This window comes from Astatotilapia calliptera, chromosome 23 (genome assembly GCF_964374335.1).
Source record: "Astatotilapia calliptera chromosome 23, fAstCal68.1, whole genome shotgun sequence".
NCBI lineage: Eukaryota > Metazoa > Chordata > Actinopteri > Cichliformes > Cichlidae > Astatotilapia > Astatotilapia calliptera.
The window spans coordinates 49,273,436-49,417,614 of record NC_137443.1 but is presented as its reverse complement, the minus strand read 5'-3'; the positions used below and the strand labels follow the sequence as shown (position 1 = coordinate 49,417,614).

General features: G+C 42.7%; 4 protein-coding genes and 1 pseudogene across 10 annotated transcripts; 4 read left to right on the top strand and 1 right to left on the bottom strand.

Annotated features, from left to right (window-relative positions):
* The first annotated feature begins 62,812 nt into the window (after window positions 1-62,812).
* Window positions 62,813-68,860, top strand: LOC113015883 (G2/M phase-specific E3 ubiquitin-protein ligase-like; annotated as a pseudogene). The gene is made up of 7 exons (XR_013905520.1): window positions 62,813-64,623; window positions 65,096-65,634; window positions 66,172-66,488; window positions 66,609-66,790; window positions 67,848-68,020; window positions 68,303-68,515; window positions 68,649-68,860. The product of XR_013905520.1 is annotated as a G2/M phase-specific E3 ubiquitin-protein ligase-like (transcript).
* A 4,921-nt stretch (window positions 68,861-73,781) lies between these two features.
* Window positions 73,782-76,953, top strand: urp2 (urotensin II-related peptide). Its single transcript, XM_026158255.2, has 5 exons — window positions 73,782-74,316; window positions 74,605-74,928; window positions 75,457-75,491; window positions 76,100-76,256; window positions 76,549-76,953. The coding sequence occupies exons 1-5, from the start codon at window positions 74,220-74,222 to the stop codon at window positions 76,578-76,580; spliced, it is 645 nt and encodes a 214-aa protein (XP_026014040.2). The 5' UTR covers window positions 73,782-74,219; the 3' UTR covers window positions 76,581-76,953.
* A 3,509-nt stretch (window positions 76,954-80,462) lies between these two features.
* Window positions 80,463-91,364, bottom strand: LOC113015864 (uncharacterized). 2 transcript variants are annotated; one of them, XM_026158221.2, is made up of 6 exons: window positions 88,582-91,364; window positions 83,864-83,973; window positions 83,649-83,774; window positions 83,457-83,563; window positions 81,241-81,422; window positions 80,463-81,151 (listed from the first exon to the last, which is right to left on the bottom strand). In XM_026158221.2, exons 1-6 carry the CDS (start codon window positions 90,976-90,978, stop codon window positions 80,999-81,001), a joined length of 3,075 nt encoding a protein of 1,024 aa, XP_026014006.2. In that variant the 5' UTR covers window positions 90,979-91,364; the 3' UTR covers window positions 80,463-80,998. The 2 variants fall into 2 exon arrangements, with proteins under 2 accessions (XP_026014006.2, XP_080153334.1); XM_080297208.1 differs by lacking the exons at window positions 80,463-81,151; window positions 81,241-81,422 and adding an exon at window positions 81,639-82,244.
* Window positions 91,365-98,793: 7,429 nt separating this feature from the next.
* rcan1b (regulator of calcineurin 1b) lies at window positions 98,794-119,329 on the top strand. Of its 4 annotated transcripts, XR_013905251.1 has the most exons (6): window positions 98,794-98,996; window positions 99,159-99,295; window positions 111,924-112,097; window positions 113,341-113,500; window positions 114,065-114,224; window positions 116,307-119,329. XR_013905251.1 is itself a non-coding variant. In XM_026158242.2 (5 exons), the coding sequence occupies exons 2-5, from the start codon at window positions 99,170-99,172 to the stop codon at window positions 116,489-116,491; spliced, it is 645 nt and encodes a 214-aa protein (XP_026014027.1). In that variant the 5' UTR covers window positions 98,818-98,996; window positions 99,159-99,169; the 3' UTR covers window positions 116,492-119,329. The 4 variants fall into 4 exon arrangements, 2 of the variants coding, with proteins under 2 accessions (XP_026014027.1, XP_026014026.1); XM_026158242.2 differs by lacking the exon at window positions 114,065-114,224 and having other exon boundaries at window positions 98,818-98,996; XR_013905250.1 differs by lacking the exons at window positions 98,794-98,996; window positions 99,159-99,295 and adding an exon at window positions 108,415-111,270 and having other exon boundaries at window positions 116,307-116,444.
* Window positions 119,330-124,715: 5,386 nt separating this feature from the next.
* LOC113015871 (histone-arginine methyltransferase CARM1-like) lies at window positions 124,716-138,930 on the top strand. 2 transcript variants are annotated; one of them, XM_080297353.1, is made up of 14 exons: window positions 124,716-124,829; window positions 126,429-126,555; window positions 127,362-127,490; window positions 127,578-127,732; window positions 127,804-127,908; window positions 128,191-128,301; window positions 129,739-129,916; window positions 130,438-130,528; window positions 132,887-132,968; window positions 135,994-136,079; window positions 136,575-136,664; window positions 136,895-137,032; window positions 137,425-137,514; window positions 137,621-138,930. In XM_080297353.1, exons 1-14 carry the CDS (start codon window positions 124,767-124,769, stop codon window positions 137,658-137,660), a joined length of 1,485 nt encoding a protein of 494 aa, XP_080153479.1. In that variant the 5' UTR covers window positions 124,716-124,766; the 3' UTR covers window positions 137,661-138,930. The 2 variants fall into 2 exon arrangements, with proteins under 2 accessions (XP_080153479.1, XP_080153478.1); XM_080297352.1 differs by having other exon boundaries at window positions 137,618-138,930.
* The last annotated feature ends 5,249 nt before the right edge of the window (window positions 138,931-144,179 follow it).

The following is a 144,179-nucleotide window of genomic DNA, read 5'->3' as shown; positions in this document are numbered from 1 at the left end:
TAAATACACAGAGGGGCACACAGGGGGTAAGAGTCACGAAGGGAAAACACATAAGGAACAACGTAACAGATCAACCCAGGAAGCATGGCCTAAATAAAGAACAAAATACAAAAATACACGAAAACTAAGAATACTGGGCCCACATGGCCCAGGACCATGACAACCTTTTCTTCTGCTTTTTGCTAGATTGAAGTGCATTGTAAAAGATTTCAGAATGTTTGTACACAAAATACACAAATATACCAAATATATTTTACAGTATTTTTCTCACAAAAACAATGTACACAGTGTTCATCCCAACCAACACGAAGTTCGATATACCGTGGTCTACATATACAGACGACAGAAGAATTAGCTGAATACAGTTACAGCAAAAACAAAACAAAAAAACCTAAATAACAATTATGCTGCATCCTTTCTTCTGATGCTGTCTGGCCACAGCACCACATCACAAGCAATGTTTTCCCAGGCCGATCAGCAGGTCAAATATCGCTTAGCATTGTGAATCCAGCCATGAATAGCATCAACTGCTATATCTCGTCATGCATCTTCCATAGCTTGGAGGAGCTATGGAAGGATTTCGGACACTTTCCATCTCCAGGCAGAAAAAAGTCCCTCAATACAGTTTTTCTCAAATGTTAAAACACAAAAGCCAATCCTGTAACCCAAATGACCAGTAGTCTAAACACATTTACTAAATGTAGCCACCATATTCCAGTACCATAAACACATGTCACATGAAGACACAATTCACAAAACACAACCCTCTGTACTCATAAATCTAAACACATTTTTCCTTGCTAAAACACATGTTGCAAAACAACTCTGCTCATATTCTCAAATGAAAGCCCATGTGATGCAAAATGCTTGCCACAGTCACCAATCTTTGAACACAGGGAACACACCTGGCGTCAGTCATTACACACAACGACTCAAAATTGAAGACACCTGTTGCTAATGATGTGATCACAATGGATGAAGGCATTCGAGCGTGCGGAAGGAGAAGAGCTGCAGGCCAAAGAGGAAGAGGGGTTGAGATCAGAGGAGGAAGAGGTGAATGCCTAAGAAGAAGAGGAGTTCGGAGTAGAGGAGGAAGAGAAGGTCCAGGTGGGAGAAGAAGACAACCTCGCACCATCATAACAGATGATATGCGAGCAAGAGTAATTGATCATGTCATTGTCCATGGCATGACAATGGCTGAAGCGGGACGACGAGTACATCCAAACCTGAGTAGGTTCACCGTGGCCACCATTATCAAGGCATTTAGACAACACAACAGGTATAGTACGCTATTGCTTTCTTTGTCACACTACAGTTTTACAGGCCTGTGAAAGTGGTCTGTTACTTTACATGTAGTTTTACATATAAATCAGTCAATTGACAACACATGTTTCTTTCTTTAGAGCTGAAAGAATGCCACATAGAGGTGGGAGGGTTGCCATATTCACAGCGGCACAAGAAACCCTCATTGCAGATATGGTCCGTGAGAACAACTGCATTAGACTCCGAGAGATCAGAGACAAAGTCATTGCAGATAATGTAAACTTTGAGAACATTGATGCTGTCAGCGTGTCCACAATAGACCGAGTTCTCCGGCGCCAACAGATGAGGATGAAACAGGTCTACAGGGTTCCCTTTGAGCGCAACTCTGCGCGACACATAGAACAACGTTACGAGAATGTGCAAGTACGTATACATCAATGTCCACAGTACAGTTAGTGGACATACTGTGTTGCTTAGTGGCCTACATTACTTCTGGACAATACTGTGCTACCTGATTGACCGTTCTGAACACCTGTACGCTTTTCCATGTTCACAGAGGATAATGCAGTTGGACGCGATGGCCAGACCCCATGAGTACCTCTTCCTGGATGAGGCTGGCTTCAACCTCCAGAAACTAAGGCGAAGAGGCCGTAACATCATTGGCCAAAGAGCCATCACTGAGGTTCCTGGCCAACGGGGGGGTAATATTACTCTTTGTGCAGCTATGGGTACGGAGGGGCTTGTCCACCGGCATGCTGTCCTTGGGTCTTACAACACCCAACGTCTCCTCACCTTCCTAGAGGAGCTAAAAGACATCCTCCTGGACCGTCAACAACACCATCCTAGGCTAGCACATCACATGTATGTGATCATTTGGGACAACGTCCGCTTCCACAAAACACACCAAATCAGAGAGTGGTTAACCACCAACAGTGACCACTTTTTAAACGTCTGTCTGCCACCCTACTCCCCTTTCCTGAACCCTATAGAGGAGTTCTTCTCATCATGGAGATGGAAGGTGTATGACAGACAGCCATACACACGAGAGAATCTCGTACGGGCAATGGAGCTGGCCTGTGCTGACATCCCAGTGGAGGCCTTCCAGGGATGGATTCGCCATTCCAGGGCGTTTTTCCCGCGGTTCCTAGCAAGGGACAATATAGCCTGTGATGTGGATGAGGTGATGTGGCCCAATGCAGCTCGGCGACATGATGCCGCACAGTGACTGTGTGTAATACTGTAAAAAGACCGTGTAGACAATAAAAAAAAGACTTCACACCCTGATCATGTTTCCGAGAGTACTGTTGTGTGCGATAGATTCTGTTTTTGCATTGAGTTGTGTTACAGTAGTGTACGTACATGCAGGATGTTTTTATAGATTTATAGTCTTCATGTGAAACTCACAAATCTAAATGCCTAATCCTCTGCAGGGTTCTATGACGATCCGTTACTGTACAGTTTATAAAAATATGCATTGGCAGTTATGAACCAAAGAACCTTCTCACGAATTGAGCATTGTGTTTTCAATTGTTTTGCTGTAGTGTGTAATGCTGTGTATAGTGTTTACAGTTTTGACAGCTTCGAGCTGCTCTCTTGGTGTGGGAGTTTGAGTTTTGCAGTGGGAAGGTGTGGTTGTGTTTATGTAGCTTTAGAGAAGGGTGTTGTGTTTGGACATTGGGGGACATGGTGGTAACGTTTGTGACATGTGTTTTAGCATTTGAGAAAAACTGTAAGATTGAGGAATGGAGAATATGGAGGGATGTAAACAACTAAAAAGTGTGGGTGGGCAGTGAACTAGTCACGAACCAGAGCAGCCTGGTGGAAACTTACGTTGTCCCAAATGACAACATAGCTGAGCTGTTCTGGGTTATCTGTCTGATCTGGTGGAATGAGTGTGTTGTGTAGGATGTCCAGGAATGTGATCAGATGGGCAGTGTTGTAAGGGACAAGGGTAGCATGGTGATGAAATTCACCATGGTTGGAAAATGCTGCACACATGCTGCACACACTATGATGTTCCAACCACGCTTGCCAGGGACTTCAACAATGACACGCTGACCAATGGCATTCCTTCCCCGCCTTTGTCTTTTTGTGAGGTTGAAGCCAACATCATCAATGAAGATAAACTTGTGCTCAACTGCAGCCACCTCTAGCTTAAGGACTCTCTAAACACACATGATACGTAGAAGTGGTCCCTATTGTAAGGCATAATCAGAGTATGATTACTGTACAGTACAGTAATATGTATACTTTAATTTATACAGTTTTGACAGTATGCAACACTTGTGGGATTGTATGGGACTTATTTGCACAAAGTTGCGATTCTTTGACTCTTTCTGAGCAGTCTGGATGATGGATGCTATAGTGCACCTGCTCAAATTTGGCTGTACTCTTTGCTCAGCCTCCCTCATTGGTAGACCATGGTTGACCACATGGTCAGCCAAAGTGGCTTTGATCTCCTCAGAGATTACGTTCCTTCGCCTTCATCGTCCTCATCCTCACCATCCTCCTCTTACTCTCACTCCTCTCGCTCTGCCTCTGTTTCCAGTGTTGGCATCCATTGCTCCAAAACAGAAGAACTCTCCTGCTGCCCTTTTACAGTTTTTTCTGATTGCTTAAGCACATTTTTTGTAACTATTGGCTAATTTTGCAAAACTCTTCACACAAATAAGAAAACCTGTCACCCAATAATCAAAACATTGTAGTTCTCTTGCAAAAGCAAACACAGCTAGATTAACTCTTCACACCTTCGTAAAAATGGTGTTTCCGTATCAAACAGTACACACAAGCCATCATCTACTAAGCACACAATGCGCCAACTGCACACTGATGGTATGAATACAAAACACATCTGGCTTTTGCTTTCTCTGTGCACAAGGTAGGCCATGTCAGTTTGAGCTCATACTTCTGTCATAGATCCATAAGCATAGAGGGATCCAAACTTCAAGTACTGGTGTTCATTCAAACACATCAAAACAAACACAAGTGTTTATTTCCAAGTATAGGATTATTTGCAATCGCCATAATGACTATATGGGTTACTTGGTCTGCAGTGAACATGCTTCCTCTGCCCCCAGCATCTGGTCATCTAGCAATTCTGTAAAGTAACAATTTCAGTATTTTTACATCAATGGTATTGGTGTGTTTCTCATTGGCATATGGCCGTGCTACAAATCTTTGTGCGAAGTGACTGTACTAACCGATTCTCATTTCAAGATGTCCTTATGATGCTTGCTACAGTGTAGCGGCTCGAGTTAGGCTGGACCCGTTGGCCAGCTACCCTCAGGGTCATTCCACGGTTGATTACATGGTCCACTATTGTAGCTCTGATGTCATCAGCAATTCTATTTCTTACTCTTCCTACCCTTCCTCTCCCCCCTCCTCGTCTTCCTCTTGCTCCTCCTTGTCCTTGTCGTCCTCTTCATCCTACTTCTTCACCTCCACGTCCTCTTCCTCGGCCTCCTCTACTTCTCACTCTTTCTGCTCCCTCCATTGTACTCCGCACACACAGCTTACCTGTATTATAGTGCTTAGGCTGATTGCAAAGTGAACTAATTATCTAAGAAAGTTTTCACATGTGAAAGTGTGCCAGACAGTTGGCAAATTAGTGTTAATGATAGCCATACATGTGTATACTTTTGCTAGGAGTGTGTTGGAAATTTGGTAATTGAGTTAACAATTCTTCTGCTTATTTAAACTACAGCTACTTCTGTAGATTTACTGCAGAGTTTGTAAAACAAACAGCTGTGGATGGAGCCGCTCCAAAGTTTCCTTTTTTCACGTCAGAGTTTGTTGATCAGGTGGTTTGAGGAAGGAGTCCCTCAGAAAAGGTTTGAATGCTCATTACAGAAATAGCGCTGCTGTTTTGGATGCTAGAAACATGTTTTCTTCGTTTACAGTGGGGCAAAAAAGTATTTAGTCAGCCACCGATTGTGCAAGTTCCCCCACCTAAAATGATGACAGAGGTCAGTAATTTGCACCAGAGGTACACTTCAACTGTGAGAGACAGAATGTGAAAAAAAAATCCATGAATCCACATGGTAGGATTTGTAAAGAATTTATTCGTAAATTAGGGTGGAAAATAAGTATTTGGTCACCTCAAACATGGAAAATCTCTGGCTCTCACAGACCTGTAACGTCTTCTGTAAGAAGCTTTTCTGTCCCCCACTCGTTACCTGTATGAATGGCACCTGTTTGAACTCATCATCTGTATAAAAGACACCTGTCCACAGCCTCAAACAGTCAGACTCCAAACTCCGCCATGGCCAAGACCAAAGAGCTTTCGAAGGACACCAGGAAAAGTATTGTAGACCTGCACCAGACTGGGAAGAGTGAATCTACAATAGGCAAGCAGCTTGGTGTGAAAAAATCAACTGTGGGAGCAATCATCAGAAAATGGAAGACATACAAGACCACTGATAATCTCCCTCGATCTGGGGCTCCACGCAAGATCTCATCCCGTGGGGTCAAAATGATCATGAGAACGGTGAGCAAAGATCCCAGAACCACACGGGGGGACCTGGTGAATGACCTGCAGAGAGCTGGGACCAAAGTAACAAAGGTCACCATCAGTAACACACTACAACGGCAGGGAATCAAATCCCGCAGTGCCAGACGTGTTCCGCTGCTGAAGCCAGTGCATGTCCAGGCCCGTCTGAAGTTTGCCAGAGAGCACATGGATGATACAGCAGAGGATTGGGAGAATGTCATGTGGTCAGATGAAACCAAAGTAGAACTTTTTGGTATAAACTCAACTCGTCGTGTTTGGAGGAAGAAGAATACTGAGTTGCATCCCAAGAACACCATACCTACTGTGAAGCATGGGGGTGGAAACATCATGCTATGGGGCTGTTTTTCCCCAAGGGGACAGGACGACTGATCCGTGTTAAGGACAGAATGAATGGGGCCATGTATCGTGAGATTTTGAGCCAAAACCTCCTTCCATCAGTGAGAACTTTGAAGATGAAACGAGGCTGGGTCTTCCAACATGACAATGATCCAAAACACACCGCCCGGGCAACAAAGGAGTGGCTCCGCAAGAAGCATTTGAAAGTCCTGGAGTGGCCTAGCCAGTCTCCAGACCTCAACCCCATAGAAAATCTGTGGCGGGAGTTGAAAGTCCGTGTTGCTCTGCGACAGCCCCAAAACATCACTGCTCTCGAGAAGATCTGCATGGAGGAATGGGCCAAAATACCAGCTACTGTGTGTGCAAACCTGGTAAAGACCTATAGTAAACGTTTGACCTCTGTTATTGCCAACAAAGGTTATGTTACAAAGTATTGAGTTGTATTTTTGTTATTGACCAAATACTTATTTTCCACCCTGATTTACCAATAAATTCTTTACAAATCCTACCATGTGGATTCATGGATTTTTTTTTTTTTTTTTCACATTCTGTCTCTCACAGTTGAAGTGTACCTCTGGTGCAAATTACTGACCTCTGTCATCATTTTAGGTGGGGGAACTTGCACAATCGGTGGCTGACTAAATACTTTTTTGCCCCACTGTATATAAATAAAATTGAATTGAATTGAACTGCAAGGCTCTGGAGGATCCTACACCTTGATGTTCGCAGGGCTCCAGAGGCACCAGCAGCTTCAAATATCTGTTTGCTGCTTTGTAATGGCCTTTTAGCAGCTGGGCTCTTAATCTGATTTTGTCTGGCAGAAACCTTCATCAGTGTGCCTGTATCTGCACAAACCCATGTGTGCTCTGACTCAGCCACAAATCTCTTAAAATTATGGTGATCACGCTTAAATTTTTGTGAAATATCTGAGGTTTTCATTAGGTGTCCAAGGCATTCAACTTTTCAGCAGCAGAGATCATTTTTAATTCCTATGTTGCTTGAAAATGGTGGCCTGCTTAATAATGTGGAACATCCTTCTTTGGTAGTTTTTCCTTTAATTGAGCTCACCTGGCAAACTAATGATCACAGAGCCCTGAGACACAATCCCATCCATGGGTTTAATTGAAAAACAACTTGTTCAATCTTTATGACACTTAAACACAATTTTCATAATAATTAGGAACGCAGTGTAATGTTGAGCAGCTCCTGCTCCTACTGACTCAGTTTCTGGTGCCAGTCCTCCCGCTCCCTGTCCAGAGTCCTGTCCAACTCCTAGAGACTGACTTCCAGAGACATTTTTTCTTTCCGGAACTGCTGCAGCTACGAGCTGAGGGTCTCCACTCTGACCGTTGTGGTTTCCAGCTCTTCTTTGGTAGCCAAAGCCACTTGTTTTTTCTCCATTGCATCCTTCTCTGCACTGTGTAACTTTGAGCTGAAAACCCGGCCTTTGTACTGCTGAAGCTGCGACTCGCTGTCCTGCCGCAGCTGCTGCATCGCCTCAGCCAGTTTGCTTTCAAACATTCCCCTCCACCCTGAATCCACCTCCACCAGGCGTCTTTTGTCTGTTTTGGATCTTTAGGATATCCTGCTCACTGACATTCTTGTGGAGTTTGAGGTTCTCTTTCAGTGTTTGCACCTGGCTCTCCATTTCGACTCTCCTCAGTGTCTCAGAGCTCAGCTGGTTCTTGGTGTCTGCCAGTACACACATACTTGTTCGAGTTGGCTCTGCAGGTCGGTGAGGTCGCAGCTGAGTCTGTGGTTCTCAGCGTTCTTCAAGCATAGAGTCGCTTCAGCACTCCTGAACTGAGCCAACACAGCCATCATCTTTCTTTTGGTTCCTCGCCTGAAGCATCCTGTAGTCAAGGTTCAAGATTCTTTATTTGTCACACGCATACACTGTAAACCCCAACAGTCTGCCTGACTTATAAAATTTGTGGATATAACAATTGAAATTTCTCACAAAGTTGAAACAACCTAAAACTTTTCTGTTCTGTTAACGATTCAAACAGTTATAATTGTACATGGCTTAGAAGTTGAGAGTAAATACTGCTTCCTTATTATGATTTTTGAGTAAATGTTTTTTTTCTGAGCTCCGCATTTGTACATCAACTACATCATGATGTTTTCCCTCTAACCTGAACGACGTTGACAGAAAATTCTGTTCAATATGGCTGCCCTTCTCGAGCGACCGGAGAGCACATTTGGAGAAACTTGTAAGTAATGTTTATTTGTTTCGTAAAAAAGCAAGTATATTAATATGTTGCAGCCAAGAACTTCTTTTCGAATGTGCTGTTGTGTGATATAATTGCAATAATATAATTGCATTGTGATTGTAATATAATTGGTTGTAATATAATTGCATTGTGTTGCATCAAAATGGTAAACTACAAAAAACACAGGCCGGCCTCCGCACTGGTGTCGCTGGCCAGCGTGGAGGTGGCCTCGGGGGTGGATGAGGCCGTAATGGAGGCGTTCATCCTGACCTAGGTTCTCCGTCTCACCCTGCGAGTCACTGCTTTTGCTCTCCTGATCTTGGACTGGGATTTAGCCTTCTTCCCACCCACGGCATGCATGCGTCCATGTCATTCGTGTACAGAATGAACAGAAGGGTGAGAGGCGGCAATCCCGGGGAGATCCAGGAGAAGACGAGAGCACATCAGACAGTACACTGTTCACCTTCACTTATTGTGACGTATTAGTCAGAAAGTCTAGTAGCCCACTGATCACACTGGTTGCACGCTGGCAGTGTGTGTTGTGAGGCTGATATAAACCAAAGATTTTCACAAGTCACTGGTAGTGTGTGTGTGTGGGTGTGTGTGTGTGTGTGTGTGTGTGTGTGTCTGTGTGTGTGTGTGAGAGAGAGAAGAGGAAGAGAGACAGAGAGAGAGAGAAGAAAGAGTTTATGTTAAAAATGAAAACATATTTGACATCAGCCTCACTGGGATGCGGTGTTTACTTCTCTGCCTTACAGTTGCCTTTGACCACAACTCTGTGTATCCTGACAAACCAGAAGAGAGACAGAGACAGTGGACGAGCAGGCACAAACAGAGAAGTGAAGGAAGAGAGAGCAACCCACAGACCACAGAATGGTTGTGGCATCAGTTACAGTGCATCTGGAAAGTATTCACAGCACTTCACTTGCTCCACAGTTTGTCATGTTACAGCCTTAATCCAAAATTAATTTTTCACCTTAAAATTCTGCACACAGTACGCCATAATGAAGTGAAAAAAACTTTGCTTGAACTGCAATTTTTTCAAAATAAAAAACAAATTAGACATGTCAGTAAGTACTTACCGCTGTTGCTATGGCAATCAAAACTGAGCTCAGATCCTGTTTCCACTAATCATTAATCTGTAAAACTTCCTGCTGTGGAAACCTCAGGTGATTGGACATCATTTGGAAAGGCACACGTCTGTACAAGGTCTCATTGATGACACATGATGTCCAAGGAATTGTCTTTCTTGGTCTGTAGGCTATTCAACGGTGTGTTATATTAAATAGAAAAATGATAGTAATAAGAACTGTTCTCCCTTTAATATTTGAAATTATACATCCATAAATACAATCAAACTTTGCAAGGAACGGGCTCATCTGAGCCTGTAATAACTCAGAGAGGCGAGTTGTTTCCAAACATTGATTAAAAACAAGAACATGAAATTATTTCTTAAAAGGAGCTTTAGAAATATTAGTACAATACTTAAACAATACTGGAAAACACCATGGAAATCACAAGTTGTGTTTCTTTTTTCAGTTTGGCATTTGTGTTTTTTTTAATTTTGCAACATCGTCCCAGCTAATAGGATGGCACAGGTAATGTGCATCTGTACAGGCAATTGACAAGACATTTTTTTCTTTTAGCAATAAAATCAAAACTCTATACCGCTAACTCTACCCTCCTACAACCATGAATTAATTAAGCAGTTTCAAAAATTGATGTGAAATAAATCTTTCTCGTTATCGTTTGGACACTCAAAAGCATTAAGACTGTAAGATTGACAAGTTTGAAATCGTGCATTTTATTTTGGGCTTTTCCAAACGGGCCATTCGATCCTGGCAAAAGTCAGACCGTTTCTGGAGGGTGATGGACTCTGCCAGGCCTTCCCTTTGTCACTGATTCTGTTCATAATCTTTATAGACAGAATTTCTAGGCATAGCCAAGTGGCAGAAGGCTTTCACCTGGGTGGTCTCAGAATCTCACCTATGGTCACGAGCTGTGGGTAGTGACCGAAAGAATGAGACCACGGACACAAGTAGCAGAAATGAGCTTCCTCCAAAGGGGGGCTGGCCTCTCCCTTAGTGAGAAGTTCAGCCATTCGAGAGGGGCTCAGAGCCGCTGCTCCTCCACATCGAAAGGAGCCAGCTGAGGTGGTTTGGGTATCTGATAAGGATGCCTCCTGGGTGCATCCTGGCTGAGGTATTCTGGGCATGTCCCACTGGGAGGAGACAAGCTGGAGGAGGTGGCTGTGGAGAGGGAGGTCTGGGCTTCTCTGCTTAGGCTGCTGCCCCTCCGACCCTGCCCTGGATAAGCAGAAGAAGATGGATGGATGGTGTGAGTAAAAGAAAACATAATTAGAATATAAGGTGCTTAAATTTGCTTGAGGGGTCCAGTTGTAGATCAGAGGAATAGGAAAGGATTTGTCAATGTGTGTGTGTTTAAGTTTGGTTTAGCCGTAGGCCTGAGAGTGTGTGTTGTGTAGAGGGAGAGGAATTTATTGACACTGGGGTTCTGCCTGTCATACAAGGAGGCAGGAAGCTACAGTTGGTGGATGCTAGGACTGTATGGAACAGATAGGAAAGAGAGGAGAAGTCTGCTACCTTTGTCCCTGAATGTAATTAAAGCTCATAAGTAGAAGTAGGTTTGCCGGAGACCCTCCACAAGCTTAGTGGTAAAAATAAGACAACAAGAGGCCAATGGCCCAGTGGAAACTGCCAAATGGATGCAGAGGGGGGGTCTCAGTGCTTGTAATCTGTTAACTATGTTTTCTAGAGGAATTTGTTGAACCTTGGGTGAGGGGAGATGGACTTTTATGACTGGCAGGAAGTCACATACACAGAGACATACACATAGTGCTTTAACTGTTTCGACGCACACCCACCCACACACACACACTCACTCACGTGCTCGCGCATACATACACAAACACAGAGTTTGCAACAAACCATGGGGGTTTTACGATGGGGTCGCTCCTATAAAACTGGTGGAAACAAACAAAGAAGTGAAGATCTGCAGAGGGACACCAGCCCTGTACGTCTCTCCTTCTGGAAGGTACACGCGTAACTGAAGATGAACGAAGGTTTTGTGAAATGACTGCTGAGTCCGGTGTCGTCTCTGGAGGCACGAGGAATAAAAAGAACCGGGGTGAACCTGCTTTACATAACAACGGATGGATGGGTACAGAGCATTACTACTACACTCACTGGCCACTTCATTTGGTATACCTTGTAAGTAGTAGGCTGAACCCTTTTTTCCTGCAGAACTGTAGCACAGATTTAACAAAGTGCTGGAAACTCCTCAGAGATTTAGCATTATACAGTTGGTGCAATGTTTGGTCAGTGCCATTAGAGTGAACTCATTGTCATATTTAAAACCAGTCTGCAATGATTTGGCATCCGCTTCTCTTGCTGGAAACATCCAAACAAACAAGGTATTTTCATAGAGTGACTGCTGGTCACTGGATAGCCTCTCATTCTTTGGACCATTCTCTGTAAACTCTGGAGGTGGTTGTGTTGGGAAATCTGAACAATCATGCCACATTCAGAGTCATTTAAATGACCTTTCCTCCCCATTTTGATCCTGCTTTGACCTCGTCTCTGTGCCTAAACACAAAATAAACAAGTTATTGCCACATGATTGGCTGAATAGATTTAGTTTCAGCACTCACACCTAATGAATTTGCCAGTGTCGTTGTGTACAACTCTTCCAAGATTTTAATAATTCATGCAATAATATTTGATAGTTTTTAACCCACACGTGACATTGAAGTGAATCTCTATGTATGACTGTCACACAAAACCACAAATTTGACAACATTAATTTGATCAGTGTGTTTAACAATTTAAACAACTTGCAGACCATATCATATTCCCGATGTGATATCCATTTACTTATTTATTGATAAATCCATTCATCCTAAATTATTAATTGTGTTATGTCAAAAAGGTCAGTAGTGGCTCTCTTTCACTGACAAACTGCCCTCTTTATCTAAAAAGTGAAAGTGATATTTTCAGTTCAATTCAGCTTTGTTTATACAGCACCAAATCACAACAACAATTGCTTTAAGGCACTTTACATTGTAGGGTCGACCCTACAATAATACATTCAGAGAAAAACCCAACAATCATATGACCCCCTATGAGCAAGCTCTTTGATGACGGTGGGAAGGAAAAACTCCCTTTTAACAGGAAGAAACCTCCGGCACAATTCCTAGGCCGCATCCTTTGAGCGGCTGTGAAACAGCCTTCAGATTTGTGTCACCGCTGTTTCGGTGGAGTTTAATAAACTCAGCCATCTGCTCCTTGCTATCTAAAATATAACAGGACGCTGGAGTAAACTCTCGACTCTCACACTTCTGTTTAATCAGTTTTCTGTTTGACGTTTATTCAGCTGTGTGAAAACTATAAATTTAATCTCAGCCAAACCGATTTACTCAGGAACAAAGAAATCACTGAAAAAAGCCAAACAATAACATTTTTAAGTTGTCTGAGTGACTCATATATCATGTTCAACCTGAGCAGTGAAAGACCGCGGGGTTTGAAAACGATGTGCTGGGAGTTTGCCTTCGTATTTCTGGCAGGTTTTCATATTGTTACTATTACTAAATTTTTATACATTAGATTAAACTGTATCAACCTCATTATAATAAAAATAAGGTATTTTAAAAAAAAATTTGTCAACTTACTTACAGTTTATTTTGTTATTGTTATTATTAAATTACTAGCTGAGAAATGTTTGTTGCTAAGCGGTCTTTGGTTGGCATAGGCAATCCATCCACTACAACAAGAGAAGATTGCTATCTGTGCGGGACAAGGGCGCTGAGATTGATTAAATATATTACAGATCCAGTCTGTTTGCTACATTCGGGCGATCGTGGCTCAAAGAGTAGGGAGTTCATCTTGTAATCAGAAGGTTGCCAGTTCGAGCCCCGGCTCAGACAGTCTCGGTCGTTGTGTCCTTGGGCAAGACACTTCACCTACCAGAGGGGCCGATGGCGCGATATGGTAGCCTCGCCTCTGTCAGTGCGCCCCAGGGCAGCTGTGGCTACAACTGTAGCTGCCTCCACCAGTGTGTGAATGTGAGAGTGAATGAATAGTGGAACTGTAAAGCACTTTGAGGGCCCTGAAAAGCGCTATATAAATGCAATCCATTATTATTTGTAAATATTTTTGTAGTATGTTATTTTAAGCCTTTTGTTTAGAGAGCAAAGCAATGCTGAGCAACAACTGCTTCTGCTACTGAAAGGAAATGACATCACCCTACCTGTGCTTTGATTAACAAAATAAAAGAACAAAACTGACATACTGAGGAGAAAAAAGATTTGAGGTTTACTGAAACTGTAACTCAGACATCGTGTCAGTTAATGTTTTCATATACTACAGTCAAATGAATAAAATATTTGTGTGTTTGTCTTTTAATATGGTAACATCCAATCATCCATTAATGCTTTTGTGCTTGTGCAGTTCAGCATGAGAACACAACGCCTCAATAAATAACATTTTAGCTGTGAAACCGTGTGCCATCAAAAAACAAGGAAATTACTGCTACGCTATAGTTTATTTCTATGCACGTGATTTAAACACACATGAAAATGAACACAGCTTTTTGAATCAAAGTAGATATAGTCAGTAGAACATTTCTTTTTACTCATTAGCAGCATGCTTACAATACATTTTACAAACTGTTTTTGTGATAATAATTCTGCTTTATGGTGCATTATTCAAAGAGAAACAATATGAACGTACTGACAGAGGTGATGTTTTAACACAATGATCCTACAAATACAAAATCTGTTAAAACACGCAACTGTTGATTTTTGTATTATTTTTATGGAATACAGTTGACTACAAAAAGACTAATAAAACAACTTTTATTGATGAGCAAATGAGTGTTTTATGTTTATTTATTGTGAAAAACACATTCCCAAAAATGTCCCGAACTTCCTCTGTGGTCTTTCTCTTTTCCTCCTCCATAGAAGGTCCAGTTTCAGCGTACTTTACCCTTTATATTCACGACCCTTCTTATGCGTGTTTTCTGCTCTGTTGTTCAGACCATTTCAGCCTCGTCTCTCTAACTTTATCCTCCAAACTGCTCAACCTGTGCTGTTGGAGCTCAGTGTCTTTCTAGCCAGTTGTGTACATTGCATGTGGCTGATCTGTCCTTAGTGTCCATGCGTTAAAAGCCTTTTCCTTTGCTTTTGTCACCAGCAGGGTGACAAAAGCAAAGGAAGTTATGTTTCAGTTTGTTGTTGTTATGTAATTATGCTGGTTGTGCGCATGCGCCAACCAGCGTGCAGCCTGTTACAGTCGCTCCTGCTTTTCTCTTAGTTTAGCTCTTTTTTCTTACGTATTCTTTTTTTTTCTGACTTGTATTTTCCTCCGTTTTCTATCTCTTACTCAATCATGTGGATTGAGAGAGTTTTTGTTCTTCTGGTGGCCGTGGAACTGTTACTTTTATCATGGAACGGGACCGCGGCACATCTCCTACACGCACGGACTGTTTACTCCAGAGATCAGCTGATTGCCCTGATGCCGGCCGGCTCGCTGGCCAGGCCCGCAGAAGTACCAGCTGAAATTTGGAGGAAAACACATCGGGGATGCAGAGGTCAAGGACAGAAGAGAAGAAAAAAGGTGACGGTGAGACAGCGGAGGCTCGAAGCGAGGAGGAGGTTTAAACCGTGTCTGCCGTCTATCGTGATGGGAAATGTGCGATCGTTGGCAATTAAAATCGACGAGCTCTCAGCACTGGTACGGAGTCAGAGGGAATACCGAGAGTGTAGCCTGATGTGTTTCACCGAATCATGGCTGCACCAGGTCATTCCCGATGAGAATGCTTCCGTGGAAGGCTTCCACAGTGTTCGGGCGGACAGGGACAGCATCGCTAGCGGTAAGCGTAAAGGAGGTGGGCTTGCTGTTTTAGTTAACAACCGGTGGTGTAACCCTGCCAACATAACAATCAAAGAAAGGATTTGTTGCCCGGACACTGAACTGTGTGCTGTTGGACTCAGGCCGTATTATTTACCCAGGGAATTCTCTCACGTCATCTTGGTGGCTGTTTATGTTCCCCCCTCTGCTAACCCCACAGCTGCATGTGACACTATCCACTCTGCCATAGCTCGGCTACAGACTCAGCACCCGAGTGCCTTTATTGTGATCTCGGGTGACTTCAACCATGTATCACTGGACAATACACTACCAACATTCAAACAATATGTGGACTGTCCCACCAGGGGAGAGAAAACTTTAGACCTACTGTATGCTAACGTCAAGAATGCATACAGCTCCTCCTCCCTCCCCCCACTTGGTAGGTCAGATCATAACCTGATTCACCTCACCCCCCGCTATGTGCCAATTGTGAGGAGGGAACCTGTGACCACCAGGACTGTTAGGAGGTGGTCAGAGGAGGCAATAGCGGAACTACAGGGCTGTTTCGAGGTGACCGACTGGGAAACACTCTGTGAGCCTCACGCCGAGGACATCAATGAGCTTACTGAATGTATCACAGACTACATAACTTTCTGCACCGACTCCATTGTTCCAGCTCAGACTGTTCATTGTTACCCAAATAACAAGCCGTGGGTGACTAAGGACATCAAAGCCCTCCTCAACAACAAGAAGAGGGCTTTCAGAGGGGGCAACAAAGAGGAGGTGAGGAAGATCCAGGTGTTACTAAAGGACAAGATCAGAGAGGCTAAGGACAATTACAGGAGGAAGCTGGAGTGGAAACTCCAGCAGAACAGCATGAGAGAGGTGTGGAGGGGCATGAAGACCATCACTGGATTCAGGCCAACCAACAGCAGGGGAGCTGAGGGAGGTGAGAATAGAGCCGACGAGTTGAATCTGTTTTTCAATAGATTCGACACCACAGTGTCTGCTCCCACCCCCACAACCTCACCTGCAGTCAGCCTGGAATCCAGAGCCACACCACTGTGCCAGCCTCTCTCTTCACATGTTGCCTCCTGTGAGATTCCTGACACCCCTCCCCCACCCATCACCTTCACTCAATACCAGGTTGAGATGCAAATGAGGAGACTTCACTCAGGCAAGTCTGCTGGACCAGACGGAGTGAGTCCCCTTGTCCTCAAGACCTGTGCCCCCCAGCTGTGTGGAGTCTTTCATAAACTGTTTATGCTGAGTCTGAGTCTGCAGAGGGTCCCGGTGATGTGGAAGACATCATGCCTCGTCCCTGTACCAAAGACGCCACGTCCCAGTGGCCCCCAGGATTACAGGCCCGTGGCACTGACCTCCCACATCATGAAGACCCTGGAAAGGCTCATCCTGGACCAGCTGCGACCCATAGTAAGACCACATCTGGATCCCCTTCAGTTCGCTTATCAGCCTCGTCTCGGAACAGAGGACGCCATCATCTACCTGCTCAATCGTGTCTACACCCATCTGGACCAGCCGGCGAGCACTGTGAGGGTCATGTTTTTTGACTTTTCCAGTGCTTTCAACACCATCAGGCCGACCCTCCTGGGTGATAAGTTAGCAGCGATGCAGGTGGATGCTTCTCTGGTGTCCTGGATTGTTGATTACCTGACAGGAAGACCACAATATGTACGTCTCCCACAGTGTGTGTCTGACAAGGTGATTAGCAACACAGGGGCACCACAGGGGACTGTCCTCTCCCCCTTCCTCTTCACCCTCTACACCACAGACTTCAGCCACTGCACAGAGACCTGCCATCTTCAGAAGTTTTCTGATGACTCTGCGGTGGTTGGATGCATCAGCAGGGATGATGAGACAGAGTACCGGGCTGTGGTCGACTCCTTTGTCACGTGGTGTGAGCAGAATCATCTGCAGCTCAACGTGGCAAAGACCAAGGAACTGATCGTGGACTTCAGGAAGACCAGGAAACACTTGACCCCTGTTTCAATCCAGGGGGTCAGTGTTGACATTGTGGAGGACTATAAATACCTTGGAGTACACATTGACAATAAACTGGACTGGGCTAAAAACACCACAGCACTTTACAGGAAGGGCCAGAGTCGTCTCTATTTTTTGAGGCGACTGAGGTCCTTCAACATCTGCCAGAAAATGCTGAGGATTTTCTATGAGTCTGTTGTGGCCAGTGCGATCCTCTATGCTGTTGCATGCTGGGGGAGCAGGCTGAGGGTCGCAGATGCCAACAGACTTAATAAACTGATCCGTAAGGCCAGCAATGTTGTGGGGATGGAGCTGGACTCCCTCAAGGTGGTGTCGGAGAGGCGGATGCTGTCCAAGATAAAGACAATGTTGGATAACACCTCCCACCCACTCCATGACATGTTGGTCAGTCACAGGAGCTCGTTCAGTGAGAGACTGAGATTACCGAAAAGCACCACTGAACGACACAGGAAATCATTCCTGCCTGTGGCCATCTCCCTGTACAACGCATCCACTTAACACACTGTTTGCTGCTACAACTACACATGTTTCTTTTCCAAATATTTATTTATAAGTGACTTATGTATGTATGTATGTATATATATGTATATATTGTACTATTCTTAGTTAGCGTATTGTCTGTCTTGTCTTAATGTTGGTTTAAAATGGAGCACTGTAACAAAAAATAATTTCCCCCAGGGATCAATAAAGTATTCTGATTCTGATTCTGATTCTGATTATCTGTGGTCATGGGGAGCCCCTTTCATTATTTATTTACAAGATCAAACAGCTGAGCGAAACACAGTAACAAAGCAAAAGTTCTCATTTATGAAAACAAAACCTTCATTGGTGAAAACTTCCATCATTCACCAAAGTAAACATTAACAAATCAGTAAACTTGGATTACTGATTATATGGCTCCCAGTGTAATTTGCATGTTCTTTACTTAAAATTGCTTATGCAGTACTGAAGCACCCTGAAATGTGCAGCATACTTATGATGTCCTGTAACATGGGGATGTTTGTTTTAACAGAAATAACAATTAAATTAAATTTTGTAGTTAAAATTAATAATGTTGAAAATCATCTTTAGCTTTAACATGATCACAAAGTTGTGTACTCAAAACTTGTGCATGTGAGTGTAGACGTTTACTCGGTATCTCTCAGATTTTACGACACCTCGTCATATCTCTGTTAATGTCTCTGCTCAGTCCTCGCTCATAAAGATTAACATGCTTGTCTTCAGTTTCCACAGCTGTGTCTAAAGTGCATAGGTTACATCTGCCGACTTATCAAGGTCCGAAGAGATGCCCATACTCATTCTTCTCTGATAGCAACATGAAAAGCACCCAGCAGAGTCAAGGTGAGTAAGACAATAATCTCCTTTCTCATTATTAAGCTTGAATGATTTTTTGAGCACTGGCAATGACACATAATGAAACAACACCAAAATTGGGGGACGAGATGGATTAAATCCTGAGTTCCTCCTGACATACACGCACGGCTCAGGTCACAGATATGTTTTTCTCCTCTGAGAGGAGGGATTGGTGTGTGATTTTGAGCTGCTGGTGTTTGAACTTTAAAGTGTTTGTCACACACACACACACACATAATGTGAGAAGCTAAAAGGGTGGTGTGTTTTGCCGTGTGGAGATGTTTCTGTTAGGTGTTGATGTAGTTAACATGATCTTAATCCAATAACATGTAGATACTGCTAAAAGGCTTGCTGCTAGCTCTCACACACTGGTGCAGTTAACAGAGCCCTGTCTGAAACACTGGATACAGACGTACTGAGTGCTGAAGAGGAGGAAAAGCACACTGATACATTTCACTTTGTTTTCATTGATTCTTTTGGTGAAGACAATTCAGATATTTTTTAGTTCAAACATTTAAACAGACACCTTGATGTAAGCAATCCAACATGTGATTATCAGTCATTATTTCACGTTCGACACTATTTTAAGCAAAAAGGAATGATACCCAGGCGATGGTCAGCACACAAGATCACTTTTCACATCCATTTCTCTTCAGTCCAGCCGACTCTTTCTGTCCTTCCCTGCTGTTAGTTTTTGTCTCTCCATGTGTCTTGGTAAATGGTAAATGGCCTGTATTTGTACAGCGCTTTTACTAGTCCCCTAGGGACCCCAAAGCACTTCACACACCCAGTCATCCACCCATTCACACACTGGTGGAGGCTACAGTTGTAGCCGCAGCCACCCTGGGCCAGACTGACAGAAGCGAGGCTGCCGTATCGCGCCATCAGCCCTTCTGGCCAACACCAGTAGGCGGTAGGTGAAGTGTCTTGCCCAAGGACACAACGACCGAGATTGTCCGAGCCGGGGCTCGAACCGGCAACCTTCCGATCACAAGGCGAACCCTCTTTGAGCCATGATCGCCCCAAGATCGACTTTGTCTTGGGGCGGTCGTGGCTCAAGAGTTGGCAGTTCATCTTGTAAACAGAAGGTTGCCAGTTCGAGCCCCGGCTCGGACAGTCTCGGTCGTTGTGTCCTTGGGCAAGACACTTCACCCGTTGCCTACTGGTGGTGGTCAGAGGGCCCGGTGGCGCCAGTGTTCGGCAGCCTCACCTCTGTCAGTGCGCCCCAGGGTGGCTGTGGCTACAATGTAGCTGTGAATGGCGCTTTGGGGTCCTTAGGGACGAGTAAAGCGCTGTACAAATACAGGCCATTTACCATTCTTGTCTGTTTTCATCCTTCACATCTTCTACTTCTGCCTTATTTTCTGGTTTATTTCTTTTTTATTTATTCATCCTTTTACTGCCACTTATCATCACATCTCTGCTGCTCGTTTCTTCATCGGCTTGTCTTTACCTTTGCTCCCGTGCCTTCCATCTATCTATATCTGTCTTCAGGTGTTATCTGTCCATTTAAAGCAGGGGGCAATTAGGCCGTCTCATTAATAATACATAGTAAAGCTGGTTAATTATTTACTTTAATTGCTGATTTAAGTTTCCTTTTCTTGGCAGAATAGCACACACACACACACACACACACACACACACACACACACACACACACACACACACAGTGGTTACTGACTCTGAAAGGTGACAGAAGGATTGAGTTTCTCCAGCTCTCCTTCTCCCTTTTTTCATCCCTTTGCGTGAACATGCACAGACTGCGATTCTGCAGTGATAGATGTTGAAGCATGGTCCTCAGGTCAATACAGTCGGGTGTAAATGAAAGTAGCGCAGCAACTTGTAAAAACTGGTGCCTCTGTGTTTCTGTGATTGCAGCAGAATAAAGAGGTTACTAATGAGCTAACGTTTACTGGATTACTGATTCCTGCACTTTCATCATTCACACTGATTCACTCCTCCCTGCAAGATAAATGACAAGACTGATACAATGACACTGTTCTTAAGGAATATGAAGCTGCAGGTGGCAGATTTTAGCTAACCCTAGTACAATGACAGGGACGATGCCAGCATAGCTCTTCAAAGGCAGTGACGACTGCTGCTGATGAGTGATGTTTGTATGGATTAACCAAACCAGAGATCACTGAGAAAGATTCAGACCTAGGCAAGCTGAGCACACTTATGATTGGTCAGGAAAAAGGGAAATAGCTAAAAACTAAACTAAGATTTTACATTAAAGCCTGATTTATCTTTCTTCATCAGTACTTTGGTGTACCTTTGGTTTTAAATGTGCTATATAAATACAGTTGTATTGTATCAGTCATGTAATCTGTTCCTTTCCTTTGATGTGTGTATCAGTCTAATTGTGCTTATCTGAAAACCTTTGGACTTGAGATTGCCTTTCAAACAGGATGTGCAGGAGTGTTTGACCACATTTCCTCCTGTGTGTCATATTTGGTCTCTGAATTCTTTGTGTCTCTCTCTAAGTAAAAAACAAACCTTCCTCACCTCTCCATGTGTTTTTGTGCAGGCCAGTGTCCCCATGAAGAAGCTGCTTGGACTTCATTAGATTGTACTGTATGGTGACGTCCTGCTGTCAGTAACAAGGATTCATCCTGTTGTGCTGCAGACTCACAGGAAATCACTGTTACTGGAGGCATGCTTCACATCAGCTTTCACAAGCATCGCACAAGTTTATACTGAACCCATAAAAGAAAGAAAGAAGAAAGAAAGAAAGAAAATGCTGGATGTAGCTGGATGATAGAAATTAAACCTCATAGATGCAATGTGACATTCAATGTTTTTTCTTTTGATTTGTCAGGAACAGTGTTGGTCAAGTTACTTGAAAAAAGTAATTAGTAAGTAATTACTGATTACTTCTCCAAAAAAGTAGTTACTTTTAAAAAACATGATACACTTCCTGAATAGACCTTTCAGCCCAATTCTGTTCTTTTCTGCATAATGATCATATAAATGTAATCAAATGAAAAAAAATCTCTTTGTAAAACTTGTTTTATTCGTGCCACCATGCTGCCCAATATTTAAACCTATTGTCTGCATATTCTAGCAGATAAAATAAAATCATGTTTTGTGTTTACACTCTTTGAAATAAATGCAAGTAAAACACAGCAAAAAAGAAATAAAATCAAAGATTCAGCAGCTCTGAGTCCTGTCACTCTTAAACCTGCTGTCACCCAGCAACAAGAACGGTTTCTGGGGTCAGCTCAGGATCACAGTATACAGTATAAATAGTCTTTGACTGAGCTGGCAGACAAATACAAGCAGTGTCTGAAGGAGTTAGCTTAGAAATGTGAAAAACTACGTCTGCTGGCTCACAATCAAAAGTCCCAGACTTTACAACAAAACAATCATAGACTGGCTCGGAAACATCAGACAATATTTTATTACCGGCTGACTCACAAACACCAGTCAATGTTTGAGAAACACAAAACTTTTTATTACTGAAACAAAACACACAGTTTCCATATCGGCACTATGGAACTAGGAACAATAGTCTCTGTTTTCATTTTCTTAGGCTCAGCGTGAGCATGAAGGGAAAGTTGATTTCACTCACTGTTGAGGTGGGATCCACAGACACAGCATCAGTAGACGCAAGCGATAACACAGGCTGAAGCTGGGACTGGACAGGACACGCAGCGTCAAAGTGCCAGGACGGTACAGGGTACAGGTGGAAATCTAAACCACAAGGAAATGAAGAAAAACTGAAGCTATATAACACCAGCAGAAAGACCCAGGACAGTGTACTGAGTCTGTCTTTGTGCCACTGCTCTTTACTTTGCTTACTTTGTGGGAATATTTCAAATGAATGGCCAGAAGTTAAATATTATTAAATACATCAGAGCTTGAAGATCATTTTGATAGGTTCAATTATGAGCTTACCTGGTGATTTATTTGATTGTGAGTAATAACCAAGGCACACATCTCAGCTTTAACAAATCTGATAAAAGCTTTTTATTAAAGCGTATCCAGTGAACTGTGGTGACCTAAACCTCGTGTTACAGGCTCATTCAGGTCATTTGATTCTTTGTCTTGCAGTAAAGAATCTAAAAAACTAATTTTGGATGGTCACATTTATTTTTTGGCGGATGATAAATGAACCAGTACTTATACTGCATTTTCTCTAATATTCACTTGCCCCTCACACTCACACTGCAGTGCATCCAACAGATGCAGCCATGGATTCAGTACGGTGCCCAAGAACACTTTAACATGCAGCCTGGAGGAGGCAGCTTTTGGTAGATGGCCCACTGCAGCACTCTAACGACCCAGCAAGTTTGAAGCAAATCATGTAGCACAAAACGACACAGTCGTGGACGCTGATCGTGCCGTAGCGAGTCATTATTATTTTTCTTTAGTTGAACTGATGCGTTCTGTTTTTGTCAGGCAGTTAAATTTTTGTGTGTGCTGGCAAGTGATGTGAGAACTTTGTGTGTGTTTGGGAGAGGGGGGGTTAAAGTAATTACATTTCCATGAGCGTGTACAGTCTCCTCAGAGGCTCTGTGTGTTCTGCCACTGTGAGCTTACACACACCTCTTGATGCGCACACACCGTTAAGCTACTGTGGTCGTATTTCATCCTGTGAGTTTGTAAACAGGGCCTGGTGTGCATGTTTGTATGGGTGGCCATTTTTCTGCCCAACATGTTTTCCGTTTTAGGCTGTTCAGTGTAACCCAGGGGAACCTGTGACTAATCACACACAAACGCACACGTGCAGGCATGCATATATTTTTAAGCAAGGCAATATACTGACAAAAGTTATGCATAGATATACATAGTTTCAAGATATGTACACAAACAAAAGGACAACTCTCTCTCTCAAACACACACATGCACTCATTGGCCCCATGAGGCCTTCCGTTAGCTCTCACTTAGACATTTGGTCATGACACAATGGAGGAAAGGCGGCCCAGCGGAACCAACAATGGGCAAACACAAACAAATAACAGTAGTGAGATGCCAAAACAACAGCAGGAGAGCTGAGGAGGAGGAACTGAGCGCTCACATTGGTTTATCTGAACAACAAAAAGACTCAAGTGAGTCTGGACTTGACAACCTTAAAAAGCTTTTGCATGAATTGTAGTTTATGTAGAAAAAGAAATAGATGTACAGTAAGCCGAAGAGTAGGAGACAAATTTTGAATTCTACATCGACAAATCTCGTCTGACAGACAATTAAAGGGGGTAAAAAACGCACCACAAAAGCCGGATCCGTGGAACCATTTTTCAAATGGTGAGCTCTGGCTACAGTGGGGCAAAAAAGTATTTAGTCAGCCACCGATTGTGCAAGTTCCCCCACCTAAAATGATGACAGAGGTCAGTAATTTGCACCAGAGGTACACTTCAACTGTGAGAGCCAGAATGTGAAAAAAAAAAAATCCATGAATCCACATGGTAGGATTTGTAAAGAATTTATTGGTAAATCAGGGTGGAAAATAAGTATTTGGTCAATAACAAAAATACAACTCAATACTTTGTAACATAACCTTTGTTGGCAATAACAGAGGTCAAACGTTTACTATAGGTCTTTACCAGGTTTGCACACACAGTAGCTGGTATTTTGGCCCATTCCTCCATGCAGATCTTCTCGAGAGCAGTGATGTTTTGGGGCTGTCGCCGAGCAACACGGACTTTCAACTCCCGCCACAGATTTTCTATGGGGTTGAGGTCTGGAGACTGGCTAGGCCACTCCAGGACTTTCAAATGCTTCTTACGGAGCCACTCCTTTGTTGCCCGGGCGGTGTGTTTTGGATCATTGTCATGTTGGAAGACCCAGCCTCGTTTCATCTTCAAAGTTCTCACTGATGGAAGGAGGTTTTGGCTCAAAATCTCACGATACATGGCCCCATTCATTCTGTCCTTAACACGGATCAGTCGTCCTGTCCCCTTGGCAGAAAAACAGCCCCATAGCATGATGTTTCCACCCCCATGCTTCACAGTAGGTATGGTGTTCTTGGGATGCAACTCAGTATTCTTCTTCCTCCAAACACGACGAGTTGAGTTTATACCAAAAAGTTCTACTTTGGTTTCATCTGACCACATGACATTCTCCCAATCCTCTGCTGTATCATCCATGTGCTCTCTGGCAAACTTCAGACGGGCCTGGACATGCACTGGCTTCAGCAGCGGAACACGTCTGGCACTGCGGGATTTGATTCCCTGCCGTTGTAGTGTGTTACTGATGGTGACCTTTGTTACTTTGGTCCCAGCTCTCTGCAGGTCATTCACCAGGTCCCCCCGTGTGGTTCTGGGATCTTTGCTCACCGTTCTCATGATCATTTTGACCCCACGGGATGAGATCTTGCGTGGAGCCCCAGATCGAGGGAGATTATCAGTGGTCTTGTATGTCTTCCATTTTCTGATGATTGCTCCCACAGTTGATTTTTTCACACCAAGCTGCTTGCCTATTGTAGATTCACTCTTCCCAGTCTGGTGCAGGTCTACAATACTTTTCCTGGTGTCCTTCGAAAGCTCTTTGGTCTTGGCCATGGCGGAGTTTGGAGTCTGACTGTTTGAGGCTGTGGACAGGTGTCTTTTATACAGATGATGAGTTCAAACAGGTGCCATTCATACAGGTAACGAGTGGGGGACAGAAAAGCTTCTTACAGAAGACGTTACAGGTCTGTGAGAGCCAGAGATTTTCCTTGTTTGAGGTGACCAAATACTTATTTTCCACCCTGATTTACGAATAAATTCTTTACAAATCCTACCATGTGGATTCATGGATTTTTTTTTTTTCACATTCTGTCTCTCACAGTTGAAGTGTACCTCTGGTGCAAATTACTGACCTCTGTCATCATTTTAGGTGGGGGAACTTGCACAATCGGTGGCTGACTAAATACTTTTTTGCCCCACTGTAGCTCCAAATCACAACAAAAGTCGCCTCAAGGAGCTTCAGAGATACAGAGAAAAACCCAACAATCATATGAAGCACTTTGGCGACAGTGGGAAGGACAAACTCCCTTTTAACAGGAAGAAACCTCAGGCAGAACCAGGCTCAGTGAGGGGCGGGGCCATCTGCTGTGATTGGTTGGGGTGATGCAGTTGTGCATAAACCTTATGTTTGGCCACCCCTAACCAATGGTCACAAGCAGAAACGGCTGCAGTGGGCCCAGAACTACATGAAGACTAATTTTCAAACAGTGTTGTTCACTGATGAGTGCAGCGCAGCCCTGTATGGTTCAGATGGATGTAGAGGTGGATGGTTGGCTGCATCGTCAGCAAGGAGGTGGAGTCATGTTTTGAGCCAGAATCACGGGGAGAGAGCTGGTCGGCCCTTTTAGGGTCCCTGAAGGAGTGAAAATGACCTCTGCAAAGGATGTGGAGTTTCTGACTGACCACTTTCTTCCATAGTAGAAAGAGAAGAACTGTGCCTTCTGCAACACAACCATCTTCATGCAACACAATGCACCACCTCATGCTACAAGGAACACCTCTGGATCATTGGCTGCTGTCGGCATAAAGGGAGAGAAACTCATGGTGTGGTCCCCATTCCTCCCTGACTTCAAGTCTATTGAGAACCTTTGGAACATCCTCAAGCAAAGAAATATGAGGGTGGGAGGCCGTTCACATCCAAACAGCAGCTCCGGGAGGCTATTCTGACATCAAGACATTCAAGTAGAAACTTTCCAAAAACTCATAAGTTCCATGGATGCAAGAATTGTAAAACTGCTATCAAATAAGAGTTCCTGTGTTAATGTGTAACTTGACCTGTTAAGATGTTTCTGACTGAAATAGCTTCTGATTTCAGTGAAATTGATCCACTAATGCTGCAAATTCAACAAATAACCATTTTCAATTCTCTACAACCTATAAAATGTTTTGAAACTCTGTGTGCGTAATAATTTGGAACAAAGCATTTTAAGTTTTTTATTTTTGAAAAACATACTGTTTTCATTGGGATGTTTGTTCAGTAACATTTTGTCGATGACTCGAAATTATGCCAACTGTCATTTGAATCGACTATTTAGGAAAAACAGAGAAAAATATCATTTGCATAATAATTTGGAATGCAGTGTAGAGTGCAAATGACCAGTCAGCTGGCAGACTACGAGAAACTAATGGATGTGAATCAGTGCCTACAGGAAGATGCTGGAAGCGGGGGAGGAGAGATTCAAACTGTCGCTCAGCCCCTTGCACCCTGCATCCATTATCCGAAGACACGAACACAGCAGTCGATGGCCCAGAGGGGAAAATGGAAAAATGAAGAAGAGTCTGGAAGCTTGCTTGCCTACGCACCCGTTTGATAGAGCGCGGCACCATGAGCGTGGCAGAGACTCACAAGGATGGAAAACGTGTTTGACTGAAGAACAGGTCAGAGAAACATTACTCTGAGACCAGTTGTGGTGAGATGTGTCGGGGGGTCCTCTCATAAATGTCTCCTGAACAAATATAGGCGTAGTTAGGAAGGGTTCTGAGCATGTACTTTATTATACCGGCCTCCCAAGTGCACAAAGGACTATTTACAAAAAGAATAAACATGTAACTTTATTATTTTATTATTTTATTTACAAAGCTAAGTGGATAAACCAGCCTACATGTTACCCTCACCGAGTGCCAGATAGGCCACCAATACCTCCCTTTATAATCCATTGCCCCTCCCACTAGCCATAATATTTCTCCATCATGCCAATTTTCTTCACAAAACAATACTTTTCTCTGCTTATTTCCAGCCATATTTTCCATGATAATCATATATGTATTTATGAGTGTCATGGTCCTGGGTCGTGTGACCCAGTGTGTTATGCTTAACCTATTTTGATGTTTATTGTTTTCTTAGGTTCTTTAAGGTAGCCCAGTCCTTTTGTAATTATGTTACCCTTGCATTACGTCTCCCTTGCCCTTCGTGTGTTTATGTCTGTGTGTCTTGTACTGTCAAGTTCATGCTGTCAGTTATGTCACCTCCCCCTGTACTACGTCTCCCCGGTTCATGTCTCATGTTTCCTGTTTTACTTTGAAGGCCTGCATTCACTGTCTGTGTATTCAGTTTCACTCCTCCTGTCCTGTCGTTAAGTTCATGTGTGTCAGCTGCGTTCCCATGTGTGGCCACTTCCCCTGATCATCCCTCATGTGTATTTAGTCTCTGTGTTTCTTACAGTCTGTGTCGCGTCGTCTGTGTTCCCACCCTCCATGTTTCCATGCCCGGTCTGTTGTATTCATAGCCTTACCTTAGTTCATTCCCAGTTTAGGTTTCTGTTTAGTTATTGCTTTTGTGCTGCCCTTATTCTTGTTTGTTTCTCTTGCGTTACCAGCCACAATAAAAGGCTCGCTTTTGTTTAAAGTTTACTCCCGTGTCACTCGTGTCTGCACCTGAGTCCTCCACGCACTCTCCACACGGTCTGTCACAGCGGACCGTGACAATGAGTACTTTCAGGCAACTTACAGTGTCTCGCAATAAGGGAAAAACCCAAACAAAAAGTAATGCCGTTCACGTGGAACCCCCCTCCCAAAAACGTGCAAACCCACTATTCACTCACTGGGCCCACGTCTTCATTTTAGGTTTGACAGCGTTTTAGTAGGTAAAGGTGATGCTTTGACATGAATTGAGCTGCGGTTTGGGGAAGGCCTCAGAGGGGACTGATGATGGCTCCCGGCCTGGTAGATCCTCATGGATCTGTACCACATACAATTAGGATTTTGTTTCCATTACATGTAATTTAATACTTTAATTTATTCAAAATAATAATAATAAATAAATAATAACTCACGGAATTAATAGTTAAAAAGTAACAAACAATAATATAGTTATTATTAGTCCTGTTTATTATTGTTAGCATTCAGCTTAAAGGCATGTTTCTACAGTCTAAGACAGCCAGGCCTTCATCACGTGTTCATATTGATGGTCTGAGGCAATCCTAAATTAGTTTGTACAATATAATGTGATTCCAGTTAGCACTGATGAATGATGGTTTGTGAAACGTTCATATGCACACTCACGTTTGTGTGTATCCACTGTTTGGGATGGAGTTCCAGTGTTTGATTAAACCTTCATTTCGAGTAACCAGTGAGAACAGAGAGACGTGGCTCTCTTTGTCAGCTCGTTTTGCCTCAGCAGCCTTTGCCATGCAGCTCCAACAGCCTCCTCTCCATTCTCCTTGCCAGAGCCTCCTGTTCAGGCTCTTTTACAGCTCTGTGGCATTCTCAGCCTCCTGCACAGCCTTTCAGGGGGATCCCGTGACCAGGTAGATTTGAGCTAAGAGACAGTACGATTAAAAAAAAGAAGACTAGCTAGTTAACAAGGGACACCCTGTCCTCATTCATTTTGCTACATGACATGAACCCACGACACACTTTTGTCTTTTGATCAGTTTTTGTGCGCTCATGCAGGTTGGGTCAGCTTGGCTTCTGCTGTGGAAAAGGCAGACAGACGGACAAACTGGAAATGTTTATTCCCCTTCCCAGTGTGCGAGCACTTATGCATTTTCAAGTTACAGTCAAGTTATAATGAGGCAATTAAAACAGGACCTGGCACACACACACACACGCACGCACGCACGCACGCACGCACGCACACACGCACGCACACACGCGCACGCACGCACACACGCGCACGCATGCACACACGCACGCACGCACACACACAGGCACGCACGCACACACACACACACACAGCATGCAAGGTCATTCCTCTTTGTTTTTCTCTTTCTTGCACTTCCAATATTTCTTCAGTACATCTCTTCTTCTCCCATCTTTCTTTTCTGTCTCGTCTCTCCTTTCTCATCCCCACTTTGCTCTGCTGCCAGTGCATAATGGCACTGAGCAAGGCAGCCCGTGTCCCCCTCCCACCCACATCTCAGAGAGATTCAATTGGATTGGAAGCCAATCAATCACTATGAGTATTGAGCTGTTATTGGATTTGACCGTGGCTGACGGGGTGAGCTGGGTGGATGGAGGGGGGCTGGTTTGATTAAAGCTCTGCTCCAATGAAGGTAGATCTGATGGATTATTGCTATGGATGTACAGGACACGGAGACTGTGTGTGTAGGTGGAAGGGTGGATATCATGTGTGATTATGGTTGACATGTGTCATTGTTTGAGGTTTTGAAGCACGGCCAGCCCTGACTGATGTCTGCTGAAGTCCAGCACTAGCTATTTATCATATAGGGATGTACTCACTCTGTGTCTCACGTTTCATTTCACATTTCAATTACTAAACTAATGCGATCAGAACAGACTGTGACCATGGAGTAAGTATGGTTTTCCACATCGCAAGAGGACTCCTAAAAGGAAACGTGGCTTAATTACTACGATCACAATACGTTTGCTGGTATTTAAAGTGCACATGTCTCTGTGCATGTACAGCAATATACTGTAACCTAGGAAACACAATACGACAATATGTATTAAAGAAAAAGAGGCAACACGACAAACAATGACCACTGGAAACTTTTCACTCGCACACAAAAATGCACAGATACATAAATAAACAATCTTCTTGTGGTGTGTGTGTGTGTGTGTGTGCATGTGTGAGAGCGAGTGTCCGTGTCATCAAATATACTTGAAAAGGAGGGTGGGAAGCCGCAGTCACGCATCAGGAGCCAGCTGCAGACAGATGGATCCAGGATATCCGGGCCGTCCGCAGCCCACAAGAGTACCAAAGGCCAAACACCCCGGCAACGTCAGCAGGAGAACGGGGGAGGCCCCGGCAACGACCTGAACCACCAGTTCAGTCGACCCCACCAGGTGGGTCCCCAGGCGCCCAAGAACTTGGCTTGGTTGGAAGCATGCTAAGCTAAGTATTATATTTCAGAACAACAACGTAACATCAGCAGACTCGGGAAAGGACAATAAACCTCGTGAATTCCCATCAGTTACTTTTACAATAAAACCTACTGCAGGTGAGAGGGACTAGGGCTAAAGTGCAACTTTAAATGAAAAAATAGATTTTTAAAAATTTCAGTGGAGAAATATCTGAAGATTTCTGTCTTTTGTTTTTACTTTCTTTGAAAAATGAAAATAATCTCACATAATGTGGAGACATTTCTCACAGAGGTCCTGCTGTTTTCCTGACCTGGCTGATGATACATAGTCCCGGGATTTAGCATGAGCCTCACTCATTATTACCGCACTCTTTTGTATTCCTTCCTTTTTCTCTTTGTCACTGTGTGTCAATGCAAACTGCTATAAATCCTCCTCCCTTACTGAGAAATGACAGACCACCAACCCACCCCTGCAACCACACACACAAATAACCCTTGGCAGTGTGTATGAGTGATGGCTGCATTAGGTCTGTGGAGAATCTCCGTTATGACAGTGATGATGCTAAAGGATCTCTGACTCACACACACACACACACATGCGCAGGCACACACACCATGATCACAATGAGAGAGGAGAGAGATACAGATCAGATAAAAACTACACTTTAAACAAAGGTGGCATTTACGCTCAGATTATGAAATTTCTTCATAGAAATCCTGTTAATTTAGACACAAACACACACACACACACACAGTTCTGACAGTAGTGGCAAGCTGCAGCCACAGATAATGCTGTAAGGAGCCAGTCAATACTAATTCACTCACTCTAACCTGCTTAGCACTGACCAGTCATTCTGTGTGTATGTGTTTGGATGTGTGTAAGTGAGAGAGAGGAAAAAGTTTCCCTTTCACTGTAAGTGAATGTGTGTGTGTATGTGTGCGTCCACCAGTGTGTCAGTAACCCATTTAGTGCTCCCCATACATATTTCTTTGCTGTAACATGAAACGTAGCTGTAGACCAGATCAATAGAAATGTTTCTTTGTTAATGAAGAAGTGTCCAGTGTGTGCGTGTCTGAGCGTGTGCTGCACTTGACCACTGGTTTAAGTTAGCGGACAATTCATACAGCCCATAAACGGCATTTCTAACGCACACATGCGCGTCTTTGTCACCGTAGGTGAAGGGCATCTACCAGTTGTCCTCACGTTTAAGAGGAACACCAAATTTCATGGGATGTGCAAAGCTGGATGCTGCTGATACAGTAACTGGCCAGAATCACAGGTCAGGCAATAACAACAACAGTTCAGTGTGTTTATTCACAGTGAAAACCAAAGATCAGCACTAATGAAGGTCCCGGCCTCCCACATGTCAGGGTTATCCATTTTCAACACTGCATCCACTGGAATCTGCACACAGGGAAATGGTTGGTGAGCCATTATACACAGGCAAGTAGCACAGCCACACACACACACACACACACACACACACACACACACACACACACACACACACACACACACACACACACACACACATACAGAAAACAGCAGGTCAGCACAGCGGCCTGTAGGCCTCAGTAAAAAGTTCATAAGCTACAGTAGTTACTGTAACGCGTTACAGTAACTACGTTATTATTGTGGTAACGAGCACGGTAACTAGTTATTATGCCAAAATCAGGAACGCGTTACTCGTTACTGGGATTTAGATAGGCTCGTTACTCGTTACTTCGTGTGGTGGCTATCACGGAGCTTCCACAGATTCAGTAACATTAGCAAGTGGTGGAGGCCAGCAGGTGGATGAACGAAAAGGGACGCAGAAGGAAAAGAGACCCGAGGTGGCCGCCGGTCCGAGTGTGAACTGAACTTCAGGTAAGAAGTTATGACCTGCAGTCTCTCTGGGTCAGATATAAACCAAGTTTAGGTGGAGTTTATTTTCGTTATTCTGACTTTTTCCGTACTGCGTGCTAGCTAGCATGACGGAGTTTCTATACAGCTGGGTGGTGCTATGATGTTAGTGATGTTGAACTTTATTTTGTTCATAAGTTATTAGAGTTGCCAACCGTCCCGTCTGGTATTCAGAGAAAATATTACGCGTTTCTTATTGAGGTGAAAAGGAACAGTTTGTCCCGTAATTCAGCTACAATGGAAAAGACACAAAGCTGGAGTTATTCTGTCTTTATGCTGCAGCTGCCCCTTCTTCTCTCATTCTCTCCCCTCCCTCTCCTGTTTCTACTTCAATCATGAAAACTGATCAATGATCAGCTGATCGTCTCTCTTGTTTGTTTATCGCTCACTTTGCGCCGAAAGAGGAAACCAGCGGATGTCGCGCTAAACAACAGCAGCACGTTTAAGCTTGATCAGCTGTTGTTAGAATTTATTTAATATTAATTTCTAGTATCAGCTGATGTTTGCTGGAGCCACAGCTGTAAAGCTGCTGGTCATGATGTCGGTTTGGTTATCTGGTGAGAGGGAAACATGAAGATGAAACCAGGAGATGTCCTTACTGGATCATCAGAGCTGTGATGGAGAAACAGGTTTACCTTTTAGGTGACATGGATGAGCTGAAGTTATGAACTGTTTCTGAGAGACAAATAACACCAGGATCCTTTTCTAAGCAGCTGACAGCTGGTAACTGTGCAGGGGCGAGTCTAGCAAAGTGTTGCCAGGGGGCCAGGTAGGGCATTAACAGGGAGAGGGGGGCACAAAGAAATACTTTTCTTTCTTATTCTCATTTAAAATGTCTCGCTTTTAAAAAATAATTATCTGAATCTTACAACAAACGATTGATAGATTGATGCATATATACCATCAGAACAGCGTACATCACTGTCACAACAGTGTTTGTTTTCATTCAAAGACTTTATGATTTTTCCTATAATGGCGGCCGGTCTCTAGTCAAAATGCCCGGGACGATTTTCTGTCCCAGTCCAGCCCTGTATGCAGCTCATCTGCAGTCTGGTGTTGCCTACATCTTCCTATTCAGAAGGCAGAGTTTCTGAGTTCTGAGTACAATCAAAGCACCACGACTGCAGTTTTTGTGTTGGATGTAAAAGGCACACATGACGCTGTGACGTAGGCTAGAATCATGGCAGCAGTCAACAATGGTCCAGGCGTGGGATTTCTCTCGTGGAAATATGCACGTTATCTTTTCCTTTCTATTGGTAGGTGGCACAGTGCACTGTGGCAAGTAAGCAAGCTAGAAGACTGGCAAAGTTATGGAAGAAACACATTAACAAGAGAATTCTGAGTAAAACCAAAGTTACTTTCCCTAGTAACTAGTTACTTTGAAAGTAACGAGTAACTTGAAGTAACTGAGTTACTTTTGAGAGAAGTAACTAGTAATGTAACTAAGTTACTATTTTAAAGTAACTTACCCAACACTGTTCATAAGCCTGCTATAAAGTTTTCTGCAGTCTTCTATTCCAGACCTTCTTCATTTAGCAAGCTGATACAAACATCTTCATCTTTCCCTACAAGTTTGCATTGAAATGAAAGTGAGCAAAAGTCCTGGGAGTAACTTAGCATATGTTGTATTTAGTATTTAGTATTTATTTATTTATTGTCATTGTCAAGAACAATGAAATTGCGTTTGGGGCTTCCATACAACCCAAAAAAAAGAAGAAAATAATAAATACCCCTTAAAACCCAAGTGTACATATTTAACCCAGTGTGACTCCAATGCAATAAGACAATCCTTAGCAATAATGTTCGTAGAAATTCAGACAAAGACCTGAGAAACATGACAAAATACAACAATGCAACCCATTCAATATTATTGTACTGTGAGATATGATATCAGATATGATAGTTATCTATTTAAGAAAGAGGGGGGGGGGGGGGCAGGAGGGGGAAGAGAATAAAGATATGATGCACCAATGCAGACCAGTTCATTGCTATTAAGAAGTTGGATATGGTTATTGTCCGTGAGAGGGGGGCAGAGAGTTCAGGAGCCTCACAGCCTGTGGATACAGGCTGTTGGCCAGTCTGGATGTTCTGGCCTGTATAGACCTGTACCTTCTCCCTGAGGGCAGCAGGTGGAAAAGGTGGCGCGCAGGGTGATGTTGGTCCCGCAGGATACTGTGCACCCTCCTCAGACAGCGAGTGGGGAAGATATTACTGATCTCTGGCAGACTTGTTCCAATAATTCTGCCAGCTTCTTTCACCACCCGCTGGAGTGCTTGCTGATCGGCCTTGGTGCAGCTGGGGAACAGCACATAGCATTATCAGTTATTACATAAAACCCAGGAGAAAGGGGACCTCGGATCAGCTAAAACATGAGCAAAGCCAGACGGTAATTATTTCCTGTCACGGGGTGGCCTAAACAGCATCTTCAGCCAACTCACAAGCACCCACCTCCGATGGGTCAGCTGGAGGGTCTTACAGTGTCATATTCTTAGTGATGGCGATTAGCCTCAACAGAGCAAGTCTGCATTTTCGTTTGGCTTGTTTGATTGTAACTTTATATGGTTACAGAGAAAAACTAAATGAATGAAATGAAAAAGAAAAAACATCTGTAGATATGTAGGATTTTTTCAGTATACTCATATTTTTTTAACCTTATTGTTTTCTAACCAGTTTCACCATAACTGCTTAAACACCGTCTTTTTTTACATTGGCAGCAAAGTGAAAGGGCTGACGGGCCTTTCAAACATCTTGATTCCCTTTAGCTGGACTGCCATATCTCTTATTGATAACCTGTCCAGTTTCATTAGCATATCTAATTCATACATAACTCACATAAACTGATGAGTATGCATGAATCCCCAGGGTCAATATTTCATTTTTGCTCCATTTGCACAATCATTGAATTTCTCTGAGAATGGGAGATTGTGCAGGTGCAAATGTGTGTGTTATGTGTATTGCATGAAGGTGTGATAAGTAGACAGATAATAATTAGATTCTGATTAGATTTGGATCAAAGACATAGTCTATGTATTACTTGCAGGATTGGACTTCATAGCTTAACAGCCAAATATCTAAATGGTTTTAGCAGCATTAAATTATCTATTCCATAAAAAACAAAGTATTCACAATATTACTGAAGTAACCAATCATGTGCTATTTCAGATGGAAGTGTTGTTCTGAGTCAGGTTAAACATTGGTTATCTCTTTATCGAGGCACATTTTAGATGCTAAATGAACAGCTGGTTTTTAAAATGGAGGCAAAAGACATTTAGCCTACGTTCACTCTGCAGGTCTTAATGCTCAATTCAGATTGTTTTATCAAATACGATTTTTTTGTCTGCTTGTTCACACTACAAATAAAATGCGACAGCAAACGCGCTCTAGTGTGAACGCTCAAAGCGGCCGCATGCTCAAAAGAAGACGTCACACACAACGCGCTCTGTTTAGACCCAGAGCAACAGTATTGTTTGACTGATGGCCTTAATATAAAGACTTCGGACTTCACGTTTCCCAATTTTTGCTTTAAGTTATTTTGTTATTTACATAATAATGTAAATAACCTAATAATGATCCTTATTGCTGTTTTAGAGGAGCGCTGCTTCAAAGGATAGTTGCAGATTTCTGTCAGAATCTGCAGATTATACAGTACAAAGAAAATGTTCACGTTTCTCCAACGTTGTCTTCCCAAGAGTTTCACTGACATCTACGCTGGATGGCCAGGAAGCGTTCACGATGTCTTCTCCGGCGCTGATAATTGGCGTCAGTCTTGTGTCGGTGACGTAAAAGACGGATTTAATGCAACATGACCATCAAACAGCAGTCGCTTTCTAAAACATCGGATATGTATCGGATTCAGAACCACATACGAAAGTGTCCCAGATCGGATTTGAAAATATCGGATTTGTGCCGTTCACACTGTCACACCATGATCGGATAGATGGGTCGCATAGGGTCAAAGAAGTCGGATTTGATGCACTTTCGCCTGCAGTGTGAACGTAGCCTTAGAAAGGAGCCATTTTTGAGTGACTGGAAGTAAAGAGTTTTCAGAACAGTGAACAAAGGCGGGTGCAACAAAGCCATAGAAAGTCATGACACCAGCTGAAGTCTATCAGTAATTAGAAAGTAATCGTGCCACTTAATATCAAATTAATATCAGATGGTTCAGTTCAGTCTCATTACCAAGGTTTCACACAAGAAGAAGCTCACGATGGGTAAATCATTTCCCCTAGGGATCAATAAAGTATTCTGATTCTGATTAAAACCAATGAGCTCAAGACCTGCAAAACAACAAAAACATACTGATGGGATTGGTTACAGAGGAACTTCTAAACTACTGAAGGTTCCAGTGAGCAGTGAGTGTTGGGACCATAATCCAGAAGTGCAAAAATCACAATTTTACCATGAACTGACCTTGACAAGATGCCCCCACAAGATTTCAGACAGAGTGAAAAGAATGATCAGAAGAGGTCTCAAGAAAAACCTGGAATCAGCAGAAAAAGCATATTGAAGCGCATTTGCTGAGCAGCATGTAGACAAGCCTCTGAAATACTGGGAGGATATAGTTTGTTCAGATGAGACCAAAACTGAACTCTTTGGATGGCATAATACAACGAGTTCACTACTATGCCGTGTGTGCCTTTGGAGGTCAAAGGCACTGCATAAACACAATATCAGCAGTGAAGTTTGCAGGTTGGAACATCATGGTGTGGGGCTGGTTTTACCTTATAGCACTGGCATACTTGATATAACTAAGGAATGGAAGAATGCAAACAATATAGTCCACAGGGACACCTGACTAAGCTCATCTGTCAGTCTGTCTATCACATCACAAACAATAAGGGGCTCAGAACCATCTCTGATGTAATCCCACTCCCACCGTGAGCCAATTTGCGGTCGTCATGCTGTCGTTTTAGATCCACTGTGAACTTGAGCACTCTACAGACTGGTGAGATGGAAACTTTAAATAAAATGTTAGATTTAAAAACACCACAGGACTTCATTTCAAGTATAACTTGTTCTTTTCGTTTAACAACAGGACCCAGACTCCACGTTATTATCAGAAAGTTCCTCCCTGTCTTTCATCACAGCTGTCCTGTGCCAGATGTTCTGGGAGACATGCCATCATTTATTTTTTAACAGCACAATACCCCCAAACACACCTCCAGGCTGTGTGAGGGCTGTTTGACCAAGAAGGAGAATGGTGGAGTGCTGCACCAGATGGCCTGGCCTCCACAGTCACCTGACCTAAACCCAGTGGAGATGGTTTGGATGAGATGGAGGAACAACAAGTGCTCAGCATCTCTGGGAACTCCTTCAAGGCTGTTGGAAACCATTTCAGGTGACGACCTCGTGAAGCTCATGGAGAGAATGCCAAGAGTGCAACGTAGTAATCAAAGCAAAGGGTGGCCACACACACACACACACACACACACACACACACACACACACACACACACTTTCTTTTATAGTAGCAGATAGAGCGAAGTATGTCTGTACTGGTGGTAATGGCAGAGCTCTGGCACACCAGCCTGTGGAGGACACGTCTCCAGTACATCATCTGTCTGCAGCATCTGTATCTCACTTTAATGGTACTTATGATATTATTTATTGTCATTACCATCTGAGGCCACTCTAACCACTAGCATATACACAAGTGCATGCAAGTGCAGGTAGCAGCCACGGTAAGTGATATAGATTGCAGCACTCTTCAGTCCGTACAGAATGGAGGTCGTGACCTTGGACCAAATCATCAAAGAGCTGTAAATCTCTCAGTGTTTTGAGTAACATCCTCTTAAACTTGTCTTCTTTTGCACCAAAATACACTTAAATTAATGAAATTAAAACAACAATCCAAGGCACTGGAAAATTACCAAAAAGCTTATCCCTCATTTTAATCTGTTATCAAACCTTTATATGTAAGAACCCATGGCACACGATTTTACTTATTCAATGTGGAACTGACCATAAAATCACATGCAATTCAGATTAGATCTGTCAAGCTATGCTCTGCTGCCAGGTTTGTAATTTCTACATCAGATCATAAACTCTAAACATTTCTTTTGCCGTTTTTCCCCAATCCGGAGCCTGAGACAACATTTCACACTCAGTAGGATTAGGTTACTTGCAGATTCTGTCCATAGGTGTAAATCTAACTGTATGTCTTTGGACTGTGAGAAGAAGCCAGAATACCTGAACAGAAACCATGCAGACACAGGGAGAACATGCAAAGATGGTGGGCCAAAGGCAATACATATGACACATGGGATTACCAAACAGTGTCATATCAAAGTATAATTATTATTAGAGTCTGGAAAAACCTTGAGCCAGAGGGCTTGTCTCACTCGCCACCATGCTGAAAAAACATGAGCCAAGGATGGCAAAGCTAACATGTTATCAATCAACACACGTAACCTGAAGAAAGGTTTTTATCATATGTGACCATAACACCTTAATATGTTGCAGATGACTGACAACATATACCTGTAATAGTACAGCATTCCACATGTTGCATGCAACATTGGGGAAAGTTTTAGATGACAGGTGGCAGAGCAGGTCGGCTACTAATCAGAAGGTCGGTGGTTCGATCCCAGGCTGCCTCCTGGCTGCATGCTAGGGCAAGATACTAACCCCATGTTTGCCCACTGGTGGTGGTTGCTTACCCAGGGCAGCTGTGGTTACAACGTAGCTGCCATCACCAGTGTGTGAATGGCTGGATGTGTAAAGCGCTTTGGGGTCCTTAGGGACTAAGTAAAGCGCTATACAAATGCAGGCCATTTACCATTTGATAATCCCAAGATGTAGTTTGCAGGTGAATAAAGGTGACAACTTACAGTGTTTGGCAATATATGCTGTTGTAGTACTCAGCATTTTGCAGCATATGTGAAACTGCAATAATATCCTATTTTAAGTGTCATGATGATATTCTCTATTCTCTGACACATGGTATATTTGCATTTTGGACACTGTCTTCATCTTCCAGCAGCTTTTAAAGTGTAGTATGTATTTATACTTTAAAAAAATCCACCAAAGATAAAAAGTCATATCGAACTTTTCCTCCCAAAAGATAATTTACCTATCTCTGCCTTCCTCCTCTTCCTTATTTCTCCATCTGTCTCATCCTTGCAAGGCCATTACCCCATTAATCAAATACAGGCCACCTCACCACTATCTGTCTTCTGCCGAGGCTGGTCATGATGGGATGGGGAAGCAGGGAGGAGAATCAATGAGGCCCCTGCCTGTCAAGTCTGCTCAGTCATTTTCATATCCATCTACCCATTGCTGTGTCCTCCTCTTCTTCTTCAACGCTGCCATTTTTTTCATTGTTAATTTCCAAACCCAAAGGTGTGTTGACTAAGGCACCAAATGCTGCTACAGCCTCTCTGCATCCTCACATGTAGTAGCTTACAAGCATTTGATGAACTTTGAGTCTCATTAACGATGCATATTGTGTAAAAAATTAACATTTATTTGTATTCTAAGAAAATGTCTCCGTATTTCTAAGAAATGTGTTGAATTAATGAAAAGACGACTTGATGACTGCTAGAAAGGAGAACGTTAAACTGAGGGGCATGCTACTAATGAAGTTCAAAATGATGTGGGAGTTTTCATGAATGCAGCTCTGTGCTGAAGACGTTTCTCTGACTGAGTGCACCTAAATCTATACAGGCATAGATCATTCCATCAAGTAGGAATTACCTCTACACATTTTTAAGTTACACTCTGCTCTAAACTCAACATGATGTCACAAAGTTGGCAGATTTATTAATACCAGTTTGAGTAACATGTGGTGGTGCACATTTTCACAGTAATGTAAAAATGTAAAAATCTTTTGTAATAAATTTTATGAAAGGACAAAACGCATCACTGACTTTCACTAAGATAGTTTCCCAGACAGGGATAGCTCAGTAGGTAGAGTGGTGGCCCCATGATTGGAAGGTCGGGGGTTCGACTCCACTGAACAGCTACCCTGAGGTACCCCTGAGCAAGGTACCGTCTCTACACACTGCTCCCCGGGCGCTGCATTGGTGGCTGCCCACTGCTTCACTGGGTGAATGGGTTAAATGAAGAGGAGCTATTTCCCTATGGGGACTAACACATACACATTATAGAGATGGGGGTCTGCTCTGTAGAAGGCTCTTATTTCACATCATTAAGAGGTGAAGATATGCAGCTGAAGAACAAGCACTAAACTGAGAAAAGCAAAAATCCCTCATTTGAACTTTGTCATAAAGTTCTTGAAGATACAAAGAAAATGATATATTTTATAACAGTGTTCTGTAAATACCTTTTGTTAATGATTGCTGGATTACCATTCACATGTGTTAAAATCACAGCATAGAGAGGATATTTGTGCCGGGGTTTGGAAGTCGACGGCCTTCTGTGGGGGGGGGGGGGGGGCAGTTATTTGTCTGGGCTCTCTTACCTGTTTGTAAAATGACTGCAGTGATTTATCTGAGATGTGCAGAGCGTAGAAGGCGAGTTAAAATACATGTGGCTCACAGCGGCCAATTCACTGCAATAACATTAATAATGTAACATTAGTAACATAAATACTGTTATAATGTAGACGGCTCTTACTTACCTAACAGTAAAATTACTGTTAAGACATCTACTTAATACATGTAACAAATTGTGTTATTAAAGTGTTTATTCATTCATCGTATTTTAAATTTTACATGGTTTCTACATTCAGGTGGGGGCATATGATGATGATGAAGCTTTGATTGCACAATCCCAAGAAACAATGTGAAAAATGTATAAAACAGGTATCAGTTGTTTAGATTCTCCCGACTGCAGAGTTGAAACAAACTGTATCCTGTGGGGACAGCGAGCGCTGTTTGTATGGTCGCTCATTAGGACCAGGCTGAACACTAATAACTGTTCATTCTCTCCTACCTGTCAGCACATGGAGTTTTTCCACCTATAACTAAATAAATACTGCAGGTTGGACACTTATTTGCGGGACATGTACCAGTTGCTGGATTTGGGATCTCCCATTCCCAGAGCCAAATTTTTGAACCAGAGTATTAAAATAAATCACAAAGACGATAGACTAAGATTAGCAGCAGACCTTGAGTAAGCAGGCATGACTGTGATGGTCAAAGCTATCACTGTTAATTTATTTGGAAAACGTAAATGAGGGAATTTACAATGGTTTTAAGCACAGTGCCAGAGCTTTGTGGTTCTCTCCTACAGCAGCGTTTCACTGACCTTATTAATCATCAGAAATATTTAGAACAAAGGGCCACATGTTTCTGGCAGAAACACACACATGTATACATATTGTTGCACTTTTAAAATGTGATTTTTCATTTTATATAAGAACATTATCAGTGCAATGAAATAATCGTTTTATGCTTTCATGTTCACAAACACAAATCAGTAATAATCATAGAATATAACAATCCCTTTCTGCCTGGCTTGTTCGGACAACCTGCATTTTATTTGCTTCAAACGTGCATCTATGTCAGTATTTCATTAGAACGCTGATTCTGGCACAATTATAGAATCCCTCAACAAATTTAAAAGGTGTACATATATAGTGTAGCAAGTCTGTAAATGAATGCACCTCCACACTGCTCCCCCTGGTGGATACACAAGACATTAATACTGATTTTCCTAAATGGGGTATTATTAGTTATTATTAGGAGTATTGCTACTCATGGTCACATCACCCACACCGCAGGCAGGGGATATCATTACGACCACACATCATTCAGTCAGGACTCCACGAAGGATCAATCGTGGTCCTGTTTTTCCATGGCCTCTCCAAACTCCTCCCACACCCAGGTTTTTGCTTCAGCCACTATCCAAGCTGTTTTCTGCTTGGCTTCCAAAGTCCCACAGGCTAACCAAGCCCAATAGGACTCCTTCTTCAGCCTGGTGGCCCCCTTCACCTCTGGTGTCCACCATTTGGTTCGGGGGTTACCACCACGACAGGCACCAACCACCTTGTGGACGTAGGTCAGTGCAGCAGCTTCGGCAATGGAGGTACTGAACATGGTCCATTCAGACTCAGTGTTCCCAGTCTCCCTCAGAGTGCTGTTGAAGCTCTGCTGGACAAAACAGCAGAGTAACAAAACAGCACTTGGGTTCAGATCTGGGAGGCCTTTCCTCCCAATCACACCTCTCCAGGTCTCACCGTCATTGCCCACATTAGCATTGAAGTCTCCCAGTAGGACGACAGAGTCCCCAGGTCAAGCACCCTCCAGTACCCCACCCAGGGACTCTAAAAAGCCTGGGTTCTCTAAACTGTCGTTCAATGCATAGTCAGGACCCGCAGACACCATAGCCCCTGGGATCCCTGGGACACTCAAATCCCTCCACCACAATAAGGTAGCGATTCACAGAGGGGTGAATCATCTTCTTTTGCATGAATAAAGGAAGCATCTGCAGATGGTGTACCTGAGAGGAGCCATCCCTAACGAGTTCCCATAAAGTTGGAGGCATGAAACTGTCCAAAATGGAGCTAAATAAATAAAATAACATTGAATTGAATTAAACTGAGAGCGATCTATTCCTTCACAAATGTTTGTAGAAGCAGTCTGCATGCCTATGTACGTGATTTTATACACCTGTAGTCGTGGAAGTGAACACATGAATTCAATTATTTGGATAAGTGAGTAAATACATGGTCCTTGCAGCACAACCACCACAAACATATGATAGATACAGTATGATGATGGACATCAGAATGCAACATATGCAAAAAGAGTTCAAACTTAAACATATGTAGCAGTAATATGAATTCATTTATGACTGATAGGTTTATTTTTAACAGCTAGGATAGGCTTCAGAGCCTGTAACCCTGAGTGGTATAAGTGAACGTGGATGGACTGATGTACAGTTATTTTTATGTTGATACTTTTATGTGTAGCGAGGTATTTTTATACTGTTGCTTCTTTTCCTTAAGCCATGGGTTAAAACATTCTCTACTGCTTGTCATTCTCAGCTAATGTTAAGTCATTTTTGGCAATATGCTAGATATTTATTTTATAATAGAATAATAATACTGCGAAATTCTTCAGACAGTAAGGAGTGCAGAAAGGTGATCTGATCAAGTTTATCTCGTTAAACTGCTAAATAGAGGAGGAAGGTGTTTCTGTTTGTGTGTCTCTTGGGGGAGGGGCTTCTCTGGTTGCCTTTATGTAAAAGTCAGGGCTCGTCACACAGACCCAAGTATCTCTGAACACACTGTGAATGCTATTGGACCCAGTACTGTCACGATCCTGGCTCGTTTGACCCACAGTTTTGAGTTTTCACATATTTTGATGGTTTATGTTTAAGTTCATTTCGTTATCTTAAGCTCCTAGGTTGCCCAGTTATAGTTCATTGTATATTAGATTCCCCCCATGTTTAAGTCTCTCTCGCCCTTCATGTGTTTCAGTGATGTCTTTGTCTCCGTCTCATCCTCACTCCTCACAGTCAGCGCCTGCTAACTGTGACAAATACATGTTAAGTCATTAGAATCACATACACTGCTTTTTCCTACAGGCTATGCAGCATTAGATCCAAATACATAAGAATATTAAGAATAGATTCTGGAAATACGTGCAAACAGCCTCTGTCCTTTTAATCACACACACACGGTCATATTCAGTACACCCATGTTCTTATTTTCTGCCTTCGTTCATCTCTCGCTCACACACCAATCACACACAGAATCAGGTCATGCCCTTCTCGTGTTTCCTTTGACACATGGTAATAGATTCCGCTGTAGCTCTACGCCTCGGCTAAGTGGCCTCACCTTTCACTGAAAACAAATCACTCTCTCCCACTCACACACACCCACACACACACCCACACACACACACACACCCACACACACACACACCCTCACACACACACACACACACACACACACACACACACACACCCTCACACACACACACACACACACACACCCTCACACACACCCACACCCGCACGCGCACACACACACCCTCACACACACACACACACACACACACACACCCGCACGCACACACACACACACACACACACCCACACCCGCACGCACACACACACACACACACACACACACACTCCATCCCTCACATTTTTACACATTTTCTTTCTCACCCTCTTTCTCCTGTTTATCCTCATTTCTGACCTTTCTCTACTCTCTTTCTCTTTTTCTCCCATGGGTGCGCTTCCTTTCACTTGGTCCATCATCCTTATCATCAGTTTATTTATATGCAGTTTTTCCTTTTTAATCCCTTAAACATAAAACTCTTAATTTTAAGTTTTAAAGGTGTTATCTTCAGACAAATTACCAAGCAGCAATAGAAACTGCAGTAGAAATTAATAATAAAATAGTAGTATTTTAAGGTGATTAATAATTTTTATTATAAATGATAATTATAATTACTAATAATTATAATGGTAAGCATTTTAGATCCCAAACCTAACTGTAACTGTGACATTTCTGTATAGACAGAACAGAACTTTTTCCAACACTATAATAAAAACATTGTGGCTATTTTAAAATGTAAGCTTAGATTGATAAATAAATAAAGTTCATCATTTAGCTGCACTCAGAGTTTGCTGGTTAACACTGGTCTCCACTGCTGTTGTTCAGCAGCTACAAAAACAACCGTATTTATCATTAGTGCCAATTAACTTTAAAGATACTGGCTCGCTAAATGTCTGTCAACTATAAAATAGGAGACAGCTAGTTCCACTGTTTGACTGATGCAGCTGGCAGCTGTTTTATCCAAAATGATTGTTTTACAAAGCAAACATCATCAATTTGAACGCCGACTAAAACATGTAAATGTAAAAATTTTAATGCCTAAAATATTTTATATTTTAGGCATTACTCACGCAAGTCTACGATTTTCTTTAGAGAACAGAAGCTCAAAATATACAGACTCATAGAAAGACCTCAACAAACTGAACTCTTGGCTTAATATGTGTTGGATTTTATTTAATGTAATGCTTTTAAAAGTGAACATTTCAGTTGATAATGTGAAGGATCACCAGCATTTATTATTTCATGCAATAAGGCTTTACTTGTTTATTACACTGACTGTTCAAGCTCATTTTTTAAATTATTCTTGTTATTATATTTAACCTTTTTCTTTTTGACACTGCAGGGACTGCACCTTATTTTGTTGTACTTTTACAATGACAGTAACGATATTCTGATCTTTGTCCAGTAAAAATACAACGATGACAGAAAGGATTATTGCACTTAGTATTATTGCATATGTATGGATGTGTGTGCTTGACATCTAAACCACACTGCTATTTGCTTCATGACATTTATAAATATGTTGTTTACTATTTGTGACCATATCAACTAAAACGCACGTATATTAATGAATTCATAAACTAAGCCGCATTAATATAGTCCACTATGAAGGGCCAGCTCTGGATCCATGCATCTCTGAGGCCATATATGGAGGTTGATAGCCCTCTAGAGGTGAGCAAAAGGATCTCAAACACCGTTGAGCCTGAAACCAGGGACAGGTCTGGGATCACTCTGATAACCACTTAAAAAGAAAACATAGCTGCTTCTGAATGAAACAGGACCAAATACAGAAAACATGGAACGACCAAAAACATGCGGATTTGCTTGTGCTGACTGTCCCATTCTTCTTCTATCTCATCTTCTGAAAACAAATGAGCACAAATGATCCTTTTGTTTTCTTCAACACGTATTATTGACAAGACTTTCCCGGTTTACAAAAGAATAACAGAACAGGGGGCATCTTCACATAATAATGAATGCATTAACTGTGACATCTAAACTATTAAAGAAATTGCTATTTAAGAAATTCATAAATATAATAATATAATATAAATAAAGTTATTTTCTTACCGTTTGGGACCATGTCAACTAGAGTGCCTGTTAAATAACGAGCATAAACTAAGCTGCATTCCTGTGCTTGGGCCGACTCTGCACATATGCATGCATGTCCATAACATTTTGAAATTATGGCAGGTATCGATGATGTTGATGAGATAGAGATCTCAGAAACTCTTGTATCAAATATGATACAAAAGGCTTTATAGGGTTAAGTCAATCTTTGGATCTTGTCAAAGTCAGCTCTGCGAGTTCTATGAAACCTCAGATGTGAACTAACGCCCATGTTTTTTGGTTTTTTGCCTGTTTGGTTCTTCAGCTGCCAGAATTGTTGTCTGACGGCCAAAAAAGATGCCCAACAGATTTACTTTACCAAGTAGATCAGAATCAGAAAGGGTTTTATTGCCAAATGTTGAGAAGGTTTACAACATTGCTTCGGTACTTAGTGCAAACATACTGTAAAACAAACACTTAAATACACATAAAAATTCTAATCAAAAGTGCTAGGCAGGTAGATATATACATAAATGCAGGTGATGATTAGCGCAAAAAATGGAACAGTTGCAGAGAACACAGTATAGGGTCATCACGGCCTTGCCTTATTGGTCCATTTGATTGACCTTTGTTATTATTATTTGTTTATTTATTTTAATTTAAGTTATTACAGACGAGACAGACATATCTGGGGGATAGGAAAGGAGAGAGAAAGAGAGGAAGGGAAAGAAAAACAAAGGGGAAGAGGGGCAGTGAGAGAAGACACATAAAGGAAAGAAGAAGAAAAATCACCTGTTGAGAGAAAAAAACAGAGAAACAAGCAAAAAGAGAGCAACATAATAAACACAACACCGCAGCAATAATCTAGCTAACAGTAAAGACTAAATATTGAACGCTTTTGTGCAGCACTTAGGACCAACAGCGGACAATGTGCTTTGAGGTAGCAGCCAAAAAAGCTGTAGTTTGTGTGGATCAGCACGCTTGTATTCAAAAGGTTTCTCCATGTAATGATCTGCTAGAGGGTGTGGGGAGCCATAGGGCATGGAGCAGAAACAAAACCACAAAAAACAAAGCAGCGAAAACACACAGAGCAAACACAAAAATAAAACCACAACCACCCACCCAGGGCGGGCGGAGGGGGACCAGGAAGGAGGGCCAGAAACAAAACCACAAAAAACAAAGCAGCAAAAACATACAGAGCAAACACAACAAGGACACAAGAGTCCGAGACCCAGCTTCAGGAGGGCGACCAGGAACCCGGCAGAGCAGGAGCAAATGGCGAAGCAGTTCAGGCGGCCGCCCCAGAGGTCGACAGAAAAGCAAAATGGAGTACAAAAGTTCGGGAGGCCGACCAGGAGGCCAACGGTCCAGCAGTCCATAGCCCATGAGCTCAGGGGGCCGACCCGGAGGTCGAGAGCACAGCAGGTCACAGGCCAAAGATTCAGGGGGCCGACCCCGACGGCAATGATGTCCAACAAACGGCCCGGAAAGCGGCCGGCGATCCCGAGGGGCAAAACGAGGCTTGGGCAACAGCAACACAACCGCAGAACCAGGCGAGGCCGACACAGAAATTGAGGCCGAAGCTGGACCAGGCGGAGGCGAAGCAGGAACAAAAGCCGAGGCTGGAACTGACGACAGCGAAACAGGAGTCGAGGCCGAAGCCGGACCAGGCGAAACACAGGCTGAAGCCGGACCAGACGAACCAGAAGCAGAAGCCGAGGCTGGACCAGGTGACAGCGAAGCAGGAGCAGGACCAGGCGAGGCAGAAGCAGAGGCCGGACCAGGCGAGGCAGAAGCCGAGGCCGGAACAGGCGAGGCAGCAGCAGAGGCTGGACCAGGCGAGGCAGCAGCAGAGACTGGACCAGGCGAGGCTGAAGCCGAGGCTGGACCAGGCGAAACAGAAGCTGAGGCTGAAGCTGGACCAGGCGAAGCACAGGCTTAAGCTGGACCAGGCGAAGCAGAAGCTGAGGCTGAAGCTGGACCAGGCGAAGCAGAAACAGAGGCTGAAGCTGGACCAGGCGAAGCACAGGCTTAAGCTGGACCAGGCGAAGCAGAAGCTAAGGCTGAAGCTGGACCAGGCGAAGCAGAAGCTGAGGCTGAAGCTGGACCAGGCGAAGCAGAAACTGAGGCTGGACCAGGCGAAGCAGAAGCTGAGGCTTAAGCTGGACCAGGCGAAGCAGAAGCTGAGGCTGAAGCTGGACCAGGCGAAGCACAGGCTTAAGCTGGACCAGGCGAAGCACAGGCTTAAGCTGGACCAGGCGAAGCAGAAGCTGAGGCTGAAGGTGGACCAGGCGAAGCAGAAACAGAGGCTGGACCAGGCGAGACAGTAGCAGAGGTTGTATCAGGCGAGGCAGAGGCAGAGGCTGGACCAGGCGAGGCCGAAGCAGAGGCTGGACCAGGCGAAACAGAAGCTGAGGCTGAAGCTGGACCAGGCGAAGCACAGGCTGAAGCTGGACCAGGCGAAGCAGAAGCTGAGGCTGAAGCTGGACCAGGCGAAGCACAGGCTGAAGCTGGACCAGGCGAAGCAGAAGCCGAGGCTGAAGCTGAACCAGGCGAAGCAGAAGCTGAGGCTGAAGCTGGACCAGGCGAAGCAGAAGCCGAGGCTGAAGCTGAACCAGACGACGGCGAAGCAGGAGCTGAGGCTGAAACTGGACCATGCGAAACAGAAGCAGAAGCCGAGGCTGAAGCTGAACCAGACGACGGCGAAGCAGAAGCATAGGCTGAAGCTGGACCATGTGAAACAGAAGCAGAAGCCGAGGCTGAGGCCGGACCAGGCGAAACAGAAGCAGAAGCCGAGGCTGAGGCCGGACCATGCGAAACAGAAGCAGAAGCCGAGGCTGAGGCTGAACCAGGCGAAGCACAGGCTGAAGCTGGACCAGGCGAAACAGAAGCAGAAGCCGAGGCTGAGGCTGAACCAGGCGAAGCACAGGTTGTAGCTGGACCAGGCGAAGCAGAAGCTGAGGCTGAAGCTGGACCAGGCGAAACAGAAGCACAAGCCGAGGCTGAGGCTGAACCAGGCGAAGCAGAAGCTGAGGCTGAAGCTGGACCAGGCGAAACAGAAGCAAGAGCTGAGGCTGAGACTGGACCAGGCGACGGCGAAGCAGGAGCTGAGGCTGAAACTGGACCAGGCAAAACAGAGGCAGAAGCCGAGGCTGTGGCTGAACCAGGCGAAGCAGGAGCTGAGGCCGGAACTGAACCAGGCAAAGCACAGGCTGAAACTGGACCAGACGAAGCAGAAGCTGAGGCCGAGGCTGGACCAGGCGAAACAGAAGCTGAGGCTGAAGCTGGAACAGGCGAAGCAGAAGCAGAACCAGGTGACAGTGAGGAAGCCGCAGGTGGTGGCTGGACGGGGTCCTCGGGCCCCCCAGCTGACATGGCAGGAGGCTGTGTAAGTTGCAGCAACACACAGTCTATAGTGGGTGAAATGAGTTTGTATGAGTTCTCAGACTGAGGTGTGGCAGAACCAGGCGAGGCGTCGTCCTCAGGCTGAGGCGCAGAAGCAGCAAGCGGTAGCGCAGCAGGTGGTGGCACTGCAGCCACAGGTGGTGAAGCAGCAGGTGGCCAGACGGGCTCCTTGGGCGAGGTGTGAAACTGGACGGGCTCCTCAGGCCCTCCAGCTGACGTGGCGTGAGGCTGAACGGGCTCCTCGGGCCCTCCAGCTGACGTGGCGTGAGACTGAACGGGCTCCTCGGGCCCTCCATCTGACGAGGCATGAGGCTGAACGGGCTCCTCGGGCCCTCCAGCTGACGAGGCATGAGGCTGAACGGGCTCCTCGGGCCCTCCAGCTGACGAGGCATGAGGCTGGACAGGCTCCTCGGGCCCTTCAGCTGACGAGGCGTGAGGCTGGACGGGCTCTTCTGGCCCTCCAGCTGATGAAACATGAAGCTGGCTGGGTTCACCCGAACCTCCAGCAGACGAAACATGAAGCTGGCTGGGTTCTCCCGAACTTCCAGCAGACAAGACATGAAGCTGGCTGGGTTCTCCCGAACCTCCAGCAAACGAGACGTGAGGCCGGACGGGCTCCCCGGGCCCTCCAGCTGACACTGAAATAGGCTGCACAAGCTGCACCTCCGTCTCCGGCTCCAAACCGGCCTGGATAGCAGTCCCACAGCAGCTTAGCTGAGCCTGATGGCTAGCATTTCCAGTGAAAACAGTCATCATAGCCGGGCTCATGACCCGGAAAGGCAGTGTCCGTTCCAATAATCTCCGGAGAAAAAACATGAGGAGCCAAGATATAATCACTCACTTGTGTTCGTGGTGTGGAGCGTCGATGGCGCGCACGCCGCTTTTTCTTGAGAGTGGAAGACGGCTGTGCAATAGGTGGAAGTCCCTGGTAACTCCGAGGTCCCCCGAGAGCCAGTCGAGTACCCCGGAAAGAGGGCTTGTGCTCCGGAATGTATTTTCTTCTATTTGATCTCAAAAAGCTCCTAAAACAGTCAGTGATCACTGTTGACCTCCCTCGGCTTTTATTACCGCTAATCATTTATTTAAGCTCAGTTTTTAAAACCTTAGGATGTAACTACAGCCCAGCCCATGCAGCAGTATATGAATGACTAACCTCGTATTGTGGATGGATTATCTCAGTTGTTCTCCTGGCTGAAGTTTGGTCCTTTTACAGCATCCTGCCATGCGATTACATTTGTTCCTGACCACCGAGAACACTCACGGTAACTTTTATCGAGTGGAAAAAAAAGTTAGCTTGTTTATATTATGCTAACGTAGCTGTGTCGCTAGCGGTCACGCAGCACATCATTATATACCAGCTAGCCCAACTTCAGTAACCCTACAAACGTTACTGCTATTTAGTTTTCTGTCTTCATTTATGCTGGAAGTGATAACAGAGCTGTACGTTTTAATTTGTTTCCAAAACCCCGCAGTCAGGACATGCTATATTGTATTTAGATAGAAGCTAGCGAGCTAACTCCCTGCTAACTTCTAACTCCGTTAAATGTCATAAATTCCGTTTTCATGGATGCCTGGATGTTAAACTCAATTGTTACACCTGGTAGAGCAGAACGCTGATCATTTTATTAAAGATGAAAGACTTTAGACAGTTTTTCAACTCTCAGTAATGCCACAGTGATCGTTTGATATATGGACCTGCAGCGGAGTTTAGACCCAGACACGGCTAGTGACGTCAGACTGAACAACCGGATAGCAGGTGAGCCCGGGAGCTGAAGGAGGCGGGGATCCCTCTCCATAATAGCTTCAGCAACGTTAACCATCACAAGCTTGCTCTTCAAATCGGGCGCTGTAAAGATGCGGTCGAGGATCGCTTGGATCCGAGCCGTCTCCTCCAGACACTCGGTGAGAGCTGAATCCGCTGGGTCCATGACTGGTCGGTTCGTTCTGTCACGGCGGGGTGCGCCGATGTGTGAGGAAGCAGGACCCAAAAACAGATGATGGACGAGGAGTTGTAAGTTGTAACAGAAAAGTGATCCTTTATTAATGATGGCACAGGAAACCAAAGCAAACTGACAAAAACACTAAGAAACAAAAACACTAAGAGGGACTGAGACCAAAAAACTATAACTATAACTGTGGTGGAAAATAACAGGCAAAGACTATGACTAAGACTACCGTAGAATAACAGACGAAAACCATGACTGTGACTGAGGTCAAATAAACAGACGAACCGACAATGACAAGCAGAAAACAGAAGGCTTAAATACCCACATGAGGTGATCAGTGGAAGTGGAGGCACATGGGGGAACAGCTGACAGACATAACCCTAATGACAGGACCAAGAAAGGAAAGCTAACTATAATGAACAAGGAACACAAGACACTGTCAAAATAAAACAGTGTTACGGCCCTAGCTGGACCTCCTGATACTGCCCTTGTGTGGGCGTGGTGTTTTCTTCTCCCTCTCCTCCTTCGTTCTGGCCCCTCCCCTTCTCTCTCTCTGCCCCTGCCTTCTCCTTTAGGTCACACCTGCTGTTCATCTGCTCTCGTTACAACCAATTACCCTCATGGGTGATATAAGCTGGAGAAGAGCAGTGTGGTGGAGGAGGGAGAGGTTTCTGGTGGATTTCCTCTGTGCTGGTCAGAGTGTGCTACTGGCCTAGGTGTGGAACAGCCTTCTGGTGTGTGACCAGCCTTCTGGTGTGTGACCAGCCTTCTGGTGTGTGACCAGCCTTCTGGTGTGTGACCAGCCTTCTGGTGTGTGACCAGCCTTCTGGTGTGTGACCAGCCTTCTGGTGTGTGACCAGCCTTCTGGTGTGTGACCAGCCTTCTGGTGTGTGACCAGCCTTCTGGTGTGTGACCAGCCTTCTGGTGTGTGACCAGCCTTCTGGTGTGTGGCTCTTTGTGAGTAGTGATTGCCCATGAGTGACGGCAGCCTTCATTAGTTTGTGTGGCCTGCCTGGATATTGTTTGCTAGCATCGTTGCTGTCTCTTTCTGTTGAAGCCTTATTGTTGCTTTCTTTGTTGAAGTGGTCATTACCACTTTGGGTTGACCTCCCTGATTTCTCATTAAAGCAGCGGTGCTGTCTCCTTTTGTTGTTGCCATTTATATGATTATTGAGGTGTTTGCCTACAATAAAGATCTATTTTATGTTAAATACCTCTGCCTGGCGTTCTTTCATTCCACCTGGATCTAACTGTTACTGTCCCCCACCCTCATCGCCTAGCTTTTAAGTGGGGACGTAACAAACAGGAACACTAAAACTAAGCATGGCAACACAAACTTAACAGACCTAAATACATAATGATAAATACCATCCATCCATTCGCTACCGCTTATCCTTTTCAGGGTCGCGGGGGGCGCTGGAGCCAATCCCAGCTGTCATAGGGCGAGAGGCGGGGTACACCCTGGACAGGTCGCCAGTCTGTCGCAGGGCCAACACACAGGGACAGACAACCATTCACACTCACATTCACTCACAGATTCACACCTAGTGGCAATTTGGATTATCCAATTAACCTATCCCCACAAACTGCATGTCTTTGGACGGTGGGAGGAAGCCGGAGTACCCGGAGGGAACCCACGCAAACACGGGGAGAACATGCAAACTCCACACAGAAAGACCCCGGCCTGATGGTGGAATTGAACTCAGGACCTTCTTGCTGTGTGGCAACAGTGCTAACCACCGTGCCACCGTGCTGCCCATGATAAATACCAAAACCCCAAAACATAGAAAACCAAGGAACAATAAACAATAACAACCCAAACTAAAGACAGATAGGAACTGACACAAAAACTAATAACATATCAAAAATGAAACCAATACAAAAGAGAGGCTCAGAGCGCTGGGTCAGAGACCCAGCCTGTGACACAAGGAGGACCACCGGAGGAGCAACCGTGTCACCCTCTTGGGAAGAGCTAAGGAGAGCCACAGATGAGGGGTCACCCAGCAGCCACGGAGCAGAGAACCAGCTCACATTAACATGCCTGACTCAATAGTCTTCATGTGCATTAGGATGAATGATCACATTGAGGCAGAGGTGGGAAGTAACGAGGTACAAATACTTTGTTACTGTACTTAAGTAGAATTTTCAGGTACCTGTACTTTGGCAGCTTGTTTTTTTTTACTCCCTACATTTTAACACAAATATCTTAACTTTCTACTCCTTACATTTCCAAAAACAGGCTTGTTACTTTTGGTTTAAGACATTTGAGGGGAGTTATTATTTCACATCACCGTGCACCTTCAAAACTCAAACCAGTTTGAGCCTAAACACATGAAAAGCATCCAAATGGTGCAGAAATCAGCAGGAGCGATCGCATCTCCAATCGCGATCGCGAGTTAAGTGCGCATGCGCCAACCAGCGTGCAGCCTGTTACAGTCGCTCCTGCTTTTCTCTTAGTTTAGCTCTTTTTTCTTACGTATTCTTTTTTTTTTCTGACTTGTATTTTCCTCCGTTTTCTATCTCTTACTCAATCATGTGGATTGAGAGAGTTTTTGTTCTTCTGGTGGCCGTGGAACTGTTACTTTTATCATGGAACGGGACCACGGCACATCTCCTACACGCACGGACTGTTTACTCCAGAGATCAGCTGATCGCCCTGATGCCGGCCGGCTCGCTGGCCAGGCCCGCAGAAGTGCCCGCAGAAGTACCAGCTGAAATTTGGAGGAAAACACATCGGGGATGCAGAGGTCAAGGACAGAAGAGAAGAAAAAAGGTGACGGTGAGACAGCGGAGGCTCGAAGCGAGGAGGAGGTTTAAACCGTGTCTGCCGTCTATCGTGATGGGAAATGTGCGATCGTTGGCAAGTAAAATCGACGAGCTCTCAGCACTGGTACGGAGTCAGAGGGAATACCGAGAGTGTAGCCTGATGTGTTTCACCGACTCATGGCTGCACCAGGTCATTCCCGATGAGAATGCTTCCGTGGAAGGCTTCCACACTGTTCGGGCGGACAGGGACAGCATCGCTAGCGGTAAGCGTAAAGGAGGTGGGCTTGCTGTTTTAGTTAACAACCGGTGGTGTAACCCTGCCAACATAACAATCAAAGAAAGGATTTGTTGCCCGGACACTGAACTGTGTGCTGTTGGACTCAGGCCGTATTATTTACCCAGGGAATTCTCTCACGTCATCTTGGTGGCTGTTTATGTTCCCCCCTCTGCTAACCCCACAGCTGCATGTGACACTATCCACTCTGCCATAGCTCGGCTACAGACTCAGCACCCGAGTGCCTTTATTGTGATCTCGGGTGACTTCAACCATGTATCACTGGACAATACACTACCAACATTCAAACAATATGTGGACTGTCCCACCAGGGGAGAGAAAACTTTAGACTTACTGTATGCTAACGTCAAGGATGCATACAGCTCCTCCTCCCTCCCCCCACTTGGTAGGTCAGATCATAACCTGATTCACCTCACCCCCCGCTATGTGCCAATTGTGAGGAGGGAACCTGTGACCACCAGGAATGTTAGGAGGTGGTCAGAGGAGGCAATAGCGGAACTACAGGGCTGTTTCGAGGTGACCGACTGGGAAACACTCTGTGAGCCTCACGCCGAGGACATCAATGGGCTTACTGAGTGTATCACAGACTACATAACTTTCTGCACCGACTCCATTGTTCCAGCTCAGACTGTTCATTGTTACCCAAATAACAAGCCGTGGGTGACTAAGGACATCAAAGCCCTCCTCAACAACAAGAAGAGGGCTTTCAGAGGGGGCAACAAAGAGGAGGTGAGGAAGGTCCAGGTGTTACTAAAGGACAAGATCAGAGAGGCTAAGGACAATTACAGGAGGAAGCTGGAGTGGAAACTCCAGCAGAACAGCATGAGAGAGGTGTGGAGGGGCATGAAGACCATCACTGGATTCAGGCCAACCAACAGCAGGGGAGCTGAGGGAGGTGAGAATAGAGCCGACGAGTTGAATCTGTTTTTCAATAGATTCGACACCACAGTGTCTGCTCCCACCCCCACAACCTCACCTGCAGTCAGCCTGGAATCCAGAGCCACACCACTGTGCCAGCCTCTCTCTTCACATGTTGCCTCCTGTGAGATTCCTGACACCCCTCCCCCACCCATCACCTTCACTCAATACCAGGTTGAGATGCAAATGAGGAGACTTCACTCAGGCAAGTCTGCTGGACCAGACGGAGTGAGTCCCCTTGTCCTCAAGGCCTGTGCCCCCCAGCTGTGTGGAGTCTTTCATAAACTGTTTATGCTGAGTCTGAGTCTGCAGAGGGTCCCGGTGATGTGGAAGACATCATGCCTCGTCCCTGTACCAAAGACGCCTCGTCCCAGTGGCCCCCAGGATTACAGGCCCGTGGCACTGACCTCCCACATCATGAAGACCCTGGAAAGGCTCATCCTGGACCAGCTGCGACCCATAGTAAGACCACATCTGGATCCCCTTCAGTTCGCTTATCAGCCTCGTCTCGGAACAGAGGACGCCATCATCTACCTGCTCAATCGTGTCTACACCCATCTGGACCAGCCGGCGAGCACTGTGAGGGTCATGTTTTTTGACTTTTCCAGTGCTTTCAACACCATCAGGCCGACCCTCCTGGGTGATAAGTTAGCAGCGATGCAGGTGGATGCTTCTCTGGTGTCCTGGATTGTTGATTACCTGACAGGAAGACCACAATATGTACGTCTCCCACAGTGTGTGTCTGACAAGGTGATTAGCAACACAGGGGCACCACAGGGGACTGTCCTCTCCCCCTTCCTCTTCACCCTCTACACCACAGACTTCAGCCACTGCACAGAGACCTGCCATCTTCAGAAGTTTTCTGATGACTCTGCGGTGGTTGGATGCATCAGCAGGGATGATGAGACAGAGTACCGGGCTGTGGTCGACTCCTTTGTCACGTGGTGTGAGCAGAATCATCTGCAGCTCAACGTGGCAAAGACCAAGGAACTGATCGTGGACTTCAGGAAGACCAGGAAACACTTGACCCCTGTTTCAATCCAGGGGGTCAGTGTTGACATTGTGGAGGACTATAAATACCTTGGAGTACACATTGACAATAAACTGGACTGGGCTAAAAACACCACAGCACTTTACAGGAAGGGCCAGAGTCGTCTCTATTTTTTGAGGCGACTGAGGTCCTTCAACATCTGCCAGAAAATGCTGAGGATTTTCTATGAGTCTGTGGTGGCCAGTGCGATCCTCTATGCTGTTGCATGCTGGGGGAGCAGGCTGAGGGTCGCAGATGCCAACAGACTTAATAAACTGATCCGTAAGGCCAGCAATGTTGTGGGGATGGAGCTGGACTCCCTCAAGGTGGTGTCGGAGAGGCGGATGCTGTCCAAGATAAAGACAATGTTGGATAACACCTCCCACCCACTCCATGACATGTTGGTCAGTCACAGGAGCTCGTTCAGTGAGAGACTGAGATTACCGAAAAGCACCACTGAACGACACAGGAAATCATTCCTGCCTGTGGCCATCTCCCTGTACAACGCATCCACTTAACACACTGTTTGCTGCTACAACTACACATGTTTCTTTTCCAAATATTTATTTATAAGTGACTTATGTATGTATGTATGTATATATATGTATATATTGTACTATTCTTAGTTAGCGTATTGTCTGTCTTGTCTTAATGTTGGTTTAAAATGGAGCACTGTAACAAAAAATAATTTCCCCCAGGGATCAATAAAGTATTCTGATTCTGATTCTGATTCTGATTCTAAAAAGAAATTCATACAGAAAGCAACATTAGTTCCAGTTTTCATGAATGTTGTAATAAAAAAAAAGGTGCTACTTTGGCTATGGAAAATGTTTCTGCGGGTGGTGCCACGGTCGCATAGCTTAGTGCGGAGGAGATGTTATGTATGAACCAAGAATTATTGTGTGCTATGCAAGCCATCACCAGTAGGGGGCACCACGCCCAGTTAAGTGTGTGTGTTACTTCTGTGTGATCCCAATAAAGGAGAAGTCAGCTTGTAAACAAACTATTGTGTGTGCAGTCTGACTCGGCATAAGCTCTAATAGTGTATTGACACCACAGTGGGAATATAACAAGTGTGCCATATGATTACATCAGCAATAAATTTAATAACACTCTATATGAACAGTTACACACTATATAGAACCACTTTATAGAATTATATGTGTTCGCAGATGTTGGCAGCTGTCAGCGAATAGTTATCAGCTATTTGGAAACAAAAAAAAGAAAAGACTTTTTATCCATAACAGCAAATGAACTGTACAACAGAAAATACAAATGCTATCTATGGCCTCCTCACAACAATGATAAGAAAAATAAACTGGACCAATATGGCATGTTTGTTAATACAGAGACACATGTTAATGTGATCTCTGGTCTCCCACTCAGAGAATGAGAGAATGAGAGAAGTAGAGGCAGCTGTGCAGCGTAAACACAGAATAAATCCAGCTTTGTGTCTTTTCCATTCTAGCTGAAGTCCGGGACAACATGTCCCTTTTCACCTCAACACGAAACGCGTAATATTTTCTCTGAATGTGGGACAATTCCGTTTTTTTACAGGGCGGTTGGAAACTCTACTAACTAACCTTATGAATATGGTAAATGGCCTGTATTTATATAGCGCTTTTACTAGTCCCTAAGGACACCAAAGCGCTTTACATATCCAGTCATCCACCCATTCACACACATTCACACACTGGTGATGGCAAGCTACATTGTAGCCACAGCCACCCTGGGGCGCACTGACAGAGGCGAGGCTGCCGGACACTGGCGCCACCGGGCCCTCTGACCACCACCAGTAGGCAACAGGTGAAGTGTCTTGCCCAAGGACACAACGAACCGAGACTGTCCAAGCCGGGGCTCGAACCGGCAACCTTCCGATTACAAGGCGAACTCCCAACTCTTGAGCCACGATCGTCCCGAATAAAATAAAGTTCAACATCAGTAACATCATAGCACCCAGCCAGCTGTAGAAACTCTGTCACGCTAGCTAGTACGCAGTACGAGTTATTGTAACTGACTGTAAAAAGTCAGCACAATGAAAATAAACTCTGGCGGCCGCCTCGGGTCTCTGCTCCTCCTGCCTCCCCTTTCCCTCATCCACCTGCTGGCCCCCACCACTTGCTAATGTTACTGAATCTGAGGAAGCTCCGCCATAGCCACCACCAAACAACTGAGTTATTTGGCCAATCAGCCACCTTTCATTGTTTATACCGTTACAAACAAAGAAAGAAACGTCATCGACCCACCGATCAAATTCTGGATGGCCAGTCCAGCTATGGTCGTGCCATCAGTTAACCCTGGGTTACCCTGGGTTAGCCTAGGGTTGCCGACCCCTGATCTAGAGTGTGGTTAAAGTAGTGGGTGGGTACTTTTACATTTTGAGAGAAGCCAATTGAGTCTAATAACAGATTAAATGCCATGTTGAGGCTGTCATTGTTAGCATCTACATGGATGTTAATCTGAGCTGAGCACTAAATCAGATAAAAACTCAGAGAATCAGATTTCCAAGTCTTTGTAAGAATATACTCATCCTCACTGATGTAAGTTACTATCCTCTTTGATACACAATTTTTCAATTCCACCAATATAAATGAAATAAATGAAATCGCACAACTGCTTAAAGGGTATAAAGTTTTGAGTCAAACACCAATGATCAAAAATGATCTCTTTCTTATGTCCAAATTCAACATAGCTCCGTCCTTCCACTTTTATTTTAACAGCAAACTTTTTGGCAATATGCTTCAGGTACTAACTTAAATGCCTTAAGGACTGCAGCCTTCATCTTTTCACAAGCAAAGCTCCACTCAGATGAAGAAAAACATAGGTCTCCTGCACTTTACCCATGAACACAGACTGCAACAAAAAAGGCCACACATCTCTCAGTCAATCCAGTGTCTTTGTCACCCATCAAACAGGACTGTGTGATTTTTACTCTGAATCGGAATAGGTACGCAGGACAACTGTGTGCCGTAAGACCACCTCTTTACTCACTTTATTACCGCCTCCCGGCATGCATTGCCAGTACACAATCGAACAATAAACACGTACAGCCCATACAACAAATATACCAGGGACAATTATGAATACACCACATTTCCCCTTTTAAACAAAAACAGAATATTTCTTATCTCAGGACAGAACTTTCGACTGGACGACCTTTTGTTTTTTTTTGTTTTTTTCAAAGCCATACAAAAACATCTGGCAAACAAACTGCATTTTAAATATATATATATATATATATATATATATATATATATATATATATATATATATATATATATATTATGACTCAAACTTTATTAGACTTTAATATTAAAACAACAACAACAAAACAAAACAGAAGATAACAGAGTGGACATTCCCAGTCACAACAACAAAACAAAATGAGAATCAATGCATATTTCCATCCAAAAAAAAAGATCCAAAATAAACATAAATACACAATGATGCCAATATTTCACATAGACCCAATTACAGCTATCCTATTTAGTCTGACCTTAACTACTTTAGCCGGATACGTCACTGACCTGTATATGAAAAGTAGTTAGCCCATTTATCGTTATAGTCATCCAGTCTATTTAGCAGTCCATAGACAATCTTTCGTAAGCTGCCACTTGTCCCAAAGCGGTACACCACTGAAAGAAGGTAGGAGTCAATGAGGCCTTCCACTCTTTCACCAACAGCTTCCTCTCCAGCATAATACCCAATGAGCAAGAGGAGTGGGTAAGTGACTCAAAGCTGAAGGGTCTCCAAATACGTAAAGACTGTTCATGAATGAGACCACTTGACCTACAACCTTCTCTACTATGGACGGATGGGTACAGGACCTTGAAATGCACCGTGTAGAAAGTAAAGACCATCGTACGAACAAAGGTAAGTTTACCAGCCTCACAAATCGTCGTCATAAATACACATTCGTTAACCGTTTATTAATATAACCTTTGAGCTCAACGGTAATTAATTAGTAGTGGAAATAATTTCTGGTAGCATCACAGAAATGTAGCAGTGACAATAATATTGCATGTTGTAATCGCACTGGACAATTAGTGATACAAAACAACTGTTTTATCCTGTGAATAAACGTATATGTTTTTGTCAATGTACCATGATAATAACAGAAGCGAAATGCAATATTGTGTCAGGACAATTCACTATTTATGCAAAATAAATAAAGGAGCGTAGCGCGACAATTTCTGTTCAGCGCCAGACTTGCTTGTAACCAATTATGTTAAGAAAAATGACGCATTAACTACAACAGCAGACTGACCTTTGTGGGAATGCTTGGAGCAGACTAACATGTGAGCTGGAGTGTTCTGAGACGTTATATTTGGTATATCCAGACCATCCGTCGGCTTACTTCGGAAACATGGCTTAAAAAATTTCTCTTCAACGACGTAATCCGATAAAAAAAAAAACGATCTTTTTACCCGTCGGCTTCCCGTGGCTGTCATGCGACCGGCTATTGCAGTTAATAATACAACAGCTTCTTGCCATTTTTTGGGTTTGTTTTTACCGCTGTGTAACTGAGTTCAATTGAAAGCCTGCGTGCGCTAGTACCTCTTGCCACAAGTTCCCAGAATCCTTTGCGGTTTTACCCCTGAATGACGTCACATTTTCAATCTTTATTCTGGTGGGCCGGTCTCTAGTCAAAATGCCCGGGCCGATTTTTTGTCCCAGTCCAGCTTTGGACCCACCCTATGCAACCGTGAGGGTGTCCAGTATACTCTATTTAAAGAGTATACTGGACACCAATCTTGAACGCAATTCACGTGACATTTTTTTCAGATTCCTGAGGATGCCATTCCTCCACTGTAAAGCTGAGATTTAAGTCCCACGTTCTTTTGAGGGACAGTGTGTTAGGATCAGAAGCTAATAAAAGCATTTTGTATTAAGCTGATGCATCTTGTCCATGCCCAAAGGTTTTTTTGATTTCCTCCAGAAAGTTGCAGCTTAAAGGGAGCTTTGCTGATAAACCAAATGTATTGGCCATCAAATGTCTTAGTTGCAGGTATTTCCAAAATTCCTGCCTAGGTAAATCAAATTCTTCCGCAAGTTTTCCAAATGATTTAAATATACTGTTTTCATAAAGATCCCCCAGCACTGTTACACCTCTCTGAAACCAGAGCTTTCAAAAGAAAGGTAGTTTAGCAATAGAAAGTTTGGGATTACACCAAATACCAGCAGATTGGTTGAGATATGGGTCAAATTTGAATAATTTGGACATTCTTTTCCATACTTCTTTCAAATGAGAATATACTGGATGCGATTGGATGTGGGGGGACAGGTTAGTTGATAAGCTATATAATGGTATAAATGGCGAGCAAGCAGTACTTTCAATGGAAAACCAAGGAGGCGCTTTCTCAGGGGGTAAGAACCAATGTGCCAAATGCCGAAGAGAAAAAGCATAATGATATAAAAGTAGATTAGGCATCCCTAACCCACCTCTGTCCACTGGTTTCTGCAGTTTTCTCAGATTCAATCTAGGCTTTTTATTATTCCATATAAATGCTTTACAAAGCTGGTCAAATTGTTTGATGCATTTCAAAGGAACATGGATTGCCTGCAACAATTAATTGAACTTAGGTGTACATACCATTTTGATTACATTTACCTTTCCCCACATTAAAATATACATCTGAGACCAACGATCAATATTAATTTTCATATCGCTGAGTAAAGGTTCAAAATTTATCTTTATCAGGTCTGACAGATGAGGCGGGAAAGTGATGCCTAAATACTTAATGCCCTTCTGAGGCCAGGAAAACATACCGGTTTGAAAAAGTGACCTAGGACAATAACTAGTTAACGGAAGGGCCTCCGATTTGGTCCAATTCACCTTATAACCAGAAATAGCTGAAAACGTATTTATTATTGCCTGCAAGACTTTTCTGGGTCTGATATAAAAAGCAAAATGTCATCGGCGTACAACATCAGTTTATGACAGTCTCTCCCTATACTGACACCTGGATAATTGGGCTCCCTACGAATAACCACTGCCAGTGGCTCAAGGGCCAGAGCGAAAAGGAGTGGGGAGAGGGGATCCCCCTGCCTAGTCCCTCTACCTAGTTTAAAAGAAGGCCCTATTATTCCATAATAGGTCTAAGTACCGATGCCTTGGGGTGTACATATATGAGCTGAATCCAGTTGATAAAGCTTTTGGTAAAACCGAAACACTCCAAAGTGGCGAATAGATATCTCCACTCGACTCTGTCTTTTCGGCATCCAGCGAAATCGCAGCTATGGGAGAATGACTGTCCTGAACCGCCCACATAATGTCAATTAACATCCTAATATTATCAGCTGAAGAGCGTGAGCTTATGAAACCAACTTGATCTACATGTACGAGAGGTTATTACCCGGTTTAATCGATTAGCCAGAATTTTAGATAAAATCTTACTATCATAGGAGGTCAGACTTATCGGTCTGTAGCTTTTACAGCAGAGAGTGATATTATACCCCTTATGTCAAACTGAGTGATTTATGACCCCCAATAAATTATTCATGAGCCCCGGAAGTAGGAAGTAATTAAGGAAGTAATAAAAATATGATATTCATAAAATTATGATATTCATAAAAAAATATGATATTCATAAAAAATATGATATTCATAAAAATATGCTAGTTCATAGCTCATTGCTTTTTTCCCCCTAAAAACAACTAATTGATTATTTAGATACTTTCTTATATATTAAATAGCATTCTTTTATTTTTTAAGCCATTAAAAAGTTTTTACTTTTTTATGCTCAAAAAACGCCATCTGGTGGCGGGTCAGTGTGTCTGGGCGCGCGGGGGCGCGCCTGTGTCTCCGGACTGTGCTCTCTCGGGCTCCGTGCTCATGTGTTTAAAAATGTATTAAACCATATTAAAATTGTTTAGTTAAACTTGTGCTTTTGTAACGTTCAGTATGGCCACAAATACAGGCTGCATGCCTTGGGGGAAAACTTTATTTCGATTTTTATGCATTTGTAGATTTAGAATAAAACTCATACTCAGAAAAAACTTTCGCGATCCCCTAACCCTAACCCTCCTTAGATACATAATCAGGGAAAACTCCTTAAAAAACCCTCCGCGTTTTCTCCTAAACCCTAGAATAACTTGTTAGGTACCCCCTCTATTCCCAAAACCTTATACTCGATAACAGGGGAAATCCTGAAAAAAATTTTTTTTTTTTTTTTTAATTCAAGCGTCAGTGAATTAAAATGGTCAAACCCCAAAACATTTTCTATTTTACGTACATTTTCCATTTTTTTTTCAAAGGCAATTTATAGGCATGCTATTACTTTATGCATTTTTTTTCTTTCAAATTATGTTTCTGTTATTTGTGTTTGCTATTATACTCAACTCTTACATGCACAAGCAACTTTAAACATATTCAAGTGGGCTAAATGGCTAGCTGCGATACTGTTTTTTTTTTTAAATATAAACTGTGCAACATTTTATTTTATTTATAAAAGCTTAGCAACAGTTTAACATGTAAGCTGGTCACTACCAAGTGACATTAGCAACTTTCTTAAGGAACTGATAGTGTCTAAGTATAGGTAAATAAAACAAAAGATACATAAATCTGAATATAGTTTCTGTTTTGTTTCATAGGGCCAAGACACATTATCATGATACTTTCAACAAAGATGTCATCCTTCTTCCACGGCCATCAAGCAGTGTTGTTGTCAAGCATCGCACAAAACAACATTTACATGAACAAGGGCATATATTGAATGGATTTGAATTCCAAAAATCCTGGGACCAGAAAACTGTCTCTGAACAAATAAGGGACGCCTTTGGAGATAAACTTTCTATTGATGTAAGGTAGGTTGTGCTAGCAGTCGAAACCTAATGCGACACAGCTTTTGTCAGTAGTCTTTTCGATATCTAGGCATTTCAAAGCTTTACATAACGATTTAAGTCAGAGAACAGGTAGACATGAATCAGTAAACTAAAATAAAAGAACCAAATCAGTTATCCTTTCTTGAACACTCCATTTTTGGCATACTTTTTTGACATTTGTATAAAGTTTACTTCTGCTACTACTGGTTTAAGTCTGATTCAAAGAGGAAAACAAGATTAGCTCTAAAAAAGTTATTGGAACATTTTTGCTGTTTTGGATTTTAAACATTTTACAACTTACTGTAACTGTTTTCCAGCCTGGAGTTTCTGATGGCTTGTGGAAACAGACTGATTGCGCCCAAACTGCGAGCAGGACAGGAGCTGGATGCAAATCTCATACATAAAATTTATAAATCGAAAGCCCTATACATCAGACCATCAAAACCAATTTTGGTACGTTGTTTGACTTTTGAATGAATCTACATAGCACTGTACAGTAATAATATGAAGACCAGAAATTGGTGCATAAACAACCTTTGAACTTTCTCATCTCTGTTCTTTTTAAACTTGCCTTTCACCTTTTGTAGTTGGATAGAATAGTACCAAGTTAATGTTCCTTTTTTAAAATGTTAATCCTAAGCTCTGGTATTGACTAAATTTACAGCTGCTCTGTTGGACTGTTTGTGAATTATAGAACGTAAGACTACTGCTGTTCAGGAGATGTGTTACAATTTTGTCTGCCTAGTATGTAAAAGTAATTGTGAGAAAGATCTATTAACTCTTGAAATTTCTCACCCTATGGTAGCTGGGATAGGCTCCAACCACCCCACCTCTGATAAGAATAAGCAGAAGAGGTTGGATATATGGTATTTAATGTTCAAATTCAATATATGTGAATTATTATAATTATTATTTTATTTCTAAGGATGATATTACAAGCTACAGCAGTGAGGAAAACTGTGAAGAAAACCCTGTTTCATCAAGGCAGCTGCGCTCATCATCTTCAGACAGTTTTGCCAGTTCAACAGCTGCCTTCCAACCAATCTCTGCTCCGACGCAATCTCCTGCCTCATCAGTTTGTAATGGAACATTATTAACGGAAACTCCTGCCTTGACCCATGAAAGTAGTATCTCACACAAGTACAGCAGCGCTTCAACAAACATTTCCTTCAGCCAGTTACCAGTGTCTTCATTGGAAATCTACCCTTCCACTAGTCAGCCTTCTACCTCATCATCTGCATCTTTAAGTGATCCAGTTCTGGTCCTGACGTGCCGAAATACCTCAAGCTCACCCTACCAGACCAGGAATCCAGAGAATGATTGTTCAGCATTACCCTCTACATCAACACACAGTCAATCTGTAAACTACGATAAATACCTTTCAATCATGACTCCACTATCTGACATGTCTTCTGATGATGAGGAACTTAACCAGGCTATACTAGCAAGCCTGCAGAGCGAAAGGTTAGTTTCAAATACAAATGTTTTACAGTAGCCAATTAAACACACCATATTTGTTGCAATCCAATACTGTAACCAGTGTTGTGAAGGAGTGTAATCCATCCTCAGATATTTATATGCATATATGATATTTATATTTGCTGTTAACAAAACAGTTTTTTGAATAATGTCTACAGAGTCAAATGATAATGCTGTAATGCTGGCAAATTTTATTTTATTTGAAATAGGCAGCGAATTTTTAACAGCCTATCTGACAATGAAATGAAATTTACTTATTGTGCATTGAAACTATTTTTCTTTGCTCTAGTGCTTTCTAGTTCTCCAAAACATATAAACAATATAAAAAGCCACTGAGCAATATACTCCTTTGTACATTTTGCTTATGATTATGATAATTTCCTTTAGGGATTAATAAAGTATGCTGATTCTGATTTTGACAAAACTTTGTATGTCTTTGTAGCCCTTGTATGTGAATGTTTTTACTGATGTTCTTTTCAATATTTTTTCTTTTTTTTTCTTTTCTTTTTTTTAATCCTACAGGACTTCAAGTTGTTTGGTATCAGCAAAAGATATTTTGGAGGAACTTTCTGCAAAAGTAAACCAACAGAAGAAATGCAAGTTCAACATTAATAGATCAACAGTCCTGGATGGAGCAATTAGAGGTTTTAAACAAGCGACATATGATCCATGCCACACAATTTCTGTCAGGTTTTCTGACGATATGGGAGTACCTGAAGAGGCTGTTGACTTGGGTGGACCAAGAAGAGAATTTCTAAGACTTCTGATCGAAGCTTTACCCCTGTCTCCAATGTTTGAGGGTGAAGAAGGCAAAATGAACTTGGCGCTTGATAGTGCTGGTATGTATTGATTTTAGGCTGATATCCCTGGAGTAATGCAATAAAAAAATCATTTTTATGAAGTTCGTGTCAAGCGCTTTCATGCATCTATTGACATGTAATGTTTTTCATTATTTCTAGCCATGAGGGAGGACAGGTACTTCATTGCAGGCAGAGCCATTGCAGTAAGCCTTGTACATGGTGGTCCACCAGCAGGCTTTCTGTCCCCAACACTCTTCTCTTGCCTTGTTGATGGCCCAGATTTGGCTAAACCAGTTTTAGAGGATGTTGCCGATAGTGACCTGCGTGAAAAAATTAAAAGGGTAAAACTGATTTGTCAGTTGTTGGATAATGTTTTAGTATTGTGTGTGTCGCGCTGGCCTAGTAGGTGTGGCTGTTATTCCTCTCTTCCTCCTCCTGCCCACTACCTGTTCGGTGCTGCTGCGTGCGCATGGCCACTGATTAGACCTTGGGTGCAATCAACAACTAAGCACGGCCTGGTGTGCGCCACCCTGCCAGGTGAGCCACATTAGAGCAATCAAGGGTGGGCGTGCCTAGTAGACCTTAAAATGCATGCAGCAGTCATTTGACCCGTGAGCAACATACTGAGAGGATGGCAAACAAAGCACTTTTCCACTGTGAGGAAGACTTTGAACAAGATGGGCTATCGGTAAGCTCTTGAGCTCACATTTGCTGCACATATATTTGGAACTATGGAAGCTCAGTTGTGCAAATGTTTTACGCTTAGGGAAATAGTTGCTGCATTTAAGTTTAAAAAATTATATTGACAAAAATGAATGTTTAAGGTTGAATAAATTGTTTGTTCAGTTAGTGTTCCCACATATTTATGTTAATTAATATTAAAAATAGTTACCCCCCAAATCCTTGGGTGGATCGTAAAACTAGTGAATAAATGTTTGGTTTTGATTTAAAGAAAATAATTCTTTGTAAAGAAAATCCTTAAAGTCTATTAAAATGTTTGAACTTTAAAATGTATACTTTAAAATACAATTGTTTATAAAAAAGTGTTAATGCAAAGAAGACACATTTTGTATATTTAAGAACCACAGTTAAATTAACACAGTTAACCACATGGTAAATGGCTTTACTGAAGTGTATTTTGTTATTTCATCTGTCTTCTGTGTAATGCATGTAATTTATCTGAATGGTTAATGGAATGTTCTTTATTTTTGTGTTGAAAGGTTTTTTACCTGCTGCTACCTACCAGCTATCAAACTAGCTGGTCACAATAAAGTTGAGTGAAATTCAAAGTCTGGTCTTTTTCAAGTGTGGGCACCTCACAGTCAAAGGAACACTTGACAGTGTGCATTTCGTTCTACTCCATGTATTAATTGGGGCCCATTAATTTTTTATTTGAAGGTTAAAGAGTGTAAATCCTTTGAAGATCTGATAGTAGCAACTGAGCCACTTCAGGAATACTTAGCCAATGCTGGCTGCCTGAGGCCGCTACGGAGGCTGGAAGACAAGGATCTGCTTATACATGACATTATCATGTTCCAAGTAATACACAGAGTCCGTGGTCCATTTGAAAGGTATGTATGTATTTATTTATTGTTGTCCAATAAGTAACTCAAACCCATGCTGATTGCCTTGTATTCTGGGAATTTTGTGTGACATTTCTTTATGTGTAGGTACACCATGCCTCCAAAGGTGACAGCATCACATGAAAAATGCAGATTTGGGATATACACTTTTGATGATGTGAATAATCTGAAGTAAAAATTATTGTATATATAAATTCATGTTTTAGATTATACTTCTTGGATCCATTCATTTTTGATGTGATTTTAAAGGTAATTCTGATTATCATTTAGATTTCAGGATGGACTACGGACACTTGAGGTGCTGGACAAAATCCAAGATCACCCAGAGTTTTCGCACCCTTCTATGCTGGTCACCTTCAGTGCTTACAGCTGACCTTCTTGACAGCCTCTTTACCATCTGCCTTTCTCCAGCTGGGAGCAATAAAAGGCATGCTGAAGCAGTTGTCATTAGTTTCTGGAGAGACTACCTAACAGATGCAGAAGGTAAATTTAGCGTTTTAAGCATTGTGTTCAATTTATAATGCAGTGCATCTTTTCATTGAATCAGTTAAAAGTAGAAATGCTTGCTGTGTTTTTGTCTTTAATGCCATTTTTGACAGTATTGCTTTTCCTTTAGATCAAGACGGAACACAGAAGCTGGGGACAATTCTTGCCTTCGCCACTGGAGCCAACACTGTTCCACCAATTGGCTTCTCTCCACAACCGTCCGGTTCTGAAATTCTGTGGCAGCTCTTTGAATACGTGGTATCTCTATCTCTATCCTCATTAAGTGAATCTAATACACCATGCTCCTCCATTAAAATTGAAAAGATTAACAAAATGATATGAGACCACTCGATTTAATTCTGCCCATAATCGCTCAATTCTTTGATTATGCACAGACCTGCCAGTGATAACACTATGCCTGTTCAGTCCTTGCCTGTAAAGCATGAAACGGGCAACACCAGTGTTTTCTAGTCCATGATCACATCTCACGCTGGATGGCATTCCAAAGTTCTGAACACCAACCATGAACAGTGACAAAACACTTGATGCCCTGTTGTTATCTAAACACGCAAGGTAGATGCTGGTTCTACTGAAACCATCCACACAGCCATGGAACACCATCCTCCATCTCACAAGTTTGTGGTTTCCATCTATATGCCTATAGAAAAATGAAATCAGTATAAGTTATGTATGGGGAAACTATGACATGGTCAAAGATATGCACACGTTTGAGTAAATAAAACAATGAGTTATTTTGCTTTAGATAATCCATTTCGCTATAGACTTAGAATCAGGACTGTTTTCCTGTTAGAATTTTCTCACCATAACTGATTGGGGAAAGGAACACTGTACAGTCGTCGACGTATTGCATTGCGTCTTCTGAGGGAACGTCCAAAGGGGTCAATTTCTTGTAGACTTTGTCTTACACGCCACCTTTGGATTCGTAACCCACGTGATCTCAAGCTGCCATGCACATATCGTTCACCTGCATTTGTGGTATACTGAAGGATTTCCCTAACAACCCTGTTCAGGTTTTCATCGGATAATGTTGCATAAGTCAGTGGCTCAATGCCAAGGTCCTCTCTGTGCCTGTACAGAGTACGAGAGCTAACCCCTAAGCATGTTGCAATGCTTTGCCAGTTCATTCCAAGAGATACTAAATGAGATATTTGCTCTCTTAAAATGCTGTATCGCGGTCGACCTTGAGAGCAAGTCATGAGAGGTGGAGGTAGCAAGACAAGTCTGTTCTCAGATGTAGTTCCTTGTCTGGTTTCATAAGCAGTCAGTAAAAAAATTAGCCATTTAAGGACTGTAATGTATTCACTGCTTCTCTATTTCTTGCATCGTCAACAAATCTTGAGATGGACAAAATTCCAGATAAGGTTTGAATGTGATCACCAAGTTCTCTATGGAGCCTCTGACGAACAAAAGAATCTGTAGCTTCTCTTTGAATTTGTTCCAAACATTCTAATACATTATTTAAAAAACTTCTAATTTCATTTTCATTACTACTTACTCGACAAATTAACTGCAATACTAGCAAAGAAAGCAGGACAACTTTGAACAGCTTCATTGCTTGGTTCTTCTGGTTTAGGTCTGGGTATGTCAAGTAAGTTCTCCAAGTGTATTACATTTCCTGGTTTAAGAATAACTTCCTGCTTAAAGGATTAACTTCCTGTGTTAGGAAATGCAGATGTGAATGTCAGAGTGTATGTATGCAAGGGTAAAGGATAAACACTGGGATTGTATGTGTATATGAGTATAGGAGTACAAATATATATGTGTTGAAAGGTAAAGGGTATGTATATATATGTATGACTAGAAAGGGCTGCACCTGCAAGGAGAATAAATATATGTCAACATAAAAATATGTAGCATTAAGAAAAATAGAATACATGTGTGTGAAAGGAAGATTAATGGATTTATGTGAGAGTGAATATACATGGATATGAATTAAGAATAAAGGTGTGCGAGATGACAATATATGTATGTGAGAGTGAAAATATATGTATGTATGTGAGAGTGACAATACATGTGCATGAAAGAAGAATATATGTATGTGAGAGTCAAAGTATGAATTTTGGCTTGTACGGCCCCTCATACTTAAGCCAAGCCTACTCATATTAGTAAATATGCACACACATAATCAGACTCAGGGAGCATCTCACCACGCATTTTTTCTCTCTCTCCTTCTCTTTACAGTGGGGCAAAAAAGTATTTAGTCAGCCACCGATTGTGCAAGTTCCATCCATCCATTCGCTTCCGCTTATCCTTTTCAGGGTCGCGGGGGGCGCTGGAGCCTATCTCAGCTGTCATTGGGCGAGAGGCAGGGTACACCCTGGACAGGTCGCCAGTCTGTCGCAGGGCCAACACACAGAGGGACAGACAACCATTCACACTCACATTCACTCGCACACTCACACCTTACGGAAAAGTATTGTAGACCTGCACCAGACTGGGAAGAGTGAATCTACAATAGATTAGATTAGATAGAACTTTATTAATCCCTCGGGTGGGTTCCTCTGGGAAATTCGATGGCAATAGGCAAGCAGCTTGGTGTGAAAAAATCAACTGTGGGAGCAATCATCAAAAAATGGAAGACATACAAGACCACTGATAATCTCCCTCGATCTGGGGCTCCACGCAAGATCTCATCCCGTGGGGTCAAAATGATCATGAGAACGGTGAGCAAAGATCCCAGAACCACACGGGGGGACCTGGTGAATGACCTGCAGAGAGCTGGGACCAAAGTAACAAAGGTCACCATCAGTAACACACTACAACGGCAGGGAATCAAATCCCGCAGTGCCAGACGTGTTCCGCTGCTGAAGCCAGTGCATGTCCAGGCCCGTCTGAAGTTTGCCAGAGAGCACATGGATGATACAGCAGAGGATTGGGAGAATGTCATGTGGTCAGATGAAACCAAAGTAGAACTTTTTGGTATAAACTCAACTCGTCGTGTTTGGAGGAAGAAGAATACTGAGTTGCATCCCAAGAACACCATACCTACTGTGAAGCATGGGGGTGGAAACATCATGCTATGGGGCTGTTTTTCTGCCAAGGGGACAGGACGACTGATCCGTGTTAAGGACAGAATGAATGGGGCCATGTATCGTGAGATTTTGAGCCAAAACCTCCTTCCATCAGTGAGAACTTTGAAGATGAAACGAGGCTGGGTCTTCCAACATGACAATGATCCAAAACACACCGCCCGGGCAACAAAGGAGTGGCTCCGTAAGAAGCATTTGAAAGTCCTGGAGTGGCCTAGCCAGTCTCCAGACCTCAACCCCATAGAAAATCTGTGGCGGGAGTTGAAAGTCCGTGTTGCTCGGCGACAGCCCCAAAACATCACTGCTCTCGAGAAGATCTGCATGGAGGAATGGGCCGAAATACCAGCTACTGTGTGTGCAAACCTGGTAAAGACCTATAGTAAACGTTTGACCTCTGTTATTGCCAACAAAGGTTATGTTACAAAGTATTGAGTTGTATTTTTGTTATTGACCAAATACTTATTTGCCACCCTGATTTACTAATAAATTCTTTACAAATCCTACCATGTGGATTCATGGATTTTTTTTTTCACATTCTGTCTCTCACAGTTGAAGTGTACCTCTGGTGCAAATTACTGACCTCTGTCATCATTTTAGGTGGGGGAACTTGCACAATCGGTGGCTGACTAAATACTTTTTTGCCCCACTGTAAATGGAGAAAGGGTGGGTGGTTTCTCTGCACAGTTGGATAAATGGTAAATGGTCTGTATTTATATAGCGCTTTACTAGTCCCTAAGGACCCCAAAGCGCTTTACATATCCAGTCATCCACCCAGTCACGCACACATTCACACACTGGATGTTGTATACTATTCAAAACCGGGTATCAAAATTACACTGAAGCCTATTGGTTGAGTTTTGGTAGCATCCTGGGTATCAGTAACTAGTCATCATTAGTAGTAGGTTTGAATCTCACCTCTACCTATCCAGTGTAACGTATTTTTGTTTCATTGGATGCTTCAAATTGCAGTGGGTCATATGTGTTGACTTTCACATCTTAACATCAGGGCTCCATTTTTATATCTCATCTATAGCACCTATGTGAGCCTGTCTCAGAGTACCTGAAATCGCAAAACAGCGACAGCAAGAGAGAAAGACACAAAAGGGAAAAAATCAAGCTGCTACTATCTTCAACTATGTCATGGTTATTAATAGACAGAGACTTTCACCAGCTGAAAAACTGCATGAAAACTTACTAGAAAATAATCTAGTCAGATTCTGATATTCCTGTTTTTGTTTTGATTTTTAAAGAATGAAATGAATGAAAGAAATGTGCAAACACACATCCTGTAAGTGTCTATAAGAGGAGAAGCTAAAGGCTTCTACAGAAACTGGAAGAAGAAAACATTCCGTTTGTATTTCCCTTAAACTTTCAAACTCAGTCACTTTTTGTCTCCGTGGACACACACAGCGTGTTAACGTCAAAGCTAGTCAGAAAGATTGAGACAATGAGGGAATGTTTTTAAACTAAATTCTTTTCACCCAGCAACTCTCCTGGTCTCTCTCACCCTTCTTATATTCTATCTCTTTGCAAAGTTCAATATTTCCCCCCATCGTGTCCTTCCACCATCACACGGATTAATGTGGTTCACGGGTGTATATTTGTAGCTATCACTAAGGTGTCAGCTTTCTGTCTGAAGGTTTAGTCATTCCAATGAGCAACAACTGAAAAGCCCTTTTTGGACATGAATTCCCAGCCTTCATGTGCACTTTGATGTGCATCCCGCTTGTTTTCAGAGTCTGTGTGTGGTTTTCACTATTCTTCCAAGTTCATTTGTATGTGTATGTGAGTTTCTAGTGTATTCATGTGTGTGTGTGTGTGTGTGCGTGTGTGTGTGTGTGTGTGTGTGTGTGTGTGTGCAGTCGGAGGCTCCAAGCCCTCATGCGTCAGAATGCTTTTCTTTTTCTGTGGCCCCTGAGCAAACATATTAAGAACTACCTTATCACTGCTTATACAGCCATGTCCACATACACAAGACACACATATTAAACACAAGCCTAAGCACACACACACAGACACCAGATTCACAAAACAATACAGCTGACACCAAACACACAAAGCTTGCCGCCACACTCTCCAAATGTCACCGACCCATCGAGGAGGAAGGGCTGGGCTACGTGGCCTTTCAGGTCTCATTGGTTGATGCTGAGAAATCAGTCTGACGCTCTGGGACAAACCAAGGATTATAAAAGCGAGGTACGCTGACTGTGTCCGAAAAAGCAACACACTCTTGACAAGCCTTCTTTGAGAGGTGCATCCATGGATTATGAAAAGAAAAACTTTCTCTGTTTCACAGATGAAACTGATGCTGAACTGTAGGTTTTTTAGAGAAGCTGCAGAGATTTAATTGACAAATACCAATTTAGGTGTAGTATCACACCTGAAGATAACGCTGATTATCTCTTTGAGTAAACTGGAAACGACAGACTCTCCATAGACAAGTCACTAAAAGAACCCAGAAAATCTCCAGAGCTCATTTTTTGGATGGATAATTTGAGCATCAGGAGAAACAATACAGACTGAGAACTTGTAGAACAAAAACACTGTGGGAAATAGAGACTTAGTCCAAGTTTGAAACTTTCAGAAAAAGTAAATTCATATAGACTTCAGGCCTGAGCATCATCTTTTCTTCTTTTTCAACTAAAGCCACAATGCTAAACAGAGCAACAGCTTTGATGGGGATGGCGTTCATCCTGCACGTTCTGATGATTCTAGGGATGCAAGTGGAAGCAGCAGCTGATGAAAGAGGTAAAAAAATGTTAATAATACAAGACCGCCTAATTCTCATAGCCGGCATTTCCTTATTCTTCAAGAGTTACTGGTTAAAGGTTTGTTTGTGTTTAAAAAAACTGTGCTTTCATTTAAAGCACGTCACAGTTTTTAAAAAAGTCATTCAGTCTTCAGCCTCGGTCTTTGCATCAATCGTTTCAAAAGAAGGTGTATGATGGCTGGAACCGAATAGCAGCTTCTTGTGTTTCTGTGCACGCTCTTCATGGAAAAGCCAGCCTAATCGCTTTATTGTTATTTGTTTTGTAGGCTTTGTGAAACAACCACGTTCCCTTCGTAGTCTTTTTCATGTCTCAGCTGTTCCACAGAAGACCTTAGCATTCAATTCAAACCAATACCTGAAGCACTGGCTCCTCAAAAGCACAGCAGCTCAACATGATGGTACAGCACAAACCACTGACCGAACTGCCACAAGAACTATTGCAGACACCAAGTCCAAGCAACCAGTGGTCAACAGCAACACAGCTGGTCCTGGTACACAAGCCAAGCTGCAGAAGATGATCTCAGCCCTGGAGGAATTTCACCGGGCATTTAACAGAACCCGGAGCTCACAGCTTACCATCATGCCACGAGGTAATACCACTCTTCTTTTAACTTTTTTATGCATTTCCTTCTTCATTGTATTATAAAATGTATTACTCTTTAAGGTTCCAGCATTAGCAGAAAGAAAACGCCAAGAGAAAGGTCTCAACATAAAGAATATCTCTCCCACATTAAGACACTGTATCTGGGATATTTTCTACCATTGGCCTTTATCACAGCACGAAGGAGGAGATCAGATAATCAGAGCATCAGTCAATCACCTGCCCCTCCCCATGTACCTCGATGTCTCCACCAGAATGAATGAATATGCCTTTGTGAATATGTTTTTTAAAGTTCTTTGAGTACTCTGACTAGACTAGAAAAATATTAGTTCATTTCAAAACACTTTGTACTTACGAGTTGCTGCATTAAAGACTATTTAACATCAGACTAACTCAAACATGCAGCTCCTTAGGTAATGTCTGGAGAGACTCAGGACTGCACAGTATTTACAGGCTTGGCCTAAACCAAGAAGTGACCTCTGCTTTCCTGACATTTTTGTTTTGTTTTTCATTTCAGTAAGCAGCAGAAATGCCGGGGGGAAAGAGAAAGTGGTAAGTTAGACCCAAAGTCTAAAGATCTGAGTGCTGCATGAATGTATGAACAAATGTCACTTAGTAGGGCCCGCAGTCTGAAGCGGTTCAAGTGGTCAGTCAGATTAGAAACATGCAAAATAACTGCATTCAAATTAGACATAAAGAAAACAGATACGTGAATTGGCTGACAAGAAATGAGAATTTTGTGCTCCCTGCATTATTCACTTGCTTGAGTAGTCTTTGGTTGCTTGCAGGTTAATAGTCTATCTGAAGAGAAAACTGGCTTGTTGTTTAGTTTTATTCAAAACACTGGTCTTTGTCCCAAAGGTGGGCAGTTCTAATGAAGTGCTGGTTGCATTTTGAACATGACTTCTTAAATCCAGCAATAAAGAACTTTGACCAAAGGATTAAATGAACCAGAGTGTGACAGGGTGCAGAAACGAGGATGTCTTGAAATCCAAGCAAAGCCACTATGTAACAATTTCCACGTATAGGAGTGTAAAACAGCCAATGATGTTTGTGTGGTTGCATTCTTAAAAGGGGGGAGAAGGAAAGTATCTCGTTGAGGACTCGTGCTTTGATTGCTGACAGCCAGTTTAATCTTTTTGTTACCGTTGTGATGGAAGCTCACTGCTGCTGAAGGAGCGGTGAATCCCACCACTGCGTGCCCAGTGTTACTTGACAGCACTGCATCCAAAGCCAGTGCAGACGTCATCCCAAGCCTGACTGGTCGAAACTGTAGGAAGTCCTTCCCACCACAGACCAAGAAGACCAACAAAAGAGGTGAGCAAAGTTAGTATATATCTTCTGACAGGTGGTGTATTTGGTTGACAGACCATAATAATAAACAGGTCAAACCTATTTATGTATTAAGCCAAGCTGCTCTCATTCAGCTTTGATTAATGCAGCACATTTGCAGAGCGGCAGTTCTTGGGGACTGGAGTGCATAATTATGTCTGCAATTTTTAGTGTGCATGAATTTATCATTGCTCTTTGAGGTGTTGTCACAGCTTTTTCACCAGCATGTCTTCAGACTGATTTATAACCACGTGTTCCTTCTTTGCTTCTTCCACAGTGTGTTTCTGGAAGTATTGCTCTCAGAAATGACAGCTTTCCAGCCGCGGCTCACTTTTGTGTCTCATCTTCTTCCTTTCGCTCATCCTTCCATCTACCCAAGTATGCGTCTCCATTTTTTATTCAGCCTCCATCCTCTTCTGTATCTCCTGTCTGACTTTTGAGTGCTAAGAAACTGTGGCTATGACAACAGAAAGATCTTCGTGCCGAACCAGGCCGGCGCCAGCCTTGGACCTTTTCATTCATGCATCAACTAACAAGACAGACCAGTCAAAACAAACCTTGTGCACCCTTGGTCAAGACACACACACTTGTTAACCCTTACGCTCCTTTATAAGACAGACACGCGTCAGTTTTTCAATGTGTGTGCCATATTTTAAATAAAGTTTATCATTTGCATAGCAAATACTGACTGTGATGACAAAGGCTGCCATTTTATTTCCTACAGTCAGAGATCTGAAACAGTAACTTCACTTTGTGGTTTTTCTTTGATTACACAGTTTGTATTTAAAGGATTTTGTAACACTGGTTGTTGAGCTGAGATCAAATACAGTACTTTATTTAGATACAGCTTCAGCAGCAGTATGTTGCAATCTGACACTAAATCATCATCAGAGTTAATAGTATTTGATGAGTGACACCAGCTAGCCTCAGTAGTCAAACCAGCCTATGTCCAGACCAGCAGTGAATTCTTCAACCGGGCGTTTCTGGGGAAACTGGACTGTGAGTATTTGGTGTCCGGGTATGTAAATTCTGGGTCACTTCATTCAAAGGGTTTCTGCAGAAGTCAGCGTCATTGTCATCCAGCTGGTGATTATATACAAGTCTCTGTGTTAAATGTGCTTGACCTTGCAATCACAATCATTTTGTCTATTTTTATTTACCACAATGATTCAAGCATACACTGCTTTGGAAAGTCAAAAGTCTAGCACAGGACCAAGAGCAGGCTATTATATCAAACATCACACCACTGTTTGAGCACATGATGGACATGGACAGTGGTTAGGTTGTGGACTGTAGCAGTGATGTAGCAGGAAAATATCTAAAAATAGTCTATCCTCGCATGGCAATAATTTGTGCATCCAGCCTTTACACTGCTGCCTTCTTGTGGCCACAGTTAGCTACAGTCTGCTGCCCTTGCTTAAATTTCATAAGGGAATGCAACCCTTGCTGTTTTGAAGGTGTGTCAGTCAATTACTTTAGTGGGCAAGATGAGAGGCCAGGAGGTTTTTCTGATGGTTTGTGCGTAAGCATTGTGGATAAACCACTGGCCTTTGACTATAAACTGATTAGAGACCAGCATGTGGCACAAGCGACCACTGACTGACCTTTCACTGTTCTGAGATCACTTACTATCTGCGCTTCATATACAGCTAGCATTAGCAAGTAAAAGAGCCTCAGTGGTTTGTCAGCGTAATACGAGTCTCCTCTTTGTACCTACTTTGGCTAACATGTGGGATGAAGAGAAGATGGAGAATAAAAAAGCCGTTAATAAATTTTAGTACATTAACAAGGAAAGCTCTGATTACGATAGAGAGGGGATGGCAGCTCTAATCATATCTGATCTAATAAAATGCAGGCTCAGCAGTACTTATTAACATCTATGAGATTATCTGAATGTACTGTCTTTAACCAGCAGCTCCAAATTCATTTTCATTCATATTTTTAATCCCCTGTAGATATTTACAGTTAAAGCGTTTGCTCAAGCCTTTAATTCAGCTGATTTTTTTAAATTATTAACTTACTTAATGTGCTTTAAAAAATCTAAATGAAGGCCTGTATTTCTGAGCTCACTAGTTTTTCAGAGATAAGTGGTCCTCACAGGACAGCAACTACAAACGTGATTTATTTTATGAACCATGTTGCTGGGCACTAAACTGTATATATGCAGTGTTGGGGAGTAACGGAGTACACGTACCGCCGTTACGCATTTAAAATACAAAATATGAGTAACTATTCCGTTACAGTTACCGTTTAAAAAGGTGGTATTCAGAATACAGTTACTTTGTTGAAATAAAGGCATTACACGGCAGTCTTTTCCTGTTTCATTAGGCTATGCCCTCTCTATTTTTGGTTTCCACGCCGGTGATACTCCCCCACTGAAGCTAAAAGTGAGTCCGCTGGATCCATCCTGGTCTCGTCGTTCTGTCAGGGCTCTGTGTGCGGGCAGGCGGAGATGAGCATCCAAATGCAGGACTTGGAGACATAAATGTAACTGAGAACCTCAGTTTTATTGCTGGCACCAAACAAAAAAAGAAACCAAACCGTGAAAACACAAACTGGAACACACAGGCAGGATCTGAGGGTACAATGCAACAGAGAGCAGAGGAAAGCACAGGAAAACACAGGGCTTATATACACAGGGCGGTAATCAGGGAATGGGCAACAGGAGGGAGACACAGCTGGGAGAAATTAGACTAACGAGACAGGGGGAGCAAAGCTGGACACACTGACATAAGACACAATCCTTCAAAATAAAACAGGAAACAACACACAAATCACAAAGACGCAGACTTGACACTGAGAGGCAGACAGAAAGAATATAAGACATGGAACTCAAACTATACTAAACATAAGACACAACCGAAGAACTAATCCCTCACCAAGAATAAGACATATATATTTATAATAATAAAGCACCAGAGAATAAGAAAATAATCCATAATGCAAAAAAATAAACAATGACAACTCAAAATGCTGCGTCAGAACTGACCCAGAACCGTGACATCCCACCGTTCATCTGACTCCTCAGGACTTGCCTGACCCTCTGCAGCTTGCAGCTTTCCCAGCAGTCTCTTCATGGTTTCTATTTGCCTGTTGTTCCCAAGTTCCTGTCTTGGATTTCCTCGAGCTGTCCTTTGTTGTTATCCGACTACATTTCTCTAGTCCGAATAGCATTCCAGTGTTATTGCAGTAGATCTTGGTGGTGTAGATCAGTGCACTGATGTCTTGTTCACTCTTGGCATACAGTTTGATGTCATAAAATAAAATTATTTGCGATACTTTCTGGATGTCATAATACAACAAAAATCGACATACTACTAGAAAGATAACTTTAGAGTAACTTTGTGCTGAACATTGGGGGGTTAGGGGTTAGGAGGTTAGGGGGTCTCTGGATCTCCGTTTAAATAAATAAATAAATCTGGGTAAATTCCCAGATGGTAAACATGGGACTATTTTGCTGGTAATACCTGAAATGAATAAAGAAAAGCAACAGCCTATTTATGCAAGAATATTCATAATTTTATTGGGGGGGTTATATTGGTTGGGTCTGATTATTGGGGGGCGGGGGGGGGGGGGGGTCATAACCCCCCTGACCCCCCTGGAGATTCTGCCCTTGTACAGACCATAATACTATTCTGAATGCTGACTGCTTTTAGTCTCCTCACCATTCTAACAATGCACCGTCAGATCTGCCTTCAGGAAATGTTTTCACTTTGATTACATTCATGTATACCTTACATAGAAGGGCTGCAACACAGACAGCAAAGGCAAAGAAAGTCCACAAAGTGATCCAATCAGTTTAATTCTAGCACTGAGCATGTACATGAAGAACAAAGTGATTCTAATACTGGGACAAGCACGGCTGAATCAGAGTGAACTGTGATCTGCATCCATCAAAAACACATTTACAGTAGACAAATCCAGAATCAAAGCACGGCCACACACAGCTAGTGACAAGCGTAAGATTCAAAGTATTTCCAAGATTATTACACTAAACAGTCCCACTGCATGAGCACACATCAGTGTGTTATTGATCTGTTTTGTTGAGACACACTGTGCTCTTTACTACCTAACAAATGCTTTATGTTTTCATTTTCTATTATCACGAAGTAGATCATGAGCAGTGATTATAAATCAGCAGTGATAGAACTGAATCACTAGCTAAGGAGTAAACACATCACACTGGAAAAATAAGATCTTTCCATGTTGGGATTTTAATGGTGTGTGAAATGAACATCATTAACATTTTCACTTTAAATAGAATAAAAGATGAAAAAATCATTTTGATTTCCTATAAACTGAGTGTTGTTATTGATCACAAAGTCAAGGCTGCGATAATTGTTGTCTTTGAAACTGCGTCTCTCACTCTCTCGCTGTGTGTGTGTGTGTGTCCGTGTGTGTGTGTGTCCGTGTGTGTGTGTGTGTGTGTGTGTGTGTGTGTGTGTGTGTGTGTGTGTGTGTGTGTGTGTGTGTGTATACAACGGTCAGAGTCAGTGTTGCAGTGACACGGTCCTGCCATTATCTGAAAAGTGAAGTAGTTGTGTTGTCATCATTTTTAAAATGGTCAAGATAGAGATGACACACACACACACACACACACACACACACACACACACACACACACACAGACCCGTGTGTTAGTGCTTTCCTCTTTACTAGTTTTCCTTATGTTCTTTACATATTTCTTGATTTCCTTGATTTATACGCTGCCCTACATTTTGTTTAATTCATTTTGCAACATGCAAATAGGCAAACTCAATCTCCCTCTCAGCAGGACAGGTGCCGGTGAACTCCTCTCTCTGGTAGGCACGGTTCAAATACCGCCACACGCAGGTCATCTCCCGAGGAATCTCAAAGCCACGATATTTCTTTGCTACAACCTGAGAAAAAAGGCATAGAAAATAACCAACAATGGGTCCTTCTGATCGAGCTCATGTAAACGTTCTAGCAACCTGAATAAGCTGCAGACCTTTAGAATGTGGAGTTTGGGCAGCAGGTTGCAGTCAGCCAAGGTGAGCTCTGGCCCATCTAGGAAGCTCCTAGTTGACTCTGGCACATCTCCTAAGACATCAGCATCAATCTCTGCAGACAGGGGAGTCCTTAGGAAGTCATCAAGGCGCTGAAGAGACTTCAACAAAGCTTTCTGTAAGGCTACAAAGTCAGAGGGAGAGAAGTTCAAGTTCAAGTTCAAGTTCAAGGTTCTTTATTTGTCACATGCATAGTTATACAAGTATAACACAGTGAAATGTAGCCTGACACGCTCCTCGACATGTGCAAAAAAATTGGGGGGGGGGGGGGGGGGGTGTAGAGGAAAAACATTATATATATATATATATAGTATATACACTGGGTGAATGTGCAGTAGTTGCAGCAAGCAGGTGAATTCTGTACATTAATATGAATAGACATCTGACTATTTTACAGGATAGACAATATAAACATATTTAAAATTAAAGGAATTGAAATGTACATTGTGCCTTGGTTTAGTGTCTGGAAGAGTCCTGACTCAGTCAATTATAGATGATGTGAGAGGGCGGGTGTGTGTGTTTAGGGCACGGATGGCTTGGGGATAGAAGCTCCTCTTGAGTCTCTCTGTCCTTGCCCGGAAGATGCGGAACCTTCTACCAGATTGCAGAAGTTGGAACAGTTTGTTGCCAGGATGGGACGGGTCCTTCAGTATCTGCGCTGCTCTAGTCCGGCATCTCCTGGTGTAGGTGTCCTGAAGCGGGGGGAGAGCAATCCTGCAGCAGCGTTCTGCTGTACGGATCACTCTCTGGAGAGCTTTTTGGTCCTTCACACAGCTGTTCCCAAACCACGATGTCATGTTCTGTGTGAGGATGCTCTCCACAGCGCCTGTATAGAAAATCCTGAGGATCTTTGGAGAGACCCTGAACTTCCTCAGTTGTCGTAGGTGATACAGGCGCTGCCTAGCCTTTTTGGTCTGGACCTGAATGTGGGCAGCCCATGTCAGGTCTGAGGATGACATGACATCCTGTCAATCACACGCTGATGTGATTGACAGGATGAACTATCTGAACAAACACTGATGTTTTCCACAACAACCAGCTCCTTATTTACACACCAGTATTCACCATTTCCAAAAGACTTTTAATAAAATGCAAATATTTGCAGGTTTGTTTGGGTTTTTTTGCAAATCATTTATAGTTTAAACATATTGAATACTGTTTTTCAAAAAATACATGATTACTTTAAGGGTCTTTGAGGGTCACCTGAGCTACCCTCCCAACAATATGCTTTATCACAAAGGAGAGTTTTAAGTCTTAAGCTCATCTTAAAAGGGCGTCTGTCTCCTGAATCCAAACTGGGAGCTGATTCCACAAAACAGCCTCTGCCTCCCATTCTACTCTTAAATATCCTGAGAAGCACAAGTGAGTCAACAATCTGAGAGCTTTCTGTTCAGGTGATACCATGAGCTCTGTCACCTGAGATTGAGCCTGATTATTCAAGAAGAAAAAGAGTAAGTTATGGTGAGGGTTTCCCCACAGAGGTACGGCATGGGAAAACAGCTTTAGTTTAAATAGTTTCAATTTTCCAATATAAAACGAGGAAAAGTCTGCGTATTCCATCTTCTATAGTTTAATATAGTTTAACATCTGTATAACACTGCATGGCCATGACCAATGTTCCCTCACACAAACTCCCTGAGCGTCCCTTGGACCACTGTGAGCAACAGCAGACGTGTGCACTGTGGTCACGCCAGCATCCAGTCCATCCAAGTCACATGTTTATTAAAGTAATCAAATTACAGCATTTATGTTAGACGACTTTTAATGAACTGCTTTAGCCCACTTACAATGAAAACTTAAAAAAATCTTGTTCCTGACCTGTAGCATGTTAACACTGTTGGAAGGAAAAATAACTTCAACTCCAACTTTCTTCTTTTTTTTTATATAAAGCTCTGACTTGTATTCTGAGTCTGTGGTCTGGGAGAGAGTCTGTAACTCTGTCTGTAAAATACAGTAAACAATGACCAATGTTGGGCAGTTAATTATATAGTTACTTCTTCAAAAAAGTAACTGAGTTATGCAAACAAAGCTTTTTGCAGCTGTTTACCTAAAAATGCAGCCAAGGCGTTTTTTTATGCTGCAGTCACAAACAAACCACACACACACCTTACTAACTTTCTTGAATACATGTTTCCAACCTAACTGTGTCCCTTCTTACCATCTGTTGTGTCTTTTCTTGAGTTTTTGATGTACGCTGAGAATTTGGCAAAGATGTCGATGCCAGCTGTGTTAGCTTCTGGATGTTTGGGAGCCAGTCTGGGATATCTGGAGACAAAATGGAGAAATTTGAAATTAACCTCAACACGGCTTCCCATCGCAAACACATGTCTTTCAATGTGTGCTTGCATACCGGGGTGGAGTCAGTTTCTCCTCCAAGAATTCTTCTATCTTGTTGACATCAACCTTGACTTCACCATTAAAGGTCACAAAAGGAGGGTTGGTTCCTGGAGCAAGGTTGTGGAGGTCAGCCGGCTTCCTGATAACCCAAAAGTCAGGCGCATGTGGTCACTCTCATGTGTATCATAGTCACTGTATGAATACGTGTATGCGTCTGCACCATGTTACCGCTTGAGGTCGACTGTGGTGACATTAAAAATGACTCCTTTTAGCCACAGGATCATAAAGAGTCTCTGAGAGAAAGGACAGTTTCCGATGCTCTGTCCATCACTTCCTGCCTACACACACAAAGACCAGTCATCACGTGTCCTGCAGGTGATCTATGGATAAAAACTGTAGTGCTTCACTTATGAACAGCAGAACAAATGGGTGGATGAAGGAAATAAAGAAATAAAACCCCAAAAGAACGATACGGTGTGAGTGTAGATCTTACATCTCTTTTCTCATATTATAATTAATTTGACTGAATAAATCTGGACTCTGTGTTTAACAGAGATGTACAGGAGAATATCCTCTGCATGATAATTCCTGTTTCTCTCCCATGTGAATACACACGCACATCAGCTATCTGTTGAAGTTCAGGTGAATCTAACACAACTAAAATGTGTCTGTGTCCTATTATTAGCTGAATTGGGATAAATATCTCAGTATGGTCACTGTTAGAGATCCAATACTGGAAAGAAATTCTAAAAAAATGATCTCGCAGAGGAGTAATGTAAAGAGTAACGTGATCAATAACTTTTATAAGCAACGTGCTTCATCTTTGCGCTATGAGTGTTGTGTAAAACAGTTTTCCTGTGAGTAAAGAATTCATACTGAATGTTGCTGCAACAGCTCTGAGCTCTCAGTAACAAACAGGAGGATAATCAGCTTACCCAGCGAGACTGCTGAGATTAACATAGCACACCAGCACTATTCAGACTATTTCATTCTGTACTCTTTTACAAACAAAAGCAGAAACTGTGTTTCAGCATAAGTTGAAAGTAAAATGCTTATTTTAAGATTTTCATGATCGTGCTGTTTTAAAGAAATCCTCAGATGTGAGGATTTACAGCTTTTCTAGACCACAGAGAAGGAAACCTGAACTTCTACATAATATTTGTATCTACCTCCATCTGTGCTGCCCACAGGGCCCGTGACAAAGGAAGGCTTTGTTTGAACAAGCTTGTTACGTGGACGCGGCCGACGCTCGGGTATTTGTGCTAAATCTCTCAGGTAATGAAAGTTATTCTCAGGATGCTGTTGAACCAGAGCACAGAGCACACAATGGTCACAGAAGTGCAAGCTTCATGTACTTTGAATCTTTTTCAAATCTCATTTAAAATTACATGCATTAAGTAATGTGGGTTACCATGGCGATGGATTAGAACAGCACTGTCTTAATGGGATGAGATAAGCAGATCAAGATTAGCTTTTTCACTTGCTGTTTGTCTGTCACGGTCCTGGGGTGGTGCTCCAGTTTGGTCACTCTTGTTGTTCATTTTTGCAGATTGTTGATGTTCACTGTGAGAGAGCTCAGCTCTTGTTCAGTTTGTTTTTCCTGTCCAGTGTCTGACACCCAACTGTGGCTGTGGTTCTGCCACATTAATAATAACAGTGACTCTTACAGGCAGCCGTTTAAGTTTATTGCTCTATTCCAGGAAGCAAGCTTAGCTAACAAGTTTGTGTGAGAGAACCAGCTGACAGACATCTGTGCTTATTCATACATTTCTGCCAAACTCACATTTTACATTTTTACAAAAATTCCAATTAGATATTAGTTTTCTATTTTGTGTGCAGTGATCAGCAGTCATGGATTAATCATCCCCTGAGTTCAGTTGCTTCCAGGCACTTTATATAGTAAGATAACAACCCTACAATGAAGCAGCAAGCTCAGAATACGTAGTCTCCATACCTCTCGTGATGCTAGGTTCTCGGGTTAAAATGTGTTCACAGATTGAGGTTGTAAATCATGATATCAAAGAACATTTTGAAGGCTTCTGTGTCTGAAATTCAGAGTCTGAACATGGAAATCCACTGAAATTCATCTAAATCAGATTCCACTTGCATGGCATGGATGGGTCACAAATTCAGACCAGATTCAGTTTGGCTCTGGTCATTTCCCAGCTCATCCTGTCTAGATCGGGCCAGTGTGACAGCAAACATGGATGCTGGGACGTGGAGGAGAAGGGAGATGAGCTGGTAGCTGACAGCTGAGCTACTGGGCAACACTGGCCTGAACAGGCAACTGTGTGAACAAACACTGTGAATACTGAAACAGTGTGTGCAATGTGCTGGGCCAAGACCAGGCTCGACCTCCCAAAACTATATTGAAATATTTAACCTCTGTAAAAGGCACTTCTTACAGCACATTTACTGATAAAACGAAAGACTTGGAAAGTCCCCCTGCATTTGTTTTCAGGGAACTATGAGCACTAGCAGTCACACGCACCGTCTGTCAGTGAAGGCTGAATATTAGAAGAGATTAGAAATGGGAAACATTTAAGCACTTTTCTCTATATTTATTACAGATTTTTATCCAGTACAACCAGAAATAATCTTATTCTATATATAGAAAAATTACATTCTCTCAGTGTTACTGAATAATTATTCAAAGAGTTTTTATTTAATTCAGCATGTTGTGTTAAAGTGGAGTCACTGCTCTTCCTATGGTGAAATGTGGTGGAGCTCCACCGGTCATGGCTCTCTTTGCGTCCTCACACAAAGTTGAGCTTATTGAACTAATTCAGCTGCTCTGGAACAGGAAACTCTCAGCGTCTCAGTTTAAAGTCAGAGTTTGATTAACATACTGATGAAGCTGCTACAGCCTCAAAGTTTCAGGCACCAGTGACACTACATGTGGGTAACAAGTTATAGACACCAGTGACATCTCCACACACTTTACTGAGCAGGTATCACCTGAGCTGCTGTCACAGCCTTCGTGGGCTCTATAACCCTCTCTGCTGCACTGCAAACATCGGTTCTATACATTGTGTGTGTCTGCCGTCTGTCACTGCCAGTGTTGTGTTTGTTTGTGCTCAGCTCTCAGCCTCTTTTCTTTGTATCTGCTTCCTCTTGGTTTGATGAGAGAACACAGCATTGCGTTTCACTTCTATGGTGCTGACTGTCAGATCTATGTCCCTCTGCAGAACAAAGGCTCATGTTCCACACAGCCATTACTTCAGTGTCTCAATTAAGGCTTGGATGTCTCTTAACTTTTTAAAATTCAGTGATAAAGAGACTGAGGTGATGGTGTTTGGTAGCCCCACTGAGACCCCCAATGTGTATTTAGATACCTTGACCCAATATGTTAAGCCAGCTGTCACAAACCTGGGGGTCAAAGTGGACTGTGATCTGAAGTCATTTACCGAGGGTGCAAAATGCTGCAGCTCGTCTGAAGTTTGAGCACATTTCCTCTATTTTAGCTTCATTTCACTGGCTGCCCATTTCTTTCAGGATTCATTTCTAAAATTCTTTTATTTGCTTTTAAAGCTCTCCATGGCCTCGCCCCATCCTATCTCTCTGAGCTGCTACAGCCTTATACACCCACCCGCTCTCTCAGGTCAGCTGATCAGCTGCCCCTGATTGTGCTTTTGCTGTAGCAGATCCAGTGTTGGTTTATTTTATTTTATTTTATTTTATTTTATTTTATTTTATTTAGTTAATTCTACGTTGTTTTATGTTGTTGGGTTTTTTAAAAAAATATAAGGCTGTTTTAAGTCAAATCTTTATGTATTATGTGTTTATTTTATTCTATTGTTATTAACTTATTTACTGCACAGCACTTTGATCGTGTGCTGGCTATTTTAAAATGCTTTATAAATAAACTTGGATTGGGGTAGACAAATTGACTGTATTTTTGGAAGTACATGAAATATCAATAAATTACACTGACAGTGAATCAGTATGTTTAATGCTAAAGTAGAATGCCATGGAAAAATCAGGATCCTTTTTGTACCACATAAAAAGACTGTAAAAACACATCTAAGCATAAATTCTACTTAATACGACAAATGCATTTATAACATATGTGGCAGTGAAATATTAACAATAAAGGTCGTTTAGTCTCTGTGTAGATTTATTTGTTATTAACTGATATTTTTGTGTAATTAAGGAAGTTTTCACTAACAATGGTGTAACATGGAAAATTATTAAAAGCTATAATTGTGCTAATTTCACTGATGGCTTAGTATCTTATAAAATTGGTTACCAAAAACATAATAAGAACAAATAAGAAGATAAATGCATATTCTTTATGACTGAGGTATTTACCGTCGCAGATTCTGGGACTCTTACAAAGAATGTGGTATTTTTCACTTTTTTTTGCACAAGTATTTAGAAGCATCGAATATTTTACAATAATTTAAAAAAAAACAATCAAATAATTTATTTTTATAACGTAGGTCTCATATTTATCAAAATTATTTTCTAAGTCAGGACAGCTTGAAGTTTTTTTCGTCACATTTTATGGAGCCAATACTCTGATCTTGATGTTCAGGAAGTCGTCTTCAGGTTTGTATCAGGTTCAAACACAGACAGAGGCCTGATGGCGAGTGGGATGGAAAAAGTCTTTGATATATGAAGCTAACATTTCATAACGTTTTATCAGTCTTTATTAGTTTTATCTGTGTTTCTTGTTCCTAATTCTTTTGTGTATTCATATCATATTTCCTTTCATTTTCAGATTTTCTCTTGTACTAATGTCCTCCCTGTTCTCACAAGAACTTTATATTTCTCTGCTTATTTTCTGTGCACTTTCACTTTGCTGTATCATGAGCTTCTCCATAGAGACTAATTCATTATTCATTATGACAAAATGCTCTTTGTAAATTCCCACTATGATAATAGTAATAACTATCCGTCTGGCATTCATCACAGGCCAAAGGAACCATGGAAGAGTTGATTACCTTGACATACAGGGAGATTTCATAGGGTTGGTTCTCCAGTGTTTTACTGTCCACCACAGGACTGTCCGCTCTCCTGTCGGAGGTCACCTTGATCTCTTCCCTCGTCTCTGCAGTCATCGCCTCCCGCTGAGGGACATATGAGCAACCATGTTCCAGCAGCACCACTCTCTTTTTCTTCACCTGCTCGTCTTTCTTTTTGGGCAGCGATTCATCTTTGATAACTGACTTCAGCTCATTTATCCAATCCGCCTTCCTCGGTGAACTGATCTTTTCTGCTGACGTTTCTTTATCCACCCATTCTTTCCTTCCCCACTCATTCTCCCAGAACTCTTTTTTGATGTGCCTCAGCTCTTTACTCCAGTCCTTCCTTTCAGCAGCAGTCGTCTCTTCTTCTGGCTGATCTGTTTTAATCCAGTCTCTATCTTTTCTCCTGGGTGACAGCACTTTTACTTTCCCCAGTTCGTCTTTCCTAAGACCTTGTGGCTCAGGACACAAGAACCCATTCTCCATTGTTTGCTTCAGTGTTTTAATGCTCTCATTTAGATCTGCCTCTGCCTCACTGTTGTGCACTTTTAGCTTTATGTCCTGTGTCTCCATGTCCTCTTTACCCAGTATGGCCTCGTCTCCTGGCAGCACTTGGTGATCTTCATCTTTTATCTTGTCTGTGGCATCATCAGAACCGCTCATAATGGTGAAAGGATGTACTTCTTCTGATTTTTCACTGGGCTTCTCCTCCATCGTTTCAGTCTCATCATCAAGAACGGTGACTGGCTCTTCTGCCATCTCCACTTCTCCTTCCATTGACTCTTCTACTGCTCCTCCTCCAGTCTCAAATTCTACAAGCATCTCTGTCTGTGGATGTTCTTTTGTGTTGTTTCTCCAAATTGTGTCTGCTTCTTTCAGGAGCTGCAAAGGATGCTCTTGTAAAGCACTTCCTTCTGTTGTGGATTCATTTTTCTCAGATTTGTCCTCTCCTTCTGTCCCGTCGAGCTTCACCTCGATGCCTTTCTCAGATAGAGAAGCTTCCTCCACCTGGTCCTTTGTGTCTGTATGTACCTCTTCTCCAGTCTGGCCCACTGGTTCTGGAGGAACTGTTATAGCTTGTATTTCAAGCTTAGCAGCTTTTTCTTCTTGCATTTCTAGATCATTTCTTGCTCTGTGCTCTTCTTGGCCCATTAACTCTCCAGCAACATTATTGGCTATCGTTTCCTCCATTTCTGAACTCTTTCCTCCCCCGTCCATCTCTGCCAAGTTGTTAACTTGCTCTTCTGCTTGCTCCTTCTGGGTGACGTCTTCAGTCCTTTTAGCTTTAGTGTCTCCATCTGACTGTGGCTGTTCTTCAGAGGTTAGGGCCGTCAGCTCTGGTTCTTGTGCCGTTTGATTGGTTCCTGCTCTCACGGGGATCTCAGAGCCATGATTTACACACTCCTGGACTCCCTGGCATTGCCATGTAAGATTATCAATAACAACCTCCTGTTTTATGGATTCTGAGGGATCTTCTCCATCATTGTTTTTTATTTCATTTTGACTCTCATTATCTAATTGGTAGGTTTGATTGGCCACCTCTTCAGCTGTAACACTTCTATCGACTGGTGTGTGATCAGTGCCCAGAGCTGAAGCTTGGATGCTGGCCTGTTCATTTATTCCAGAAGAAAAAGGAGCCACTTCTATGTTCAGATTAACCTCTGTTATGTTGCCAGCAGTGGGCAAAGTAGCAGTTTCTGTTTCGCCTCGGTCACCAGTACATGTGTTGGAACCGATTCTTGACTCCCACACAGAAGTACCTCCGTCCTGAAGACAGGACACGTGATCGTCGGTGCCTTCGTCCATGTTTTCCTGCCTTACATCTGTTCCTGCGCTTGCTGTTTCTCCCCCTTGTTTGTTTTCTTCACTTTCCTCCTCTTTTTCATCATCTCCATTGCTGTTTAATATTTGCCGTTTCCCTGGTTCAACCACAACCAATAGAGGGGAAAGAGAGAGATTTTCAGCCATCTTTGTATCTTCAGATTCTTTGTCTGTTGTCAGTGTGGTGGTTATTTCTTGATGTCCATCTCCCGCTCCCATTTCTCCATTCACCTCTTCTTCCAGTACTTCACATTCATCCTCCCCCTCTCCTATTTCTCCATCTGATAACAGGGTCACATGTGTAATCTCTCCTTTCTGCCAATCATTGTCTTCTTTACTTTCATCTTCAGTTTGTTCTGCTTCAGCAACCATCAAAACATCTTCCCCAACCTCCTCTGCCAGTTCCACCTCATCATCATCATCATCTTCTTCTTCTTCCTCGGCGTCGTCTTTGATTCTGTGGGTATCCAGGTCTGAAAACATACCTTGTGGGCTGTGGGCAACGGCTCCATTTGGCAGGTCTGGACTTTGGCTACAACTTAATTGAGCCATTAGGAAAATAACACAACTTATTTAGAAAGAAATGATAGTGTCCAAGTTTGCAGGATGAATGTGCAGCTTTATAACATGTAAAATTAGTGAAAATGATCCGGCGTTCTAGAAGAGTTCAAAGATGGGTATGAAGAGTAAAACTTACACTCCCAGTTTTAAGCTTGAATCCCAGAGGAAATCAAAGCGCTGATAGAAAACAAATGAATACAGTCTCACAGGATTTCTGACGAGTCCAGATTCTAAAAAGTAAAGATGGATGGTTACCAAAGTTTGACATCTGTAACAGCTCTAGGAGTGACACGAGGTTCCAAAGTTCCAAAGTAAAGCAAGAAGAAAAATCCAGATTTCCCCTGTAAGATGGTTATGGGGCTCTCTCATCAGTACTGTGCCTCAGGCACCGCTCCACGTCAATAAGTACGTTTCGCCTCCTCGCTTTCTTCTCTCTCTCTCTCACTAAGGGATTAAACCAAGGCTGATCCCACATGATCACAAGCTTAAACTCTGCCACCCAGAGGCCAGCACCATTTGATCTGGCGTTTCTTAACACATTCAACCACACATCACAGCTACATCTACGAAACCTACCCTCCAGTAGATAGACAAAGCCATATATACAACATCTAGTGAACTTCAGTTTTATTTGTACAGTGCAGGTTCACCAGAACTATTTTATTGAAGCACTCTCAGCCCAGTTTACTACATGAACGTGTTTAAATGCTGTCTTCATTTTGTCATACTAGTATCTTTAATAGATGATATTAAGATATGAAAGAAACTTGAATAAGTCCAGACGCTTTTCTTTCCAAGCTCCTTAGACTACGACGACCTGGATGACTGAGAAGCTTCACAGACACGTGAAACAGAAAAATGTTTTTGTTTTAATTCAGCTGAAACCAATAAAAGAAAAAGTGTGTTGTTTTTGAGTAAGAAGGTTAGAGAAGGAAGAGCCTACAGACCCTTTCCAAAAAATATGAATATCATGGAAAAGTTCATTTATTTCCTTAATTCCATTCAAAACGTTAAACTTTCATATATTATAGATTCAGGGTTTCAAGTACTTAGATGTTTATTTAATTACATAATTTGGGCTTCCAGCTCATAAAAAACTCAAAAACGATTTCAAAAAATGAGAATACTGTCAAGACCAGAGGCGGAGCCAGACATTTGAAACACCCGGGGCTTAGCCCTAAAGGGTAGTATGCATGTGGGATTTTTTTTTTTTTTTTTTTGGGGGGGGGGGGGGGGGGGGTAAGAAATGACTGAAAGATTAATTGGCTCTGTTTTGAGTTTTGTTCAAAAAAGAATGACTTCATAGAGGGAAAAATATATATCATATGCAGGACACCTTAAACTAGTTTTTTAATTAAGCAGCGAGGCAGAACAAAGTCAGGGCTGTATCAAGACACGAGGACTAATCCCCAATTCAACCAGACCCAGAACTGATCCAGAATTAAAACAGGACTACAACAGTTCAAAATCAGGACTACTGAGGACTTAACCAAGACAGAACCAGAAAGCTAGATGATAGTAGCACTAAAAATCATCATAGACCTGCACTACACTTATTTTTTAAATTCTACCAAAGAACTCTGTTTAGATTGAGAAAAGTTTATATAATTATTTATCCTTGTTGTGCAAACAAGCCTGCAGAACTTAATAAATATAGAATTTGAAAAATAGCAAACCTAAAAAGAAACACGAGATACATGAGGACCTATGATACGGTGATACTTTTGGTAAACAACCATTTGACTAACATATGAGTCTCACCTGCTCTTGTTCATCTGTTCTGTCCTCATTCTCCATCTCCCTCTCTGTTCCTCTCTCTCTCTGTGCTGACAATCATCAAATATACAGTTGAAACCAGATATTTACACACTCTTCAGATCAAAACACAAACACTTTTTTAATTGTAACATCAAATCAGACTAAATGCTTATTTTTTTTTTAGATTGATAAATAAATTATTTATCAATGTGTCGGTGAAGGTTTTCAGTCATCCAGGTCATTGTAGTCAAAGGAGCTTGCAAAGAAAAGCGTCTGGACTTCTTTAAGTTGCTTGAAGACGTTTCACCTCTCATCCGAGAAGCTTCTTCAGTTCTAAGGTCAAATGGTGGAGAGTCCCAGATATAAACCTAGTGGGAGTTTCCCCCCACAGAGGGACAAAAGGACCCCCTGATGATCCTCTAATCGCCTGAGCCAAGGTGTGAACTGGGTGTGGGTCCCAATCAGCCAGCGTTTCGGGTGAGTTCATTGTGAAACCTGGCCCCACCTTATCATGCGAATTCCTGAGGTCAGATGGCCCAGGATGTGAGTGGGCGTTAAGGCGTCTGGGAAGGATCTCAAAACTGGATTATAGATGGCAGAGAGTTGGTGTCGTAAACCCCGCCTCTGTTCAAAGATGGTCGCTCACAGTGCACATAGATGGCTTCCCATATGGAAAAGATATATATAAATCTTATAAAGTTTGTATCTGTCTTGTGTGAAACTTGTATGAAAAGCATATAAGTGTGAAAACAGATATAAGATCCCTTGAAAAATTATATAATGAAACTTGTATGTTTTGGATACTTACTAAAACAATGTATGAAATTAATGTGAGAGTGGCCACTTTCATGAATAATCACATATAAGTTTTTACTATTTCTTTTCTGTATGGGTTCTTTCACTCCTCTTTCAAACCATCTGTCCTCTCTGTCCAAAATGTGAACGTTGGCATCCTCAAAGAGTGACCTTTGACCTTAAGATGCAGATGGACAGCTGAGTCTTGTCCTGTGGAGGTGGCTCTTCTGTGTTGTGCCATGCGCTTGTGAAGTGGCTGTTTGGTCTCTCCGATGTAGAGGTCTGGGCATTCCTCGCTGCACTGTACAGCATACACCACATTGTTAAGTCTGCTTTTCTTTGCAAGCTCCTTTGACTATTACTTATCAATAACATATTTGTTAACTTTCAGAGTAAAGAGAGAAACTGTCTGTATTTCTTAATTGTAAATGGCACCAAATTGTATTCAAACTTGAGCCACACTTATGGAGCTCCACAGTTCTGTTCCTGGTGTTTTGGTTGACATCTCTTGATGTTCCCATGTCACAGAAACAGGCTCTGTGTTTTGCCTTATATGCATCCACAGCTGTGCCACCAGTTTACTCACATGGACTCTACGAACCAATCAGAAGCTTCTTCAGCTCAGAATGGAATCGTCTGGAGTTTCTTATTAATTAACAATAAACTTAGTGTATATGTGCTCCTACATTTGATGAAAGTGATAAAAAAAATAGGAAGCTCTGTCTCTCTTTATTCTGACATTTAACTAATTCAAAAGATATTTCAATATTTATCTAAAACAAAAGTTTACTCTAAATTGATGTTGTACAGTAAAAAAAAATGTTCTTGTGTTTTCCATAAAGTGTAAATATCTGGTTTCAACTGTGAATATACTGCTGTGTATTGAAGTTCCTCTTGTTTTGCATAGGAATATACTGAACAACATACAAAGCATAATATATAAAATACTACCAGAGTTTTTTCTTTGAAAGAAGCCCCTTATGTCCATTCTTGTATATCAGTGCATTACTGAAACCGATTTATTTAGCTGTGGAGGGAAACAACTGAAAATATGAAATAAACACACACGTAAGCTAAGACTCTCTAAAGAAACAGCATTGTTGTTGTTCGGCTTTTCATTTCGCCATTTGTTGATTCACTTGAAGAGCAATAACGTAATATTGGTCAAGTGATCAGTTTGATATCAATCTTTCGTGATGCACCGTCATATTTACATTATTTGTACGGTGCGAATGATTTTCTTTGGTACCTGGTCAAACTTAAGCTCTCCTTAGTATGGCTGGCTCCGTTTCTCCAACAGCGCACTCACAGGCGGCAGCTGCCCCGCCCCCTCGCTCAGTCGTTTAGTGCCTGAGCTCGGATCATACCAATATCAGGGGGGATTCACGCACAGTCGTAAATTCCCACAGTGTGCACTATGTGCTTCGACTATTGTGTGTACTTTTTGTTTTATACAGTTGTCAGCCAGACATCTAACTATGAAAAAATTACACCCCAAAAGACCCCGGGCCTCTGACAAAACAACCCGGGCTTAAGCCCAGTAAGCCACCCCCACGCTCCGCCCCTGGTCAAGACATCACTGTTTAGTTCTCAGTTTTTGCAGGAAAAAAGAAAGAAATTAGGATTACAACAAATCAATCAAAATGTGGTACTTTCAAAATGATACGTCAATCTTCAATACTTGGTTGGGAAACACTTTGCCTTAATCGCTGCTTCAATGCGCCGTGGCATTGAGGCAATCAGCCTGTGGCTGTCGGCAAAGTTATGTGACATCAGTGATGTTTGTACTAACTTGGTTTTAAAGCCTTTACTTTCAAATATACGCCGTTCAATAGTCGACCTTAATCTTACAGAGATTGTGATGATTTTGTGGATAATTAAAGTCAGTCATATATCCACAAACACAACAAGCTGAAAGTCAGTGATGCTGCTCGGTTTGCAGTCCTGAACATCGCGGCACAAGCAGGATTCACTGCACTGTTAATGTGAGCTATGTTACATTGCTGCCTCTGTTCGGTGGTGTCGAGCCAAACGGACTTTAACGTGTGTTTGAACGAGCTGACGGTTCACTCGTTAAGCTGAAAGAAAGATGCTTTAATCACAGCAGTCACACATGTGTCCACTGCACCATCTGGAACTCTTCTTGTTTACACTCGTAATAACACAAACACTAAATCCTCCTGTTTGTAGCAGTGTGTACACCTGAGACTGTCACCTGTCTGTCTGTCCTGCACTCTCTGTTTCTTTCTCTCTGATTGTGGAATAAAAGTATGAACATGTGTTTATAAGTTACACTTGTGTTTGAATCCTGCAGCTTATCACACATTTGATGTCCAGGTGTGACGACTGCAAGTGTCCAGAGTGAGGACAGACTGAGGGACCCACTGCTGCACATCATCTGTGAGGCTTTGCAGCCCTGATGATCCACCAGGACAAACTCAGCAGTGTGTGAGGAAGAGGAGGAGGAAGAGCCAGCAGCAGCTGACAGATGGAGAGAATAGACAGACTGTTCCCTGTTTGTGAAGGACTGCTAGGAAAGTTTAACATAACTGTCTGTGCTGAATCAGTCTTATTAGGTAATGTTCAAATAATGTGATCATCCCAGTGTTTCCAGTGTGGGAGAAAGTACTCAGAGTACTCAGGGCCTTCAAGTTACACACTATGAAAGGGAGCAACAAGTTTAATGTTCAGAAACCTAAAGTCTGTATCAGCAGCAGAATGGAGCTAAAAATAAATGTTGGTTTCAGTTCTATGAAGCTTTGAGTATTTTGGATCAGTAGCTGCTGTGTTTGTTGCATCATATTGCTGTAACTGTTTATATGCTTTATATATTCTGAGCTAAGTTGATCTATAGTGTTACATCATATTCTATAAGGATGTTATGTGTTTGTAGACTTTCTGCCCAGTTTGACCCATTTAGCAGAAGTCAGCCTGTTTGAGGCTCTGATAGCTATTCTGTGTGACTTACAGCAGTTATGACATGGTCTGATTATTACGGAGCCCCGCAAGGGACATGGGAGGAAAAAAAATTACAATGAACTTTTGCGAGATCTCTGTGCCGGGAGAGCGGTGTTCCTCCCGGCTGTAGTAGGTCTCGACCTCCTGTTAGCTTCGAGATGGTGGGTGTCAGATCTACGAAAACGTCGGAGCACTTTTGCAAATATGTGATATCTTGTAAACCGAGCAGATATTTGACGTTTACACAGCTACATTCACGCCTCAAAATATCTTAAAAGTGTATTTTGTGACCCAGAAAGAGTAATATTACAACTGAGTTGCTGCCGCCATTGTTTGAATTCAACTTTTGTGAGATCCCGAGTTACCTTTGCGAGATCTTGCAAAAGTTTTGCGAGATCCCGAGTTTGTTTTGCGAGATCTCGCAAAAGTTCATCTTAATTTTTTTTCCTCCCATGTCCCTTGCGGGGCTCTGTATAAAAGTTTATTTTGTGACCCAGAAAGAGTAATATTACAACTAAGTAGCTACAACTAAGTAACTAATCTTAAATGACTGTTCAGTACAGAAATGAAGCCCAACAATTTTACTAGTGATGTGCGGATCGATCCTGAAATATCGATTCCTCCGATACCAGTCATTTATGTTCTAGAATCGATTCTCACATTAAAATATCGATATTTTAGTAATTTAGAGTCAATTTGTAGTTTATCATTAACAGGAACACAGTGGAAAGAAACTATAACATTCGGATTGTCTACATTCAAAGGAACTACTTCCTCTTCCGCCTTTCATAGTCATGTATGAAATACGGCTGTATAAATGTCTCGCAGCCCTTTGGCGTGCGCACTCACAACAATGGCTGAGCGTAATCGGAGTCATGTGCGGACGTATATTACCTCCACAAACAGCTGAGACGTGGTTTGCGATACATGTGGCAAAAAAGTGCTCCAAGAGTGAGGTGTTGTGGCCATACTAGGGAGACGTTCAAAAGGGCTGTTGGGGGGGGGGATTTAAATACATTTTACAGTGTTTATTTATTGGATAAAATACGTTAAATGTCACTGTTACTATTGGCCAGCCCGGAAACAGCGGGGTGTCCAAATTCAGAGGCTGCTTCCACCTGAGGACCCGTCATTGTTGGAGACTGGAATTGTCTGGGCCGCGCTATGAATTCTGCGATATGGTTTTTCAATTTTGTTGTCTGGGTGGAAAATCGGGAGAAATTCGGGAGAATGGTGGCTCCGGGAGATTTTCGGGAGGGGCACTGAAATTCGGTATTCTCCCGGAAAAATCGGGAGGGTTGGCATGTATGGTTGTGGCAACATCACTAACTTACTTTTAAAAGTTTACTCTTCGGTTGCCCCACTTCAGCCGTCCACCGTTTTTTCGGCAAAATTGTCCACACGCACCGCCGCGCTATGCATTCTGGGATATGTTGGGCTATGCAGTCTACACCACCACGTCCTTAAAATTCAGGGAAATGAAGGGCGCATTTGAGGGCCGCATTTTGAGAAGCCTTTGAAATGGGACAGCCTTCGTCACGTCGCTGTGACGTAATCGGCCTTAAAATGCGGCCTTTAAGGCTGCAGACCCCAACCTGAAACAGTTACTCATTTGTTTTGGTCATGTAAATTTACATGTAAATTCTGGAAGGACTTCCACAAGTTTATTACTGACTCTGTTCTACCTACTTTTCAACTATACTACAAGGATGTTGTCTTTGGCTATTATAATTTTAAAGACAAGGACAGTGATGCTTTCTTCTTTATAAATATGGCTTTAATTTTGGGAAAATTTCACATACACAAAAGCAAAGTCCTCGGCAGAAAGCCTGAACTTCTTGTATTAAAAATGGAACTCAATATATAGGACAATCTCCTCATCAAAAAACACTAAGGCTCTCAAGACTGTTAACATCTGTAACCGTTTGAAACAACTAACTTGATTTTGGCTCTTGCAAACTTTTGTTTATTTACGTTCCCCTTAATTTATTTTATTTTTCTACTCACTTTTGTTTCACTGTCCCTGTCACTCTCGTTGTTCCTCACTGTAACACCACAATGTCATCTTTTATGTGATTCCTGTTTTACTTAACTCATTCACTGCTATAGCCGTCAATTGCAGTGAATGAGTCAATGGGTTTAACTCATTCACTGCCAATGGCTGGCAGTGAATGAGTTAACTGTATGTCTAAAATGTGATAAATAAAGTTTAAAAAAAAAGGCTGCAGACCCTGAACTGGGATACAGCCCCTGTGTGGAGGTAAGTCATCGGACCGCTGAGGAACGTGAGACGGCAGTAACGCACCGTGAACGGATGTAAACTGCCGCGAAGGCCCGGCGAAGAAGAAAACCCGGAAGTGCTTCCGCTGTTCCGTGTAGCTACAGGTAGCTGTAAGTGCAGCTGATGTCAGACAGTAGCTCGGGTTTGAGAGCACAGTGAGGAGCCAGCGGCCGCCTGAAGGCACACACAGAAAGGACATCGCTGCTAACACCGGCGGGTAAACAGCGCAGCGACGCCTTTGTCATAATAATATGTTTATCCACAAAAATAGCTTCATGTCCTGGTTTTGGTACGCGGCATATCAAAGGTGTTGGTAGGTGTAGAGTCAGGCAGTAAGCAGTATGTGTCGGTGCTGACGGAAGCCTGTCGATGTTTCCAGATATTTGGGTGATGCAGCAGGCGGATAATGGCGGCGAGGAGGAGGCGGCCCCGGTAGATGTTCAGTTCACGGATTTACCGGACGCCCTGGTGGCCTGCAAAGTGGCGGAGGATTTATTCAACGAGGAAAGGCTTAAGGTAAGCTGTCAGGCACTGGCCTGTGTGCGGCGCAGCTAAACAGTGCTTACATATGAACGTGAAACATGAACCAATAGCTTTGGCGCTTTTGTGTAGTTCATTAGAGACTGTTCTTTGTTTTTAAACCAAAATATGAAATTATCTGATAGTATGACAGGAATAAACGTGTATCTATGGAGCACAGTAGCCTTAAATGAGAAAGATGTGTGTGCAGGAGAGCCACAGGTTTATGTGGTTTCATCGCTCCATCTGGTGGCAGGGGGATTACTGGCATCCATCCATGAAAATCAATGAATTAGCTCCATTAAAGACTAGTATAGTAGTAGCTATAGTCACGCCCCAAACTGATTCTGCTGGAAACCGTCTCTGGGACTTTGGAATTTCTTTAGTTCATTCCTGAGGTTCGACTTTCCTCTGGTTTGGAGTCTGTTTGCTAGCTTTAATCAGAAAAGAAGGTCCAGTTGGGTTCAGACCCAAAATGCTCCTGGATTAAACCGAATAGTCAGGGTGTTCGTTGATGTCACACAGGGGAACATGGCTGAAATGAAATGCATAATGGATGGTCTCCTACATCTCCTGCAGCTTCTTGGGGGAAGGAGGTGAGCAGGTTAACAGGTGGTTCTGTCACCAAGGCGAATCCCAAATCGGTGAGCATTTTCGTGGACTCCCCATCCTGTAAATCAGAAATGTCACTGCATTAATATTTGATGAAAATAAAACCAGCAGAATCATTCTGAGGCAGGCAGGGAGTATTCAGTCCCAGTGGACATGTGCTGTGTGGAAAAACAGATTTGTGCCGGTGAAGCCAGGACTGTGTGATACTAATAATTTGTGCAGTTACGTCACTTTCACCTTTGGAGCAGTTTCTCCTGTGGATGCTGGGTGCAGCAATGTGCAGCAGCTGGTGAGAGACTCAGTTGAGTAACAACACAAACATCAAAAACTTCTCTTTTGATGTTTGATGCTCATCTAATTAGTTGCTATTGTGATTTCAGTAATGAGACATCCTCACGGTAACTAGCTTAAGCATAACGTTTTCAACAACGGTTCGTAAACAATAACCGGTGGCTTCAGTTTGATAGTGGCTGAACTCGAGATGAACCTACGTGACTTGTTTGTGGCATTTCCTCACACGACATCCGTTTCTTTTTCTTTCTTTCTTTCTTTTGTCTTATACGTGACAGCTCAAAAGTTTTGAATGAATTCTGATAAAACTGAAGTAGTGTAGTGCGGGGTTATGTTACCAGTCCAATCAGATTTGGCTGACAGCCACCAAGGTCAACTCGTTTTTGTTGTTTCCTGTAGTCCACTGTCGCCTCCTTTGTTTCGCTGATGTTGAGAGAGGTTGTTGTCCTAGCACCAGTTGTTTGGTCCCTTCATGTCCACTCTGTAGACTGTGTCATCGTCGCCCGTGATGGTCATATCATCTGTACTGTACCGTGTTTGTGATGAGCGAGGAGGAAGTGTGTTTTCCAACTCTCACTGTCATGTTGAATGCTGAGCTGTAGTCAGCTAAGGGCTTTCACACATATATGTTCCCTTTTTCCAGGTGGGCAGGGCAGTGTGTGTGTGGCCAATGCAATGGCAACGTCTGTGGCTCGGTTTCTTCTGTAGGCTAATTGGACCAGCGTGTAAGGGAGGTAGACTGGATGTGTAGTCTGACTGTCTGCTGGCTTTGTGATGACTGATGTTAGTGCAACAGGGCAGTAGTCATTTAGACAGACCACTTGTTTCTTGGCGATGGGAATGGTGGTGGACGCCCTGAAGGGAGATGTTGAAGATATTGGCAATCACCTTTGCCAGCTGGTCACACGTGCTCTGAGAACTTGAGCTTGACCTTTTTGAAGGCCATTGTGGCAGCCTCACTCCCCACTGGAGGACATGAAACTGTGTTTGAGTGAGCATAGAGGGTGTTTAGCTTGTCTGGGAGAGATGTGACGGACTGAACACTGACCTGGTTTTTCTTTTATTAGTCAGTGATACAGCGTAGTCGTAATCGCTTGGGGTCAGAGGAGCGCAGAAGAGCGGTAAGTGGACTCCTGTGGACTTTGTCCTGGTAGTCCCACTTGGCCTTGGTTGTGACCTCAACACTGATCACTACAAAGCGGGAAAATACCTCCAACAGGCCCCTAATCTGAGCTTATACCGTTAGGTTTTAGGGGTTTTAAGCATTCTAGCCATTTTTAATAAAATGACTTCTTATATAGGACTTCATATGTTTTATATAGCACTGAAATTTGATATAGCGCTGATTAAACTTATTCTATTCAGACATTCTTATAGATGCTAATCTGAAAGTGCTGCTGAGCCTGTACTTTGGTCAGCTCGTCATGCCCTCTCTCCATCATGCTGTTGTTAATGTAATGTAAAGAAGTCATTCACTTTTTCAAAACTCATATTCTCTACATTTCATGCTTTGCCTCTCCAAAACGTGAAATAGACATGCATGCAGAAGTTGCATTACTGCATGCAATAATTGCATTACCAGCAGGGGGAGATAATATATTTAAAGCCAGGAAGTCAGTAGTGAGCAAGTATGAAGAGCATTCTAGGGTTCATATTCCTTAGAAAAGATTAAGCTAGGCAGCTAATATGTATGTACATGCAAATGTGTTAATAACGTCTGTTTAAACACTTTTGCCTTGAAATAAAACATATCTCTGGTGTTACTGCAGCTTACTGCATGCATGTACATTTCATATTTTGGGGAGACGAAGCATTAAATGGATTTGAATATGTTTCTAGGGCAAACACTACCTAGGCTGCTTTTGTAGTTTTGTTTCTACTGTAGTATATACTGCGTCAGGCTGAACAGGGAGGGGAGCGACACCCTAATCCCATTGTGGAGTTCACCAGGAACAAGAGAAATGTGACAAAATATGTCGAAGATCAAAAGATACTGCAAAAGCAGCCCTAAAGTTTCTCTGCACTGGTTCTTATACAGCGCTTTACACAACTTGCCTCAATCATGTCTTTCTATGCTTTGTCCGTAAGTGCTTCCTATCTAACATTCATGTGCGTCCACACTGCATCACGTAGCTATTCAGGGTTAGTATCTTGCCCAAGGATATTTGGCATGCAGACTTGAGCACACAGTGGTCAAACCATCAACTTTCCGATCAGTAGGTGATCTGCGCTACCACCCCACCTAAAGAATTAGGGTATTCTTCAAAGACAAGAAGCTCAACCCAATGGAGCACACGTTTCAGCTATTAGATACAAAAATGAATGCAGAAACACCCAAAAAACGAAGAGTCGCTGACAGCAGTAAGGACCTAGCAGAGCGTTTTAAAGGAGGAAGAACAGCGTTTGGTGATAGCCACGGGTTCTAGACTTGAAGATGTTATACCTGCACCGCGTGGGCCAACCTCATATTAAACACTATGGATTAAGAATGGAATCGCACTCAGGTTCATATTCAATCACAATTTGGGCAATGTTCTGCTAGGAAACCTTGGTTCCTGTCATCCATGTTGATGCTACTTGGACACGTAACACCTACCTAAGCATGGTTGCAGACAAATGTGCACCATTTCATGGAAACTGTGTGCTCTGATGACTGCAGTGTCTTTCAGTGGGTTAATGCTCCCTGCCATAAAGAGCCAAACAAGGTTCAGTGATGGTTTGAGTAGCATAACAAGGAGTTTGAGGTGTTAAGTGTTCCTCCAAATTCTCCAGATCTCAGTCCAACATCAGTGGGATGTGCTGGACAAACAATCCGATCCATGAAGACTTGACACTGGAACTGGGATTTGAAGAAGTCCTAAAACAAAGATTCTAAGTTCATTGCATTGTTCTACCTTCTAAAAACATATTTGCATGTCCAAATTGCTGCTATGAATGGAACCTTTCACCTATAAGTCACAGCTGTTAATAGTGATACTGATGTTGGTCATGTTCAATGTGTATTTCATGGAAGTATTTTAAGAGTGCACTATTAAATTTGTAAAATGGCAAAAAGCATAGTTGCATGCAGTTCTGGCCTACAAATAAATGATGCAGGAAGCAGCAGGAAGAAATAACATACTGTGATTGAGTTTTAAAAGCTTAAAAACTGGAAACAAGTTGAATATCTTTAAAATGCACGTCAGAAAAATGCAGATTGGCTCAAACAGAGTTTGTGAAGGTTTTACCAAGGAAGCAGTTTTTTAATAGAGCCTCTTATATATTTTAGCCAAAGGTGTAGGGCTGTTCGGTATAACGATATATATCAGCTCACGATATGAAAACATCTATCGTTTCATATTACGCTATCTATCGTTTGTTTTGTGGGGCGATCGTGGCTCAAGAGTTGGGAGTTTGTCTTGTAATCGGAAGGTTGCCGGTTTGAGCCCCGGCTCCAACAGTCTCGGTCGTTGTGTCCTTGGGCAAGACACTTCACTTCACACTTCAGCCTCGCCTCTGTCAGTGCGCCCCAGGGTGGCTGTGGCTGCAATGTAGCTGCCATCACCAGTGTGTGAATGTGTGGATGATTGTGTAAAGCGCTTTGGGGTCCTTAGGGACTAGAAAAAGCGCTATACAAGTACAGGCCATTTACCATTTTTACCATTTGTGGTGTCGCAAATGAAAGTGTTTACGGCAATATTTTTCATGGTTTTGATGGTCACTGTACAACTGCTTAAAGTTCTCTCATTCTCTTATATTTAATATAACCACACTACGGACAGACAAGCGACTGTTTTTATGCGTTATGCTAGCAACAACGATCGTCTGGCTCCGCCGTCCGCTTGTTTAATTTCCACATAAACCTTTCACAATAAAGCTGAAGAGCCTGTTGAGATTTTTCAAAATAAACTGAATCATGTGAAATAGTATGCAGAGTGTTTATGAATGAGAGGCCAAAAGGAGCCGCCAGGTGCTAAAAAATAAACCTTAGACCAGGCTTTTCCCCGCAGCATGCTGTGTAATAAATATTCACAAAGAAAAATGCGCCTGTTTCAACTTATCTAATACTGGACTCCAGGTACACAACACCCAGCTGAAAACACTTCACGCAAGTCGAGCTGCCCGAGATTCACAGAATTAGCTGAAAATGTTAAATTTTTGTGATATATATCGTTGTCGGGACGATAAATGTCTTATATCAGGATAAGATCGTGGCACCCAGACTCTGGAATAACCTCCCCGTTCATATTCGCACTGCCGAGTCTATCCAGTCTTTTAAATTACGTCTTAAAACTTATTTTTTTACTTTGGCTTTTGATTCTGTCTAGTTGGCTGTTTTTAGCTTGTTGCGTTGTTACCTATTGTTTGTTGTCCTCTTTTATTGTTTGTTTTAACTGTCTCATGTTTTTATTGACTGTGAAGCACTATGATCAACACTGTTGTTTTAATATGTGCTATATAAATAAATTTTGATTGAGGAGATTTTGGTCATATTGCACAGCCCTGCAAAGGTGTGCAAAACACTGAAAACTCTTTTTAACAAACAAATGTTTTTAACTAGTGGACACAGTCAGGTTCTGCTAGAGTTTTCTAAACTTTCTTGGTTCTACTAACCTAGTTAGCTGGACACTAACTTCATTTTTCTCTAAGACCTGAAGGTTTGTCAGTATTATCAGCAAAATGATGATTTTCCAAATTTTCTGTTATAGTTTTGCTATGCACCTACTGGCCTCAGGAGGGCAGTAGAGGCCTGTCTCCACATGATCACTGGACCCCAGTATGAACTTAAATACTAATGTTTGCTGAGCTGTGCAAGTTTTATTTCTGTGCTAGAAAGGAGAGCACGGTGCCATAAAAATGTGTGCTTGTTTTGTGTCTGCCTGGTGAGGCAATGGAAACAAATGTGTAGATGAAACAAAAACAGTGGGATGGAAAAAATGCAGGGCTGGGCTTGCACACACAGTGGCTGCAGCAGGGTGAGGCTGAGACCTGCAGGTGATTAGTGCAAGTATGTCTGTAGTTTCTGTAGTGTTGCTTAACATCAATACACAACACTCGATGGACACTGAGCATCAGCAGACTGTCAGGAGGCTCACTAATATTACAGCACTGTGTTTGCACATTTCTGTCTCTCACACACACACAGTGTGGATATTATACATGGTTATGCTGAGGATATGTCGGCCAGTTTCCACTGGAAATGCCTTTTGGTTAAACTGTCAGCAAAGAATTTGCACTGATATATTTTTATATAACTTTAATGCAGATAAAAAACAGCTGCTTGTTTGCACAGACCCAAAGCAACGGGTTATTTCCCTTTTCTACATCTGTTCTCTAAAAACAGGAAGTGATTTAGTAGCTGAATAAGTTCATCACAAAGTTATAAGGTGAAAAATCATAGACATGTAGATTGCTTAAAAAACAGAAAAACACATTTCATGAAGCTGATCAAATTATATAAAAACAAAAATCTCTTGACAAAGTGAAAATACATTGATGGGTTTTTTGCACTAATAAAGTTGTGGAGTTGTAAAGTATTTTGTGTAGTGTCACTTATATCGTCAGTTATATCGTTATTGTAAATTTTCAAATGTATATCGTGATAAATATTTTTGGTCATATCGCCCTGCTCTAGCATGTATATAAGAATTCACAGCCTTTGCACAATACGTTGCTGAAGCCTTTGGTCTTTCTGAGTATGATGCTGAAAGCTTGGCACCTGTTTTTGGACAGTGTCTCCCATTCTGCTTTCTAGCACCTCTGAAGCTCCTACCGGTTGGATGGGGAGCACTGACGCAGAGCCATTATCAGAGCTCCTCAGAGACCTTTCTACATCTGCTTCAGTTGTTCCCTCAGCCCTGGTACCTCTCGATTTCCCCGTGCTCGTTCTTCCTGATGTTCTAAGCTAGGACAGGATCTATCACAGCTATGGTTTTCTGCCCACCACTGTGTCTGGTTGGTTGTCCAACAGCTGCTTATCTGGAGTCCCACAGGACCTTAGCCTCATTGTTCTCAACAGCGTTTGATGATGGCTCCCACCAGGACTTGGGACTGTGTTGTCCACGTGCCACACAGATGATCCTGTACATCAGTTAAGCTACTTGGTCGTGCCTCTCAGTGAACACTGTCACAGCTTGCATCTTACATCCTGCTGCGATGTGTTGGATAGTCTCCGGGGCAGGTTTGCATAGTTTGGGGCTGAGGTCCTGGATTGTGGCTCTGACACTCGCTAATCCTTGTCCTCCCTCTTTTATAGGGACATAGAGTGTCGTGGTCATGGACTTTGGGTGGAGGGTTTTCCCTGTTTCTTTCTGTGCCTGCTTATTGTTACAGGACATGTATCTGTGAAGGTTCTCAGTCATCCAGGTCCTCGTAGTCAAAGCAGCTTGCAAAGAAAAGCATCTGGACTTCTTTAAGTTGCTTGAAGACGTTTCACCTCTCATCCGAGAAGTTTCTTCAGTTCTAAGGTCAAATGGTGGGGAGTCCCAGATATAAACCTAGTGGGAGTTTCCCCCCACAGAGGGACAAAGGACCCCCTGATGATCCTCTAATCGCCTGAGCCAAGGTGTGAAACTGGGCGTGGGTCACAATCAGCCAGAGTTTCGGGTGAGCTCATTGTGAAACCTGGCCCCACCCTATCATGCGATTTCCTGAGGTCAGATGGCCCAGGATGTGAGTGGGCGTTAAGGCGTCTGGGGAGGGATCTCAAAACTGGATTATAGATGGCAGAGAGTTGGTGTCGTAAACCCCGCCTCTGTTCAAAGATGGTCGCTCACAGTGGACATAGATGCTTCTTTCACTCCTCTTTCAAACCATCTGTCCTCTCTGTCCAAAATGTGAACATTGGCATCCTCAAAGAGTGACCTTTGACCTTTAGATGCAGATGGACTGCTGAGCCTTGTCCTGTGGAGGTGGCTCTTCTGTGTTGTGCCATGCGCTTGTGAAGTGGCTGTTTGGTCTCTCCGATGTAGAGGTCTGGGCATTCCTCGCTGCACTGTACAGCATACACCACATTGTTAAGTCTGTGTTTTGGCGTTTTGTCTTTGTGATGAACCAGTTTTTGTCTGTTGCTGGGTCTGAAATGCACCGAGATGTCGTGCTTGGAGAAAACTCTCCTGAGTTTCTCTGATACACCGGCTACATAGGGGATGACAATGTTGTTGCATCTGTCCTTCTTATCCTCCCTCGCTGGTGTCTGATCTTCTTTTCTCTGCCTCTTTGCTGACTTTAAGAACGCCCATTTAGGATAACCTAGGGCTGTTCGATATAACCGTATATATCGGATGACGATATAAAAGCGTCTATCGTTTCATTTTACGCTATCGTTTGTTTCGTGGTGTCGCAAAATAAACTGTTTACGGCAATATTTGTTCATGGTTCTGATGGTCACTGTAGGGGCTGTGTTCATTTCTTAAAGTTCTCTCTTTCTCTTATATTTAATATAACCACACTACAGACGGACAAGCACCTGTTTTTATGCGTCGTCGTTAGCAACAACGACGGTAAAACCATCGCGTGTCCGCTTGTTTATGTTCCACATAAATCTTTCACAATAAAGCTCAAGATCCTGTTGAGACTTTTCAAAATAAACTGAATCACGTGACAGAGCAGATTATTTACAGATGAGAAGTAAAAAAGAGCCGCCAGGTGCTAAAAAATAAAGCTTAGACTCAAACGTTAGAACAGGCTTTTCCCCGCAGCACGCCGTGTAATAAATACTCACAAAGAAGACGGCGCCGTTACAACTTATGTCTAAAAATGTATCGTTTCATGCATCAGTTAAAACACTCTACTCCAGCTACACGACGCGCAGCAGGAAACACTTCACGCAAGTCGAGCTGCTCGAGATTCACAGAATTTACAGAAAATGTTACATTTCTGTGATTTATATCGTTATCGGACGATAGATGTCTGATATCGGGACATGAGGTTTTGGTCATATCGCACAGCCCTAAGATAACCACACGTTTTGAGTGCTTCCTTTACATGTGTGTGTTCCTTCTTTTTTCCTTCAGGCTTAGAGGGAACATGTTCTGCCCGGTGGTGTAGGGTCCTGATTACTCCAAGTTTGTGTTCCAGAGGGTGATGGGAGTCAAAGAGGAGGTACTGGTCCGTGTGTGTGGGCTTCCGGTAAACTTCGATGTTGAGGTTGCCGTTCTCTTCAATGTGCACGGCGCAGTCCAGGAAAGGCAGACAGTCGTCCTTTGTGTCTTCCCTGGTGAACTTGATGTTTTTATCCACAGCGTTAATGTGCGCGGTGAAGGATTCCACTTCTTGTGTCTTGATTTTGACCCAGGTGTCGTCTACATATCTGTACCAGTGGCTGTGTACTCTTACTTTGAAAGAGCCAAGAGCCTTCCTTTCCACTTCTTCCATGTAAAGGTTGGCTACAATAGGTGACACGGGGGAGTCCATGGCACAGCCATGTTTTTGTCTGTAAAAGCCTTCGTTGTATTTGAAGTATGTGGTGGTGAGGCAGAGGTCTAACAGTGTGCAGGTCTGATCGGGGGTGAAGTTGGTCCTGTCTTCTTGTAGTCGTTTTCTGACCGTCTACACTGGACATATGCATTTACAGCTTGGAGCTTATTCGTACCATTCAGCTGGCTTGTCAGCACCTGCTTTTCCTTCTGGCTGTACCTGACTGTGGCTGACCTTTGTGCATAGTCATCATGTTCCCACTGGCCTGTGGGATATCCAGGTACGTGTAGCTTTTGTACTACATCTGCTGTTGTTCCTCCACCCCTTCAGTGCGGATGAGCTTGCCTGTCTTTGCAGCCATTCGACTGTACTTATCCAGTCTGAATAACATCCTGATGCCTTCACTGTACATCCTGGTGATGTGGATCAGTGAGTCTGTGTCCTGGCTTATAGCTTGTCACCCATGTACAGTAGTTGGCTGATGGTTGCTCCACTGCAAAATTTGTAGCTATGTCCACTGTTAAATGGTAAATGGACTGATTCTTATAGTGCTTTTCTACTCTCAAAGTGCTTTATACAACATCCATCCATTCTGTCGGGGTCGCAGGGCAGCTAGAGCCTTTCCCAGCTACCGTAGGGCAGGAGGCAGGGTCCACCCTGGACAGGTCTCCAGGCTGTCGCAGGGCTAACAGACAACCATTCACACTCAGGTTCACACCTATGGGCAATTTAGACTTACCCAAGTAACCTAATTAAGCTTGACACACTTTCATACTCTGATGCACCGGAGAACAACTTGGGGTTAGTGTCTTGCTCAAGGATATTTGGCATGCAGACTGGAGGAGCCAGGGATTGAACCACCAACCGCCCGATCAGTAGATGACCTGCTCTACCTAGCTGCAGCCACCCCAAGTGTGACAGATGTGTGACAGATGTCGGTGATGATCAGGGGATTGAGGTCTAACAGCAGCAAGAACATTCAGTTGGCGTCCAGTGTTGTTTTTACAGTCCCACTGAGTTCCCCGTGAATATTATCAGTGTGTTACTAGCTTTGTACAGCGTAAATGAAACGTGTGCTTACTCAGCTTGGAACTTCCAGGTTGGAGTAATCTGCTGGTAGCTTCATGGTGTCTGTAAACTTGATTTTTCAGTCTTAACAATCCATTCAAATTTGGCTCAGATCTACCAAAGTCTCCAAGGTCATTGTTCAAAACATCGACCTCTGACCTCTCCTTCAAGGTCAGTCATTTGATTTAGCAGACATCTGCACTCTAAGTGCTTCTTGGTGATCTTTGTAAATATTGTGACTTTTTTCCCCCTCAATGAAATGAAAAGTCATGTATGTTGTATATGTCAGCCGTCATGTTTAGTCTTTGGCTTTCGGCCTCAGAGAGACGTAGTTCTTCTTGTAATTAAATTAGTTAATATCTAACTAATTAAAGATTATACTTTTTCTTTTATTTGGCTTTAATTGATATCTTATGTAACTGTATTATTCAGTTCCAGTGTACGGCACTTTGGTTGTTTTAAAGTGCTTTATCAATAAAGATGATGATGTTGACTGTATGAGCAGTCACAGTGTTGTCTGTCATTGTGTGAAGCTTTAAGCTCTCTGCTATTAATGCCTCACAGAAGCATGTTATCAACCTGCCTCTGGATCCCTTCATGCTTCTCACTCGTCCTGTCTTTCTACTCTTCCTTCACCCCTTTTATTTTTTACTTTGGGCGTCAGTCTCCCAGCTACCTGTGTCATTTCTCTGTCTTTCAGTCATATATACAAAGAAAAGATATGAATGTATGTTTTTGTTCTGCGTGTGGAATCCAAAGTGAGGCTCCCTGTCATAGTTTCCACTAAGAAACAGCATCAGGAGGCAGTGATGTCAGCTCTGTCTCCCACTCTCTCGCACAGACGCAGTCACTGCCCTTCATTATGTATGATTAGTCAGTGTTGTATCTGTCAGTGGAGGAATAGGAAGAGAGAAGAAAATAGATTTCCCTCCTCCTTCCACCGATGATTGGCCTGCAGTGAATGAGACCAGGAAAAAGAGAGGAGGGGACTGTGGCTAATGCGTCATAGGCTGGCAGGGCCTCATTTAAGTGGCTTTGGATCTGGGAGAGAGAGAGAGATTAAAGTGTGAGTGACATTTTCAGCTCTCCACACCCAAATCTCTGGAAAATTCCTTGAGTTTTCAGTCTGCTGCTGAGCGAGACAGGAACAAGCTGTAGCAGAAGAAAACGCAGATTAGCAAATGTTAGATGTTGTTTTCAATTTCTAACTTTAGATTCTCGTTTCATAATCTTGGAATGTGCCGCACTGCCTCTCTAACGTTGTGGACTTGATGTACTGTGGGCACCGAAGGAGAAAAACTGCTGCTGCGCATGTGAAGCCAGTGCTGGGGAAGAACCCGACCACGGTCCTGTTTGGAACATCCCGTTGTCTCTGCTCGTCCGTCACCCTGGGGAAAGCAACAGTCCTCCAACCTCGTCCCTCCTCTTCCTCAACTTCATTGACTGTTACAGCATTGCATCGCACCCTGAACTCAGTTATCAGGTGGAAAAGGTTGCGGATCGGCGGGTCGCCTGTCATGCACATTAAGACCACTAAATGTAACCGGTTCTGCCTGGTGGCCTCGGTGACCAGCCGGGAATTATTCCACCACTCTGAGGTGCAGGTAACAGTACCGTGTCACTAAAGGATTTCCTGGAATTTGACTGCAGCTGACCCTGTGTGCATCCTGAGACATCTTTACTGGCTTCCAGGCTCGACCAGCAGCTTCCAACTGCATTTTGTGTTGACTGTATATAGGTTTTATGTGCAGTTCATCATGTAATGTAGCTATTGAGAGGTCTGCTTAAACGTGATTTTACAGCTGAATCAACCCAAGCATCCAGCTCAACTACCCTCTAAAAACGGTCTTTCAGTAGTAATGCAGCAACTCGACTGTTAGATGGTGTAATGACAGCCAAGACTGACTGTAAAACACAGTAATGAGGATTTTGCAGCATGGCCGTGCTTTTTAACATAGTTTCCTTATGCTGTTGGTGCAACTCGATAATAAAACAGTGTTAAGAAAAAGATGAATCCTACATCTGCACTAATGTGTGCTAATCTGTAGGCGTTTAGGTAATATCGATCATTTCAGTGTGTCTGCATGATCAGATGTCTGTGCCTTTATTCATAGAATCTTCAAACTGGCTCTTGCTCAATATTTTTAGTGAAGAAAGTGCTAAATGGGCTGAACGGAGTTGAAGTCTGTAAGATGGTTCAGAGATCTCAGTCATTACTTCAGTCTCCTCCTGCTGTCTGCTTCCTCTGTGTTTCCAGGCTGGCTTTGAGGCCTTGTTCCGTTCATTCGACTCGGAGGTGCAGTTCCAGTACTTCAAGTCGTTTCGGCGGATCAGGATCAGTTTCAGAGATGCTCTGGCTGCAGCGGAGGCGAGACTCCGACTACATAAGACGGACTTCAACGGCAAAGAAATGAGACTTTACTTCGCTCAGGTAATATCTGTAGGCTGAGATCTATCAGACACATGAATGTAACTTGTTCAGACCTTCAACGCGCTAAACCAGGCGGAGCTCTTGATTCACTTTCTGAATGTCATCTATGGTTGTCCCAGAGTTTGGAATAATAAATGAAAATTGAAATAATAACTAAAAAACAGCTTGTACATTGTGGAAGAACATTAGCTTGTGTGTTATAGCAGTGTTCGTTCTTCTCTTATAGAGATGTGCATACTTTCACTTATTGTGACACCGGTCAGCATCCTCCAGACTAAATTTGACATGTTAGCTTCAGTTTAATATGAATGGAGCTGCTGCTCTGTATATGTATATAAGAATAGAATAACTTGGTGTAGTTTATAAGTGTTACATTCTGTCTACCTAAACAATGTTGTTAGCTTGCTTTATGTCAGCTAGCTGATTAATTCATCCTTTCTAATGCTACAAAATAATAAACATTTCAGTTCAGTTTTATGTACACAGCGCCAAATCACAACAACAGTCGCCTCAAGGTGCTTTATACTGTGAGGTCGACCCTACAATAACACATGCAGAGAAAAACCCAACAATCATATGACCCCCTATGAGCAGCACTTTGGCGACAGTGGGAAGGAAAAACTCCCTTTTAACAGGAAGAAACCTCCAGCAGAACCAGGCTCAGGGAGGGGCGGGGCCATCTGCTGCGACCGGTGCACAATGCCCTGTGGTGAATGACGCAGTGGGCAGTGATTAGACGTTCCACTTCACAGTAGGGCGGATCCCAGAAGCATAGGATTTCCACCTCCATGTTTGCTGTGGGGACTTTGGGTGGTACTCTCACTGGAGCAGTGGGACGATGACAGTTACATGCAAATCAACGTAGAACCTTTGCAACGTTTTTTCTTCTTCTACTAGAATGAAACTACCCTAAAAATGAGAAACTGTTCATTTGTTTTTAAGCAAACTTACAAAGTCAGAGGAGGATTGAATAAATAATTTTCTCACTGTAGTTAAAGTTGGTGAAATACACAGCAAAAAATATCCAATAAATCACTGAATCTACAGTTTAATGTGACTGTGTGGCTTCAGTGGTACGACTATAGAAGCACTGTATAAATATCAGTGCATTAGTTAGCTGGGTAGGTAGGTGACAGAAACATAATCATCAATCCATTTCTTTCTATATGATGCTACAGTCTCAGTAAACCTGTGATATATTGCTGGTTATTATAAAGTGCTGCCCTGCCTTTGCACTGTGTAGTCTGTGCACATAGGGAGTCCTCGGCTGGAGCCTCCCAAGCCAGAGAAGCAGTTCCTGATCTCGCCTCCTGCTTCCCCTCCAGTCGGCTGGGAACAGTCTCAGGACGCCACACCGGTCATCAACTATGACCTGCTTTGTGCCATCTCTAAACTGGGGCCAGGTATACAACACATTATGATTTGTGTTTTCCATCCGTGTGTGAATGTGTGACAGGTTTGTAAAACACAATCGACACTTCCTGCAGCCTCAAATGCAAACTGAAGGCTCTTTACAGGCTTGGAACGAAGCTGAGTGGTACATGATTTAAAACGCTGTTCCTCTTCTTTTAATCTTTTTGTCTTCCTTCATTTAATTCTCGATAAATTCATCACAACTGATTACAAGTGCAAAGTGTGTGAGCTTGTCTCCACACTGATATTGACATCAACGCCTACAACTCAAAGTCAGGAGCCAGGTAGCAATGACTGCCAGCAGAACTGCAGACAGGTGTGGTGGTTAGAGGGAAAACCCAACACCGCGATCAGAGCGTCGTTACTGTCACGGAAACAAGTACAACAAAATTAAGCGCTGTCCCTGCTGCACTGAAAAGAACAGAAATAATAAAGAGAAAAACTATAAAATGAGATTTAAAAAGGACAAAAGAACCATCTATTGCACTTAAGGAGCTGCGCTATGGTAGGTGCTCATTGCAGTGTTTCATTTTCATTTCCACTTTATTTAACAGGGACCATGTACAACAAAACAATCTCCTTAGAGAAAAGATGTCCCAGGCCGGGATCGAGATGACATCACGTAAATAGAGCAACAGTGCATACTAGATTCCAGATACTCAGGAAGCTGAGCCCTGAATTATGATACAAACCATTCACACTGAGATCTTCAAGGTCAGTTTCATGATAATTGGTCAATAATTGACTAAAAGGCTTAGAAACTATCATTATTACAAACAGTGTATTGTGAACATATAGAAGGTATTGCAGATAAGATTTAAAAGATTTAAAATATGTCACATTTGACCACTGACCTCTTTTTCATGGGCAATAGAAAGATCTGAAGGTAAAAGTCAGTTTTAAATGGCACTATACAACTTTATTATGTTTCTTACTGCTCTTGTTTCTATTGAATACATATAGGGATTCTAAATATCACGTTACTTTTGACCTCTGACCTCTTCTTCAAGGTCAAACTTTCATGAAATGTGGGGGAGGTTCTATAAATTAATGCTTACAAGTCTTGTGCATGTCACACAATCCATTATTGTTATTATTATTATTATTATTATTATTATTATGATTATTATTATGATTATGATGATGTGTTAGTGAAAGTCTGGCAACACAGCTTTGTATAGCCGTACAGGCGAATGGCTCCTCGAGAGACATGGGTGACACTGAGCTCAGGGAAGTGATGGGAAACCCACACTTCATGCACATCTGCTAGCATAGACACACAGCACATTTAAAAGCAGTGAGGATTAGAAACCAACAAATGTTTCTGGCACAACTTCACCTTCTTCCAAGGTGCATGGAGAAGACAAAGATCTGATGACCCGAAGACTCCAGCAACACTTAAAGTAATCCGGTCTTTAAGTGATGACGTGACGAATCCTGCTTCCAAACTGCTGTGTTCACTAAGGCTGTTGTGTTTTTAACTTGTTTTAATGCTTTGTGTCTTGTTCTATGTAATCTACAAGCCCTTACAAACAGTCAGTGATCACTGTCGGCCTCTCGGTTTTTATTACCGCTAATCATGTTAAAGCTCTGTTTTTAAAACCTTACGATGTAACTACAGCCCAGCGCATGCAGCAGTATATTAATGACTAACCTGGTATTGTGGATGGATAATCTCAGTTGTTCTCCTGACTGAAGCTTGGTCCGTTTACAGCATCCTGCTATGTGACTGCATTTGTCTCTAACCATCAGGAACCCTCACGTTAACTTTTATCAAGTAGCAAAAAAGTTAGCGTTCATCCTCCAGCTTCACCGTGTTTATGCTATGCTAACATAGCTGTGTCGCTAGCGATCACGTAGCACATCATTATATAGCAGCTAGCCCAACTTCAGTAACCCTACAAACGTCACTGCTGTTTAGTTTTGTCTTGATTTATGTTGGAAGTGGTAGCAGAGCTGTACGTTTGAATTTTTCAGAAATCTCTCAGTCAGAACATGCTACATCATGTTTAGGTGGAAGCTAGCGAGCTAACTTCCTGTTAACTTCTAACTCTGTTAAATGTAATAAATCCTGTTTTCATGGATGCCTGGATGTTAAACTTAATTGTTACACCTGGTAAAGCAGCAACGCTGATCATTTTATTACAGATGAAAGAATTTAGACAGTTTTTAACTCTCAGTAATGTCGCAGTGATCATGTGACTTTGGGACCTGCAGCAGAGTTTAGGCCCGGGAACGGCTAATGACGTCAGACTTAAAGACTGGATAGGGGCGGCTTTACTAAGTGACCAACACGCTTTGGCGTGTGGCCTTCAATGACCCCGATGAAGGCCACACCCCGAAACACGTTTGTCACTTAGTAAAGCTGTTCCCTATTACTTTAAATTTGACTATTTGACTGTTAAAACTATTTAGACCTGTTGCAGCTCCACATGCTGATGCTATGTTCACACCACCAATGTCAAAGTTAGAAGAAGTAAAGGTAGTATGGGTTAGGAGTTGGTGTCGGCTGATGTGGCTAAAGCATCTAGATTCTGCCTCCAGATGTATAAAAGCAATGTTTCCTAAAATTGAATGATTAAAATAGTTTCTTTGATACATTTGAAATTGCCAGCTGATGTCAGACCTCATTGACATCTAAAACTGAGATCATCAGGTCGTCAGGATCGTGACAGCTTTGTTCTCCATTTTGCATTATCTCTATCGCTGAAGAGGGAAACCTCATCGACTTGGTACATTGTAGCACGCCCTGTGGGAAACGTCCTCCAATTTGACCTTTTTTTGTTTTATTCTTAGGGGGGAAGTACGAGCTTCACACAGCAACACCAACCACTCCCAGCGTGGTCGTCCATGTGTGCGACGACGAACGCGGTGACAGCTCCGCACCCGATGACAGCGACCAGGATGACAAGCCCCGCCCACCACGACCAAAGATCATTCAGACTCGACGGCCTGACTACACACCTAGAGTTGAGCAGTGAGCGGTGCTGACAGGGGAATCTGTACTGTGTCAGCGTCGATCAGCAGCTGAACACGCTCGCAGAGATTTGGATAAAACTGTGAGAAGGCGTCTGTGGGTGCTGCAATATCCAGCTGAAGCAAATGACTAGAATTGCATGCTGCATTTGTGTCGTGTTCGACAGACCGAAGCGGGAAAGGGTTTAAATTGACTTACTGTGTACGACTGTTGATATCTGCTCTGGTGCTCCATTTGTCTGTTATTAAGGTGTGAAGCAACCCGCTTCAGCTTTTTCACATTTTAGTGGCTTGTGTGCTCACTAGCATGAAGTCATGACAGTGTCCATTGCTCTGCACTGTTGTCTGATGTATCTGCTTGGCCTAAACAAAGCTGGCCTCCTGCTGTCTTTGCTGCGACTCAGTTTCCCAAAAAAAGCAGTTTTCCTGGAATTCTCTTCAAAGTAGTGTTTGAAGTTTGCTGCATTCTGTGTGTGTTTTGGTTGTCTCATAGCAAACAGCTGTTATTAAAGGCACCCACATAGGAAGTGATTTGTAGTGACGGAGACCTTCAGGCAACAACTATCAAGATGGCTGCTGGTGGCATGAAGTTTGGAGTTAACCCTCGAGAACCTGAATGTCTGCAGGCCGCTGACTCTCAACAACACAGCGATACACCGTGATCACATCCTGCGTGGACGGCCGTTTACTCTTTGGCTTAAAGTCCAACCAATGTTTATCTGTTACTTTAGAACGCCACACTTACCTGTTCGTGTCCCTGACCATGCCGTGCTTTAAAAAAACAGATGACACTTTCTGCCATGTGGGGGTTAAATAGTGTTCTGAAAAATGTCTTTCTGCCAATGTGTGCGAGCGCTGCTGTTCAACCAGTGACTCAAGCCCCAAACACGCTGCCGGTTATTTTGGGGCCTGTTTTGTACTTGTGGCACATCCAGCTCATGTCCTATGGCTTCTACTATGAAGCAGGATGGTCAAGATAAAAATGGTCTTATCCAGGTCATCTCAGGGTTAACCCTGGATTTTCTTTACTTAGATGGTGCAGTAAGACGTGGTATATATCACTCATGTACCCATGGTAACTAACCTCTTATAAAAAGAGGTTATGATAGAGATCGCAGATCACCACCTACGTACCAGTCTGTGCGGTCCCTCAGACCTCTGTGTGTGGATACTGGGAGGGTCTAAATTATTTTTAGTGTGTGAAGTCTACATGTTCGCTGCAATTAAACCGTTTCAGTTCTGTGAGGATTAGTGTATGGTCCCAAAACAGAGCTCCTTGTTGTACTCGCTCAGTTTGTATCAAATGAATTCTGCTCTTGTATTCATTCACTGTCAAGTTGCAGCTGATACAATAAAAACTCTTTCGAACAGACATTTCATTACATTATAGTCCATCAGATCCTCTGATGTCTTAATGATAGAGTTGTGATATTGAGAAGTTTGATAAGTTACACAGTCAGCAGTTTTGGCAGCTTTCCTTCCTGGTTTCAAATCGGCTAAACTTCATATAATTTTAATACTAAAGCAGTGTACAGCACCTCTGTTACTGCATGTGTTTAACTTCTCATATTTTTATCTTCCTTCTTAACTCTCAGCCGTATCAGACTGATGGGGACTGTGGTCACCCTGCCGACAGGCCCAAGTTTGTGAAGCGATAACTCAAGAATGAGGCGACATAGGTTTTTGAAATTAATACCATAGGAGGCTGAGGGGTAGCACTGTAAAATCTGCTGCTCTGCTGGCTGTTTACGTACCATGTTTGACCAGGCAACACCATCCCTTTCATGTGATAGTGCAGAGAAATCCCGGGTTGACCAGCGATGGGAGGTTTTATCCTGATTTCAGATATTCCAGTAAGAGAATAAAGGATGGGATATACTGGACTTGCTTCGTAGTACAGGGCCCTGTTGTGTGCATGTTTGACTGTGTGCTTTCAAAGATGTACTAACTGCTGTGTTGCTGTTGCATCAGTAGGATTACAGCAATTTCCAACTAATTGTTGTTTGATTTCCAAAATGTTGCAGCCGTGAACGCGGCGTCATTGTCACCCTGCCAGTATGGGCTGGCAGACGTTGGGGACAACGAAGTATTGACTGACTGAACGAAGATGGCTTGTTTCACATTGATACCATAAGTGTATCTACTATGAGGCTGAGGTGCAGCACTGGCTATCTTTAATATGTCTGCTTTTCTGAAGTTTTTATAAGACTAGCTTAGCTTTTTCTGCTATATAGTGCTCAGCTGCAGATGTTCGAACGCTGTGTCTCAAATCTGTGTAGCTAATGCATAACACAGGACTGTCACCTCTACATGAACATTTTAGAACTGGACTGATGCTATATATCCCAGTTTAACTCTGTATAAATGGAATCACAACACATTTGTTTGTTTCAACCTGTAAATGGAACTTTAGGGCCACGTGACACTTTGTGATACTGAAAGAATCTAAAAATGAAAACGTGTCTGTCTTTGCCAGTCGAGCATCTTAACGGGCTGTAACTGCACCTTTAGTCCGGGTATTTTGTTTCCCTTTCATTTAGACACAATTGGACAGTGTGGTGGTTTGGCTACTTTTTTACTAGAATTTTATTATTTTTGAAATAAGTAATAAGTTACCGTGAATAAATATTTCACCATCTAATTCCATCTGTGTCATTGTCCTATATAAGAGTATATGTCTGTATTACACACATAAGTTTGAGTATATTTCTGAACTGTTTTAAGGACTCCTGGTTGAAGTCATTTGAATGAGGTTTGTGTTTTTCCTGTATGTGAATTTTGTAATATTTTGGTCACAGTGGGCTGGATGTTTTGACAGTGTAAATAAACACAGTTCGAAAGCCTTCCACAGACTAGAATCACAAAAAGAAGTGTCCTCACTCTGTTGTGTTAACTTCAGTGATCTCTTCCTCTAAACCATTAATGAGCCTTCTAGACTCCATTCGTTCAACATTTCTCAAAGACATTTTAGCTTTGATTAATGCTTTCTTTACTAACAGACACCGCATGCGTTCGACGTTATTAAACCATTCCTTTAAAAGGCCTTTCTTTGATCCAGCTGTCTCCCCTTATTTACTTCTTCAGACTGAAGACGTCACTTGGATGAGTGACGAAACGTTTCTCCCACTGAAAACTTCCACATGAACAGAATCAACTCTTTGGCTTTTTTAGCTCAGGTGGTAGATCAGTAACATTACTAAAATTTTATTTATATAGCACCTTTCAAGACAAACATCACAAAGGTCTTCGCACAAAAATACAAAGGCATTTAAAACAAAACAGACAAAAGTTCACCAAATGCAGGTCATTGCTTCGATCTGTGGATGCTCCATTCTGCATCTCAAATATCCTTGTGCGAGATACTAATCCCAATTCATACATCAGAGTATGAATGTGTGTGAATGTTAGATAGAAAAAGCATTTTTTTAAAAGTGCTTGTGTGAACGGGTGAATGAGGAATGTTGTATAAAGCACTGTGAGTGCTCAGGTACAGTAGAACAGCGCCATAGATGAAACGTTTTTGTGACAAATGCTAATGGAATCATTCTTATGAGTGGCATCTATTTGGTTCTTTTTTCTTTTTCTTTTTTTTTCTTTTTTTTTTTTCTCGCCTGTCCCATTTGGTTCTTTAGCCATCAGAATTGTTGTCTGAAGACCAACAAGGATACCCAATGGATTTACTTTGCCAAATGGATCATCGTGGCATTGCCGTATTGGTCCATTTGGTCGATCTTTGTTTTTATTGTTTATTATATTTTATTTTCAGATGTTACAGACGGGACAGACATGAGTGAGAGATAGGAAAGGGAGAAAGAAAGAGGAAGGAAAGGAAAAACAGAAGGGGAGAGGGACAGTGAGAAAGGGGGGGAGAAAAAAAATAAAAATCTCCTGGATCACCTGTTGAGAGAAGAACAGAAAACAAGCAGAAAAAAAACAAAGCAACATACTAAACACAACACCATCGCATTAATCTAGCTAAGTGTAAACAGCAGTAAATACTAAATATTCAATGTTGTTGTGCAGCACGCAGGACAGATGTGCTTCGAAGTAGCAGCCAAGAAAGGTGTAATTTGGGTCTACGAGCAGTGAACACCCGTGTGCATACCTGTGTGGATCAGCGCGCTTGTATTCCAAAGGTTTCTCCATGTAACGATCTGCTAGGGAGTGTGGGGGGGCCACAGCCCCTATTTGGTTCTTTTCAATTCAATTTTATTTATAAAATGCCAAATCACAACAACAGTCGCCTCAAGGTGCTTTATACTGTAAGGTCGACCCTACAATAATACATACAGAGAAAAACCCAACAATCATATGACCCCCTATGAGCAGCACTTTGGTGACAGTGGGAAGGAAAAACTCCCTTTTAACAGGAAGAAACCTCCAGCAGAACCAGGCTCAGGGAGGGGCGGGGCCATCTGCTGTGATTGGCTGGTGTGAGAGAAGGAAGACAGGATAAAGACATGCTGTGGAAGAGAGACAGAGGTTAATAACAGGTATGATTCAATTCAGAGAGGTCTATTAACACATCGTGAGTGAAGAAGAAACACCCAGTGCATCATGGGAATCCCCAACAGCCTCAGGGATTCAGCGTCACCTGATTGAGCCTGAATCTTAGCTGGAAGCTGGTTCCACAGAAGAGGGGCCTGAAAACTGAAGGCTCTGCCTCCCATTCTACTTTTAAATACTCTAGGAACAACAAGTAGGCCTGCAGAGCGAGAGCGAAGTGCTCTAATAGGGTGATATGGTACTACAAGGTCATTAAGATAAGATGGGGCCTGATTATTTAAGACCTTGTATGTGAGGAGCAGGATTTTGAATTCTGGATTTAACAGGAAGCCAAAACAGGAGAAATCTGCTCTCTCGTTCTAGTCCCTGTCAGGACTCTTGCTGCAGCATTTTGGATTAGCTGAAGGCTTTCAGGGAGTTTGTAGGACTTCCTGATAATAATGAATTACAGTCGTGTAATTCATGAACTAGTGAACCTTCTCAGGAGTGGCAGGCCGACTAATTACCCCAAGACCGCAGTGACGAGTCCTCCAAGAGGTCACAAAAGACCCCAGAACAACATCCCAAGAACCGCAGGCCTCATCTGTGCCAATTAAGGTCAGTGTTCATGAGAAAGAGACTGAGCACCAACAACAACAACATTAAAATATGGTGGTGGCAGTGTGACGGTGGCAGTGCCGCTATCGAAGAAGAATAGTTTGCACTGCTGACAGAGACGAATCTGTTGTTGAGGTATGAGGTGAGCCAGTGTAGTGCTGTGCCGCTGACACCAGCACTGAAGTGCAGGCGTTGTACAAGACCGTTGTGGTTTCTATTCTATGCTGCAGGTTGCCTTGATACTAATGATGGTCTGTTTGAAGTTGAAGCTTCATGTGTCATAAAAAGAAGTGACAAGAAAAGGAAGAACACAGCATGGATATGTCACATGATGTTAAACTGAAGCTGGTGGGCAGAAACTTGGTAGAGTGGGCAATCATAATGAAGCAGTTCCTTTTAATTTGTAGATTCAAGCTGCTCTTCATATTTCTGGCCACCAGATGTCACCAAAGACTGTATTGAAAAGCTTTGATCAATGAACCTTTTTCAATACAAGCTTCAGTGCTTCAGAAAGTGTCATTTGGCCGTCACTATCCGAAACTCACCTTTTGAGACTTTTGAGAGGATTGGAAGTTTGTAGGTTGGTCAGTAGTTTTTTGGTAAGGTGGGTTCTAGGTTATTGTTCTTCATCAGAGGTCCAACTGCCTGCTTGAAGAGAGCTGAACCAGTACTGAAAGACAGAACTGTTGATGATTGAGAGAATGCTTGGACCAGCGTCTAGTGGATGGGTTGTGGATTTAATGAAAGAAGGATGGGATAGTGTGGTTTGAAAACAGATCAGAAGAAAGAATCAGTTAAAATGTGAGGGGAGGTAGTAATACTACTCCTAATATTCTGAACTTTACTAGCAGAGGCATCCTAAAAAGGCACTGGAGGAGATAACAGAGTTGGTGGTGGAGAACAAAATCCTCATAATGGGATTATTGGAGGTTTTTGTGATTTTGTAAAAGAAATATTTACAACAGCAGATTTACAGATTTCTTCTGGGTTATTTTACAAAATTAAAAACAGAGCTTGAAACTTGCTCCTCCTTCACTGTCTCTCTGGTTTTATACAATCTGTCCTGAGAGCTCCAGCAGTGTCACTGATCCAGGGTGACTTTTTAGGCCTGGGTTTACTCAGTTTATACGGAGCAATGGTTTCGATAACTGTGGCGCAAGTGGTGCTAAATAAGTTGATAAGGCGAGGGAGCTGGAGGCAGGTGCTTTCAAAGGCCTCACCAAAATTCTTAGCAGTAGAGGAATTAATACAACCTGATCAGCGTAATGTGTCCAATTCAGTGTTAGGTACAGGAAACATGGAGCAGTGCATACAAATGACAGGGAAGCGGTCTGATAAGCAGGCATCAGTTATATTCAGATTAAAATCGAACACCTGATGGCAACACAGTGTGTGGCCTAGTTTGAGAGGGTGTAGTCTGTTCACGAACCGGAAATCCAGAGAGGTTGTATAGATGAATTCAAAACGCTTCTGGAAAATATCTGTCAAATATGTGAAATCACATGTACCACATCACCCTATTAGAGCACTTCGCTCTCACACTGCAGGCCTACTTGTTGTTCCTAGAGTATTTAAAAGTAGAATGGGAGGCAGAGCCTTCAGTTTTCAGGCCCCTCTTCTGTGGAACCAGCTTCCAGTTTGGATTCAGGAGACAGACACTATCTCTACTTTCAAGATTAGGCTTCAAACTTTCCTTTTTGCTAAAGCATATAGTTAGGGCTGGACCAGGTGACCCCGAATCCTCCCTTAGTTATGCTGCAATAGACGTAGGCTGCCGGGGATTCCCATGATGCACTGGCTCTTTCCTTTCCAGTCGCCTTTCTCACTCACTATGTGTTAACAGACCTCTCTGCATTGAATCATATCTGTTATTAACCTCTGTCTCTCTTCCACAGCATGTCTTTATCCTGTCTTCCTTCTCTCACCCCAACCAATCACAGCAGATGGCCCCGCCCCTCCCTGAGCCTGGTTCTGCCGGAGGTTTCTTCCTGTTAAAAGGGAGTTTTTCCTTCCCACTGTCACCAAAGTGCTGCTCACAGGGGGTCATATGATCGTTGGGTTTTTCTCTGTATCTATTAATGTAGGATCTACCTTACAATATAAAGCGCCTTGAGGTGACTGTTGTTGTGATTTGGCACTGTGTAAATTGAATTGAAGTGAATTGAACATGTCTGAGTAACTTGTGTACAAAACCTTTGGTGTTTCAGAGTAAGGTCTTTGGATATTGTTGATATTGTGCAAGTATCAAGATTTTAATGGTTTATATCGTCCCCAAATGACACTGGGCTAATTAATTAAATAGTTTATTCTTTGCAAGCACTGTAAAAAAACTACATCTGCTCACGATAAATTATAAAACTATCAGGTCCCAGAGAGTAGTTTTACACCAACATTTGTACTCTGAGTGAGAAGACCAGGATTTACTTACACTGTGATTAGTCAATGAAAATGTCACAAACACATCAACATAATAATTTTAATCATACTAATAAAGAGTTTTAACAGTTTATTTGATTAATTTAAAAATGTAAGAAGACTATTTTCACTATTGTCAAGTCACCATAAATCATATTTGTTTGTTTTATAAAGATGCAACAGTAATGATTCATGTCAACAGAATTTTAAAGAGCAGAGCACAAATACACTTTCAGTGCGCGTTTGTCCAAATCTTAAACGTATCAAGTATCGATCCAAATACAAGAACAAACAGCAAATAATCCACTTCTGAACCTGTCGATAATGTAAAGTTCCACTGACCTAATGTTAACACCAGTGTGAGAAAACAATTCTTCTCTTTGAAACACTGTTTGTGCTCCAGCTCAGCTGCAGGGTGTAGCTGTACTGAGACTGAAACGCTGATCTAACACCTCGACGTTACAATACACGATTGATACTGGAATACTGAATGCAGTATTCCAGTATTCCAGTAAGTTACTTCTGGAATACTAAATGCAGACTTTCGTTTTTTCTTTGGGAGCTATACCACAATGTACAACTGAGCCAGCGAGGCTACTGCTCCGATGTTATGTTAGTTGGTTAGTTCTGGATTTCTACGTAATTTATTTTCCCTGCTGGACTCCCTGCATTCATCCCTCCTCCCTCTTTCTTCCATTCCTTCTGTGCCTCCTCCTCCCTTTTTCTCTCTTTCCAAAGAGCAGCTTCCTTTTACACTGAAAAATGGAGACGAGAAGTGATCATTCACTGGCTTTCTCTGTCAGGGTCTTCACTCTGCAGGAAAAGGTGAGAGCTGAAGCATGCGTGGATACACATAAAGAGGTGATATTGGAGGTGACAGAGGTGCACTCTTTCACCTCCAATAAAGTGTTTTGCATGCACTGGCATTGGCTACTGTAGCTGTAATTCTGCATGAATGCTGTTGCTGTGGAAGTGAAAGCAAACAGGCTGCTGCTGTTGAGAACGTAGGATCAGCTGTGTATAATTCTAAAAAACATGCCTTTTTATTTATTATTGAGCTGTTAAGAAGAACAATTACACAAGAACTGAAATGAAAATCAGTGAAAGTTTTGGTTCAAATCCTCATCAGTATGTACAAAGGAGGTCTGGAGAGTCGTCGAAGTATTTGTGTCTAGAGTCATCTGTAAAAGTCAGCAGAGGCTTTGTCACCTTTTTGCAGTTAGGCTGAAGAAGAAGAAACTGTTCATTGTTAAAGCAAGGTTAAACTAACAGATGCACATAAGTCTTACATCCTGTTGACTTGAACATTTACAGTATAGGGCCTGAAAATTCCAGTAGTGTTAATTTGTCATATTAATGTCGCTTTATAACAGTAAGGTTGACAGAGTATTTTTCCCGGTGTCAGGTAAATCATTCCTACAGTTTAAATGAGCCTGGCAGCCTGTGTTACTGTGGAGAAGCAGGGGTTGGTGCAATATGGGCTGTAAGGCCGGGTTAGGAGAGGCGTGTTCACATGTTAGTGCCATGATCGACGCCATTCTGATAGCTATCAATAAAGGCTGATTAAATGGCCTGTATTTATATAGCGCTTTACTAGTCCCTAAGGACCCCAAAGCGCTTTACATATCCAGTCATCCACCCATTCACACACACATTCACACACTGGTGATGGCAGCTACATTGTAGCCACAGCCACCCTGGGGCGCACTGACAGAGGCGAGGCTGCTGGACACTGGCGCCACCGGGCCCTCTGACCACCACCAGTAGGCAACGAGTGAAGTGTCTTGCCCAAGGACACAACGACCGAGACTGTCGGGGCTCGAACCGGCAACCTTCCGATTACAAGGCGAACTCCCAACTCTTGAGCCACGATCGCCCAATTAGTGCATAGCACAGCAGCTATCTGGAATTTTGGTCAAGTTAAACCCAAAACTGTTCAAAGGATGGCTGGAGGGCAAAGGACTGCAGTACGTTTTGGGCGTGTCCCTGTAGCTCTGGCATCACATGAACATTTGACTGAAGCCTGGGTTCTGGCTGGACCACTCACTGACGAGTCTTCCCTGTTTTTGCAGCAAAAACAAACATTCCCACAGTATGATGCCGCACCACCATGCTTCACTGTAGGGATTGCATTGGCCAAGTCAGTAGCATCAGAACGACCAGCTCAGCCTTCAATTTGAAAGTGGAAATTCCCACCATGACATTTCCCATCACTGAAATTGCTGTGTTGAGAATTTATCCAGTGAACAAAAGCAAAAACTTTATATAGTTTTGTCCGTGCAAGATAGGTATTGTTTTTTCTCTGCAGTTAGCAAATTCTGCTCCATAACTAATAATGCAGTTATACATAATGCAGTTCGCTTGTAGGCAAACTTAAGATTTGGAAGACAGAGCTGAACACTTTGCTGTGGTTGGCTTCTGAAGGAGGAGCAGGTTCAAGGAGAGGTGAGCAGAGGCCAGCATATGAATGTGTGCGGACAGAGAAACGACCAAGAACTCACTCTTCATCTCACCACAGGACAGGAAGCTCAGCAGGTAACTGTGCAGGATGGTAAGTACGCAAGGAAAAGCAAAACACATACACAACTATACAAACACACTATGTTTGCTTAGACCAGTGGTTAGCGGCAGTAATAACAGAAAGCCAGTTAGTAATTGAAAGTATGTATATATGTATTTATAGTGAATATCATCTGGCAATAGAAGGTGGTTAGTTCTGACCTAACTTTACTGCTCTTGTATGGAAGTTTGTGTCCCAGTGGGTCACACGTTGGCTGTAACACTTTGCATGTGAGTGGGTAGCATTAGCAGTTTATGTTTTTTGTTTAAGTAAAGTTTTCATGGAAATACGTCGCTCTGTCTTGTATTTAGTTTTCCTCAGTGATGTTTCTGAGGTCTTTATGGGTTTTGGGGTCTTTCAAGCTCACGTAGGTGGCCCAGCCAGTGTTGATCATACTCCGGCTTTCATCTAATGAATCATTCTTCCTAATCCCGAGTCACCTAGAAGCCCTTACAGCAGCCTTCATGGTGAACAAGTGAAAAGGCAAGCCAAGCACAGACCTTGTACAGTGAATGGCCAGCAAAACCTTGCGCCACACATTAGTCAGTTGACTTCCATCCTCCCCTCTGGTACTGATTCACGAGGTCGCCCCTGCTTCTGTACAGTCCCAGAGGGGAGGTGTCATGATCTGAAGAAGCTGAATACTGCACCATGTCTGGTGTCAATGCAGTTGCTATGACGTGTTCTTTAAATGACTCACAGCTGCTGATCTCGGTGACGTTTGGCACTTAAAAACTCTGTGGATACAAATCTTACTGTTTTTAAGTGTCCTCTTTATGTGTGGAACGTGTTTACAGCCAACGAAGCATTGGTTTTCCAGTTCACTGTTTCCGAGGAGATGGACTGCTGCCAGGTCGGAGGTCAGTCCTTCTTAGTCACCAACAACAACAACTTCAGTCTTCTGCTGCAATTCAAAACTCCAGCTGGTTTGTAGAGTATATTCTATAATAATTCCTACCATGAGAAGTTCTGATTTGTAGACTGCTGAAAGAAACTTGTCTTTGACTCTTTAGATATGCAGAACTTCCAGAGATTACTGAAGACCGAGGAAAATGAAGAGAAGGGGAAAGGTTGGATTGAAGTACATCAGGGAGGCAATAAGGATGCAGAGAGAGGACCAACAATGTTTAACAGAAGGATTGAAAATAACCCTGCACAGTGCTACCAGGTAAGTGAACCAAGAAATCGAACCTTAAATTTGACACTCGAACATGGTTTAATGCTTCTGCGTGTTTGCAGTTCCACAGCTGTCTGACCCAGCAGCAGAGCCTGCTTCAGGACTACTTGAGGAACGCCACCTATCAGAAAGCCATTTTAGTCAATGAGGCTGACTTCAGAGACAAGGTGCACTTCTATGAATGGATAGTGTTATAGCACGTTCCTTAATTATGTCTATAAGGTCTGTACAGTTTACCTATTTCACTGCTGTGAAACGTGTTTTCCCATTTCCTGGTTTCTTATTGTTTTCCATATAAAAGCTTGTGCTCTTGCTGAAAAGCTGTCTACAGTTTTTGCTTTGTGACACTTTCAGTTCTTTTCCTTTTCACTTTTGGTCTGAGGTTTTCACTTTGTCTTTATTCTATGGGAAGTTTGACTTGGCGTCTGCATGCTTTCTTGTCTCTGTAGGTGGTTCTGGATGTGGGCTGTGGTTCTGGTATTCTGTCTTTTTTTGCAGTGCAGGCAGGGGCTGCCAGAGTGTATGCTGTTGAGTCCAGCCCTATGGCCAAGTATACACAGGTCAGCGTGGTTCATTCTTTTACCGTTTATATTGTTTTCCTTAACTGTGCAGGTTTAACTCTTTGTTTATATTTGAAAACCTTTCTTGCAATAATGAAGCCATTGTTTAGCATTCTCTAACTAACCTACAAGCATAATTTGAAGTTTTGGTGTGTAAGAGCTAAAGACATGAAGGGCCTGGATTACAGTCTACATGCATTTTGGCTTTGATAAAGTCTTAAGTGAGACCAGAGTCATGCGTGCAAGCACATAGGGCACATACATGAGATGCAGAGCGTGGCATTCTCAGGAGTTAATGGATTGCTTCAACATGTGGCCAAGAGTTTAGTAGGATAGGGGCTGCAGAAAGCTGAAGCACACAGTACAGACTTACACCAGTGCTGGAAATGATACATTCGTAACTGAAACAATACTACTGTCATGCAAAAGTGCTTTTTAAACACAGACAGGAACAGCTATTTGTAAAAACTCTTTGGGTTAAATAAGTAATGCAAACTTTAACAACAGGAGACTTTCTGTGTGTGCATTCTTCCTTTGTGTCTGCATGGATTTGCTCCAAATATTCTGCCATCCTACCACAGTTAGAAGACATTCGTGTTAGGTGGACTGGTAATTACATATTGGCATGTACAGTGGTTTGCAAAAGTATTCGGCCCCTTGAACTTTCCCACATTTTGTCACATTACAGCCACAAACATGAATCAGTTTTATTGTAATTCCAGGTGAAAGACCAACACAAAGTGGTGCACACGTGAGAAGTGGAACGAACATCAGACATGACTCCAAACATGTTTTACAAATAAATAACTGCAAAGTGGGGTGTGTGTAATTATTCAGCCCCCTGAGTCAACACTTTGTAGAACCAGCTTTTGCTGCAGTTCCAGCTGCCAGTCTTTTAGGGTCTGTCTCTACCAGCTTTGCACATCTACAGACTGAAATCTTTGCCCATTCTTCTTTGAAACAGCTCCAGCTCAGTCAGATTAGATGGGCAGCGTTTGTGAACAGCAGTTTTCAGATCTTGCCACACAAGCAACTGTAGCTTGTAGGCTAAAGTACTTTAGTACTGCAGGCTTTAGACTACAAAAGTCCATTCCTGAGTCAAATGAGTTTAATAAACCCTAGCTAAAGTCCTGTTAAAAACTTGAGAAAACTATTTCTCATAAACATGAAAGTTTATTTGGAGACAAACTTCTCTAAAAAGTGGGGTTCACAATGGCTAAAATGATTACTTATTATGAAACAGATTGATAATGACTGGGATACAAACATAAGACAAAATAGGAACGTCTGCTAACATGTTTCCAGAGTGTTGCACAGTACAGTATAGTATGTGGTACAGTGTCCTGGTGCTATGGAGTGAAGTTAATATTCTTTAATAGTCGTGCAGTCTTACAGTGAGTTGTTTAACGCAGGAGATATTTTCTGTCTCCTGTTCAGATCCTGGTGGAGGATAACCGTCTCTCTGAGCACATCAGGGTCTTTGAGGGGGAGATGGAGCAGGTCAATCTTCCTGACATGGTGGATGTCATCATCTCTGAGCCCATGGGTTATATGTTAGTTAACGAAAGGCTCATGGAGAACTTCTTGTTTGCCAGGAGATGGCTCAAACCCAATGGTAGGAATCCAGATATTGAGGTTAAACTATGTTTTAATGTAACGAGGCATCATTTGTATAAGCCACTATGGATGTGATTAAAAACACTGAGAAAAAGAACACCTTTAATTGAGTTCCAACTGCAGGAATTCTCTTTGTTCTGAGTAAGAAGGTACTTTGTTCCAAGTGGCACCTCAAAAAGTACTGAGCAGGGCTGGACTGATTAGTTCAGCTCTTCAGCTCGGTGCATTTTCTTTACGTGAGAGGAATAACAAATGAAAACTGCTGCTGTCACTCTATTGGTGGAAGTAATAAACAGCAATGCAGTGAAATCTTGATTTCCTCTGCTGACGAGGTTTGGTTCGATTTTATGGTGACAGCAGCTCATTGGCTGAAGCAGTTTTATGAAACTGCACCTTGAGCCTGCCCCCACATTCTGCAGTGGAACAGGAGCGACTATATCTTCCTCTGTTAGCGTTTTTGTCTTTCACTTATTCATTTTCTCTGCCTTTCTATTATTATCCACTTCTCTCAATTTCCAGGTGTGATGTTTCCCTCCTATGGAGACATTCACGTGGCTCCTTTCAGTGATGACCAGCTGTACTTTGAGCACTACGCACGGGCCAATTTCTGGTCTGTCACTCACGCACAGATGCACAGACATAACTCTATTCCCGGGGACACGAACACACTGGCTCCTTTTTATATCTCGCACGTTTGACAGTCAGGCTGTGAAACATTTAGTCCAGTCCTGACTCATACAAACCAAAATGGATTTGGGTTTTTTTGTATCAGTCGAAGTCCATAAAGAAAGCAGGAAAAAGTCAGAAGCTGAAGAGGTACGGGACATATAGTAGGGTGCAAACGAGGGAAAAACATGTCAAACTGAGGGCTTAAATATGCACAGGAGGTGATTAGAGAGAAGCAACTCAGCTGGGAAAACAATGCACTGGTGAACTGAACCGGACCAACGAGACAGAAGGGGAAGTAAAACCAAATGCAAGGCACACAAAAAAAATCTAAATAACACATAGAAAGTAATATTGCTGTACCCTCTGAGTGAGTGAAATCGGTTTTAGTAGCAAGGAAGGAAATGATCTTTTTGCACAGAGACACAGTGTGGTTAATCAGATGGTGCAAAAAGCTCCATTTGGTCAACCTCACAAATAGGACGAGTGGATTTGTACAAATTGAAATGGCTGGTGATGCACAGATGCAAGGTTATCAACGGTTCCACCCTCGTGCAATAAAGGACGTATGTTCTATCACAAGACGGCTAATCATCTACATAAGGCGTGAGGGTGTAGTATCCATGGCAGTTTATCTTGAAACAACAACTGTAATCTGCATATTAGCACAAATTCCCAAATAGAATCGTTTTCTCAAAATAGTATTTAAACCTTATTCTCTGAAACACAACTGGACCCTAGTCTTGACCTTCTGATTTTTAAGCTAAGGCAGGAATATTTCTGATCACCTGGACCCATCATTTCATGTTAACACAGGGAGAAATATACTTTGAAGAAACACAACAAAAAAGGAACAGAAAGAACTTTTATGATGAGACAGCATGCCTTTCTTGTTTTTATAACATTTGTCATTCATTTGTTTGATGTGACGTTGGACAAAGTGGAAAACGGCATGCATACTAGACCAGAGGTCATACAGGGGACTCTGAGCACCTGACTCATGTGGATACAGCCCTAATTACTGGGCTCTCAGGCCTGATCACCGCTCGTATGTGCCAGCATGCTTTGGCCAGTTCACAGAACATGTTTTTAAGACTTCTGACTTCGTTTAAAATACAGCTCTGGTGATGATCGCTTCCATGCCTTTGACGTGTTCAGCCTGCAAACAATACCACCTCTGTTTTGGAGTTTGCATGTGCATGCATGCATGCCACCATGTGTGTGTATGTGAGTGCTGCTATGCTCTCTTCCCCTCACTGCTTTACCACTATGTGCAGGTCAGGCTCCGTCAGTACTGAGGAATGAATGTAAACTGTAAACGTTTTCCATCAGTTTCTACTTCCCTCACTTTTCAGCAGTAGAAGAAAGACATTTGACAATTTTAATCTTTGTAATCACATTTACAATAACATTAATTATTCTCTGAAGTTCTGCATGATTTCCTGTTTTTTGGGGGGTGGGGGTTGTGTATTTCTCATACACATTTCTGATCCAACAAACTTAAATATTAGACAAAGTTAACACAAGTGAACACAAAATGAAGGCGTTTATTATTAAGGGGAAAAAAAATCAAAACCTTCATGGCCCTGGGGGTCTGGTCTGGGGAGGTTTTGCTGCCGCGAGACCTGGAAGACTGGCCGTGGTAAACGGAACCATGAATGTCTACCAGAACATCCTGAAGGAGAATGTCCGACCATCTGCTCGTCACCCTGAGCTCTACAGCAGGATAACGATCCAAACACATCAGCAAGTCCACCTCTGACTAGACCCCTCCAAAGTCTTCATTTTGTTTTTCTTCATCCATCCAAAATCCTGACCTGAATCCGACTGACATGCTGTGGCACGACCTTAAAAATACCCTGCAGCGTGGCTGAATTACATCAATTCTGCAAAGATGAGTGGGTCTAAATTCCACTCTAAAACACTCATTGCCAGTTATGACAAACATCTGACTACTGTTGTTGGTGCTAAGCGTGGCCCAACCACTCGTTAGGTTTAGGGGGGGTAATTACTTTTGTAGGTTGTAGATGCAGATTGTTTTACACCTTCATTCACAAACTGCATGTTGTGTTTACTTTTGTTATGTTTTATCTAAATGGGAAAAAAGGAAGAGGGCAAACATTTTTTCACACCACAGTATATATAAGCTATTGTTAAATATTTTGCTCAGACTAATTAAGTTGCAATCTGAGCGCATTTAGAAACTGAGGGGTAAAATTACAGGTACGGTGTTAACCACCAGTTGTACCAATCGGTCGACTGCAAATAACTTGATCTCTGCTCTTTACATGTTTCCCTTCAGGCAGCAGAGGAGCTTCTATGGCGTGAACCTGAGTGCTCTTCACAATGCTGCGGTGGAAGAGTTATTCAGGCAGCCTATAGTGGTATGGTGCACTGTATGATACAAAACATACACGTAGATGAATAGAAAATGTGTAATGAACATTAAACTCAGCACAAAAACTAAGGATATTTGTGATCTTAGATGGTGCCACATTTGTAAGGAAAATGTATTAGTGGGTTGCACCCATGAAAAACGTGCCAAATCTGCGCTACCATTTCCAGTCAGCTTGTTGTATGATTGACTCTTGTTTTGAGCTTCTGGTAGAGCTGATGATCAGGTGGCTGACTGGTGCCTGATTATCAGGACCTGTTAGCATGGACCCCGTTTCAACAGTCAATAGATATCTTCTCCAAGCATGACACATTTGGCTGATCTGGCAACTACAATTTGGTCTTCTGCAAAATCAAGTAGCAGCATTGTTTCAAGTGAGGCCTAGTACCATCTCTAAATTGAAGGTGAAGTTTCATATAATGGGAGGTGTCAGAGACAGTCCATGAGCACTGAGTCCAGATTCTGCCTATGGCGGTTGGATCATGGCATCAAAGTACTTTTCGATTCGAGTACTAACCAGGCCTGATCGTATTTAGCATTTGAGTTTGGACAAGATCAATCATGCTCAGGGTTGTATGGTCATCAATGCCAAATTCTGTGTTAAACTGACTCCACTTTTAGCAATGAAAATTGTTCTCACAGATGGGTCATTGGCTTGAACCCAGAGACCATCATGAGTTTTACTGAACAGTCTAAACCAGGCAGGGAATAATGTGGTCAGCATGACCGGGAACATGTGATTAGTTTTTTCAATTGACTGCAGAACAGTTCCCAGTTGTTTTGATTGTCTTCCTCATCATGTTATGATAAAAACAAAAGATAAAGCTGTTTTATTGAGGGCTCATTGGATGGTTTTGATCAAAATGATGTACATAATATTGTCAGAATTGTGGAGTCCAGCACAATTGCAGGCACGGTCTCTGCACACAGATGAAAAATCTAACCTGAATTGAAATTAAAATAAATACTTTAACAATTCAGTTCTGCAGTGTTAGTCAGTGACTGGCTGCTCCCGTATGGGATCAGAACGATGCCACCTTATCCCACAGTCCAGCCAATGATGTGATTCACATTCGTATATATGCAGCTAATCAACGTCGCTGACAGGCTCTGACAGCGTCATTATGTGCGACACCGGTGTTTTAGCAAAGCGGCTGATGTGGAGTGAAGCCACGTTAATGACAACGTGTACAACCATTGGAGATGTGAGCAGGACAGACGAACAACTGATGGGAAAGTGTGGACTTTATACCAGTTTTTAAATTGTGTTGATCGGCCACGTAAAACCAGAGTTATGATAAAATATCTGCAATGTTTGTTTTTCTTCCTGAATACTGTCGTTGTTTATATTTACTGCAGCAAGAAACGGTAAAAACGGCGTTTTATAAGGAAAACGCTCGAAAGCCTGTGAGCAAAAACAAAACTCCCAGCCTTTCCTATTGGTGGAAAAATGTACCATGTGGACCAATCAAAAAACGATATGGCAACATGGCCTTTAGTTGTTTAGGGAGGGGGAAGTTTTAGGAGTGACGGCGTGTTTTGAGATGTGAGAGATTTGCGACGTTTAGCACAAATCTTGTGTAGTTAGTGTGTAGTTAGTGTGTAGTTAGTGTGTAGTTAGTGTGTAGTTAGTGTGTAGTGTAGTCAATAGTGTAGTCAATAGTGTTGTTGTGTGTGTCAGAACAATGAGGCGCCTGCTGAGTGTTACAGGTGTTACAGCAGTGACACATCTGCTGCTGTCAGGCCTGCAGGTATCAGGCTGTTGTTCTCCTTCATCTCATAGTGGACACAAATTATTTTTGGAGCGACACAAATAATTTGTGTGGCATCAGATTAGATGCAGAACAGCTGATTGTTCTGTAAATAGTTTGAAATGTTTGTTTAAAAACACCTTGGCTGCATTTTTAGGTAAACAGCTGCAAAACTTTGTTGTTTGCAAAACTCAGTTACTTTTTTGAAGAAGTAACTATATAGTTAATTACCCAACATTGGTCATTATTTACTGTATTTGCAGACAGAGTTACAGACTCTCTCCCAGACCACAGACTCATCATACAGTCAGAGTTTTATTTAAAAAAGAAAGTTGTGTTTTCAAAATTGGAGTTCAAGTTATTTTTACTTCCAACAGTGTTAACATGCTACAGGTCATGAACAAGATTCTTTTAAATTTTCATTGTAAGTGGGATAAAGCAGTTAATTAGAAGTCGTCTAACATAAATGCTGTAATTTGATTACTTTAATAAACATGTGACTTGGATGGATCGGATGCTGGCGTGACTACAGTGCACACGTCTGCTGTTGCTCACAGCGGTCCAAGAGACGCTCAGGGAGTTTGTGTGTTCGTTCAGACACGTGAAACATTAGAGGCAACATTGCATGAGGGGAAGGTAAACTGGCGGTCTGACAAAGGGAGCTGAAGGCAAGGTACACAAAACAAACACAAAATAAAGCAGGAGGAGTGAAAACTGAAGAGGGAAAACACATATTCATAAACTTAATACAAGAGAACTGTCACCAGAAGGAAGGACACAAAACAAGGAATAAAGCTAAGGAAACTAGGAACTGAGAACTAAATACACTAAGGACTTCCTGAAGTTATTATAAACATTACACAAAGCAGCAACCACAATAAGCTTTTCTATTTAAAACAAAAACATCAAAGTGATGCAAAATGCTGCGTGAACTCACCCAGGACCATGAATAATATGTTCCTCAACACAACTGAGCACTCTCTGTGCATGACATCAAAACAGGAAAACAAGGAAATGTCTTTTGGACGAATGCGTCCACAGAGCCAGAAGTTCAAGTTCCAGCCTAAAGGGACAGAGAATCAGTGCAAAGGAGCCCTGGAGCCGCTGTGGACGAACACTTACTGTGACATTTTTTAATGTGTGCTCTTTTAATTTGTCATCACTCTGTGTGATAATTGGCATTGTTGCTTTCGCAGTTTCTTTTTCCTCCTAAATTTTATACTCTTATCAAAAGCTTGTAATAAATTTAAACGTTTGTTCCAGGACACATTTGATGTTCATATCCTGATGGCCAGGTCTGTCAAGCACTGCATCAATTTCATGGAAGCTAAAGAAGAGGATTTACTCAGGTTATACACTGAATCATATTTGTTGCCTGATCAGAAACATTGTATCTACACCTCATCTATGCAGTGATTATGTCACATTATTGATGATTTAAGATGTGACTGGAATGTACTTATAGGCAGAAAACAGATGAGTGGTTATATAAATAAACGAGTCACACCTGAGTAAAAACACAGCGTACATCAGTTAACTCTAAGAATTCCTGTTGGTTTTGTTATAGTGTGCTATAAATGATAGCTTTGCCATTTCATTTTTTTAATGTTCAAAGTTGAATTATTGACTTACTTTATGATTTAATACTTTATTATACTTTACATATGTTACTACTTAATGTTTTACTTTTTCTGGTTGGAAAGTAAGGTGATGCTAGATAGTCCAAACAGTTTGAGAAAAACACAAGTTAATGACATATTAACGAACACTGGATGCCAAAACCTTTGTGTGCAAAGGTTTTTAACTATTTGATGAAAATTGAAAAACAAAATCTGTGTTTACAGAATAGAGATTCCCTTTGTGTTTACTCTGCTCCAGTCTGGTCTGATCCATGGACTTGCCTTCTGGTTTGATGTGGCCTACCTGGGATCCAAGTAAGTAATCCAATGCTTTCTTTCTAAGATTTAATGAAGGATTTTCAATGCAGACCAAATGGAGGGATGCATGGAACGAAAATATGTTATAGCAACAGAAAAACTTTGATTATTCAAGCACACAGAAAATTTTGATCTGACAAACAAAATATTAAGCCATGTCCCCCTCAATAGGTATATTCACCTGAAGCCGTTCAGTATGGAGGTGATCTCTCTCACTCTCTTTGTAGGGCCACAGTATGGTTCTCCACTGCTCCCACAGAGCCTCTGACCCGCTGGTTCCAGGTCAGATGTCTACTTCAGACGCCGCTCTTTGCCAAGCTTGGACAGACTTTGTCTGGGACAGTCCAACTGGCTGCTAACAACAGGTACAGCTGTGCTGTCCATAGGACTGCATTATCAATAGGGCAAAGAGGGAAAAGCAAAGGAGCTTTAATACCCTGCTTTAGTTCCACAGGTGCTTAAAGTGCTCGAGTTGCCAGTTGGACACGTTTTCACAAGAAAAGAGAGAAACTCACAGAAAAATACATAATCAGCTAATTCAGACTGTCTCGTTACTTACAAATATGAATGATACAATATTTGCCAGTTAATTATCTGTCAGTTGCCTTCCTAATCACTTTTTATGTACCTTTGTGGGCAAATAAAGGCACTTATCGCAGACAGGTCAGTGGGGTTGGGGATCAATAAAGGTTCAACAACAAGTTTTTCCCAGGTTACAGATTTCAACTTGTACCAACCCTTATCTTTCTCACTCCAGACAAAGCTATGACATCCACATCACAGCTACAGTGGACCAATCAGGCTTCAGATCTGGGAACATCCTGGATCTCAAGAATCCTTTCTTCAGGTCACTTCTCTCTACTCTTTAATGCATACATGCTGAATTATTTTGCTATAAAATTTGCCCATGAAATCTTGATTTGTTTCTTTTTGTTTGCTTTCAACTTCAGAAGTTACCCAAGTGGAAATCTTCAAAGTTCATTTTGTCAGTAGACCAAATTTAAACATGAGTACAATTTGTACAGTTCATGTAAGTTCTATGTCCATAAATATCCATCCATCCATCATCTTCTGTTTATCTGGGCATGGGTCACGTGGACAGCATTCTAAGCAGAGACTCCAAGACCTCCCACTTCCCAGCCACCTCCTTCAGCTTATCCAGGGGAACACCAAGCTTTCCCAGGCCAGCTGAGAGATGTAATCTCCCCCAGCATGTCCTGGGTCTTCTTGGGGCCTCCTTCTGCTGGGACATGCCCAGCATGTCCCTTTCAAAAGACTGAACTCCTCACACTCTCTCTAAGGGAGAGGCCAGCTACCCTTTGGAAAAAAATAATTTCTGGCACTTGTTTCTGCGTTCTTGTTTTTCTTTCAGTCACCATCCAGAGCTTGTGACCATAGGTGTGGATAGGGATGTAGATCGACCAGCAAAGCGACAGCTTAGCCTTCTACACTATGACAAACTGGTATAGCCCCAATCGCTCTGTCAGTCTCTTGTTTCCCTCTCCCCTCACTCATGAACAAGACCCTAAGATATTTAACCCTTTGGGGTCCACGGATGCGCCAGCGCATCCAAATCACATGACCAATTTAAGATGACAGAGCAATAAGTTGCAGCCACCCTGAGTCTCCATTTCAACTTGTGTTGGAAATGTGGACTTCAAACTATATACCAGTTTTTAAATTGTGTTGATAGACCAGGTAAAACCAGAGTTATGATAAAAATAAATGTTTTTTCCTGAATACTATCGTAATGTTTACTGCAGGAAGAAGAGCATAAGAGCAAAGGAAAGAGCGAGATAGCAAGTTTTGAAATGTGAGAGGTTTGTGACGTTTAGTGTGTTTGGAGTGTGAAGTTAGTCTGTTGTCTTGTGTAGTTAGTATTTAGTGTAGTTGTCTGTTTTGTTTTGTGTGTCAAAATACCTCCTGCTTCCAGGCCTGCAGGTATCAGGCTGGTTATGTGCTCCTCTGTCTTATGGTGGACAGAAATGATTTTTTTGGAGTGGCACAAATAATTTGTGCAGCATCTTATTTGATACAAAACACCTGATTGTTCTGTAAATTGTTTTAAATGGTTACAAAAAAAAAATAATGCCTGATGTCTTGGTTGCATTTTTAGGAAAATAGTTGCATATAACTTTGTTGTCTGCAAAACTTGTGCATAGGTTTTTAAAATGTACAATTTCTATTTTCATTTTTAACAAAAAATAATTCATTAAACATGTTTGTGGTTTTTACAATAAAATATATACATTTTTTACACTGATTTTATGTTTTATGTCTGATTTTAGATCAACTGTGTTAATAAAATTTGTCAAAATTGAAAAAATTGCTGTAAATTCAGACATGTGAGGTTGTGTTGATACCAAACAAGGCAAGATAAATAGTTTTTAAAGGTGAAATATAGAGGTAAAATCAAAGTAAAATGGCCTGTATTTATATAGCGCTTTACTAGTCCCTAAGGACCCCAAAGCGCTTTACATATCCAGTCATCCACCCATTCACACACTGGTGATGGCAGCTACATTGTAGCCACAGCCACCCTGGGGCGCACTGACAGAGGCGAGGCTGCCGGACACTGGCGCCACCGGGCCCTCTGACCACCACCAGTAGGCAACAGGTGAAGTGTCTTGCCCAAGGACACAACGACCGAGACTGTCCGAGCCGGGGCTCGAACCGGCAACCTTCCGATTACAAGGCGAACTCCTAACTCTTGAGCCACGATCGCCCCGTAGTTAAAACAGCCAAGTATACCCTGGACCTCAGATGGTTAAACTCCTCTACTTGGGGCAGCAAGTCATTCCTGGCCTGAAGTGAGCACTATATACTCTTTTCTGGCTGAAGACCATGACCACCCCAGATCTCTATGTGATGTTGCAGAGACATGTCAACCAAGACAGCCCTACAACATCCAAAGGTTTTGGGGAACTCAGGGGGAACCTTGTCAAACCTAGGGGCCCAGCTACCAAGGAGCTGTTTAACTACCTCAGTGATCACGTCCCCAGTGATGGGCGGGTCTTCCCCTTGTCACTAGACTCTGCTTCCTCTACAGAAGGCGTGTCTGTGAGATTGAGGAGGTCCTTGAAATATTCCTTCCACTGCCCAACTATATCCCCAGTTGAAGTCAGCACCACCCCACCTCTACTGCACAACCATGTAAGGGCAGCACTGCTTTCCCCACCTGCGCCATGTTGCACTTGTACATCAGCTACCTCTGAAATCCCACAAGCTAACCAAGCCCAACAGAACTCCATCTTCAGCTCTCTTTAGCTCTGGTGTCCATCATCTGGTTTTGGGGATTACAACCATGACAGGCACCAACCACCTTGCTGTCAAAGCTCCTTGCAGCTGCTTCAGCGATGGAGGTGTAGAACATGGTCCATTTGTCCCCAACTTCCCCCAGAATGCTGTCAACGTTTTGCCAGAGGAAAGAGTTGAAGATCTTGCAGACTGGCACCTCTTCCAGGTGTTACCAGAGCACCCTCACTATATATTTAGGCATACCAGCTTTGTCTAGCTTCCTTCTCTGAAACCTGATGCAACTGACCACCTGGCAATCAGTTGAAAGCTCAGATCCTCACTTCACCCAAATGTACAGAACATGTGGGCACAAATCCAATGATATGATTACAAAGATCAGACATCGACCTGCGACCTAGGGCATCTTGGTGTCTCATGCCCTTATGGACACCCCTGTGTTCGAACATGGTCCTTGTTATTCACAAAAGTAAGAAAACCACTCGGGTTCAGATCAGGCAGATCTGCTCCACCATCTTCACTGTTGCTGTCCATGTTTAGTGTTGAAGTCTCCCAGTAGGATGTTTCTTCAGGCTGTGCCCAGCCAGGACCCATGGGCTAACCTGACCACCAGACCCTCTCCCTTGAGCTCCATCCCAAGGCCTGGCTCCAGGGTAGGGCCCTGGTAACGCTTTGCAAGGCAGGATACACTGGTCCCTTGATTTTATTCTTTCCTTAGGGGTCAACTGAACTGCTCTTTGTCTGGCCCCTCACCCAGGATCAATTTGCCTTGGGAGACCCTTTCTGTTTATAAATAAATAAGATATTTTTTGTCTGTGTATGAAATTACATTTATTTAAAACAAAAGCACTTCTCCTGAGATGGAGATCCAGTGCAGGTAAGCTCTGCATGCTGTGGTAGAAAGTAAGTTGATCTTCAAAATCTCCATGTATAAACTACCTTATATGCCTATATGTTGTCAATACAAACAAAGACAAACAGCTTTAAATAGCTTTATATAGGACTTTTATCACGTTGACCCTAGATCTTTCAACTCCAGAGAAGAGGTCAAATGTGACATGATATTTTAAATCTTTATACAGTACTTTCTATATGTTGTTAATACACACCACACTTACTGCATAAGAATTATAGTTTTCAAGCTGATGTATGAGGTTTTTTTCCTGAACAATAAAGCATTAAGTTGACTGTCACTTGGTGTTCGCTCTCTCTGCGGTAGAGTATCACTTCCTGTTCCTGCTCAAACACAGTGGTGTTTCTGAGTAGCTTATCTGCTTAGCAATTTAATTAAAAACTTTTAGATAACTTCTTTTTTCATAGTATAATCTTCACGTGCGTCATCCGAAGCACACTTTCTGTGTACTCACTACCTAACTTATAGCCAAAGTATTCACTCTCTGTCTCTGTACTGTTTCGCTAGCTTAGCTTAGCTCGTAGCCGACTCGTTAGCACCATGGCTACTTCACCTGTCCCTCCTGCACTTTCCTGCTGATTGTGTCAGATGTTTAGTTACTCCTCGGCCTCCTTTAGCAGTAATGATATCTGTAACAAATGTAGCATATTTGCAGCTCTGGAGGCCAGGATTGTTGAACTGGAGACTCGGCTTCGCACCCTTCATTCACCCGTAGCTAGCCAGGCCCCTGTAGCTGGTGCAGCCTAAGGTAGCGTAGGTCCCGCTAGCTGTTCCCCGGCAGACCCCGAGCAGCTGGGGAAAGAGGGCGGCTGGGTGATGGTGAGGAGGAAGCATAGTCCTAAACAGAAGCCCCAGGTACACCACCAACCCGTTCATGTGTCTAACCGTTTTTCCCCACTCAGCGACACACCCACCGGGGACATGTGAAGCTAGAGACACCGGCAACCATAGTCAATTGTCTTCCAAGGGCCAGAGCAGGCGACATTGAGGGAAATTTAAAACTGCTGGCTAAGGGTAAATGTATGTAAATAAGGGTAAAATTCACGTCGGCAGTAATGACACCCGGTTACGCCAATCGGAGGTCACTATAATCAATATTGAATCGGTGTGCAACTTTGCCAAAACAATGTGGGACTCTGTAGTTTTCTCTGGTCCCCTCCCCAATCAGACCAGGAGTGACATGTTTAGCCGCATGTTCTCCTTAAATTGCTGGCTGTCTGAGTGGTGTCCCAGAAACGATGTGGGCTTCATAGATAATTGGCAAACCTTCTGGAGGAAACCTGGTCTTGTTAGGAGAGATGGCATCCATCCCACTTTGGATGGAGCAGCTCTCATTTCTAGAAATATGGACAAATTTATTAAACCCCCCAAAATATGACTATCCAGAGTTGGGACCAGGAAGCAGAGTTGCAGTCCTACACGCCTCTCTGCAGCTTCTCTCCTCCTGCTACCCCCCCAAAAACCCATCTCCATAGAGACTGTGTCAGCTCCCAAACAGACAAAAAACAAACTAAAAACCAGCAACAAACAACTTAAACATAAACAATTACAAAGAAAGAACAATACAGTATCCACATCTGAACCAAAGAGTAACACAGTGAAATGTGGATTATTAAATATTAGGTCTCTCTCCTCCAAGTCTCTGTTAGTACATGACTTAATAATTGATCAACAAATCGATTTACTCTGCCTTACAGAAACCTGGTTGCAGCAGGATGATTATGTTAGTTTAAATGAATCAACACCCCCGAGTCATTCTAACTACCAGAAACCTCGAAGCACAGGCCGAGGGGGAGGTGTGGCAGCAATTTTTCACACCAGCCTATTAATTAATGAAAGACCCAGACAGACTTTTAATTCATTTGAAAGCCTGATGCTTAGCCTCGTCCACCCCAGCTGTAAAATTCAGAAACCAGTCTTACTTGTTATCATCTATCGTCCACCTGGGCCTTACACAGAGTTTCTGTCTGATTTCTCAGACTTTATATCTAATTTAGTTCTGAGCTCAGATAAAATAATTATTGTGGGTGATTTTAACATCCATGTAGATGCTAAAAATGACAGCCTCAACATGGCATTTAATCTGTTATTAGACTCAATTGGCTTCTCTCAAAATGTAAAAGAACCCACCCACCACTTTAATCACACTCTAGATCTTGTTTTAACATATGGCATAGAAACTGAACATTTAACAGTGTTTCCTGAAAACCCTCTCCTGTCTGATCATTTCCTGATAACATTTACATTTACAATAATTGATTACACAGCGGTGGAGAGTAGACTTTATCAAAGTAGGTGTCTTTCTGAAAGCGCTGTAACTAAGTTTAAGAATATAATCCACCCACTGTTATCATCTTCAATGCCCTGTACCAACATAGAGCAGAGCAGCTACCTGAACGCTACCCCAACAGAGGTCGATTATCTTGTTAATAATTTCACCTCCTCACTACGTACGACTCTGGATACGGTAGCTCCTTGAAAACTAAGGTCTCTAATCAGAAGTACCTGACTCCGTGGTATAATTCTCAAACACGTACCCTAAAGCAGATGACTCGTAATCTGGAGAGGAAATGGCGTGTCACAAATTTAGAGGATCATCATTTAGCCTGGAGAAATAGTTTGCTGCTTTATAAGAAAGCCCTCCACAAAGCCAGAACATCTTACTATTCATCACTGATTGACGCCAGGACCGCCTCCTACAACGCGGGTCTCGCCACTGGCGATATGAGCGCCTACAAAGCGGCCTCATACGGCGTGCGGCGCGCGGTGAGAGATGCCAAACGCCGGTACCGGGAACGTGTGGAGTCCCGCTTCCACCAGGGCGACACACAGAGTATGTGGCACGGACTACGCACCATTACGGACTACAAAGCCAGGGACACTGCGCCGATCAACGCCGACTCTGCATTCACCAACGAGCTGAATCGGTTCTACCCCCATTTCGAGGTTAGCCAGGCGGCTAATGCTATCTACCGCCTGACTACCGAGGACAGTGACGTCATCAGCGAGAGACCGGTGACCAGCATCGCGGAGCATGACGTCCGAGCGGCACTGAGGAGAGTGAACACAAGGAAAGCGGCGGGGCCAGACGGCATCACCGGCCGTCTGCTGCGCTGCTGTGCTGACCAGCTAGCAGGTGTGTTCACTTACATCTTCAACGAGTCCCTGGCGAAGTCTGTGGTCCCCACATGCTTCAAAAGATCCACCATCATCCCTGTGCCCAAGAACAGCAAACCCTCATCCCTGAACGATTACCGGCCAGTTGCACTGACCTCAGTAGTAATGAAGGTGTTTGAGAGGCTGCTGAAGAACATCATCTCCTCCTCCATCCCAGACACCACAGA

Bases quoted from the DNA above. Each gene is read 5' to 3' on its own strand.
- urp2 (XM_026158255.2), top strand. From the start codon at position 74,220: ATGCTAAACAGAGCAACAGCTTTGATGGGGATGGCGTTCATCCTGCAC. The intron at 74,929-75,456 runs GTAATACCACTC...TTTTCATTTCAG, and splicing joins GCTTACCATCATGCCACGAG to TAAGCAGCAGAAATGCCGGG. The intron at 75,492-76,099 runs GTAAGTTAGACC...TTGTGATGGAAG, and splicing joins CCGGGGGGAAAGAGAAAGTG to CTCACTGCTGCTGAAGGAGC.
- LOC113015864 (XM_080297208.1), bottom strand. From the start codon at position 90,978: ATGGCTCAATTAAGTTGTAGCCAAAGTCCAGACCTGCCAAATGGAGCC. The intron at 83,775-83,863 runs GTAACATGGTGC...TTGGGTTATCAG, and splicing joins ACCACAGTCGACCTCAAGCG to GAAGCCGGCTGACCTCCACA. The intron at 82,245-83,456 runs GTAAGAAGGGAC...TGTCATCCTCAG, and splicing joins AAGAAAAGACACAACAGATG to ACCTGACATGGGCTGCCCAC.
- LOC113015871 (XM_080297352.1), top strand. From the start codon at position 124,767: ATGGAGACGAGAAGTGATCATTCACTGGCTTTCTCTGTCAGGGTCTTC. The intron at 126,556-127,361 runs GTAAGTACGCAA...ACGTGTTTACAG, and splicing joins GCAGGTAACTGTGCAGGATG to CCAACGAAGCATTGGTTTTC. The intron at 130,529-132,886 runs GTCTGTCACTCA...GTTTCCCTTCAG, and splicing joins TACGCACGGGCCAATTTCTG to GCAGCAGAGGAGCTTCTATG.
- rcan1b (XM_026158241.2), top strand. From the start codon at position 110,938: ATGTACTGTGGGCACCGAAGGAGAAAAACTGCTGCTGCGCATGTGAAG. The intron at 111,271-111,923 runs GTAACAGTACCG...CTGTGTTTCCAG, and splicing joins TCCACCACTCTGAGGTGCAG to GCTGGCTTTGAGGCCTTGTT. The intron at 113,501-116,306 runs GTATACAACACA...TTTTATTCTTAG, and splicing joins CATCTCTAAACTGGGGCCAG to GGGGGAAGTACGAGCTTCAC.